Here is a 144,179-nt window from a genome sequence, read left to right on the forward strand (position 1 = left end):
TCATGTCAACCAGTCATTGGATGGGGGCTCTCCAGGGAAGGCAGTGGAACTTGGTGTGTGTAGCTCTCTTTGACCAATGGTAGTTTCTGGAGGAGGCTGCAGCTGTGAGCTCTCAGTAGGCAGCACTTCTGACAGCTGGGGAATTAAGTGCCTCAGTCCGGAAGGGGATCTGGGCACACAGCACAGTGTCCACTGTGTGCTCAGTGATTTCAAATTGCCACTCTTCTACTCTTTGGCATCCATTTCCTTTCTCTTACCATAGCTCTAAGTTCCATTCTGATAGAAATGGCTTTTTTTTTTTTTTTTTTTGAGACAGAGTCTCGCTTTGTCACCCTTGGTAGAGTGCCGTGGCATCACACAGCTCGCAGCAACCTCCAGCTCTTGGGCTCAGGGGATTCTCTTGCCTCAGCCTCCCGTGTAATGCCCAGCTATTTTTTGTTGTTGCAGTTTGGTGGGGGTGGGTTTGAACCCGCTACCCTTGGTATATGGGGCTGGCGCCCTACTCACTGAGCCACACGCCTGCCCAGAAATTGCTTTTTCTTCTAGAGGCTGCTAATGATGCTCCTTTTGAGTTCATATAGGTTATCATTTTATGATTTTTTAACTTTTATTTCTGGGGGCTGTCTGGGGGGATTATTTGGGATTAGAGAAACCTCTCATTGTCCAATGAAGAAAGACTTAAAGTAGAGCTGGTATATTTCTTTTTCAAATTTAAGGACCACTTCTGATCATTTTGTGTTGAATATACTCAAAGTGCCATAATGGACAGAATGATAAGGCTGTGCCTATGTTTGACAGGAAAGAATGCTGAGATCAGTTAATGATGTAGAAGAATATATAGGCTTAATATTTTCTCACAACACAGAACACTTCTGTGAACACAGATGTGTGGAGGTTTTCCCACACACATCAGTCAAACAATACTGCAATACATTCTGTAGTGAGATATCTCTACCCAGGGGGTATCCTTTGTAACAATTTTTCATTGTTACAAAGGGGTTGCGACCCACAGGTTGAGAACCACTGCTCTAAGGCAATTTAACTCTGACATTATCCACCTGGAGATAGCATCAGATCCTGCAAATTGAGGGTTCAGTATCATAAGACTGCCACTATTTTAGGTGCCAGTTGCAAGCAGTGAGTTGTTACTTATATTTCTGACCAACCAGCTATAAATTGTGGTTATAAAACTCCCTTCTCAGGTTCAACTAATTTGCAAAAGCAGCTCACAGAACTCAGGGAAACACTTTACTTATGTTTACTAGTTTATTGAAAAGAAAATTACAGGGTAGCGTCTGTGGCTCAAAGGGGTAGGGCGCCAGCCCCATATGCTGGAGGTGGTGGGTTCAAACCCAGCCCTGGCCAAAAACTGCCAAAAAAAAAAAAAGAAAAAGAAAAGAAAATGACAAAGGGTATAGATGAACAGACAGGTAGACAATGCATAGGGTGAAGTATCAGAAAACGGGCTCGGAGCTTCTCTGCCCTCTCTGGGCATTCACTCTTCAAGCCCCTTCATGTGCTCAGCTGTTGAGAAGCTCTCTGAACCCTGTTCTTTTGGCATTTGGGGGACGCTACAGTACACAGACATGATTAAATCATTGGCCGTGGGTGATGAGCTCACACTCCAGCCCCTCTGCCCTCCCTGGAATTCAGGGTGAGGGGGAATCCTAACTTTCTAATCTTGCCTTGGTCTTTGCTGTGACCAGCTCCCATCCTGAAGCTGTCTAGGAACCTCCAGCCACCAGCCATTTTATTAAATACAGAAAACACTCTGATAGCTCTGCAGATTCTCAGGATTTTAGGAGCTATGTCAGGAGACAGGATGAAGACTAACTATATATACAATTTATAAATCACGGTATCACATGATGTCTGCCATGGGAGTGAGCAGTCATGCTCATTTTCACCATTCCAAATACAGAGTTTTGTCTTTTCTTTCAATGTCAGATATTGAAATGTTTTGGCTTTTCTTAGTCTTCCTGGGTAAACTTCTATACCAGTGCTTACAGCTAATTTGTTCCTTTAAGGATAATTAAGCCATAGGCCTAGGCTTATTTCTCAGGTCCCCTTAATCTCTTTTTCTAAAACTTCATCTCTAGAAAACCTTCCATTATATAATTAAAAGAGTTTGTTAAGAAAATTGAGTTACTTTCATGAATGCTTGTTTATTTGCCTTCCTGCTAAATTGGGACTCACCTCTTGTGAATTTATTACATTAATGCTTGTTTGTTTTATGGATTTGTTAGTGTATCCCCTAAGGAACATTCTTTCTTTGCCATCTTTGCCTGTCTTAGATTGCATAAACTCCCAGAAGGCAAATGCTATGTCTTTTTGAATTGCATTGTATAGTGCTATGTACAAATGAGCAATTAATTCTCAAAACATTGACAGTAGGAAAAGGCAAAAAGGAGCTGATATCTTAAACGATTTAAATGATGTCTTTAATGCACTGGTTATCCACATTTTTTTTTTCCTAATAAAAACTGTCAGAAAAATATGAGATAATGTTTAAAGCATATTGAATTTCTGTACTAAAGTTTTGGTTAAATTAAAGTTATTATTTAAAAAATCAGTCTTGGGTGTTTCTATCTATATCTATAAGCTGTTATCATTGGATGCCTCCACCAGGCTCTTTAAATTGTATAAGGTTAAAATCCTGAAGGATAACAATGGTGGCAATGGGGAAGGTAACAGGATCTAGGTCAGGGTTTGGCTAACTTTTTCAATAAGGGCCAAACAGTAAAAGTATTTCCAACTCTATAAACCATAAAGTTGATGTCACAGCTATTTAGCTCTGCTATTATAGCATGGAAGCAGCTATAGATAATATGTAAATAAATCACAGTGGTGTTCTAATAAAACTTTACTTAGAAGAATAAGAGAGAGCCAGATTTGGTCTGTGGACTGCAGTTTGCTAACCCTTGATCCAGGTGATTAGACTAAATTCCACTGATGGCTCATGAACTGATTCTGAAATGCATTACTAAATTGAACCAATGATGAAAGAGACAATTTCAAAGTCAAGAGTGGTGAAAATAGATTAAGAAATAGTGACATCTACCCTCAGGGTAATTTTAAAAATAGCAGTTTCCTCACTTGTCCCATCACGTGGGTGACACAGCATTGGGTATTCCTGAGTGAGGGCACAGAGGTATGAGCTGCCTCTCACCACACATGGCAGGCTCCAGGAATGTGGTGGGGGCACAGGGTGGGTGAGGGACCTGCCGGAGTGGATGCACCCCCGGGAGACGCAAAGACGTTCTGCTAGCTCCAGCCCTTTCCATCATTATGCAAATGACATATTATAATCCACAATGGAGATAGCTGATGATGATAATTAGAAGACAAGACTGTGGGAGGTGGAGCAAGATGGCAGCCGAGTAATAGCTTCCTTGCATCTGGGCACCGTGAGTCTGGGGAGGTAGGACTCCAGGCATCTCTGGCTGGTGGGATCTGCCTATCATCACCCCTGAGAGGATACAGGGAGTCAGCGAGAGACTTCTGGACCCCAAGAGGAGGACTAAAACAGTGGAAAAACGGCAAGTGGTCGCATGTGTTCAATCCGTCTAAACCCGCCCGCAACTGTAAGTTCAGTAGCAGCGAGACTGCCAACCAGAAAGGCCTTACCTGTGAACTCTTTTGGTGTCTTTGGACTTGGCACTCAGTTGAACTGCCTTGGGGAGAGCCTGAGTGGGAGTGCGGAGAACTTTGGCCGTTGTCTATGGCCCCAGTCTGAGCCGCTGAGACAGACGGAGCTAATAGTATTTGGCTGTGGGTGATAGGGAGCCACTGTGAGTGATCTGCCCCGGCAAGCTCCGCCCTCAGGATCACAGAGCTAGAATTGGGTGGGAGCTGGTAACCCAGCGACAAGTAGCCTAAGGGTGAGGTCTGAGCCGCCTTGCAGCCCTAACCCTCAGGGGCAGAGTGAGACCGGTTTTGGCACACTGGGTAAGTGGATACCCACTTCAGCAGTGATTCCAGCGACAAGCACTTTCCTGGGAAAGCTTCTGCTCAGAAAGTTTACAAGTTCAAAGTGCCTTTTAAGTGGGCTGAAGAGAGATTTAGGGTGTCTACCTGCTGGGGTTTGAGAAATCAGCAGCCTCCAGTCGTATCAGAACTGTGATTAACATCTCATACCCCAGAAGACCACGTGTTGCCCAGACAATATTCAATAACATATACATACTGCTTTGTTTTTGGTTGTGTTTTTTTTTTTTTGTTTTTTTTTTTTGTTTATTTTGATGTTGTTCATGTTCTTTTGTTTTTTAATTTCAACCTTTTCCATACAGATCCTTTTTCTTTCTCAATTTTTCTAGTGTAATTATAATTTCCCATTGCTGCCTTTTTTAATAACTAGAACTTCATTTTTGCTAGTGTTTCTACCGCTATTATTTGGTTTTTCACTCAATTTTATCCCCGTAAAGTTTTCTGTTTGCTTGTTTTGGTTTGATTTATAGCATTTTTGTCTTTCCTCTCTACTTGGTGGAGGTGGGGTACTGTGTCTGATCAGGTTAGCCAAGAGCAGCTAACCTCAAGGGAACCACCCAACTGGGCACCCCCAGAAGGTGGGTTTTATTTAAGGTTGTGTCAAAGTACCCTAATGTACACCTATATTGCTCTGTCTCCCTCTTTCTGTGCCTCTCTTCTTTTTGTCAATATTCCTTATATCCACCCCCTCTCCTTTCTCTATTTTTCCTTTTTATCTTATCACTCGGTCCTCCTTTCTTTCATGCCTTTTTTGCTCTTCAGCCTTCTCACACTTCTGGTCCTGTAACCCTTAGTTCACAGGCACAAGAACTTAAAGAGCAAGAGGAAGTGAAAGGAAAATTAGGGCAAGGAAACAGATAAAAGAAATCACTCATGAGGAAGAATCAGCAGAAAACTCCAGGCAACAAGCAGAACCAGTCCAGAACAACCCCACCAAGGGACCATGAGGTAGCTACTGCAGATAATTCCACCTATAAAGAAATGTTAGGAATGACAGAAAGGGAATTTAGAATACACATGTTGAAAACAATGAAAGAAATGATGATGGAAACAATGAAGGAAATTGCTAATAAAGTGGAAAATAACCAAAAGGAAATCCAAAAACAGAATCAAATAAGAGATGAACGATATAAAGAATATAAAAAGGATATAGCAGAGCTGAAGGAACTGAAACAGTCAATTAGGGAACTTAAAGATGCAATGGAAAGTATCAGCAACAGGTTAGACCATGCAGAAGAAAGAATTTCAGAGGTAGAAGACAAAGTTCTTGAGATAACTCAGACAGTAAAAGAGGCAGAAAAGAAGAGAGAGAAAGCAGAACGTTCACTGTCAGAATTATGGGACTTTATGAAGCGTTCCAACATACGAGTTATAGGAATTCCAGAAGGGGAAGAAGAATGCCCAAGAGGAATGGAAGCCATACTAGAGAATATTATAAAAGAAAATTTCCCAAATATCACCAAAGATTCTGACACACTGCTTTCAGAGGGCTATCGGACCCCAGGTCACCTCAACTCTAACCGAGCTTCTCCCAGACACAATGTGATGAACCTGTCCAAAGTCAAGACAAAAGAAAAGATTCTGCAAGCTGCCAGGAGTAAGCGCCAGTTGACCTACAGGGGCAAATCCATCAGAGTGACCGCAGACTTCTCTAATGAAACTTTCCAAGCAAGAAGACAATGTTCATCTACCTTTAATCTACTTAAACAGAACAATTTCCAGCCCAGAATTCTGTACCCTGCTAAGCTAAGCTTCAAAATTGACGGAGAAATCAAATCATTTACGGATATACAAACATTGAGGAAATTCACCACAACAAGACCAGCTCTACAGGAAATACTTCAACCTGTTCTGCACACTGACCACCACAATGGATCAGCAGCAAAGTAAGAACTCAGAAATTAAAGAACAGAACCTAACCTCCACACTGATGCAAAAGATAAAACTAAGCAATGGACTCTCACAAAATAAGACGAATAGAATACTACCACACTTATCAATTATCTCAATAAATGTTAATGGCTTGAATTCCACACTGAAGAGACATAGATTGGCTGACTGGATTAAAAAACACAAGCCATCCATTTGCTGTCTGCAAGAAACACACCTGGCTTCAAAAGACAAATTAAAGCTCCGAGTCAAGGGTTGGAAGACAATTTTCAGGCAAATGGCATTCAGAAGAAAAGAGGAGTTGCAATCTTATTTTCAGATACATGTGGATTTAAAGCAACTAAAGTCAAAAAAGACAAAGATGGTCACTTTATATTGGTCAAGGGAAAAATGCAACAAGAAGACGTTTCAATTCTAAATATATATGCATCCAATTTAAATGCTCCCAGATTCTTGAAACAGACATTACTCAGTCTGAGCAATATGATATCTGATAATTCCATAATAACAGCAGACTTTAACACTCCTCTTACAGAGCTGGAAATATCCTCTAAACAGAAATTAAACAAAGATGTAAGAGATTTAAATGAGACCGTAGAACAACTGTGCTTGATAGACGCATATAGAACACTCCATCCCAAAGATAAAGAATATACATTCTTCTCATCACCCCATGGAACATTCTCCAAAATTGACCATATCCTGGGACACAAAACAAATATCAACAGAATCAAAAGAATTGAAATTTTACCTTGTATCTTCTCAGACCATAAGGCACTAAAGGTGGAACTCAACTCTAACAAAAATGCTCGACCCCACCTAAATGCATGGAAATTAAACAATCTTCTGTTGAATAACAGATGGGTGAAGGAAGAAATAAAACAGGAAATCATTAACTTCCTTGACCATAACAAATGAAGACACAAGCTACCAAAACCTGTGGGATACTGCAAAAGCAGTTTTGAGAGGAAAATTCATCGCTTTAGATGCCTACATTTGAAAAACACAAAGAGAGTGCATCAACAATCTCACAAGAGATCTTATGGAATTGGAAAAAGAAGAACAATCTAAGCCTAAACTCAGCAGAAGAAAAGGAATATCCAAAATCAAATCAGAGATCAATGAAATTGAAAACAAAAGAATCATTCAGAAAATTAATGAAACAAGGAGTTTTTTTTTTAATTTTTATTTTTTAATTTTAATTTTTTTTTTTGTAGAGACAGAGTCTCACTTTATGGCCCTCAGTAGAGTGCCGTGGCCTCACACAGCTAACAGCTACCGCCAACTGCTGGGCTTAAGCGATTCTCTTGCCTCAGCCTCCCAAGTAGCTGGGACTGCAGGCGCCTGCCACAATGCCCGCTATTTTTTGGTTGCAGTTTGGCCGGGGTCAGGTTTGAACCCGCCACCCTCAGTATATGGGGCCAGCGCCTTACTGACTGAGCCACAGGCGCCGCTCAAGGAGTTGGTTTTTTGAAAAAATAAATAAAATAGATAAACCATTGGCCAGACTCATGAGGAACATAAAAGTAAAATCTCTAGTAACCTGAATCAGAAATGATAAAGGAGAAATAACAACTGATCCCACAGAGATACAAGAGATCATCTCTGAATACTACCAGAAACTCTATGCCCAGAAATTTGACAATGTGAAGGAAATGGATAAATATTTTGAATCACACCCTCTCCCTAGACTCAGCCAGGAAGAAATAGAGCTCCTGAACAGACCAATTTTAAGCACTGAGATCAAAGAAACAATAAAAAATCTTCCAACCAAAAAATGCCCTGGTCCAGATGGCTTCACTCCAGAATTCTATCAAACCTTCAAGGAAGAGCTGATTCCTGTACTGCAGAAATTATTCCAAAAAATTGAGGAAGAAGGAATCTTCCCCAACACATTCTATGAAGCAAACATCACCCTGATACCAAAACCAGGAAAAGACCCAAACAAAAAAGAGAATTTCAGACCAATCTCACTCATGAATATAGATGCAAAAATTCTCAACAAAATCCTAGACAATAGATTACAGCTTATCATCAAAAAAGTCATTCCTCATGATCAAGTAGGCTTCATCCCAGGGATACAAGACTGGTTTAACATATGCAAGTCCATAAACGTTATCCACCGTATTAACAGAGGCAAAAATAAAGATCATGATCCTCCCAATAGATGCAGAAAAAGCATTTGATAAAATCCAGCATCCTTTTCTAATTAGAACACTGAAGAGTATAGGCATAGGTGGCACATTTCTAAAACTGATTGAAGCTATCTATGACAAACCCACAGCCAATATTTTACTGAATGGAGTAAAACTCAAAGCTTTTCCTCTTAGAACTGGAACCAGACAAGGTTGTCCTCTGTCACCTTTACTATTCAACGTAGTGCTGGAAGTTCTAGCCAATACAATTAGGCAAGACAAGCAAATAAAGGGAATCCAAATGGGAGCAGAGGAGGTCAAACTCTCCCTCTTTGCTGACGACGTGATCTTACACTTAGAGAATCCCAAAGACTCAACCACAAGGCTCTTAGAAGTCATCAAAAAATATAGTAATGTTTCAGGATATAAAATCAATGTCCACAAGTCAGTAGCCTTTGTATACACCAATAGCAGTCAAGATGAGAATCTAATTAAGGACACAACTCCCTTCACCATAGTTTCAAAGAAAATGAAATACCTAGGAATATACCTAACGAAGGAGGTGAAGGACCTCTATAAAGAAAACTATGAAATCCTCAGAAAGGAAATAGCAGAGGATATTAACAAATGGAAGAACATACCATGCTCATGGACGGGAAGAATCAACATTGTTAAAATGTCTATACTTCCCAAAGCAATCTACCTATTCAACGCCATTCCTATCAAAGTACCAACATAGTACTTTCAAGATTTGGAAAAAATGATTCTGCGTTTTGTATGGAACCGGAAAAAACCCCGTATAGCTAAGGCAGTTCTTAGTAATAAAAATAAAGCTGGGGGCATCAGCATACCAGATTTTAGTCTGTACTACAAAGCTATAGTGCTCAAGACAGCGTGGTACTGGCACAAAAACAGAGACATAGACACTTGGAATCGAATTGAAAACCAAGAAATGAAACTAACATCTTATAACCACTTAATCTTCGATAAACCAAACAAGAACATACCCTGGGGGAAAGACTCCCTATTCAATAAATGGTGTTGGGAGAACTGGATGTCTACATGTAAAAGACTGAAACTGGACCCACACCTTTCCCCACTCACAAAAATTGATTCAAGATGGATAAAGGACTTAAACTTAAGGCATGAAACAATAAAAATCCTCCTAGAAAGCATAGGAGAAACACTGGAAGATATTGGCCTGGGGAAACACTTCATGAAGAAGACTGCCATGGCAATTGCAACAAGAACAAAAATAAACAAATGGGACTTCATTAAACTGAAAAGCTTCTGTACAGCTAAGGAGACAATAACCAAAGCAAAGAGACAACTTACACAATGGGAAAGGCTATTTGCATATTTTCAATCAGACAAAAGCTTGATAACTAGGATCTATAGGGAACTCAAATTAATCCACATGAAAAAAGCCAACAATCTCATATATCAATGGGCAAGAGACGTTATAGAACTTTCTCGATAGATGACAGACGAATGGCTAACAAACATATGAAAAAATGTTCATCATCTCTATATATTAGAGAAATGCAAATCAAAACAACCCTGAGATATCATCTAACCCCAGTGAGAATGGCCCACATCACAAAAATCTCAAAACTGCAGATACTGGCGTGGATGTGGAGAGAAGGGAACACTTTTACACTGCTGGTGGGACTGCAAACTAGTACAACCTTTCTGGAAGGAAGTATGGAGAAACCTCAAAGCACTCAAGCTAGACCTCCCATTTGATCCTGCAATCCCATTACTGGGCAACTACCCAGAAGGAAAAAAATCCTTTTATCATAAGGACACTTGTACTAGACTGTTTATTGCAGCTCAATTGACAATCGCCAAACTGTGGAAACAGCCTAAATGCCCACCATGTCAGGAATGGATTAAGAAGCCGTGGTATATGTATACCATGGAATACTATTCAGCCATTAAAAAAAATGGAGACTTTACATCCTTTGTATTATCCTTGATGGAAGTGGAAGACATTATTCTTAGTAAAGCATCACAAGAATGGAGAAGCATGAATCCTATGTACTCAATTTTGATATGAGGACAATTAATGACAATTAATGTTATGGGGGGGAAGCAGAAAGAGGGACGGAGGGAGTGGGGTAGGGCCTTGGTGTGTGTCACACTTTATGGGGGCAAGACATGATTGCAAGAGGGAGTTTACCTAACATTTGGAATCAGTATAACCTGGCTTATTGTACCCTCAAGGAATCCCCAACAATAATAAAAGAGAAGAAAAGAAAAAAAAAAGAGTGGTGAAAATAGTTTTAATGACGTAAACTCATATCATTTGTTTTCTAGTTTGGTTAATCCTGGGTATCTTGCATAGGAATATGCAACCAAGAATTAGTTCTATAGGGACAATTCCTATTCCAAGTGTCCTAGGCTCTTCCATTTTTAATAGCTGGGCATCAAACAGTAAGAATATGGGCTGATTCACTTACAAATTGGCAGATTTCAAATCAATTCAAGGTAGAGGGATGGGGAATGGGGGAGTGGGGAGAGGGGATAGGAGGTAATAGCCTATGGCACACCTTTTAGGGGCAAGACACAATTGTAAGAGAGACTTTACCTAACAGATGTAAGCAGTGTAACCTAATTCTTTGTACCCTCAATGAACCCCAAACAAGAAAAAAAATTCTCTGCATCTACCTTCATATTTCTTTACTGTATGAAGTAGATTATGATATCTTCCTTTCTTAATAGGGTCTTTGTAATGGCCAACTGAAACACTGATCAAGAGCACACTTTGTCACACTTTCGTATAAAACAATTAAGAAATATTAAACTTGCTTGAGCCACTTTTTCTCTCAAACCGAGCTACTTGGCTGATTTTTTTTCTGCGTGTGCATATGTGAAAGATACGACTGTTTAAATACTGTTGGATTATTGAATGATTCTTCAGCTTTGTTTCACAGATGATTTGGTAGGGGTAGTTTCAAAAATCCTAAAGCCTTGCAATGCCCCACACAGAATAACTTAACCTGAACCTAAACCTCTGTGAGTAAGACCCAAGCATTAATATATATTTAAACTATCCAAATGTAGTATTTTCTGTTGATACTGAAAAAAAAAAATTTCCCACAACTTTAGTACTTAAAATAACACATAGAAGTATTTTATTATCTTACAATGTTGCAGGTTAGAAGTCTGACGTAAGTCTTATTGGACCATAATCAAGGTGTCAGTGGGACCATGTTCTTTTCTGGTGGTGTTAGGAAAGACTCTGTTCCCTTGGCTTTCCCAGGCTCTAGGAGGTCAAGTCCTTTTATTTCATCACTGTGACCTTTTCCCATAGTCACATCTCTCTCTTCCTCATCTCTTTTGTCCCCTCTTCCTCTCTTAAAGACCTGTACATTGGCCTACCCAGGGTAATCTCTCTGTTTTAAGATAAGCTGATTGCAACCTTTATTCTGTCTGCCATGTGTCCTAACATTTACAAGTTCTGGGGATTATTATGTGAACAGCTTTGGGAGCCCATTACCGCGCAGTTCTGAAAGGGAGCAGGGTATGCACCCTGAGTAGCAGAAGCAAATCATTCCTGCATGTGTTCTATTGTTGGGTATTATGTAAACATCCATTTCTTCATCGATTCGCTCATTCATTCATTTTTTAAATGCTGAGTACCTGTTGTGGTCTAGGCATTGATATTTAGGATATAATGGTAAACAGAGTGGCCAAGATCTAGAGAGAAGAAAAAGTTATTTAAGTAGAGAAAATACAGAAGCGTTATGTCCTCGTAGGAAGGGAGGATTCTTTACCAAATTTTCCGACCAGGCTAGGATTTTTGGAGGAATGTGCATTATGTAGATATAGAATGCTGGATAATAATTGTCTCATTCTCCAAATACATAATACATTATCTTCAATGCTTAATACAAACTTGCAAGGTGTGTACTATTATTCCATTTTGCAGATGCAGGAATTAGGTCTCATAAAGATTTAGTAACAATAATGTCCTTTCTGTTATTCTGTGAAATTGTGTATATGATTCCATACTCAAGCATTTAGAATGGCCATCCTTCTTTTAAACAGTTGGTTAAATTTTTACTCTCTTCCAAGTTCAAACATCATTCTGGAAAAAAAAAGTCTAAGTCTGATCCAGCCTCTAGAGTTATAACCTACACAGTAGCCTTATAAGTGTTGAGCCTTGTGGCTTGTTTTCTGTCTGAACCAGAGTTGAGGTCAGTGTTAATTTCATTGGGCATAACCAGACACCTAGCATGCAGTCACTTTGTTGCCATTGGTAACACCCAGTGCATCCAGGTATCAAAGCAATTGGCTATGAGGGTCTGGGGTCTTTCTAATCTAAGCAGTGAAGCACCATTTGGAAACTTCAGTGCCTGCTGGTCTTTTGAAAAGTAAGAGGGAATTCAGTGTAATACTTTTAGACTCACCTTAGGCCTGGCAGATTGACTTCGGTTTTTTTTTTTTTTTTAACCAGGAATCTTTTTTTATTGTGTTGCTTGATTCTGATAAGAAACCAGATTGAGTGTCTTTGTGATAAGAATGTAGGTAATGCTTCCTTCACTTTTTAGGCAGCACAACCAGTAATTATAGTCATGGAAGGAACAAACTTCTGTGTGAAGAATATTGGGATATGTTAGAAACTTCCAGAATATATTAGCCTTTCAAGGATTCTTTGAGTTGTTGTATTTTAGGCATTGATGCTTGAAATATAATGGTAAGTGGAGGGGTCAAGATTTGGTAAGATAATACAAGCAAATAAATAAATGATATGCAGATGACTTAGGACCTCTTGGGAAAAGGCCTTAGGCTGAATTTTAAGATCAGCTGAGGATTCCTGGAGAAAGTGGTGCTCAAAGGTGATGTAAGGATTAAGTACATAGAGAATGTTGGCTACTAAGTGCCTCCAGACAGTTGATACATTCCCTTTAACCTGATCAAAACTGTATGTGATGGTTACTACTACCACCATTTTACAGATGAGGTTCCTATGGATTAAGATCCCACAGAGACAATGGCAAAACTGGAATCAGGCTGGGAAAAGACTAAGGCAACAGTAGCTAATACAATGCCCATTAGCCACCTTTGACTATTTAAATTAAATTTTTACATTTAAAAATGATGCTCCCCCTTCACACTGGACCACATTTCAAGTACTCGGCACCCGCATATAACCAGTGGCTACCTTAACGGATAGTGCAGATTAAAGGAAAGTTTCTTCATTGTAGAAAGTTCTATTGGACAGTGTTTCTGTCAGGTATTTAGAAAACTTCTAAAGAATTCTGGTTCTTTGTCAGGTTAGCAATAGCATCAGTACCACGTGGGTAGTGGGTATCAGAACCAGAAACAAACTCTTTCTATGCAAGTAGCTCTGTTTTGCCTTTACAAAATGGTTAATGAAAAATTCAGAGAAAGGCTTTCCCTCAACCAGTTCTACAGATATGTAGAGAATGGCAGAAGAATTCTAGGGGTCTTATGGTATTTGTAGGAGACTGTGTGTCCCTTATGCAGGATTTCTCTACAGGGGAATGCAGGTGGTGACCTTGGCATCGGGGTAACTGTGGGCTATTCTAGCCAAGTGCAGCCCTGCTCCTTCACATCTGGATTAGTGCTTCTATGTAGGGCAGTCAAATTGGAAATGGTTGTACTAAGATAATTTTCAAGTAATATTTAACCCATTTATAGATAACTAGTAATATGCTAACAAGGAATCATTCCTATGTGTTTATTAATACAGATCCTTAAATGACTGAGATTTTATTTTTCTTGTCTTAGCGGAAGTTTGCCTTTGAATAGTGCTCTCAACTTAGCTAAGGTATTTTATAAGTTTGACATCCTACCATCTTCAATGCCATCCTCTAAGGAAGGACGGGCAACTATTATTACCTACAAAGAACAGATGAGGGAAATAGGATGGCCAGGGTTTACTGTCTGAAGTAAGTGATCTTGTGGTTGATTCTATGATTATTGGAACCTAATATCAGGCTATTCCTAACAGACCACAAAGGAAGGCAACCTTATTTATACAAAGAAAACTCTCTGTAATTACTATTTTTTCTCATTGTTTAAAAAGCTTGCCCTTTAAATCAGTGATTGTCAACCCACGTGTAGTGGCACACTGATGTGCCATGAGAAGATATTAGGTATGCTGTAAACTTTTTTTTTTTTTTTTATTGTTGGGGATTCATTGAGGGTACAATAAGCCAGGTTACACTGATTGCAAATGTTAGGTAAAGTCCCTCTTGCAATCATGTCTTGCCCCCATAAAGTGTGACACACACCGAGGCCCCACCCACCTCCCTCCTTCCCTCTTTCTGTTTCCCCCCCATAACCATAATTGTCATAAATTGTCCTCATATCAAAATTGAGTACATAGGATTCATGCTTCTCCATTCTTGTGATGCTTTACTAAGAATAATGTCTTCCACGTCCATCCAGGTTAATATGAAGGATGTAAAGTCTCCATTTTTTTTAATGGCTGAATAGTATTCCATGGTATACATATACCATAGCTTGTTAATCCATTCCTGGGTTGGTGGGCATTTAGGCTGTTTCCACATTTTGGCTATTGTAAATTGAGCTGCAATAAACAGTCTAGTACAAGTGTCCTTATGATAAAAGGATTTCTTTCCTTCTGGGTAGATGCCCAGTAATGAGATTGCAGGATCAAATGGGAGGTCTAGCTTGAGTGCTTTGAGGTTTCTCCATACTTCCTTCCAGAAAGGTTGTACTAGTTTGCAGTCCCACCAGCAGTGTAAAAGTGTTCCCTTCTCTCCACATCCACGCCAGCATCTGCAGTTTTGAGATTTTTGTGATGTGGGCCATTCTCAGTGGGGTTAGATGATATCTCAGGGTTGTTTTGATTTGCATTTCTCTAATATATAGAGATGATGAACATTTTTTCATGTGTTTGTTAGCCATTCATCTGTCGTCTTTCGAGAAAGTTCTATTCATGTCTCTTCCCCATTGATATAAGGGATTGTTGGCTTTTTTCATGTGGATTAATTTGAGTTCTCTATAGATCCTAGTTATCAAGCTTTTGTCTGATTGAAAATATGCAAATAGCCTTTCCCATTGTGTAGGTTGTCTCTTTGCTTTGGTTATTGTCTCCTTAGCTGTACAGAAGCTTTTCAGTTTAATGAAGTCCCATTTGTTTATTTTTGTTGTTGTTGCAATTGCCATGGCAGTCTTCTTCATGAAGTCTTTCCCCAGCCCAATATCTTCCAGTGTTTTTCCTATGCTTTCTTGGAGGATTTTTATTGTTTCATGCCTTAAGTTTAAGTCCTTTATCCATCTTGAATCAATTTTTGTGAGTGGGGAAAGGTGTGGGTCCAGTTTCAGTCTTTTACATGTAGACATCCAGTTCTCCCAACACCATTTATTGAATAGGGAGTCTTTCCCCCAAGGTAAGTTCTTGTTTGGTTTATCGAAGATGAGGTGGTTGTAAGATGTTAGTTTCATTTCTTGGTTTTCAATTCGATTCCAAGTGTCTATGTCTCTGTTTTTGTGCCAGTACCATGCTGTCTTGAGCACTATGGCTTTGTAGTACAGACTAAAATCTGGTATGCTGATGCCCCCAGCTTTATTTTTGTTACAGAGAACTGCCTTAGCTATACGGGGTTTTTTCCGGTTCCATACAAAACGTGGAATCATTTTTTCCAAACCTTGAAAGTATGATGTTGGTATTTTGATAGGAATGGCATTGAATAGGTAGATTGCTTTGGGAAGTATAGACATTTTAACAATGTTGATTCTTCCCATCCATGAGCATGGTATGTTCTTCCATTTGTTAATATCATTTGCTATTTCCTTTCTGAGGATTTCATAGTTTTCTTTATAGAGGTCCTTCACCTCTTTCATTAGGTATATTCCTAGGTATTTCATTTTCTTTGAGACTATGGTGAAGGGAGTTGTGTCCTTAATTAGCTTCTCATCTTGACTGTTATTGGTGTACACAAAGGCTACTGACTTGTGGACATTGATTTTATATCCTGAAACATTACTGTATTTTTTGATGACTTCTAGGAGTCTTGTGGTTGAGTCTTTGGGGTTCTCTAAGTATAAGATCATGTCGTCAGCAAAGAGGGAGAGTTTGACCTCCTCTGCTCCCATTTGGATTCCCTTTATTTCCTTGTCTTGCCTAATTGTATTGGCTAGAACTTCCAGCACTACGTTGAATAGTAAAGGTGACAGAGGACAACCTTGTCTGGTTCCAGTTCTAAGAGGAAAAGCTTTGAGTTTTACTCCATTCAGTAAAATATTGGCTGTGGGTTTGTCATAGATAGCTTCAATCAGTTTTAGAAATGTGCCACCTATGCCTATACTCTTCAGTGTTCTAATTAGAAAAGGATGCTGGATTTTATCAAATGCTTTTTCTGCATCTATTGAGAGGATCATGTGATCTTTATTTTTGCCTCTGTTAATATGGTGGATAACGTTTATAGACTTGCATATGTTAAACCAGCCTTGCATCCCTGGTATGAAGCCTACTTGATCATGATGAATGACTTTTTTGATGATAAGCTGTAATCTATTGGCTAGGATTTTGTTGAGAATTTTTGCGTCTATGTTCATGAGTGAGATTGGTCTGAAATTCTCCTTTTTGTTTGGGTCTTTTCCTGGTTTTGGTATCAGGGTGATGTTTGCTTCATAGAATGTGTTGGGAAAAATTCCTTCTTCCTCAATTTTTTGGAATAATTTCTGCAGTACAGGAATAACCTCTTCCTTGAAGGTTTGATAGAATTCTGGAGTGAAACCATCTGGACCAGGGCATTTTTTGGTTAGAAGATTTTTTATTGTTTCTTTGATCTCAGTGCTTGAAATTGGTCTGTTCAGGAGCTGTATTTCTTCCTGGCTGAGTCTAGGGAGAGGGTGTGATTCCAAATATTGATCCATTTCTTTCACATTGTCAAATTTCTGGGCATAGAGTTTCTGGTAGTATTCAGAGATGATCTCTTGTATCTCTGTGGGATCAGTTGTTATTTCCCCTTTATCATTTCTGATTGAGGTTACTAGAGATTTTACTGTTCTATTCCTTGTTAGTCTGGCCAATGGTTTATCTATTTCATTTATTTTTTCAAAAAACCAACTCCTTGTTTCATTAATTTTCTGAATGATTCTTTTGTTTTCAATTTCATTGATCTCTGATTTGATTTTGGATATTTCTTTTCTTCTACTGAGTTTAGGGTTAGATTGTTCTTCTTTTTCCAATTCCATACTATCTCTTGTGGGATTGTTGATGTGCTCTCTTTTTGTTTTTCAAATGTAGGCATCTAAAGTGATGAATTTTCCTCTCAGAACTGCTTTTGCAGTATCCCACAGGTTTTGGTAGCTTGTGTCTTCATTATTGTTATTCTCAAGGAAGTTAATGATTTCCTGTTTTATTTCTTCCTTCACCCATCTGTTATTCAACAGAAGATTGTGTAGTTTCCATGCCTTTGAGTGGGGTCGAGCATGAGTTGAGTTCCACCTTTAGTGTCTTATGGTCTGAGAAGATACAAGGTAAAATTTCAATTCTTTTCATTCTGTTGATATTTGTTTTGTGTCCCAGGATATGATCAATTTTGGAGAATGTTCCATGGGGTGATGAGAAGAATGTATATTCTTTATCTTTGGGATGGAGTGTTCTATATGCGTCTATCAATTACAGTTGTTCTAGGGTCTCATTTAAGTCTCTTATGTCCTTGTTTAATTTCTGTTTAGAGGATCTGTCCATCTCTGTAAGAGGAGTGTTAAGGTCCCCTGTTATTATGGTATTATCAGATATCATATTGCTCAGACTGAGTAAGGTCTGTTTCAAGAATCTGGGAGCATTAAAATTGGGTGCATAGATATTTAGAATTGAAATGTCTTCTTGTTGTATTTTTCCCTTGTCCAATATAAAGTGACCATCTTTGTCTTTTTTGACTTTAGTTGCTTTAAATCCACATGTATCTGAAAATAAGATTGCAATTCCTCTTTTCTTCTGAATTCCATTTGCCTGAAAAATTGTCTTCCAGCACTTGACTCGGAGCTTTAATTTGTCTTTTGAAGCCAGGTGTGTCTTGCAGACAGCAAATGGATGGCTTGTGTTTTTTAATCCAGTCAACCAATCTATGTCTCTTCAGTGGGGAATTCAAGCCATTAACATTTATTGAGATAATTGATAAGTGTGGTAGTATTCTATTCATCTTATTTTGTGAGAGTCCATTGCTTAGTTTTATCTTTTGCATCAGTGTGGAGGTTAGGTTCTGTCCTTTAATTTCTGAGTTCTTACTTTGCTGCTGATCCATTGTGGTGGTCAGTGTGCAGAACAGGTTGAAGTATTTCCTGTAGAGCTGGTCTTGTTGTGGCGAATTTCCTCAATGTTTGTATATCCGTAAATGATTTGATTTCTCCGTCAATTTTGAAGCTTAGCTTAGCAGGGTACAGAATTCTGGGCTGGAAATTGTTCTGTTTAAGTAGATTAAAGGTAGATGACCATTGTCTTCTTGCTTGGAAAGTTTCATTAGAGAAGTCTGCGGTCACTCTGATGGATTTGCCCCTGTAGGTCAACTGGCGCTTACTCCTGGCAGCTTGCAGAATCTTTTCTTTTGTCTTGACTTTGGACAGGTTCATCACAATGTGTCTGGGAGAAGCTCGGTTAGAGTTGAGGCGACCTGGGATCCGATAGCCCTCTGAAAGCAGTGTGTCAGAATCTTTGGTGATATTTGGGAAATTTTCTTTTATAATATTCTTTAGTATAGCTTCCATTCCTCTGGGGCATTCTTCTTCCCCTTCTGGAATTCCTATAACTCGTATGTTGGAACGCTTCATAAAGTCCCATAATTCTGACAGTGAACGTTCTGCTTTCTCTCTCTTCTTTTCTGCCTCTTTTACTATCTGAGTTATCTCAAAAACTTTGTCTTCTACCTCTGAAATTCTTTCTTCTGCATGGTCTAACCTGTTGCTGATACTTTCCATTGCATCTTTAAGTTCCTTGATTGACTGTTTCATTTCCTTCAGCTCTGCTATATCCTTTTTATATTCTTCATATCGTTCATCTCTTATTTGATTCTGTTTTTGGATTTCCTGTTGGTTATTTTCCACTTTATTAGCAATTTCCTTCATTGTTTCCATCATTTCTTTCATTGTTTTCAACATGTGTATTCTAAATTCCCTTTCTGTCATTCCTAACATTTCTGTATAGGTGAAATCCTCTGCAGTAGCTACCTCATGGTCCCTTGGCGGGGTTGTTCTGGACTGGTTCTTCATGTTGCCTGGAGTTTTCTGCTGATTCTTCCTCATGGGTGATTTCTTTTATCTGTTTCCTTGCCCTAATTTTCCTTTCACTTCCTCTTGCTCTTTAAGTTCTTGTGCCTGTGGACTAAGGGTTACAGGACCAGAAGGGTGAGAAGGTTTAAGAGCAAAAAAGGGATGAAAGAAAGGAGGACCGAGTGATAAGAAAAGAAAAAGAAAAATAGAGAAAGGAGAGGGGGTGGGTAAAAGGAATATTGACAAAAAGAAGAGAGGCACAGAAAGAGGGATACAGAGCAATATAGGTGCACAGTAGGGTACTGTGATACAACCTTAAAAAAAAAACCACCTTCTGGGGGTGCCCAGTTGCTCCCCTTGAGGTCAGAAGCTCTTTGCTAACCTGATCAGACACAGTACCCCACCTCCACGAAGTAGAGAGGAAAGACAAAAATGCTATAAATCAAACCAAAACAAGCAAACAGAAAATTTTACAGGATAAAATTGGCTGGAAAAAACAAGTAATAGCAGTAGAAACACTAACAAAAATGAAGTTCTAATTATTGAAATAGGCAGCAATGGGAAGTTATAATTAAACTAGAAAAATTGAGAAAGAAAAAGGATCTGTATGGAAAAGGTTGAACTTAAAAAACAAAACAACAATCAACAACATCAAAATAAACAAAAAGAACAACCAAAACACAACCAAAAACAAAGCAGTATGTATATGTTATTGAATATTGTCTGGGGAACACGTGGTCTTCTGAGGTATGAGATGTTAATCACAGTTCTGATACGACTGGAGGCTGCTAGTTTCTCAAACCCCAGCAGGTAGATACCCTAAATCTCTCTTCAGCCCACTTAAAAGGCACTTTGAACTTGTTCACTTACTGAGCAGAAGCTTTCTCAGGGAAGTGCTTGTCGCTGGAATCACTGCTGAAGTGGCTATCCACTTACCCTGTGTGTCAAAACTGGTCTCCCTCTGCCCCCGAGGGTTAGGGCTGCAAGGCGGCTCAGACCCCACCCTTAGGCTACTTGGTTGCTGGGTTACCAGCTCCCACCCAATTCCAGCTCTGCGACCCTGAGGGCGGAGCTTGCCAGGGCAGATCGCTCACAATGTCTGCCTGTGACCCAGAGCCAAACACCATTACCTCCGTCTGGCTCAGCGGCTCAGACTGGGGCCCTAGACAAAGGCCAAAGTTCTCCGCACTCCCGCTCAGGCTCTCCCCAAGGCAGTTCAGCTGAGTGCCAAGTCCAAAGACACCAAAACAGTTCACAGGTAAGGCCTTTCTGGTTTGCAGTCTCGCTGCTACTGAACTTACAGTTGCGGGCGGGTTTAGACGGATTGAACACACGTGACCACTTGCCGGTTTTCCACTGTTTTAGTCCTTCTCTTGGGGTCCAGAAGTCTCTCGCTGACTCCCTGTATCCTCTCAGGGGTGATGATAGGCAGATCCCACCAGCCAGAGATGCCTGGAGTCCTATCTCCCCAGACTCATGGTGCCCAGATGCAAGGAAGCTGTTACTCGGCTGCCATCTTGCTCTTTCTCTCTATGCTGTAAACTTTTTAAAGATCACTAATTGTTTTTGAAAGAAATCCAAAGCACAGTAAGCATATTCTTTTTTCTACTCTTTTTATTTGATCAACATAATTTAAGTATGTTGAGGAAATTTAACTATATAGGTTCAAGTGTGCCATGAGATAAAAAAGTTGAAAAATACAGCTCTAAATAATTGATATCAATTAGTTTTTAATGCTGCTATGAAAGAGGTCGATTGGTGAAGGATTGAAGAGAATCCAGTAAGCAGTTTATTGAGGCGTTTAGTGCATACACATCACTTTTTGTCTCAATATCAAGGCAATAGGAGACAATGAGTAGTTCCTGTTTAATCACCTGGTAGGGACGAAGTAGTGACCTAGTGTAGGTACCTAAAATGAACCTTAGTTAGCTTATGACTGGGAAATACTCGTACTTTTGATTGCTATTTCAGGCCATTACAGTGAAATGGTTTTGTTATTGATGGTCTGTGCAGCAATTCCAATGTGATAGACGCCAGCAAACGACAAACTAGACCGTCTTGCTCTAGTCTTCAAATAGAGATCAATGACTATTTCATTTGCGCAAGCCTGCCTCTAGTCCATGGCTGTGGCCTCCATCATAAGGTAGCTGGGATGATTAATGATCTGCTAGAGGTATTAATGCCTCTTGTTTTGGGACTCTAATTATAGAAGCAGATTGGAGCCAAGCTTTTAAAGTGGGTTTGAGATCGAAAGATATTTAAAAAGCAGGTGATTGGTCCAACACTTCCACTTCTTTCAATTTAACCATAAATCAGTTATGAATGATTTTTCCACTGTAATTTTTCATAGGTTTTGAACTTGGATAATGAGCATCCCTGTCCCAGAGTGAAACTGTGATTTTCCTGGATCTTGTGGGAAAGAAGATGAAGATTTATGAAGGGGCTTAGAGTGAAATATATTGCATTTCTTCTTATCCTCTGCTTGTTTTTCCTGCCTCCTTTCCTGTACTTCACCTCTGATAAGTCTCACCATCACTTGTGGCACATAGTATTTGGGAAATGGGAAAGCTCCAGTGTGTCTTGACCTACTTTCCGTGACTGTACAATTACAAATAAGAAGTTGATACTATATAAAGTAGTATTACACTCCACACTGAAGAGAACATATGGGGAAGCAGAGTGCATTTGCTTGAGCAGCAACAATTTTTTTACTTATTTGATGAATTTGTTGATTTTAGATTTTTTTTAAGCATAGGGCAGCTCAAGGTGTTGCTTCTACCTAAGATGCTGCCATAAGGATGGTGAGAAAAATTCTGAGCAACCCTGGGTGAAGGGATAGGCTTAAATTGGAATCACTTTGACAAATTTTCATTCCCTAACTAGAACTGCAGCTTACTCCCTTGTGGGTAATGTGATACATCTGTGCCTGATGAAAACCTGGCATGTGAGTTGTGGAAAAGCATAGGTTTTTTTTACATTTGTATAATTTTATTTTTAAGCATTTTATTATCTAGGAAATAGATTGGCAGCAACGGGCTCGTTAAAATAGATTGTTTACAGATGCTCAGATGCAGCCATTGCATGTTTACCTTTGTGCCCTAGCATGTGGAAAGATCCTGGTGGTATTCAGGATTCGGTTCCTCTGTAGCTGTAAGACTGTTTGATGTCCTATGTATTTGTGCAATGTCTTACATTTATAATCTAAAATAATATGAGGATTGTATACTAACAGGTTTGTATTCTATGAATGTTTGGAAATAATGATTCCCTTCTGTATTTGTTATGGTTCACCAGAGAAACAGAATACACACACACATATACATATATATACATATATAAGTATATGCATATATATATATACATATATATAGAGAGAGAGAGGGAGAGAAAGCGATTTATTATAAGGGATTGATTGGCTCATGTGATTAAGGAGGCTGAGAAGTCCCACAATGTGCTGTCTACATGCCAGGGTACCAGAAAGGCTGGTAATGTCATTGTAATCAAAGGAAAGGCCTAATAACCAGGGAACCCACCAGTGTAAGTTATAGTCTGAGTCTGCAGACCTGAAAACCAGGAGCACCATTGTCTGAGGGCCAGGAGAAAGGAGATGGATATCCCAACTCAAGGAGAGAGAACCTTTTTGTTCTAGTCAGGCCCTCAGTGAATTGGATGCTGCCTGCCAGAATTGGGAGGACAGTTTTCTTTAGCAGTCTACCAATTCAAATGCTAATCTCTTCCAGAAGCACCCTCACAGACACACCCAGAAATAATGTTCTATCAACTATCTATGTATCCCTTATGTAGCCCAGTCAAATTGATTATTACACCATCAGTCATTACCACATCCTTCCAACCGGCCTGCCTTCCTGTCTATTTTTCTTCTTAAAATATCAGTTGAGCCATTATTAGGAAACTAAACATTAAACTAGTTCTATGTGGCTGGGTAGTGAGAAGGAAAGGTGATTTCGAAAATAAGATTCAGTTCTTGCCCTCAAAGACCTTACACTTTAGTGAGGAAGAACATATGATTTTTGTTATTTTTGTTGTAGACAATTCCATTCTGAGAAAGAAAAAAAAATTCATTTGAGAGTATTGGGTAGCTGAAAAAGCTTTTGGAAGATCCACGGAGCCAGGTGTAAATGCCACATAGCCAGTTACTAGAGCAGACAAGAAAAGTGCCCTGTCCAACCACAGCCTGGCCTCAGCGGTAGTTCACTGCTGTTGATTTACAGTATTCAGCAAGACCCTCTGCCAGAGCCGCTGCCAAGAAGAAATTCCTTTAACACCATAGTTGGAAAAAGAACTAATCTTCCCCAAGTGAAGTCTGTGACCTCCTGTTGCTCTTCCCCCACCCTCCCATTTCAAACCTCTTTTAAGTATACCTACTTAGCAAAATGTAGGCCATATCTCCTAGCTTAATTGCAAAGAAATCTGGGAAATGTAGTTTTTAGCTTTGCAGTTTCTTCCACATAGGAAGTTGCATCAGAAGAGTTGGAATGGATATGGAGGGAATGAATCCATAGTATCTACCACAGAGAGATAAGTCAGCAAATAACCAGAGTGCATTGTATATTAGTTAGAGTGGATAATAGGGCTATGGGAATGCTCAGTGAAGACATCTGTTTCAGGGGAAGGAGAGCTATTCAGGGAAGCATCTTAGAGTAGGGTTACCCTTACTGAGTCTTTAAGGGTTTCATGGTAATGTTAGTCAGGATACGGTAGGCATAAATGCAGAAACAAACAGCTTCAAAATTTTAGTGGCTGAAAACATTCACACTGCAAAACACTATTCTACAAAAGCTACTCTGCATGTTTGTTGGGGGAAAACTCAGTGGGGCCTACTGCAAAATGAAAATATTGGGCTCCTTGTAACAAATTTTGTCAAGACAGTGACAGCAGAGCATTAAGCTACACATAGCCTGTCTAAGCCTGGAGTCTGTGATCTTATAGGAGATACACCTGTAAAACTGGCCCTGAGTGAGGTTCTGGGAGACTCTAGATAAGATTTCTTATATTACAAAATTCAGTAATTCAAACAGCTTCAATCTGTGGCTCTGCCATCTCAACACAGCGTCTTCTAAATTTGCCAAAACTGGGCAAAAGAGGAAGGAGGGCCACCCCAGCATTTCACTGCCTCAGCCCAGAAGTGATGCATATTTTTTCTGCTTGCATTTCATTGACTAGAACTGATCACATGGATTTCACTGACTACCGTGGCTAGAAAGTAGAGTTGCTTGTATGCTCAAGAAGGAGAAGACAGATCACAGTGAACCAGCAATATCAACCCAAGGGCTTAAAGAAAAGGGAATGACAAAAACAATTATCTTTGCTATTTGAAAATACCATCTGTATCTGAATATTAATAAATTTAATGTGCCTTTAAAAGTCAAGAAGTATGTATACTTTTTGCCAATCTACTCATTTGTAACAGAATAATCTCAGAGTTAAAAACATATATATTTTGCTAAATTCAAGTACGACTAGATTAATTAGAAGCAACTAATGAAAAACTTTGAGTGAGCAGCAATTAATGAAAAGCACTTTAGAGCAAGAAAAAATGTTTTAGTATATGTATATATACATACATATATAAGACGTATACATATGTCTCAAGATAAGAATTAGATTTATTTTATTGAAACCACAGGTATGTGAAAACCTAGTGAGTAATAATACTCTCTTGAATTTTTAATTCTCTTAACAATGAACATACTCAAATACATGTACTCAGACAATAAATATCACTGAAATAATTCTAATGATTTTTACCTGTTCTGGATTGTCTCTACCCATCATGTGCTCAGGCATATTCAGATATAAAATCCATTCTTAAATTTGGGAAAAGGTGTTTACCCTTTATGTCACTGATGTCCTATGTCTATTACTCTGATGCTTTTAATTATGAATTAAAATCACCAAGTTCAATAATGTGCAGAAAATCAAAGGAGCTCAGATGAAGAGAAATAAATGAAGTTCACTGTAGACAGGTGGGGATAACTATTGATAGTTACATTTCTTTTATTTCCAATGAACTCATATTACTGTTGTGTACACTTAATTTGCACTCCTTTAATTTTACTCCGTTAAATTTAATTTTGCTCTTTTTGCCATTTCTTCTACTCTGGTATCGAACTGCTGTTAGAATGTTTTATTTTTTATTTTGTTCTGTGCTTTATTGAAAAGAAAACTGGACATGAGAACAAATCAGCAGGGTCCCCAGGTCAAACACCAACTAGGAAAACTTATCGTTTAGCCTTTCCTTATCTATAAAAGAGGAGTAGTGATCATTAACATTATTAAGATGATGAACGATTGACTGTTTCTCTATCTCAATGGAGGGCAAAGATTTATGCCCTGGAGTCTGATCCAGAGGCCTGGAACCTGTGGCCCACATGTTGAATCTGACCTTTCATTCATTTTTGTAAATAACGTTTTATTAGAACACAGCCATGCCCATTCATTTATGTAATGTCTACAGCTACTTTTCTGTTACAACAGTAAAGCAGAATGAATAGTAGTTGTAAGTATCTACTCTCTGGCCCTTGAAAGAAACTGAATCCTCGGTTATGGTCACCTAATATGTGTTTTGAGAAAATTTAAAAATATTGCTTTAAAGGGTATGAGGCTACCTTTTATAAAATTGTACTGTATACGCCACCTGGGAAATCCCCAAGGACGGTCTAACCCTGCTTTCAGCTGCTGAAAAGAGGCGCCTCATTCATCTTTTTATTCCTGAAATGCTACCTGCAAGGCCGCTGCTGGCAGAGGTCGTTAGTTATGCAAATGCAGATTCATGGCTCCATGATACCACATGTGAGACATTTGCACACATGTAAATTGCATTAAGGTCTGAAAATAATGTACATACTGTAGTGACTTTATGAAATTGTTCAGTCATCTGGACATTTTTCACTCTGTTTATCAGGAAATGTGAAGTAGGGAATTGAGCAATTTTATCCTCAGTTTGATCAATGTGGACTGGCGACCTGGATGTCTTTAGTTTTTTTTTAAGTCTCTTTTTCTCAACTGCTAGAATTTATTTATTTATTTTACAGTTAATTACTCTAATTTTCCAATCTGTCTAACCATTGAAATCTCAGCCTGTTTGAGTTTTACATGTGGTCGGGACAATTGAGGTCTGTTCCTAAAGTGTAAGCTTTTTTCAGCCTAGGATTCATGTTTGTTTATCTCTCTGCTGGCTTGATCCTTTTGGTCTATAATCTAAACTGTTCAAATTTCACCTTGCAAGTACTATTACAAAAATATAAAAGGAAAGGAGGAGAAAGATTGGAGTGAAAAACCATGAACTGAGGAATTTGGAGAAATCGTGCCCTGTTGGCTAAGGGAAGGTGAGAAGTACCTTGGAGGAGGCAAGCAGGTTGGGTAAGACCATGGGTTAATGCTTTGGAAATAGTTAGGGTTTGAGGGGAAGTAGAAACAGCCAACACTTTTTAGAAGTGAGATCAGTGAGGAAGAGGGAATACTTTGAAAAGGATTAGTGGTGAACAGAGTCATATTCCAGAGTAACCAATTGGGAAAAATAAAACGGTCTATGAATTCCTGCATTGTCCTAGTTTGAAGGGGCAATTTGAAGCTGGTTCCATCCAGGCCTGCCTTAATCTGGTGAAGAAATTTTCTCATCTGCTGTCACCTCTGCCTTTTAAATGTTTATGAATTCTCCTGTTTGCAGGGGTTGATAAACACCCTCTATGTTAAATAAAGGATTGGCTGTTCAGATGGGCAGATGCGGGGAGGAGCAAACGCTTAGGACATAGACAAATGTTCTTGAGTGGACATCGACAGACTAACTGTGGGTTGACAGTCTTTAGTGGTGTCAAAGAAATATGTCTGGATAATGTCAGTGGCTTCACAGCCCTGCTTCTCTCCATGGATGGAACTTGCTTTAGGGGAGGATAGGTATCAGACCTTTCTGTTTGCATAGCTTTTATCCTTCCTTTTTACTGCTCATTTGTATGAATGCTTTGCACGTTTTGAAGAGTGGCTTTTAGACATGATAGTAAAGTAAGTAGTTTAGCAGTCTTTTTTTTTTTTTTACTCTCCAAGGTTACTGCATTCTACAAAAGAGCTTTTGAGATTCTGAGAAAGGAATCTGGTAGGAAGAATAATACTTCAAAATATCCACCAAAAGTGGTTGTTAGATTTGCTGGTTTAGAGGGTTTTTGTAACTTCTGACATTCAAAATGAAGGGATCCATGTCTTAGGACCAAGATTCAGAAAGCATTCACAAGGATTTTCCTTTTGGTCGATTAATTAATTAGTTATTTTTAGATGAGAAATTAAAAGTGGGTATAGCAAAGTGCTAGAACATTACAGAATGATGGGTAAAGAGCAATACAAATTTAGATTCAAGGACACTTGTGTATGTTCTTTAGATTTGTAAGTCTCAGGTGCTAGGAATTTATAAGGTATCTGTCACAATTAAAGCCAAGAACCTCGTGCTAACAGAGGAAGTAAGGATTAACCAGGCAGGAGTCCTCAAACTGCAGCCTGCGGGCCATATGAGGTGGTGTGATTATATTTGTTCCCATTTTGTTTTTTTACTTCAAAATAAGATATGTGCAGTGTGCATAGGAATTTGTTCATTTTTTTTTTTTAAACTATAGTCTGGCCCTCCAACGGTCTGAGGGACAGTAAACTCGCCCCCTGTTCAAAAAGTTTGAGGACCCCTGCAGTGGGTCAGGTCCTGAGGAGTCAGATGGAGAGAAGTTATTGAAAGTCATTGGCCAGCGGGTAGAAATAAATTCCTGAAAAGGTTCTTCAAATGGCTGACACCCTTCAAAAGCCCAGCCATCCTCTGAGTGACCTTTCTTCAATCATAAGAGGTTTGCAAAATTTTTATGAGTGAATTTCTAAGGAATTAGTAGTTAGTTTGTATCTTGAAGAAAATATAGGTTAGCTTGGCAGCCTAGAGGGAATATGAGGTCATTATAATTAAGAGGATTTACCTGAACAAGGTTGGAAGTGGTATAAGTCTGGCATATCCTAAAGACACTTAGCAAACTGATATATTAAAAACAATGTGTTCCAAGAGTTGATATGAGTTCTGAGGGGCTCAGTCTAGCTTTGATTTCTTTTTTTTTTTGGAGGGGGTGGTTCTTTTCTTTGAATGTGGTGTATAAACAACTTACCAAGTTAGGTTATAAACCCGAAGGCTCAGCCTAAAATGGAAACCACAAAGGTAGAATTGCAGACTTTTTGGTATAGTTCTAACATCAACAACAACAATAACAACAACAACAACAAATATATATATATATATTTTTTTTTTTTTTTTTTTTGCAGTTTTTGGCCAGGGCCAGGTTTGAACCCGCCACCTCCAGTATAGGGGGCTGGGACCCTACTCCTTTGAGCCACAGGTGCCACGCCTAACAAAATATTTTAATTCCTTGTTTTCCTTCACTTACATAATCAAAGAGCTTTTTGTTCTAGACCTGTGCAAATTTTAATGCACCTGCAAATCACTTGAGGGTTGTTAAAAATGCAGATTCTGAGTCCGTAGCTCTGGCAGGGAGAGAGGGCTGAAATCTACTCTTCCTATAAGCTTCCATCCAGGTGATGCTGGTGTTGTGGGTCTGGGGTTCCTACTTTCAGTAGAAATGACTAAATGAAGGGGAAAGAGTTTAGTAGCAAAAAGGGATTGAGTTTCACAAGCACAAACACCTGTAAGGTTTGAATTCTGGCTCTGAGATGTATGAACTAAATGACTCGCACATGTTGTTTAAGCTTTTTGAACCTCATTATCTGAAAATTAGGGAAAATGATGCCATCTTCACGGATATCATTCTAATAGACACATTCCCCTTGTGTCTCTCATTCACTACTTTGTCACCAGTGACTAATCCAATGCCTAGCACATCACAAATGCTCATAAACCCTTATTGAATGAATGAATGACCAAATATATAGGTTCAATTATGAATCCTATAATGTAAGTAGGATATTCAACAAAGTGTTTAGCCCTAACAGACATTTCAATAAATGTTGGTTTATTTCCCTATCTTTTCCCTCTGAAATAAAAATCCGATTTTGGATGTATGTCTTAAATGTTCAAGGAACAACACATGAAACAGGTGCTGCCTCTGTCATCCCTCCAGTGAAATAACAATTATACTTCAGAAAATAGAAGTTTGATGGATAGATGAGAGAGTAGTATCATAATGTTGTTGTTACATGTAAATAGACGAAGGTAAATTAGGCAATCAGTTCTCACAAAATGATCATCTAAATATAAATATATGTGTGTTTCTTATCCTTTGCTGGCACAGTGGAAGGGAAGCAACTATAAGAAAATATGAAGCTTTTTAGAATATTCTGGATTCAGAAGAGGCTGGAACCATGAACACAGCTGATCTTGGCAATAAGAATTTAACAAGCCAGTCTTACCTACTCATAGACTACCTACTTCCCCCAAATGTCAAAATGTATTTGAGTTTAGCAAACTTAGTCCTTTCAAAATGCAATAGCTCTGAAAGCAAAAAATTAAATTAATGTGCTTTAATTAATATTGTAAATTAAATGTTGATTGGTAGTGAGGAAAGCAGTGACTAATAAAGTACCACCCATGGGCCAGGAACTGAAGTAGGTGTCAGAGAGATGAGGTTAAGAAGGAAGGCAGGGCGGCGCCTGTGGCTTAGTGAGCAGGGCGCCGGCCCCATATACCGAGGGTGGCAGGTTCAAGCCCAGCCCCAGCCAAACTGCAACAAAAAATAGCCGGGCGTTGTGGCGGACGCCTGTAGTTCCAGCTACTCGGGAGGCTGAGGCAGGAGAATCGCCTAAGCCCAGGAGTTGGAGGTTGCTGTGAGCTGTGTGACGCCACGGCACTCTACCAAGGGCAATAAAGTGAAACTCTGTCTCTACAAAAAAAAAAAAAAAAAAAAAAGAAGGAAGGCAGATGGGTGGCACCTGTGGCTCAAGGAGTAGGGCACTGGTCCCATATGGCAGAGGTGGCGGGTTCAAACCTAGCCCCGGCCAAAACCCCCCCCCAAAAAAAAAATAAATAAAAAATAAATAAAGAAAGAAAGAAGGAAGGCAGAGTCAGTCTTTGCCCACATGAGACTTATTTTCAGTACTGGGACAGGGAGGGAAAAACTGGAAAAGAGACCAAGGGATTTAATGATTGATCAGCTTTCAGAAGAGCATTCACTGAGATGAATTACCACTTATTGAATGAATAGGCTTAACTGGTAGTTACCTATAACTATGGCTATAGAGCAATATGTCTTTTTCTACCAGGGTAGTAACTTAAAATAATTCTTATTTTTAAGTATATGAAGGCAGTATTTTTGCCATTCACTGCTCTCTCCTTAGCATTTTATAACGGTGACAGTTACATGGTAACTGTCTCAGTAAACATTGGTTTAAAACTTTGCAAGATTATGCTCTTAGTGAATTCATGCTAATGATGACTAATGACTTACAGTTCTTTGTATACCTAGGACAAATACATTGTCATTTCTCTCTTCTATGTAGCCAATGTGTTGGTTCTAGTCTCTCTATGTTAAGGTAAAAAGATAGACCATCCCCAGACGATGAATTTTTTTTATACTAAAACATTTAAATTGGAGAATCAAAAATTAATAGAAAATAGCTCTACTATTTAAATAGGAGCTATTAATAGAAAATAGAGCTATTAATAGAAAATAGCTCTACTATATAAATATTTAAATTGGAGTATAAAAAATTAATAGAAAATAGCTCTACTGTTCATATAGTTTAATATATGGAGTATATGGAGTTTTCTATATGGAGTATATGTATCCAAAGATGATTATTATTTTTATTTATTTATTTTTATTAAATCATAGGTGTGTACATTAATGCGATCATGGGGTTTTATAGATCACTGGTTTTATAGACCATTTGACACATTTTCATCACACTGGTTAACATAGCCTTCCTGGCATTTTCTTAGTTAGTGTTAAGACATTTACATTCTAAATTTATTAAGTTTCACATATACCCTTGTAAGATGCACCTGAGGTGTAATCCCACCAATCACCCTCCCTCCACCCATCCTGCCCCCTCCCTCCCCTCCCTTTCCCCCTTGCCCCTATTCTTGGGTTATAACTGGGTTATAGCTTTCATGTGAAAGCCATAAATTAGTTTCATAGTAGGGCTGAGTACATTGGATACTTTTTCTTCCATTCTTGAGATACTTTACTAAGAAGAATATGTTCCAGCTCCATCCATGTCAACATGAAAGAGGTAAAGTCTCCATCTTTCTTTAAGGCTGCATAATATTCCATAGTGTACATATACCACAATTTATTAATCCATTCGTGGATGGATGGGCAGTTGGGCTTTTTCCATGACTTAGCAATTATGAATTGAGCTGCAATAAACATTCTGGTACAAATATCTTTCTTATGATGTGACTTTTGGTCTTCTGGGTATATACCTAGTAGAGGAATTATAGGATTGAATGGCAGATCTATTTTTAGATCTCTAACTGTTCTCCAAAGATCTTTCCAAAAGGAATGTATTAGTTTGCATTCCCACCAGCAGTGTAGAAGTGTTCCCTTTTCTCCACATCCACGCCAACATCTCTGGTCTTGGGATTTTGTGATATGGGCTAATCTTACTGGAGTTAGATGATATCTCAAAGTAGTTTTGATTTGCATTTCTCTGAAGATTAAAGATGATGAGCACTTTTTCTATTCCATATAAAATGAAGTATTGTTTTTTTCAAGATCTTTAAAGTATGATAATGGAGCTTTAATAGGGATTGCATTAAAATTATATATTGCTTTGGGTAGTACGGACATTTTAACAATGTTGATTCCTCCCAGTCATGAGCATGGTATGTTTTTCCATTTGTTAACATTTTCAGCTATTTCTTTTCTTAGAGTTTCATAGTTTTCTTTATAGAGATCATTCATGCCCTTTGTTAGATAAACTCCCAAATATTTCATCTTCTTTGGCACTACTGTGAACGGAATAGAGTCCTTAACTGTTTTTTCAGCTTGACTATTGTTGGTAAATATAAAGGCTACCAATTTATGAATGTTGGTTTTGTAACCTGAGACGCTGCTGTATTCCTTGATCACTTCTAAGAGTTTTATAGTAGAATCCCTTGTGTTTTCCAGATATACAATCATATCATCTGTGAAGAGCTAAAGGTTGATCTCTTCTGACCCTATATGGATACCCTTGATCACCTTTTCTTCCCTAATTGCAGTGGCTAAAACTTCCATTACAATGTTAAAGAGCAGTGGAGACAATGGGCAGCCTTGTCTGGTTCCTGATCTGAGTGGAAATGATTTCAATTTAACTCCATTCAATATGATATTGGCTGTGGGTTTGCTGTAGATGGTCTCTATCAGTTTAAGAAATGTCCCTTCTATACCAATTTTCTTAAGTGTTCTGATCACTAAGGGATGCTGTATATTATCAAAAGCTTTTCTGCATCAATTGAGAGAATCATATGGTCTTTGTTTTTTAATTTGTTTATGTGTTGAATTGTACTTATAGATTTACGTATATTGAACCAGCCTTGAGACCCTGGGATAAAACCGACTTGGTCATGATGTATAATTTGTCTGATGTGTTGCTGGATTCTGTTTGTTAGGATCTTGTTGAATATTTTTGCATCTATATTCATTAGTGATATCGGTCTATAATTTTCTTTTCTTGTTGGGTCTTTTCCTGGTTTTGGGATCAGGGTGATGTTTGCTTCATAGAATGTGTTGGGTAGTGTTCCTTATTTTTCTACCTTTTGAACAGGTTGAGTAATATAGGTACTAATTCCTCTTTAAAGCTTTGGTAGAATTCTGACGTGAAGCCATCTGGTCCCAGGCTTTTCTTTTATAGGGAGGTTTTGTATGGTTGATGCTATTTCCGAACTTGATATGGGTCTGTTCAACATTTCCACTTGATTCTGGCTAAGTCTTGGAAGGTGATGTGCTTCCAAGTTATCGGTCAATTTCTTTCAGATTTTCATATTTCTGAGAATAAAGTTTCTTGTAATATTCATTAAGGATTTTTTGAATTTCTGGGGAGTCTGTTGTTATTTCGTCTTTGTCGTTTCTGATTGATGAAATTAGAGATTTTACTCTTTTTTCCTGATTAGGTTGGCCAAAGGTTTATCTATTTTATTGGCCTTTTCAAAAAAACAACTTTTGATTTATTGATCTGTTGTATAATTCTTTTGTTTTCAATTTCTTTTAATTCTGCTCTAATTTTGGTTATTTCTTTTCTTCTACTGGGTTTGGGGTTGGAATGTTCTTCCTTTTCCAGTTGCTTGAGATGTCCCATTAAGTTGTTAACTTCCTCTCTTTCCGTTCTCTTGAGGAAGGCTTGCAGTGCTATAAATTTCCCTCTTAGAACTGCCTTTGCGGTGTCCCAGAGGTTCTGATAGTTAGTGTCTTCATTGTCGTTTTGTTCCAAAAAATTGGTGATTTCTTTCTTAATTTCATCTCTGACCCAGCTATCATTCAGCATAAGGTTATTTAACTTCCATGTTTTTGTATGAGTATGCAGATTCCTGTTGTTACTCAGGTCAAGTTTTATTCCATGGTGGTCCGAGAAGATGCATGGAATAATTTCTATTCCTTTAAATTTACTGAGGTTAGACTTGTCACCTAAGATGTGATCAATTTTGGAGTAAGTTCCATGGACTGATGAGAAGTATGTGTATTCAGTTTTGTTGGGATGAAATGTTCTGTAGATGTCTGCTAAATCCAAATGTTGGATGGTTAGGTTTAAATCTAAGATTTCTTTGCTCAGCTTCTTGTTAGAGGATCGATCCAACACTGCCAAAGGAGTGTTGAAATCTCCGACTGTTATGGAGCTGGAGGAAATCAAGTTGCTCACGGCTGTTAGAGTTTCTCTTATAAATTGAGGTGCATTCTGGTTGGGTGCATAGATATTAATAATTGAAATCTCATCATATTGAGTGATGATTATTATTGTTAGCATGCTCTTACTATTTTACAAACCTGCTGAGAATGCTATTCTCATTTTCTTAAGTACAGGATTATCAACCAATAATGTTGCCACCTGTTAGTTTTTATCTATTCCTTATGTCACAGAACATTCATTGCCCAAAGTAGAAGGACCATAATGTCAATAGCAAACACATCTGGTCTGAGAAAAGAGGAAGTACATCTAGGCTAATATGAATTCTGGTATGTATGCATTTAAGTAAAACAGAGGACTGGAAGATTGCTGTGATTATAATTATTCTAATAAAGAGACAGAGGTTTCACCACACAGTGTGGTAATGAAGGCTCATACTTTGGGCTCACATCTGGCTAAAGTGGAGTTCTTATCCATACCAGCAGATCAAGCTCGTTAAAACTTAGGCAGGAAATCTTTAGTAATTTCTGCAGTTGTAATAATGAATGAGCCCAGGAAGTAACAGGATAATTAGGTAGATGCGATGGCCCACTGGTTTCGACAACAGCTGACCATATTGAAATTGGATGTACTTAGAAATTGTAAACTACATCAATGGAAGAATTGTCGCTTTGCATTTTTGTTTTTATAGCTGTGAGATAAATATTTAAAAGTAGTAGAGGAGGAGAGAGATTAAAAACAGTTAAAACAAGCTTTCTTTTGTCTTAGAGTGATGGTCATTTAGTGATATTGTCCTAAGAAATCAGTCTTTTCCCTTTACAAAAAGTGAAGGTGAGAAATAACTGCTCTTGTCATTGAGTAAGTAGAGCAAATTTGAGTACAACAACCACAGAGAGTTGTATCAAAATTGTGTGGCCCTGAGTGATGGGCTCTGTGTAGGGGAAGCAAAGAGTGAAAGATGGAAGGGGCTGAGAATGTGATCTTAAGAGGTAGGTGCAAAAAAAAAAAAAAAAAAGAAGAAGAAGAAGAAAAACTAGAATAAGAAAGGATCCATAGGCATGCTACCAGTATGTTGGAAGAGATAAAACTGGCCCTAGGGAAATGGAGCCTATCCTGCTATAGTGCAGTATTAAAATCTGTAAAACAAGAGGAAGAGGAGGAGATAAAAGGAGAGGGAATGAGAGTTCTCTGCCTTTAAGCCAGCCATGTGTCTGTCACTGGGCAGAGCATAGAATCTCTCTGAATTCAGAGACCTTTTCTTTTAAGTGAGTTAGAGTGATATTGGCCTCCATGGATTTCAGAGGTGCTGAAAGGGGGCCTTCTTAAAAGTGGTGGAACACTAATGATTCTGGGATGATGTCTGGATCTAACGAATTAGGATTTTCTGACTTGCATCATCTCTTTAATAGGGTAGGATTGTTAACGAAAATAAAAAAAAAAGTGCTTCTATGTTGTGCTTCTAGTTACCTGAACAACTTATTGTACTCTATTAGTAATCTGTATGTATTGTGATTCAGTGATTTGCGATTAACATTTGTGTTTCCAAAAGATTATTAATCTCATGCAGGTATTGTTTGGAATAGGAGTTCCTGAATTCATTTTGGCCTGTTAAACCTTCAAATTCTTAGAATAGTGTTCAGGGTAAAATAGAAGTTAGACTAAGGTCCTGGAGGGAATTGCTACCCAAGTGATGTCCTCAATAAGTGACCTGTAATATATAAATATAAATGATCCTAACTGGGACAGGCTATGTGCTCAGTGATGGCATTAGACCTTTTTTTATTGGGTAATATTTTAGCGTGTTATCTCCAGCCGTGTAAAGATGGTTACAGAGTGGGAAGCCTGTGGCCTTCTAGATCCTTAACTGTGGCCTTTTGACTGAATCCAATATTTGTAGAACAAATCTTTTTATTAAAAGACCTAGAACTATCTAGAAGTCTGGATGTCTAGAAGTCTGGACTTTTAGCCTGCAGGTTCCCCACCCCTAGTTAATAGATGGGCACCTATAAAGAGGTTGTCAACCTTTTCTGGGTTTGGGGGTAAAACACAATGAAGTAGTAGCACTCATAGTAGCACTTTATGGGGGAAGGGGAAGGAGATAAAGAAAAATATAGGAATAACTATAAGAGAGGAAGAGAAAAAAGGGGTCAGGGTGATGGTAGGAGAGATAATTAATTCCTTCTGTGCTGATTTTAGGATGAATTGATAATTAGGCCTGAGTGAAAAAGGATGTAGAGAAAAAGGAATCTATACATCAGACAAAAATGATATATTAACCCCAAACCCTTTTCTATGTGCTCATAATGCTGACTCCACATTTAGGATCACAGATTTTTCTGGATGGTGGGTTGGCCTTCTAGGTACAGTGAAAGACACAATATAAACCTCATCCCAACTTGATCATGATGAAGAGTATCTTTTTAGAAAAACTTTCAGATGCTGAGACCAGGATAAAGACCAAAATAAGCTAATTTAATTGGTATTACTTTATCTTTGCCAATGTTATTTTATTAGAAAACTGCTTTTATAAAAAAATTGGTAGAGGGCAGCACCTGTGGCTCAAAGGAGTAGGGTGTCAGTCCCATATGCTGGAGGTGGTGGGTTCAAAACCCAGCCCTGGCCAAAAACTGCAAAAAAAAATAAAAAATTGTAGGAAATAATTTTTTTTTTCAATTTTGAATGGCTGTGCTGGGAAACTGGTATATGAACACTGTGGGGCCTTTTCCCTTTCAAATACCTGACAGTATTAGGGGAACAAATAAAAAAACAGCTAACGTGTATGATGACTTTATAAAATATATTTTGATAAGCAGTTGCCACCAGACAGACCCAGTATAAAGGCTATTTTTTCTCCCTTAGCCCTCAGCACCTTAGATTTGCAATAACTGCCTTTCATTATCTTATCCTTATTAGTTTCAGGGTACGTTTGCAGTTGTAGTATTCTGACAAAAGTCAATAATTATCTCAAGTTGTGTTATATCCGATGTCAAAAAAGAAAAAAAAAAAAGAAAGAAAAGAAAATGCTGAGAGCAGCTGTTGAATTTTTTTTATCCAGCAGGTAATAGAGATTGGATTTTGACCTGTTGTTATGCCAGTAAATGGTTAATCCCATTATGGTAAAGAAAATGAAGCTATTAGCTTCATTTATAGAAATATATTTAAAAGAGGGAAGGAACAGTTGGGGCTAGAGAACACTTTCTCAAGCTATTAAATGCAATTAGGAGATTCTCAACTAAGAAACCTAGAATGGAAACTTTCTCCACTAAATGTGATCTGTAGGGGAGGAGACAAGATGGCTGACTGAAGCCAGCTTTCCACAGAGGCTCCCATCCAGAAGGAGAGTTAAAGGACAAAAATTCAGCAAGTAACCTGGTGGATTTGAGCTGCACTAAGAGAGAAGGTTGAAGAACACATGTCAACTACGCTGAGGTGAGCTGCAACTACAAGGATACAAACAAAAGGTACAAAATCCATCACCAAGTGGATGGGAGTCCCCTCCCCCATGAGAACGGCTTGGAGTGCCCCACAAACAATAGGGCAGAGTTCAAAGGTCCTCCCACTACACTCCACGGGAGAGACGCTCTAAAAACTGGACCTACCTCCCCTACTAGGGTGCCACGGCGTCCTCCTGCCAGGCTCAAAACTGTATAAAACTGTATATAGTCTCTACCTGGAATTCTGAGCTCCCAGCGCTCCCCTCCACTCACACTGAGGTCTGGAGGCCAGTCCCCCAGGAGTTCAGAGTCTTGGGTGATTTCTTGAGGGGTGTGGATGGTGCCTGGACTGCAGCTGGTCAGCGCCAGCTCCAGGGCACAGGAGTGAGGAGAGGACGGTTGGCGGAGAGGGGACCGCACCGGAGCGGCAGTTCCCTGAGGCACAGTGTCACACCCGTCTTTTGGCAACAATACAGCCAGGCATAAAACTGTGTAAAACTGTGTGTGTTCTCTGCCCGCAACCCTGGGCTCGCAGCACACCCCTCTGCTCTTGCTCTGAGGTCTGGTGGCCTGTCCCCCAGGAGTCCAGACTCTTGGGCGATTGCTCGAAGGGTGTAGACAGTGCTGGGGCTGCAGCCGGTTGGTGCAGACTCTGGGGCGAGGGAGTGGAGAAAGGATGGTAGGCTGGAAGGGAGCTTCACTGGAGCAGCGGTTCCCTGAGGTATAAAACAGCAGCCCTCTTTTGCTAGCAATACGGCTCACTACCGAATATTCTGAAGCCACACCTGCTGTCTCCCTGGGCAACCAGAGACTGTGAATATAGGATTTGCCTGAGGCAACACCAACCTGCAAACCTGGGAAACTCCCAAGGCGAGGCTGACCCAGAGGGCCGCTTTGCTGAACCTAAGATGCACCTGGCCCTCAGGGGATCGTCAGCCTATAGACAATACAAGAGCAAAGACAAGCTGATTTGGAACTCAATTCAGCTTCTCTTCTGCAGGGGAACCGCAAAGTTGTTCTGTTCTGTTCTGTCAGTAACATTAATCAGCGGTGAGACTGGACCTGAGTGAAAACCCCCCAACCTTCATCAAGTGCCCGAGGTTGTCAGGCCTCACCTCCTCCTGCTAGAGAGAGGCAGAGCGCAGTGGCCTGGCAGACTTCCTTGTGATTCAGGCAGATGTAAACTCCTGGAGTACCAGTTCACTACAGGCAACTGGGTCAGCCAACTGCAGGGCTATCAGTGACTGGGTGTGACAGTGGTGCAAGGTGGGGAAGGAGGCAGCAACCTTCCCAGACTGATTTATTGGCTGGGTGGCTCCTCCTGACTCCACGCAGCACTGGAGCAAGCCACACCAGAGTAGTCACCAGACCCCTGTGATCCAGTTCCCAGAGACCTCCGAAACTCTCTCACCCGAGACAGCTGCAGACTGAGACAATTGATTTGGACCTCTTGAACTGAACCAATCACCTGAGGACAAATCAGGTGGTTCCCAGGTGCACGGTGGTAGGAAGGTTTGATTTTCCTTTTCCAATTGTTTGCCTGTGCAGGGTGGGGTGACTTATTTGCTGATATTTCTCCACAGCTGAGACTTCAATCCAGAGTATCTGTTTCACTAGGGTGGAACAGAAACCAGCTGAAAATAAGACAGAACCACTTAGCCCCACCACACCAGACAGGGCCCCAGTTTCTCAGGCCACAACACTGTACAGGCCCTTGACAAAGCCCCAGGGGAAAAAAATCAAAGGGAGTAAAACAACCATGGGGCGGAATCAGCGGAAAAGCTCTGGTAACATGAATAACCAGAATAGATTAACCCCCTCAAGGAAAGATATGGCAGATGTAATTGACGATCCCATTCATAAACAGCTGGCTGAGATGACAGAAATTGTATTCAGAATTTGGATTGCAGACAAGATTAATAAAGTGGAATTAGGAATTCGAGGAGAAATTCAAAAGTTGTCTCAAGAATTTAATGAATTTAAAGACAAAACCACCAAAGACTTAGACACACTGAAGCAAGAATTAGCAGCCCTCAAAGATATGAAAAATACAGTAGAATCCCTCAGCAACAGAATGGAGCAAGCAGAAGAAAGGATTTCTGACATTGAAGATAAAGCCTTTGAATGCTCTCAAACTGTCAAAGAGGAAGAGAAATGGAGAGCAAAAACGGATCATTCTCTCCGAGAGCTCTGGGACAGTTCGAAGAAGGTCAATATCCGAATCATTGGAGTTCCTGAAACAGCTGACGTGGCCTTGCTAGGCACAGAGGCCCTTCTGCATGAAATTATGAAAAAGAATTTTCCAGACATGCCTAGAGATTCTGAAATTCAGATAGCAGACAGCTTCAGAACTCCAGCACGACTCAACCCTAATAAGACATCCTCCAGGCATATCATAATTAACTTCACTGAAGTTAATATGAAGGAGAAAATTCTCAAAGCTGCCAGGAGAAAGGAAAACATTACCTTCAAAGGGAAGAATATTAGAATGACTGCAGATCTCTCTGGTGAAACTTTTCAAGCCAGAAGAGAGTGGTCATTGACTTTTAATCTCCTAAAGCAAAATAACTTTCAACCCCAGATCCTGTATCCAGGTAAACTGAGTTTCATTTATGATGGAGAAATTAAATACTTCAATGACATTCATATGTTGAAGAAATTTGCCATAACCAAACCAGCTCTTCAGGATATTCTTAGATCTGTCCGCCATAACGACCAACCCAATCCTATACCACAAAAGTAAACTCACTCAGAAACTTTGGATCAAACTCCAATTTCCACACTGGCAAAAGGATTAAAAATGTCTACTGGACTTTTGAAAAACTCGATACCCAAAACTTCACCAGACTTATCAATATTCTCCATTAATGTGAACGGCTTAAACTGTCCTCTAAAGAGGCATAGGTTAGCTGACTGGATACAAAAACTCAGGCCAGATATTTGTTGCATGCAAGAGTCACATCTTAACTTAAAAGACAAATACAGACTCAGGGTTAAAGGATGGTCATCTATATTTCAGGCAAATGGTAATCAGAAAAAAGCAGGTGTTGCAATTTTATTTGCAGATACAATAGGCTTTAAACCAACAAAAGTAAGGAAGGACAAGAATGGTCACTTCATATTTGTTAAGGGTAATACTCACTATGATGAGATCTCAATTATTAATATCTATGCACCCAACCAGAATGCACCTCAATTTATAAGAGAAACTCTAACAGCCATGAGCAACTTGATTTCCTCCAGCTCCATAACAGTCGGAGATTTCAACACTCCTTTGGCAGTGTTGGATCGATCCTCCAACAAGAAGCTGAGCAAAGAAATCTTAGATTTAAACCTAACCATCCAACATTTGGATTTAGCAGACATCTACAGAACATTTCATCCCAACAAAACTGAATACACATACTTCTCATCAGTCCATGGAACTTACTCCAAAATTGATCACATTTTAGGTCACAAGTCTAACCTCAGTAAATTTAAAGGAATAGAAATTATTCCATGCATCTTCTCGGACCACCATGGAATAAAACTTGAGCTGAGTAACAACAGGAATCTGCATACTCATACAAAAACATGGAAGTTAAATAACCTTATGCTGAATGATAGCTGGGTCAGAGATAAAATTAAGAAAGAAATCGCCAATTTTTTGGAATAAAAAGACAATGAAGACATGAACTATCAAAACCTTTGGGACACCGCAAAGGCAGTTCTAAGAGGGAAATTTATAGCACTGCAAGCCTTCCTCAAGAGAACAGAAAGAGAGGAAGTTAACAACTTGATGGGACATCTCAAGCAACTGGAAAAGGAAGAACATTCCAACCCCAAACCCAGTAGAAGAAAAGAAATAATTGAAATTAGAGCAGAATTAAATGAAATGAAAACAAAAGAATAATACAACAGATCAATAAATCAAAAACCTGAATTTTTGCGTAGCGCCTGTGGCTCAAAGGAGTAGGGCACCAGCCCCATGTGCCAGAGGTGGCGGGTTCAAACCCAGTCCCCACCAAAAATAGCAAAAAAAAGCTGGTTTTTTGAAAAGGTCAATAAAGTAGATAAACCTTTGGTCAACCTAATCAGGAAAAAAAGAGTAAAATCTCTAATCTCATCGATCAGAAACGACAAAGACGAAATAACAGACTCCTCAGAAATTAAAAAAATCCTTAATGAATATTACAAGAAACTTTATTCTCAGAAATATGAAAATCTGAAGGAAATTGACCGATACTTGGACGTCATTTTCCAAGACTTAGCCAGAATCAAGTGGAAATGTTGAACAGGCCCATATCAAGTTCGGAAATAGCAGGAACCATACAAAACCTCCCTAAAAAGAAAAGCCAGGGAACAGATGGTTTCACGTCAGAATTCTACCAAACTTTTAAAGAGGAATTAGTACCTATGTTACTCAACCTGTTCCAAAAGGTAGAAAAAGAAGGAAGACTACCCAACATGTTCTATGAAGCAAACATCACCCTGATCCCCAAACCAGGAAAAAACCCAACAAGAAAAGAAAATTATAGACCGATATCACTAATGAATATAGATGCAAAAATATTCAACAAGATCCTAACAAACAGAATCCAGCAACACATCAAACAAATTATACATCATGACCAAGTCGGTTTTATCCCAGGGTCTCAAGGCTGGTTCAATATACGTAAATCTATAAATGTAATCCAGCAAATAAACAAATTAAAAAACAAAGACCATATGATTCTCTCAATCGATGCAGAAAAAGCTTTTGATAATATCCAGCATCGCTTCTTGATCAGAACACTTAAGAATATTGGTATAGAAGGAACATTTCTTAAACTGATAGAGACCATCTACAGCAAACCCACAGCCAATATCATATTGAATGGAGTTAAATTGGAGTCATTTCCACTCAGGTCAGGAACCAGACAAGGCTGCCCATTGTCTCCGTTGCTCTTTAACATTGTAATGGAAGTTTTAGCCACTGCAATTAGGGAAGAAAAGGTGATCAAGGGTATCCATATAGGGTCAGAAGAGATCAAACTTTTGCTCGTCGCAGATGATATGATTGTATATCTGGCAAACACTAGGGACTCTACTACAAAACTCTTAGAAGTTATCAAGGAATACAGTAATGTCTCAGGTTACAAAATCGACATTCATAAATTGGTAGCCTTTATGTATACCAACAATAGTCAAGTTGAAAAAACAGTTAAGGACTCTATCCCATTCACAGTAGTGCCAAAGAAGATGAAATATTTGGGAATTTATCTAGCAAAGGACGTGAAAGATCTCTATAAAGTGAACTATGAAACTCTAAGAAAAGAAATAGCTCAAAATGTTAACAGATGGAAAAACATACCATGCTCATGGCTGGGAAGAATCAACATTGTTAAAATGTCCATACTACCCAAAGCAATATATAATTTTAATGCATTCCCTATTAAAGCTCCACTGTCATACTTTAAAAATCTTGAAAAAACAATACTTTGTTTTATATGGAATCAGAAAAAAACTCAAATAGCCAAGACATTTCTCAGAAATAAAAACAAAGCAGGAGGTATTACGCTACTAGACCTCAGACTATACTACAAATCGATAGTGATCAAAACAGCATGGTACTGTCACAAAAACAGAGAAGTAGATGTCTGGAACAGAATAGAGAACCAAGAGATGAATCCAGCTACTTACCGTTATTTAATCTTCGAGAAGCCAATTAAAAACATTCAGTGGGCCTGTAGTCCCAGCTACTCGGGAGGCTGAGGCAAGAGAATCGCTTAAGCCCAGGAGTTGGAGATTGCTGTGAGCTGTGTGAGGCCACGGCACTCTACCGAGGGCCATAAAGTGAGACTCTGTCTCTACAAAAAAAAAAAAAAAAAAAAAAAACATTCAGTGGGGAAGAGATTTTCTATTTAACAACTGGTGGTGGGTGAACTGGCTGGCAACCTGCAGGTGGGTGAACTGGCTGGCAACCTGCAGAAGACTGAAACTGGACCCACACCTTTCACCATTAACTAAATTAATGGTGGATCAAAGATTTAAACTTAAGACATGAAACTATAAAAATACTAGAGGAGAGTGCAGTGAAAGCCTTGAAGAAATTTGTCTGGGTGAGCATTTTATGAGGAGGACCCCCTGGGCAATTGAAGCAGCTTCAAAAATACACTACTGGGACTTGATCAAACTAAAAAGCTTCTGCACAGCCAAGAACACAGTAAGTAAAGCAAGCAAACAGCCCTCAGTATGGGAGAAGATATTTGCAGGTTATGTCTCCGACAAAGGTTTAATAACCAGAATCCACAGAGAACTCAAACGCATTAGCAAGAAAAGAACAAGGGATCCCATCGCAGGCTGGGCAAGGGATTTGAAGAGAAAATTCTCTGAAGAAGGTAGGCACATGGCCTTCACACATATGAAAAAATGCTCATCATCTTTAATCATCAGAGAAATGCAAATCAAAACTACTTTGAGATATAATCTAACTCCAGTGAGACTAGCCTATATCACAAAATCCCAAGACCAGAGATGTTGGCGCAGATGTGGAGAAAAGGGAACACTTTTGCACTGCTGGTGGGAATGCAAATTAATACATTCCTTTTGGAAAGAGATATGGAGAACACTTAGATATCTAAAAATAGACCTGCCATTCAATCCTGTAATCCCCCAACTGGGCATATACCCAGAAGACCAAAAATCACATCATAACAAAGATATTTGTACCAGAATGTTTATTGCAGCCCAATTCATAATTGCTAAGTCATGGAAGAAGCCCAAGTCCCCATTGATCCACGAATGGATTAATAAATTGTGGTACATGTACACCATGGAATATTATGCAGCCTTAAAGAAAGATGGAGACTTTACCTCTTTCATGTTTACATGGATGAAGCTGGAACATATTCTTCTTAGTAAAGTATCTCAAGAATGGACGAAAAGTGTCCAATGTACTCAGCCCTACTCTGAAACTAATTTAGGGTTTTCACATGAAAGCTATAACCCAGTTACAACCAAGAATAGGGGGAAGGGGGAAAGGGAGGGCAGGGAGTGTGCAGGTGGGTAGAGGGAAGGGGATTGGTGGGATTACACCAGCGGTGCATCTTACAAGGGTATATGTGAAACTTGGTAAATGTGGAATGTAAGTGTCTTGGCACAGTAACTGAGAGAATGCCAGGAAGGCTATGTTAACCAGTGTGATGAAAGTGTGTAAAACCATCTGTGAATCTAGTGAATGATGCCCCATGATCATATCAATGTACACAGGTATGATTTAATAAAAAAACTAAATAAGTGTGATCTGTACAGGAAGAATTATAAGATCAATTCCTTTCCTTCTCTCTTTCTCTTTTTTTTTCTTTTTTTCATAGCGTATGGCCTTGTTCCCCAGGTTAGAGTGCAGTGGCATCATAGCATCACAACTCAGAGCAACCGCAAACTCCTGGCCTGCATTAATCCTTCTGCCTCAGCCTTGTGAGTAGCTTGGACTATAGGCATGTGCCACTATGCCTGGCTACTTTTTCTGTTGACCCTTCTTACTCAGGGTAATCTCCAACTCTTGATCTCAAGCAGTAGTTCCACTCAGCTTCCCAAAGCTCTAGGATTATAGGCATGAGCCACCAAGCCAGCCAAGATCGATATCTTTTGAAGCTCAAGTGTTTTTTCTGACCATGTGACTTTTCTAATCCATTCAGCTAAGCATTCTGAAACATACACACCCCCACCTGCAATCTTATTCTACAGTAATTTGTCAGCCTTATATAAAGATCTTTATGTGTATGTTGTCATAAATTATCACTTGTGGTGATACCTTTAATCCCTATAAAAAATAAACAGGTACAGTTGTAATTTATATGCTTACTTCTTTATTCTTTTTATGGGTCATTTTTTTTATAGTTGTCAATAAAGAAAGTTATACATCCATGACTTTTCAGTCTTCTTACAGTTTAAGAGTCTTAGAATCATTTTTGGCATTTTAAGGCTTGATAGACATGACTAATGGTGTCTTTCATAACACAGGAATTGTTTTGCTGCTTGAGAGTGCTGATGCATTTAAATTGATGCATCTATTGGGGTGACAAGTCAGAGTGTATACTGAATTAATTATATGCTGAAATTTTCTTTTCAAAACAAGTAAGGATTTTACTTTCCACCACAGAATCCAGAATTTATGGTCAGGTGCTCCTGATAATGGGAGCCCCACCCCTTGGTGTATAGTATAGTATTTTGTGTTGGGTGCATTTCACAAAATATCTGCTCTCTATTTAGCATCGATGCTCAACGAAAATGATGTCAGCCATCACAACTGTAAATGCCTGGAATCTGTGAATTGGAAATTTCCATTGAAATGCTACAGCAACACTCATTCATGGCTTATTTTCCCACCCCAGCTATTTAGTTTACCTTACTTTTAACATAAATGTTTCTGGCCTTATCATTCAAGCCCTTTGTCTTCTTAACTGAGCTATAGCATTTTTTTTTTCCATTACTTTTGAAGTCCTACTTCAAACTCTGGAAAATTGCGTAAATTTCTTTTCTGTGATTTTCCCGCTGACCCTAACCTCCTGGTATGCTACCTTCTAATATTCCTAAATCCATTTCATCCTTCAGTGCCAGCCTTTCTCTGGAGCTTTCTCTGTCCAGTTTGGAGACCACATTGATTATATCACTGGCTAAGGAATGTATTCTCAGTTTCCCTGGAGTATTGTCTCATCATGCTGTTTCCTTATGCTCGTTAGCTACTCACGGTTAGATGCTGAGCTCCTTTAGGGAAGGTTTGCCACCATAATTTTATATATTCCTTCCTCATTCAGCCCATGTAATTGTATACAGGTGTTGTAGCAATTGGGCAAATTGAAAATTAATGAAAATTAATAATTCAAGTCAAATTCTTGGTCTTTTTGTTAGTCTGATCCTCCAAACTATAAGATTGTAAGCTTGTTGAACACAGGGACCATATTTGACTCAACTTTCAATCTCTAGCACTGAGAACCTGTCGTGTGGTGGCACCAAACATTTTCTCTTGAGAACTGAGTCATCTCTAATAACTGGATATAGCATCTCTTTTTAAAAGATGTTTAGAAAAGAGAGATATGACATAGAATTTCTTGATAACTTGGCTTCTCTACATTCTTTGTGTTTAATTTAAATTATTCTCACTGAGACTGGCATTGGCATAGCACCTGTTTTGATGTTGGCAAAACCTTTGGATATCAATGATAACTTGTCTTAAACCACCACATCCAATGAATGTTTTATTTGTGTACACAGTCACCAATTTTGTTTTAAATATTTTAAAATAAATATTTTGCTTTAAAAAATGTTATTCCAAGATATTTTAAATTATAAGAATGAAACATATTCACTGAGGATTTTAAGCATAGCTCTTAATACTAATGCTTTACATGGAGATGTGTCGTACAGCAGTATTTCCAGATTTCTCATCACAAATCTCAGCTTTATCTAATAAATGCTGGAATCGCTAGCTAAAAATGAGCAAAAGTGAAGTTGCTGCACTTTGACTGATTAGCCTGGCAATACTTGTATTTTCTCTGCGAGACACAGGCTCTGTCATGCCCCTCCAGTTGCAGTCCCCCCTCTCCCACTCAGAACCTCTTTGGCATATGCTGTAGTTGCTGGTCTATGAACCAGCTGTCTAGACATGGCATTAAAACTCATAAAACTTCATCTTCATTTGTCTTGTTATGTGTGTCTGCATGGACATTCCAGTCATCTGTGTAAAAAAATCTACCAAGAGAAGACGAACACTGGTATTTCTAGGTGCCTCGATGTTAATTCCCATTATTCATGGAAAGTAGATATAAACATATGGATATAAAATATACTGATATTAAAATGCCCTCAAAAGAATAGGGGCTAGGGAAGCTAGAAATTACATAACTCCTTTCTCCCACCCCCGGCAGTAGTCACAGCATACTCCACAACCAAGAGCATTGAGAGACCCCTCCTCTATACTTCAGACCTGAGGAATCTGTTGGACGTAGTATATAGCTTGGATTTTACACTCAAGTAAATATGCTCTGTGTGTTACCCAAAAGGCCAATATTTATATATCAAGCTCACCAAGTTAAATTTACTTTCCCACATTAAGCCTGCATGATGAATGGCTTTATCTTGCCTATTACAGCCTGTTAAATCATAAATCCCTAGGTAGAAGAGAGAGGGAAAAAATAACTTGAATGCAGAAAGCTACCGAGGGGCAAACCATTACTATTTAAGATGGTTATACAGTGTCCCATTGGGTAACAATAATATGTGAAGTGCCTTGGAAAAGCTATTTACTCTTATTTTCTTTTCAGCTCAATTTCTGTTGTTAACAATAACAAAAAAAGGAATGTTGATACAGGAAAATCTGACTAACCTGATATTTCCAGTTCCCTGTTTTATTACCTACATAGTATAGTGTTCCTTGCGCCAATTTTACTTATATTCTTATTTCTTTGGCGAATAAATGAATGAATGAATAAACATGAGTATAAAAATATTTCCATGTTCTGGTTGAAATGCTCTTTCCACTTATTGAAATTCTAACCCATTTCTGCTCTAACAAAATTCTCTCAGAGAGGCTTTCTCTTGTCTTTGGTTGGAGTTTTTCTTACTCTCCACCATACCTTCATAGAAATTTGCATTTTGTTGGGATAACTATTTTAATTTGCTTTGTATTAGAGGCATATAAGTAATGTTTGTGATCACCAGTAAAATATCTTGTTCAATTCTAAACTACTCAGTGCCTTTTAGGCTTCTTTCTTTATATTCCACAAAGTGGAACATAGGGCATTTGGAAGGAAGGGCAGTATCGGGGTGACCATATAATTTATTGTCCAAACTGGATACTTTGCAGAGGGAAGGGAGCAGTATTAGTGATTATACTATACATGATGCCACAAGCCATGGCCCTCCTGAGCAAACCACACTTATGGGATCCCTAGGAAGCATGAATGATAATTCTGGTGCAGCTAACACTGAAACATGAATGAGAGTTCACAGTGCACAGAGCATTCTGTTTGGACCTGTTTTCTGATACCGTAGAGTAAAACAGATTTTAACAGAATCTTGTGAGTAAATATGTTAGTATTGTTATTGGCGCTAAATATTTAAGGACAAGAGAATTAACATGTGAGGCACATTATTGAACAATTCAGGGTCCAAATCTCATAGGTGAGACTGAAAATAAAATTGATGGTGTACCTGTTGTTTGAATGGATTCTGTATACTGATGGGGTTTATGAAATGATTATTCAAAGCTTAGCATCATGGATGTATCTCTGTCTCTACATCTGTCTATATATCTGTATCACCTATATATCTCTATCTCTATCTATTGACAGATGATGAACTACTTCAAGGAAGGAAATGCATCTGATTTATATTTGTATCTCTTATAATTTGGGGTATGTGCATAGTCAAACACTGTATGCTGTAAAATTGTATGGAAACTTGGAAAAGTTATGCTAGTTCGACCTTTGCTTAATGGAGGCTCTTCTATGCAAACTTGACCTATAGAACTGGTTCTTTATTTATAAGGAAATTTTCTCAAAAGATTCCAGCCCAGTTTTGAATTGCCATACCCTTTTAACTTAGAACACGTCTTGTTGTGACTTTGATTTGACATATTTTTTGAATACAAGCAAGGCATTATGAGTCTACCTGCTAGTCCTCATTTGACCTTCTGGATCTAGCCAGAATAAATCTAAATCCCCTTCCTTTCAAATAGTTGAAGTCTGCTCTATGGTCTCCTGAGTTTTTTCTTATCAAGCCTGGGCTTTCTTGGGTTTTAAAATCCTTCTCATATGACTTTTCAAACTAATTGCTATTCTGTTCATATTTGAAAGTATCCTACTCTGAAAGCAAGAAATATCCAGTTCAGAACTAAATCTTCCAGCTGAGGTCTAAGCAATGTAGAGTATTGGGTTTTGTTATCAAGGCTGCCATATAGCTGTGTAGATTGTGTGCTCTGGAAGAGTGCCTGGAAAAAGAAGCAAAGGGAGGCTGATATCAACCTTGTTCTCCAGCCCACCCAGCTACATGCCTTTTCTGTGTCTTTGCAGAGGAAGGGCCTCTTTCTAGCACAAAGGTGTCATATGGGCTTGGCAATATACAAATCTATTGCTTTGACCCTGTCTTACTCTGCTTAACTCTTAGGCTCTGTACATCTTTATAATACAACCTAAGATTTCCTATGATGTTTTGGCAATTATATCATTTGTGTAATATTTTGTTTGACCTTGTGCTTAACCAAAATCTCTGGGTCTTGTTTAAATGAGCTTTTGTTAAGCCAGATTTCTCCTAGATTGTACCTGATATTGGTATATATCATTGAAAAGGATTAAAACTTTCTGCAACTTACACAGATTTTCTCTCACATCGATTTAAAATTAGTCATTAATAAGCTGGATGCAGTGGCTCACACCTGTAATCTTAGCACTCTGGAAGGCTGAACAGGAGGCTTGCTTGAGCTCAGGAGTTGGAGACTGGTTTGAGCAAGAGCAAAACCCTGTCTCTACTAAAAATAGAGAGTGTTGTGGCAGATGTTTAGCGTCCCATCTACTCAGGAGGCTGAGGCAGGAGAATCACTTGAACCCAGGAGTTCGAGGTTGCTGTGAGGTAAGCTGATGCTGTGACACTCTAGCCTGGGCAGCAGAGTGAGATGTTGTCTAAAAAATTCATTAATGAAAACTGTTTGAATTTTTCTTTTTTAGCCAGCTATTAATCCATCTCACTACCTATCATTTCTCTATGTTTTTAAAAAGGGTGTCTTCAAGCAGTAGAATCCTTCTCTGAGCTTCTTTTATGTCTTTGGTACTTCTCTGAATTGACGAGGTTTGTCAGTCTTATCTAGGTGAACCAATGTTTATTTGGGTAATCATTTCTTCTGAGGCACCCACAATTTGTTTAATATGCATATTAAAATTTAATCAAGGCTTGATATAAAGTTCACCAACTTCTGGAGTCTGTGTTCTTCTCCCATTGGTCAATATCCATTTTTTTTTTTTTGAAAACCAGAACATTTATATTTCTCTGGCTACCTGGCATCTTTCAGGGAGAATCTGTAAAGATGACTACCCCATTACTCATTTCATCCACCTACCACTCTTAATTCCTTTTCTGGGGCTCCACAGCAACCAAAGAAAGAAGACTAAAGAAACTTTCACAGTGAATGTGTGGAGATTTCTATAAAGAAAGCAGGTACAGAGCTTCCTTCTGAAAGACACTGGGCAAGAATCAAGAGACAAGCTACAGAGAAGATGACTTGCTTTACCTTAAATATTGGGATAGATCAAGATGATGACTTTGACATTTTGTGAGGAGCCCCTATCTCGCTGCCTGCTGCTTTTTGGAGCTGACTGAGTTTAAACATAGTGTTTTACTATATGGATAAACTAAATGCCAGCCAGTCTTGACATGTAAAAGAGCAATACTTCTTTTACCATAAGAAACTTGAGATTAGAAAGGACCAATTCTCACCTACCAGCTTATTCACAGCTGGCATAGCAGTATAAGAAACACTCCTTCTATTCACTTATGATTTCTCACTGTATGAAAAAATCCAATAGCTTAATCTCTGCAAGTTACTACAGAAGTACTCAACAGTGACTAGAAAAGCAAACTTTCATCTGAAAGAGGAGGACTAATCAGATTGCATCAATCAGGACCTACTAGCCTTTGCTGCGATAACAAATGACCCCTAAAACTAAGTAGCTTACAATAAGATTAATTCTCAGCCAGGCTCCATGGTACTGAGGATTGGGTAGAGGGCTCTTCTCCATGGAATAATCATCCTTAATACAAGGATTGGGGCAGAAAGCCACTAACTGGAACAATGGTGATTGCTATGGCAGAAAATAATGTTGTGAAGTATGAACTGGCTCTTAAAACTTTTGCCCTGAAGTTACATGCAACACATATCTCACATTTCATAGAAAAGGCAAGTCCTGCTTCACTTCACATAGGCAGGAATCACAATACTATTATATGCATGAGAAGAGAGAGAATTAAAATACGGTAAAGAGCCAAATGAACCAGTTGAAAAGGTTTTTCTGTTGTTATAGAAGCAATGAAATTGACCCAAGAAAAGTAAGATTTTCTTCAGGAGACATAATTAGAATTCCCAATATTCTAAAATTAATTTTAAAAACACTTGGCAAATTTAAAAATTCAGCAGGCAATTTGAAAGGAAAATAGTCTCTTCTGAAAACTAAATCAGATTCCTAGAAGATAAGGGTTATCTCACAACTCAGATCAAAAATACAAAAGTACCAAAATATTGAGTAATAATTATGAGACAGAAGATAATTTCAGATAAATGTGCATATATACACATGTGAGCATACATGTATGTATACACATACATGCACACATATATGTTAACATGTATAAATGCACACATAGAGATATCTGTATTGCTGTGTTGGCGCATATACCCTGGAGTTACATAGTGGAGGTGTGTGTATATGTGGGGTGTATATACACAGGAGTATACATAGGTAGACATATGCATATTCTGTATTTCCTAGTGAAATCCTAGAAGCACAAAAAGGAACTTTTTTAAGCTTCCAGAGAGAAAGAATGTATTTCTTAGCAGAGAAAGAGAATCAGACCAGTGCTGCCTATAACCACTGAAGCTAGAACAATGGGGTGTCTAGGGATTACTGAGGGGAGAGGGAGTCGTCAGAAAGGCTACCTGAAATTTCACCCATCAGTCATAGAAAAAGATGGAAAAATGCAGACATGCAAAGTTTCAGATATTATATCTGTGAACATATTTGGTGAACCAATATAACCCAATGAAAACTACTCTAGGATAGACATTTCCAGAGAGGGGAGATAGTACAATGAAAAGTGGTGAACAGTACATTTAAAAAATATAGTTAAGTATTTACTCATCAGAAAAGGTCTGTACATTTGATAATTTTTTTTTTTGCCCTGTTTTTTACATAAAAAACAGACATAGGGCTGACTGCATTCAGGGTGACAGAGCTGGGATTCAGACTGAAGCTGTTGTATAAAGAGTCCAAGCTCTTCCCTGCTATCTGTATGACTTTCCTTGAAGCCTTGGATAGGAAAAGATAAACACATTCTTGTCATCAAGAAATGTTTGACCAAAGAAACCAAATTCAAAGTCTAAAGATCAGGAAGAGACTAGGGTAAAATATTGGCAACACAAGTCAGAACAAAAGTTCACATAACGTACAACTCATGGTCAGAGTAAATGATAGGAAAAAGCAAACAACTAAAAAGGGGAAAATATGTGAACAGGCAACTCACAGAAGAAGAATGCAAATTGCTGATAAATGTATGAAAAGATCCCTCCCTTCATTTATAATCTGGGCAGCACAAATTAAGACAATAATGGGACACAACGTTTTACTGTTTAGATTGGCTGGAACTAAAAGCAGATGTAGCATTTTTCATATGACTAGTGAGGACTCAGTAATATATGCACAAATGTAAATACACACACGTTCATATACTTATGGTCATAGCATAAATTTTTATATTATGAAAAATAATCTCATGGCATCTATGAAAATAAAAAGTATACACATCCAGAAAATGCTTTGGGAAATATAATTCTTCAGAAGTCACAGCATAATACAGGAAGATACTGTTGTAATGCTGAATGTTTAACCACTGTTTCTTGGTGGGGTGTGGGTAAGAAGAGAAGAAGGCAGGGAGTGTGGGAGTCAGGAAGGAAATTTAGTTTGTAGCACTCCTCCTCACTTTCCATGTTGTAAATATTCCCACCATGATCAGGTTCAAGTTAGTAATGTACCATCACCAAATACAGAGTTGGGAAGAGAAACACACAGTTGGCCATACCGAGTTTATATAAAAGCAGGCTCCAAAACATGACTGCATTAAAACGTGCACAGGGACCTCCATTGCAACGTTACTGTGATCTCATATAACTTTGTCTTCTGTACTCTCTATATATTGTTTATAAAAGCATTTAATACTTTTTGAAATTCGTATAAAAATGTTTAAAGAATGGGAGTCACTCTGTGTTTTACAGTTACCCCATAAACTTTTTCGTATTTCAGACTCTGATTTATTTGGCTCTGGAGCCTCAGACTCAATCAGTCAAGTGCTGTATTACTATTTCCTCATCATCTTTGGATGTTGTAAAGAAATCTGACAGCTCCATTAATAAAATGAATCTTCAGCACTTCAAGGTTGCTAAAGGAGTGATAGATAACTTCTGTGCTAACCTTGGCGGATCTGTGTGTGATTGTATTAAGGGAACTGGCAAGTTTCCTTTCAGTTTTAATTTCACCAGATTTCAAGTTCCATGAGGGCAAAGACCATGTTTACCTGATGCACTAAAGTTTTTTACAAATGCTAGCACAATTCCTGGCACTTAGAAATCCTGAATAAATAATCAGCTAGTAAATATATAGCTAGCCAGTAAGCAAATATGTTAAGCTTAACCCTTTTTATTTGAAGGCCATGATAGAGAATATGATAGTAAAAGAGTTCTGCTTTTCTGCTAAGAACATTGACTACACTACAATTAGCTGACCTGTCTCTACTATTGTTTTTCTTTTTTGGATTGAGCTTGAAGATAGGGGCTCATACAAGAAAAGGTCACTACTATTTCTTCATACTTTCCCCCCAAATCTTTGCTTCTTTATTTGCTTTAGCCTTTCTGACACTTTGTAGACATCCTTCACATTCAACATTTTTTTTCTTTTTTTGTGCACATGCCTTGAAAATATAAGCCTATCAGAGATCTGCCTGTGCAGCCATTTGGTTAGTATTATATTTTAAAAATTTATTCCTGTTACATTAATTTGCATCTTTATGATAATATTAGCAGAATTCCACCCTTTAAGAATCTCCTGCCTCCTTTGAGCCATCTTTCTTTTACATTCTTCAAGCCATGATGTCATAGTTCTATTTACTTTGGTCTGAAAAACAAAGCATTTATGGTTTCCCAGCATCCTGAGCCTACTGGGCATCACTGGATATTGGGCTGCTTTTCTTAGTTTTATACCTATCTTTGTTCATCACCTCAAAAACCCTAGGGCTGTCATATATAGGACAGACATTTCATTGTCCCTTTACAGTTTAATGAGTAAACTGTAAGTTTAATGGTTGCCAAATGCTTACTGCATGTTTGTCTGAGTCAGTATTGCCAAATATAAGCTTCCAGGAAAAAGAAAACCCATGTCAAAGTTTCTAATGCAGTGCAGTTCCTTGGGCATTTAAATTGTGTCTCTATGTGTGGCATATGTGTATAAAGAAAGCATTTTATTTACATGCTTTTAAAGGAAAAAGGTCTGAAATAGGTTGATGTTTAAGTAACTCAAGTTTTATTTTAAATAGAATAGTATTTGTGAACTGTGTATGCGTGAGCTAATCAGGGGAGCAGCTGAGGAGGTTTGTAGAATAAACTGTAGGGTAGTACACACAGCAACTCCTTAATATTTTTGTAGAACTGTTTTCCAAATCAGACAGAAACCTTCAGGGATTTCACAAATTTGTCATATCTCTAGACTACTCATTTTCTTGTTTTTGCAAAGGCCATAAAAAGAAGGGAAATCAGGAAACTTGGAAAGGGAAAGAGAGAATATTTTGTGCTATATAGGCAGACATAAAACATGCCTGTTTTTGTTAGTGTGAATGTTAGAGAAAGTGAAACTTAAATATGAAGAAAGTCTACATGGAGTTTAGACACTCATAAAGCTGAATAGATGGCTTTGAGTGCAGTTCCATCCAAAGCACATGCCTGCATGCACGCACACACAGGAAACTTAGTGTATCATAAGGCCTCATTAGGTTTGTATTTATGATCATGCTTAGATTGTGTATTGACTGAAAACAGTGTAAGGTTTATGAATGTTGCACCTAATACTACCTAGCTGTTTGAATTTCTTTTGCTATTGCTCTGACTATTGTTCGGGTGAATATAAAGAAAGGTAATTGTTTTAATAAACCCTTCTATTTTAGGAGAAAAACTTATTTAAGTAGAATTATTGTGCTATTTATATCTCTATTTTAGCCCACAAAGCCATTGTTAAGCCACTACCGCTCAGCTTGCAACTGAATGTCTGAATGTAACCAAAGTATTTAGGAAGAAATAAATAGCCTCATTATGTAAAGTCATGCCTATAAAATGACAGTAAACGTCATTGTAATTAACTCTCACGCTCTGAGTAGGAACATATAAACCTGCCAAAGAATCTTTATCCTAAAATCTGTGGCCTCAACATTTCATTATTTAAACTCAGAGGATAGGACTTCAATCTTTGTGGAATATGGGACTATTCACTAAGTTGTTCTTTGCTTTACCTGCAAAAATGGAAATTGGACATGTTTCAAGACCCCCAGAGGATGCCTGAAGCTGTGGATAGTACCAAACCCTATATAGTATATGGTATTTTTTTGCCATACATATGTATCTCTGATAAAGTTTAATTTATAAACTGGGCACAGTAAGAGAATGATAATGACAAAATAGAACAATTACAACTACACTGTAATGAAAAAGTTATGTGTGATCAATCTCTCTCTCAAAATATCTTAATGTCATCTCTGTACTCACCCATTTTTTGACCATGATTGATAGCGGGTAACTGAAACTACAGTTGGTAAACTGTGTAAGGAGACTATTGTGCAATTTGCCTCTTGCCAGATTCCCAAGAGAATATGAAGAATGGTCCTTAAAGCTTCACAGAACATATATAAATAATCATTCTAACTTAACACTTTCCTTGGGCAGACAAATAAGCCCTGTGATCTGACAGGTTCATTTTCATCTCTATTACTCATGATGGAAATGCATAAATCCCCCTCTAACCAGCACATATGTTAATATCTTCAATAGGGTCTTTGATGGATTCTGCCAGCCTCAGTGGATGTGATTTCTAACAAGCTTCATACTCCAGTTGAGTAACAAACAAGAAGGGTAAGGGAAACCCAATACGGCTTTTTTACTTGGCTAGCATAATAATAAATTCATCTCTACTTTCTTCTATGAGAGCATTGAGAAGAATTTTAAGAGCTTGAAGTATTTTAGAATGATGACCAGACATGAATTTAGCCATAATTCAATTTAACAAGTTAGTGCTCGTATGCCTACTAGGTGCTGGGCATTCTATTAAGTATTTTGTAGGGGAAATGTTTCCAAATGCTAATAATACTTGTTCTCTTCCCTCTAGGAGCTTAAAATGTAGTCAAGGAGGTAAAAGAATACATATTTAATACTAGTAAAAAACAAACTGTGCTGAGCAGAGCATATTGTCAAAGAGAGATTAACTGTCTGATAGAATCAGAGTAAGTAAATCAAGATGGCAATTTAAGACAAGTCTTGAAGACTTTAACGTTTATTATTATTGTTATTTCTGCAGTTTTTTTTTATTGTGTTAAGACATTTATATTCTACATTTACTAAGTTACTTCTGCAGTTTAAGAGGTAGCTAAGGATGTCCTACGTAGATGAAAGGAAACATAGTCAACTAAAATTTCCATTTATCAAATGAAGGATTGAGTCAGTGCCTGACCTCTCATTGATATTGAGTTGTTAAACAAATGGGAAAACTTGGAAAACATGAGAGAGGAAGCTGAATGAGATAACTCTCTGAGAGAGGAACCAAGACTCTCTAAGGGTCTTCCAAAAGCCTACTCTGAGGCTGGTTAAATAGTGCTGCTATACATACTTAATGTAAATTTTTTGAATAGAAGATCTCAATATGGTGGTCACAGAGCCTGATAGGAACTTGAAAGAGAAGAAGGGGGCCTTTTAGAATATTGAATCCTAAGGGGAGAAAAGATGGGGAGAACAGAAGAGAAGAAAGGATATGGCGTGCAGATGAATGAGAGAGAGGAAACAAACAACAAATTTTAATGACTAGCATCCTGTTTTCAGGCCTTTATTTAAGGGAACTTTCAGTTTTGTTGATTCTTTACTGTCTTTTACTCTGGATTCCAAACATTTTTATGGAGATAACGTTGGATTCCTGAATGTTCTACCTTGACAGTGCTGATATACATAAGCCCTGTTTACCAAAACAATGCTTGGGATGACCGTGTTTGTCTGCCTAAATAGGATAACATTCTCTTTCTGCAGACATCAAACGTATTACTTATGATCATAAGGGATGTTAGTTTCAAGACTCTCATAGGAAAGAAAACAAAATTCTAATTTCATGTGATGAATCACACTGCAGGTCATTTTATACAGCAGGTGTTTTAAAAAGTTAAAATTACTGAATTTTTTGCATCTCATTGAAGAATATACACTTTTCTTTGGACTTTATGTAATAAATAAATAAACTGTTAGTGTTTTTTCTTCCCATTTTGTCAGCAGGTTGAGACACAGTCATATCAACTTCATCAGACTTTAACAACCAATATGATACTGACCTAATAATTAATACTGAATATATTGATGAAGCCAGTACAGTGTAAGAGCACTTCATAAACCAAGAGTTTATTAATAGAAACTAGAACTTCATGGGAATGTTTGCTGGTCAGGAGTTAGGAAGCTTCTTTCTTCATTCTGATTTCTACTTACAGAGCCTAGATGACCTTTCTCTCTGAATCAATATGTCTATGTCTGTAAAATTTTGGATTAAAATTCTATTGCTTGTTTACAAATAATAATGATAAACACTTATTGAACACTTACTTTCCATCAGGTACTGTGTTAACCCTTTTTTTGTATTATCCCATTTAATTTAAACAACATCTTCTTTGAGGTAACGTAATTATTATCCCTAATTGTCAGTTAAGGAAACAAAAACACAAGTAGCCCACAGTGTAATACACCAGGCAGTGTACTGAGTGATTTTCATGTATCATAGTCTACTTTGATGTAATCCTTACTAATAGCCTTAGGGTCTGTCTCCGTTTTAGGTGGAAAGAAATGAAGATTCCAGAAAAGGCAACCTTTTCCCATAAAAACATGGAAGATCCAAAACAAATATACAGGCTTCCTGACTCCAAGGCTGATATTCTCCACCACACTCTGCCTCCATTAAGACTACTGAAATCTGACGTTTTTCATGTCTATAATTTTATCTATAGAAAAGCCTAGGAATTTGGCAACACACAGGTCCAGTTCTGGCTCACAGATGTGTCGTATTTGCCTGAACAGTAATTAAAAAGTTATATAGTTGCCAACATTTTAGTGTTAGGAAATTTCCATAACTGATATAGATTTTTGGATTCTCTTGAAAAAATAGGACAGTCCAACATCCCTGGGCCCTAATAGCTTCATGGCAAGTGACCACTGGAATGGAATCGTATGCTCTTAGGTTACACACCGTGGCCCTTGGCCCTCTTCATTTATCTCGGTTATCCTTGGTGCTTCCTTTTGTGTTCATGTAACTTCTGGATTGATTAAAGATTTATACTTCTCTAAAATCAAGGAACTTGATGCTTTGCAGCACAGCATAGCAAGTTGGTTTTACTACTTGGCTTCTTCCTCATGACATCTATAGGAATGAAAGGCCAAGTGGTATGATTTCTCTTTTACAGAGGCTTTGCAGACAGAACGTTTCTCTGGTGTAAGTGACATTTCAACTTCAGGAAGACAAGCTGAGTCATAATTGGCCCCACCACCATTTGGGTTTGACGCTGGCACCTCTTGTGTTTGCCCTGGTTGAGTAATCTGTTTGCATCTGGGTAGGCCACACACAGACAAATGTGAACTCTGTTTATATTCATTTCTTACTTGGGAACTTGGTTCCTCTGGGTCACAGCTTTGGGACAATTGATAGATTGGAAATTTACTGGTAGAAACTTGGATGAAAAATACTTCACTTGAACTTATTTTGGGAGCTGACTTTACTAACTTTCCTCGTGCTACAGCAAAGGGGACCTTCTTACTGACAACGCTAGTTGATTAGAGCAATCATATGAGCCTCATGTCTGAATGCAAAGTGTTCAATACAGTCAAGACATTTGGTGATTCCGTTTTACAGACGAGACAATGGAAACCCAGATTGTCTAAAGTTAGCTAGATAAATAGCCATTATATTGCTACATCATAGAAAGCTCTCAGTAATGACCAGAATTCTCTTTTACTTCCTGTGTCTCTCCCAGCCAAGTCATAGCCAGTTTCACTTTCATCATTCCAGACAGACAAATATATCTCCCATCCTCCACTGCCCTGGCCCTCTCCATTTCATGAGCCGTGGTAGGCTAAAGCCCAAGAAGGAAGGGATCAAACTTAGCAGAGTGAAAACTCTTAGGTCTGTTCTGTGCCTTCTCCTGTGGGCCAACCAATGTCTGAGGATTCCATTTTTCACTGTGATAATCTGACAAAGTTCTGGCAGTACTGGCACGCTGAAGCTGAATATAAAATAAAATCTTACATTTTAGAGTTTATTGCGAACCTTCATTCTTCAGAGGTAGTAGGAGATAGGAATACTAAAAGTCATTTAGACAAAACTGTCATTCTAGTTGTCATTAGAAAAAGACAAGTGCATTTGGGGGAGTGAAAGAAAATTCATATAAAACTAATGTGAAAGAATGTTAAGCTGCCTTTGGAGTGGAGACTGGGCAAATTTAGGAGTGGCTTCATATAAGGTACTCCTTAATATTCAGTTACTTGAGAAATTTAGGAGAATACCAAGGGGCAATGTTTAATGTTATGACTTGTTACAGATTAAATAGCTAATGATAATTTCCATGAAAACTTAAGCACAATTTGGGATAGTATAGAATATTTTCAACATGACTCCTAAAGTGCTGAAGTCTTCCTTATGTGCAATATTGTTGGCAACATGAGATAATCATTTTCATGCTATAATGGCACTTGTACATGCAAAGAAATTCAGAGAGTGAGTTGACCTAATGAAATGTGTTTCATTTTTGTTTTGTCACGGTTCTCTTTCAGTAGACATGTAGTTTTGAAGGTGTCTGTAATTAAACATCCCATTGGCATTGCATTTGTTATGTGTATTTTAGAAAATTTAGCAGTGTATTCTATTCCTCCGACAAAAAACATGGGAAAACACTTCTGCATCAGCCAGATTATCTATTACTTCATTTGGAGACTTGATTGCTCTGGTTGTTGTGTCTATTTTCAAACACATTTTATGTAAATGATCATTCATTTTCTGAGTAAATTTATCTGACAGTCAGATGAAGCATTTCTCCGTGGACAGAGGTAGAAGTTAAGGAAGACCATGAGAACGTGTCCTGTGTCCCTTCATATTTGTTGCATAAGCATCTCTGGTTGTCATTATGCTTCTCTTCTATGCCCTTCTTCATCTGGCTTTTATCCTGGCCATTGTGACAGCTGTTTGTAATTCTGTTTGCAATTTATTTCTGGATGAATTACGCATTGCTCTGTCTGCTGTCATTGTTGTGGCCTCTTCAAGTTCCCATGTGACAGGGGAACAAAACAGTCTGGGCTCTGTAAAGGACTGGACTTTCTATACAAATTAGAATTATTTTTAGAAAGCTTCTATAATATCCAAAGTTTTCTCAGTCAGCAGGATTTATATAAAGCCATATGTTGGTGCGCTTTCTCAGACAAAGCCTCGAAATGGTCTTTTTAGAATCCCATGATTCCTGGGAGGCTGCATTCTGTGGACAGGCTGCCCCATGCACCTGAAGCTGCACAGTTTCCATGAGGCACTGAGTGCATTAAGGTGTTTGGTGACCACTTACTCTCGAGTCAGTAGGCTCAAGTGGGAAGGGCCAAAGCTGTATTGCGGTAAATTCTGTTAGAAGCCAAGATGAGGTTGTAGAGCAATCTGTTTAATCAATACCATATCTGGATTGTCAGTTGTAAAAGGCTTAGAAATAATGCAACAAAATACTCAGCTCTGAAATAACACTGATTGTCATTTCACCTTTGTTTGATTCAGAAGGTCTTTTAGAATCTTTGTGTCCTTGGCAAGCTAGTTAATAAAAATTCAGCTCTAGAATGTCTGATAAACCAGTCTTTATATAGTTAGAAAGGGAAAAATAAGCATGTGGGAAGGCGGCCTGGCCCTGGAGGGAGGTGAAAGCCCTAAGCAAAGGCAAGGGTGTTTATAGCTAGCAGGAGTAGTGTTCCTTATCATCTGCCCCTTGCAAAGGTTCCAGGAACCTTTCACTTTTGGAGCATATGATAAATCAAGGTAGGACCTCTACCTTTTTTAGGCCCTCACCTATTTTCTCTCTGTTCTGTGATGCACTTTGGGGTTCTTAGTAAGTCAGAGGCTGCTAATTTGTGGCAAAGGCCCAGGGTTTCAAGAAAGATCTCCTAGGCATGGGCCTGTCTAGCTCATGTAGCTCAATTTATCTCTGGCTGGGAGCTTACCCGGAAACAGGCTAAGAGAACATATTTTACCATGTAGCGTTTCACATCTCATGGTCTGGAGAGTGTAGCGTGTGCTATGTGACTCATGCCCTCATGTAGTGCCTTGTCTCAGTGCTGGCTTCCCATCTGGGCTTCTGGGTCCATCCTTCAAAGGGTTGAAAATAGCACTGTGGTTTATTTCTCTTAGGAAATTTTTCATGCTTGATGAGACCATGGGGCAAACAGACCTGACCTCTGTAGCCTCTTGTCTATCAGCCTTGAGTGAATGAATATTCACTCTACAGAGCACCACACAAGACATTGTGGAAAAATATAGAAGAAGGAATTGATGAACTCCTGGCCTTTGGGCATCTTTCAACTTTCAGGAGAGACAGAACCAGCACACAGCACAATATATGAAAACTCAACTGTCAGCTGGATATATATATTTATAAATTCAATTGGCATAGCCTGGAAATACAGATTCATATATACACATATCTATATGTACACAAAGGTAAACAATTTCTGAAGTGACTAGGGTTAGAAAAATTTAGTTTTCTACTGTCTTAGTTTTTGTCCCCAGAAGTGACCTGAGACACGATTTGAGGGCACATAGTTTATTTGGGAAGTATAAGAAACAAGAGGAGAGAGAAAGGAAGTCCGCCAATCAAGGGTCTATTATTGAGCCAGCTATGACTATGGACAGCTGGAACTCAAGGCTATGGAAAAATGCTGGGAAACAGTTTAGAACATTTGCTCAAAATTATGCTATGGCCTCCTGTCAGTCACTGGTTGAGGACTCCTCTCAAGAAGAGTTAACACCCAGATATTTTTGGACTGCCATGCGCAGACAAAGTAGTTTTTTTTTTTTTTTTCCGGGGGGGGGAACCCTTACACAGAGATGCAGTTAATGATTAGAGGTTGGCCTTGGTAAAACATAAGGGATGTAGTGAGGTACTGACCTCTATACATTTGCAGATATTAATGACAATAGCCATTTGGAAAAGAGATGAGAGAGGGGTTTGGAAGAGTGAGAAAACCACTGTTTATGAAGACACAAAAGCAGTGATGGTGACGTTCAAGCCAGAACCAATAGGCTTTCACATGCTGGTTCCTCAAAAGTTCATACGGCACAGGAAGGAGTGTCCAGGCTACCAGACTGAAGATGGAGAGCAGTTTGCAGTATGAGGATCCATATTGTAATGGCTGCCTGAGTTAGGATGCTCTGTGAGCCACTAGACGTGGTTCAACTGCAAACCATATGGAGGATAGTGGGTGGGTTTACCACAGCATAGATGGTGGAAAATAGTCACATTATCTGTGGCATAAAGTCCTGATTCTTCGTAGGAATTATTTCAGAAGAATGAGAGCTGAATGTGATTGGGAATGCCATAGGTTGACACATCCCGTCTGCAACTCCCCTAGGTTGAAGAGGTGACCAACAGGTACTACATGTTGTATCCTAGGTCTCCCACTGTGTTTATAAAGGATAAGACTGACAGCATGGGGGCAGGGGGTATCAGGGTTTTCACGATCAGGACCTCTAAAGTGGATTTGAAACAACATTGCCTCAGCTTGTATTGTATTGTATGCTTGTATCTTCTCTGGGGAGCTGGCAGATGGGGAAGTTAAGACTGTCAAAATCTGAAACCACACAGAGGGCTCTTGTACATCTGACTCTGGTTAGTTGTTGAAATAATGCTATAGAAGGCCTGCATCCTTCCTTCAGCAAATGACTCCTGTATGTCGGTCATTGTTAATGAAATGTCTATTCGTTTTACCTTCCAGCTGCCCTGGTAGATATGCCTAGGATTAAGCTCCCTGAGCATGCAGCTTTGGAGTTGGTCACCTTTTAATATATCAAATCATACCATCTGATATGTTCTCTTTCTTTTCTCCTATCCTGTCTTTAGATGCAAAGTATTGACAGCTTTTACCTGGGGGAGAAAATGTAGAGCAATACTGTGATGCATGCATGCACTGTTATGTACTTAGTAGCATAGAAGGGTCTGTGGAAGAGGGAGGGGAAGAGATATCAGGCTTGGTCTTGTTAGGAGCCAGAAACTACACTAGTTACTTTAACAGAAGGAATTAATAACAGAAGGAATTAATTGTACCCAGGTATTGGACGACATAAGAGGTATAAATGGATACGGAGGTTCACAGTGGTAAACTGTAGGGTGCAACTGTGCCTAAGTTTCCCAAAGCAGAAACTCCAAAAGAAGTTTCTTCTTCTTGGAGAAGAAATTAGTATAATTAAAGCTTAAAATCATAAAAGATGTAAAGTGTCCATCTTTTCTTATGGCTGAATAGTACTCCATGGTATACATATGCCACCGTTTGTTAATCCATTCATGGTATTAATTTCAAGTAAAAAAACTGAAAATTATGAATGGTAGGTTCTACAGAGGTGTGTTGGGGGGCCAGGTATTTTAGGAAGAGGCACCGAAAGGCTGGCTGTACTGGTGTCTCTGAAGGAGGGAAGAATGAAACCGATGCTTGGGATAAAGAAAAACTACAATGCGGAATCACTTACTTTTAACTGGAACCAATTACTACTTCTAGAAAAGAGGTATTGCCTGGGTGATGCTGAGGACTAGGAAACAATTAAGGAGCCTATTTCCCTCCCCTTGCCTCTAGCCACACTCTGGTACCCCCCTACTAGTGGGGCAGGAGAGGTGTGATTTGTAGAGTTCTAGCCCCAACACCACAGAGCTGAACAGGTTTTGAGCTAAGCAGCAAAAAAGTTAAAAAGTCTTAGAGAAAGAGAGAGATGGACTGTGACATACACACAGACAGGGCCAGAGGAGAAAAGGGACAAGGGACAGAAGAGGTGAGAATGTGTGCTAGTGAGTGATCTGGCATGAATGAAAAAATATAAAAGGTGGCTGAGATAATGAGGGCTGCTATTCAATTATAAAAGTAATCATAACAGTGGACTGTATTAGCAACTTGGTTCTAGCGGATAGGAATAGTGTTAGGGACCCTTATTTGGTTGGGAAATGAAAGGTAGTTGGGTTCTAAAGTTAGAGCATCAAGGGAGTATCACAGATAAATACTAGAATCCTTTACTAAGCACGAGAGCCTGTGGGATAAGAAAACAGATTCATCTCTTATCTCATGCTCAGCTCACTCTCTGATGTACATATGCATGCTCAGTGGAACGCAGGTGGAAAGGCACCTTCCTCCATCCATATTCTTGGCTTCTCTTCCTCTTTGCTCTTGCACTTTCACCAAGCAGACAGAAAGGATTTCACATAAGTTATTTCTCTACAACTTCACCTCGAATTGCACCAGGTGTGTGCTAAGCTCTCTGTCTTATATGATGTTACTTGCTGATCACATTAACCCTAAAAGTGGTATTATTACAGCTCCTTAACAGAAAGAAATCAGATGCACAGGAAAGTTAATAAATGGGCTGTGGGCTCAGGTGGTGAGCAATAGCACCTGGACTTCAAATGCAAGTATCTTTTGCTCCAGAGCCTCTGCTCTTGTGTTTTGTCATTAGCACTGCCCTGATCCCCACTACTCATGCCCTGCCTTCAGAAATAGCAAGAATAGGGACCTGCATGAAATGGTTTTAATGGTTTCTAAGATATTAGAATTCTATACTGTTCAATATGGTAGACGTTAGACACTTGTGGCTATTTAAACTTTAATTAAAAGTAAATAAAATTTAAAACTCCTCAGTCACAGAAGCTTTATTTTGAGAGCTCAACAGATACCTATGTTCAGTGACTTTTATGTCAGACAACAAAGAAGCTTTCCATTGTAACAGAAAGTTCTATAATAAATTGATAGTGAGTAAGCAAAGCACTACTCAGCAACCTAGTCTCCAAATATAGCTCTACACCTTACTGGTTGTACATCCACAGGCAGGTTATTTAACTTCTCTGTGCCTCATTTGCTGCATCTGTAAAATAGGGATAGTTAAAAGAGCACCTCATAGGTTCCAGGTGAAGATTAAATGAAACACTATTTGTAGAGCTATTAGCATGGTACCTGGCACATTGTGAGTTCTCAATATGTGTTACCTGAAGCGGGAAAGAGTCTCTGTATTAGTCTGTTTTGTGTTACTATCAAGGAATACCTGAGGCTGGATAATTTATAAAGAAAAAAAAAGGTTTGTTTCATGATTCTGATGGCTGGAAGATTCAAGACTGGGCATCTGGTGAGGGCGTGAGGTTGTTTCCACTCATGGCAGAAGCCAAGGGGGAGCCAGCATGTGCAGAGATCGATCACATGGTGAGAGAGGAAACAAGAGAGAGAGGCCAGGTTCTTGTTAATAACCAGCTACAACAGAAACTAATAGAATGAGAACTCACACACCCTGAGAGAGTCCATCAATTTATTCAGGAGGGATCCATCCCCGTGACTCAAACATCTCTTAGGTTCCCACCTCCAACTTCGGGGATCAAATTTCAATCTAAGGTTTGGAGGGTATGAACATCTAAGCCATAGCAGTCTCTAGGCTCTACTATGTGATTTAACAAATATTCTGCCTTATGTTCCCCCCCACCCCCGATAATTTTGTTTGGGAAAGGTGAGAAGAAGTTTGATGTAGAGGAAGGAGTAACTTGATAATTTATAATTGGAGTTCTTCATGGAGGCAGGGAGTTCTTCATTAACTCCCAAGATTTTTTTATTTAACATATATTTCTACAATTCATACCATGCTCCAATTCTTATCTAAGCACTGAACATGTATTCTCTCATTCCATCCTCCACACAAGCCTGTGTATAGGTATTCCATGCATCATTTTCAATACCCTCCACATTGCTATACCTGCTACAGTTTGTGACTTATCTTGACAAGTCCTGTGGGGGGAAGTAAAGGGCCGATAAAGACGAAAGAACAAAATTATCCTCTTAAGGCAGAAGGTAAAGAAACAAGTAACTGTAGAGGGTGTATTATCTTAGGCTAGATAATTGTGTGTATTATTTAATTTCAAGCAACAGCCCTATGATGTGATATTCTCCCCATTTTATAGAAGAGGAAATTAAGCTAAAAATGTTTAATAACCAACCCAGCATTTCATAGCTAATTCAGGGTGATAATTGGAATTCTGACTGACCCAGGATGAATTCCAAATCTTATACATTTTTCATTGCATTTTAAGATCTGTTAACAGAGAAAGTAACCACATTTGTTTTAATATGAGGTATCAATAAAAGAATATAGATACCATTGCCTTAGGGGTTAGGAGGAAGAAAGGATTACTCTGAGCTAGGAGGATTATGAGAGGCTTGACTGAAAAAGGCCTGAAAGTGAGGAGGATGTGGGCTAAGGGGGTTGGAGGAGGAAGAAGATTCCCGGCAGAGGAAGAAGCACGAGCAGAAGTTAGCAGTGATGGACTAAGGAGGAGGAACTGCCTGAGTGGGGAGCAGTATTTAGTCAGAAACACTATTTAGAACGCCCAGAGCATGGTCATAGTAAAAAGCAGACTGACTCTTAGTTTTATTATTGCTTCCATATTTTCTGCAGATAATGTGCCTGCTTTATTGCATGTATCCAGGACAGACCACTCCCTTCAGCCTCTGAATTCCTCTTGAATGCCTTTCTCTGTATCAGCGGTTCTCAACCTTGTGGGTCATGACCCACAGGAACTGTATTAAAGGGATGCAGCATTAGGAAGGTTGAGAACCCCTGCTCTATATGCTTCACTTAGCAGCACTCCAACATCTGTGATTCCCCACCTGCTTTCTTCACTGGGTACTCCCTACCCTGTGTTCTGTGAAGGACCTTGAGAGGTTAGCCCCTGGGCTTTTCTGTAAGCTTTGGAAAAGAAGGGCCAGGTCTGGAGTTTTTCTTTCTTAAGCTGGAGGCCTGGCTGAGATAGAACCTTTCTGTAGGATCTGAGTGATACCCTAGGGTTAACAAGCAATGCTGCAATGAACCAAAAGGCATGGACCATGGCATTGGAGGAATCTTCTGAGAGCTTTTGTCATTCAGTGGGAAGTTGAGAGTGGGCTGACTTGAACATTGAATCCACTAAAGAGAAGACCACATGGTGGATACCTACCCTACCCCCTACCCATGGCCTTTCCCTGACTCCACCCCAGGGAAAAGGAACAAGAATGGGATCTCCTGCTAATTTTCATCTGCGTTTCGCTCTCTGTTATGTAGTATTTCAGTGACACGATCCACACAGGAGAGTTGGGCGAGACTGGCTGAGGTTCTCAAGGAGCTGAGTTTTGAGTTCAGGTGCTCGCATGGCAGTGGAATGATGCCTCCTGACCTTTCAGACATTTGAGACCTCTGGGTGGTCTTAGAAATCACTTCAAGGCTGCAGTCCAGGATACGCTGCCTAGGGGCATTGCAGGGAAGGATGGCAGGTAGAGTATCCTCTTTGAGTTTTATTTCCTCTGGTCCTCCTTCCCCTCCTTTCTTTGTGTCTGTATTGACCCATTGTGTCTTCTTCTCAAGATTCCAAAGACCACTGATGCCAGGCTTTTTATTTTATGTTCTTATCAATAGAGAAACTAAAGACTGCGAAGGGATGGATACCACAATGAACTCACTGCAACATCACAAAGATTCCAAGCCACTGGCTGTTCCCAGCGCAATGCCACCCTTCTGGAGGAGACAGCAGGAAGCGAGCTTCTAGGAGGTGAGGAACCACTCACTCTTCCCTCTGCCCCTGGACTCCATCAGCCTTTAGCTATCAGACTGTCTGGGCCCATGCCTGATGGGCTTTTTCCTGTGTGTTCTTCCACAGGCCCTACTTTTTGGCAGATGTCCTGGGGAGCTGAAGGATAGTGAGGAAGATGCTGTTGATCCATAGGACAGAAACACAGCAGCTGGAATCAAGAAGCATCTAAAGTGGGACTTAAGCCCAGCATCCCTTCAGAATGAAGTCCTCTGAGCTGCAGTTCTAACCTGGACTGTTTTTCGTTTGCTATCACCTGTGTAACATACAGTTCTGGGTGCTTTTGACTGGTTGGCTTTCTCTTTTATTTTTCTGCCTATTCTTTTTCTTTTCTTGGCCCCAGAAATTATATAAAAGAAATTACTTTACAAAGTATAATTCTGTGATGAAATTAGCTTTGTTTATGCACAAAATCTGTTCCTAGAGATTTTCCGAATTGCAGTCTCAGGTTACCTAGTAAATGGGGCTGGGTGGTTTGATTTGTATAGTACTGATTTGTAGATTAAAGTGCACTTCGTTTCCTTTTTTCTTTGTATTATTTATTTATTTATTTATTTATTTATTTGGTTTGGATCCAGGTAATGGACCGAGTCACGTTCGCTTACCTACTGAAGCGATCTCAATGTGGTATCGCCTGAAGTTGAAATATAATCAAACATACATTATACCTGGGGCTTTCACACACGATTTGATATATGTGTTACACTGCAAAGAAACACAAACCTTGTAGGTTGAAATTTAATTCCTGTTTGATCCTGCAGCTAGAATGATGAAGAAATTGTAAATATCAAAAATGCCTTCAAATATGGTAAACGTAAGCTAGTCAGCAGTAAGTGAGTAGTTTCAAAATGCCTTTTCATTTATTTATTTATTTTTTGTTATTGCCCTTGGTAGAGTGCTGTGGTGTCACACAGCTGCCAACTCCTGGGCTTAGGTGATTTTCTTGCCTCAGCCTCCTGAGTAGCTGGAATTTATAGGCACCTGCCACAAAGCCCGGCTATTTTTTTGTTGCAGTTTGGCCGGGGCCGGGTTTGAACCCGCCAACCTCAGTATATGGGGCTGGCGTCCTACTCACTGAGCCACAGATGTCGCCACTCAAAATGCCATTTTCTAACACAAAGAAGGGCATTGGAGACCAACTGGCTGCATCAGCAGCGTTGTCCAGGTCTGTTTGTTTGTGGATCTGCCCACTTTGGAGGAGTTAAAAAGCAAGGCATGCTTCTGTGGTTGTGTTGTGGAAATTGTGGTGTTTCTGACTTAAATGTTGTGTAACTGTGTCTTCCTTGAAATAAAACACTGTCAGTTGACTCAGCCAAAAGGTCTTTGTCAATTTCCTGCAAAATTGTGTCTTTAGTGGCTTTGTAAGAAAGTGTAGTGTAGACCTGGGTGTTCAACTAGCCAGAGATCTCGGCTGGATCCAGCATTATTGCTCTCTCAGAAATGGTACTAGATTCATTGTTTATACATGGGATAGAGGCATGTGATCGACTTCTCCACTTTCCATACTATAGTCAACAAGAGGAATCTCTAGTCGTGGCCTAACTCTGTTAGGCAGATCTATCTGCCACCATCTGCCATCATGCTCTTACTCTAGAGTCCCAATCTACTTCTATGGGACTCTAGGACAAGCCAAAACTCTGAACCTCAATTTCCTCACATTCAAGGTAAGGATAATGACACTTTCTATGTGTCATGTTATGGTGGGCCACCATGTTATGGTGGGCCACCATGTTATGGTGGGCCAATTGTACAAGGGCATCATATGGATGGTACTTTACACATTGTAAACTTATTGGAATGTGGCAATGCTGAATTTGTGGTTATGTTATTTGTTATTAAAGAATTAATGGACTTTTGAATTCCTTGCAGTTGTCCCTTAATTGAGAACACTGAGTAACCTGTGAGTAGCTTCTTAGGCTTCTCTGCTTAAAGCTATTGGAAAAACAGGTGAAACTTTGTAGGACAGATGTCAAGAGAGAATAATCTGCTGCCCCACTTTGCTCACATAGTCAAATGCCTCAATTCCTTAATTCCTCCTTCTGAAAAATATAGAGGATGTTTTACCTCCACTGAAATTGATGCTAGAAGTAGATTCCTATCTTATGGTCACTGCTGGGAGAACCCGCTACTTCAAAATTCTAGTTGTGATCAATTACAGAAATAACAATGTACTAGAGCACCATTCAGGACTAAATAGTTTCTTTGTCTTTCTACTCATATCCTGCTGTGTTAAGGATGGAAAGGGGACCTTCAACCCGAGACATACAGTTGCCAGAGAACAATTTCCTTCCTGTGAACTTAGAAGATATATATATTTTTTTAAGTGAAAGACTCAACTAGGCACCAGTCACCTGATGGTAAATCAAATTACAATTCACTGGCTAGAACAAGTAATTAAATATAAGCGGGTAATGGGCAAAGGAGAAAGTCACAATCCCAAAGCCCCTCTCTCACCTCTCAAGGACTCCTGTTTGCCTTTGAATCACTCATGCTTCAATTAACATTGATTGAGTTTGCCTAAAGTGCCTGACTCTTGTCAAATCCCATTAGAGGAGACTCCAAGATACTATCTGTCTGCAAGCTTTTGTTGTGCTGGGACTTTTTTTGTGGGAATATTGAATATTGTGTAGAGAAGCTAACACATTGATTAGGGCTGTAATACAGAGGTTTACTTTTTCTGGCATGGCAGTTTTGTAAGTGGGATTTCATTTTTGCCATTATTATTATCAACTAGAACCAATTCTCTTAAGTTCAAGTTACAATGCTCTAAAAAGCATGTCAAAGTGACCCACTACTGTTTTTAAAGATAAACAGTGAAAATGTTAACCTGTAAAGTAAGAAACTGTGATTGAAGCTTTGTTGTAGACATCACATACTGAATCTACTTTATTGTTGGAAAGAGACCCACAAAGGAACATGTTTTCTCCATGGGGTTCTCAGTAAAAGATTTTGTTTCTTTTACTGGAGATGTAAAAAGAATTATAGAATGTATCAGTCTGCCTTACCTCTTTTCTTCTCTTTGCTAAAGTCTTGGAGGGTGGTACTATATTTTATGCATTTTTGTTTTTAGTGTATGGCTAAGGACTGAGCTTTCTTCCTGTTATGTACTCCATCTTCATTCAAAATAATTAAAGTAGAAAATTGAAACTATTATAGATTTCCTTCTGAATTTTAGTTTAAAGTAACAGAAGTGTCAGCCCAAGTCTGTACTTACTGGAGGAGGGAAAAAGAAATCAAAGCCTCATCTTTGGATGCCCCCTTAGATGTTGAGGAGAAAGATTCTTCTTAGGAAAATGTTAGAGAATAACATTGTTCTTGGGATTTTTAATGAACAAGGACATTTTATGTACAGAAACACTATTATTGGAAACTTTATTTTAGGGGGAAACATTTTAATGTTCACATTTTTAAAAAGCTTTATCAATATTTGGAGGCAGGGTCTCACTCTGTTGCCTAGGGTAGAGAGCAGTGGTATCATCATAGCGCCCTGCAGCCTCAAACTCCGAGACTCAAATCAACCTTCCTGTCTCAGCCTCTCATGTACCTGGTACTATAGGCATATGCCACCATGCCCTGTTAATTACCACAATTTAAACACAACATTTTATTTTTTTTCCCTAAGCATTCAAATTCTTTTGCCACTAATGAATTAAAACATACTTTATGAATGGAAACATCTGAGATATTTACATGCTAATTACAAAATGTAGAATATAAATGTCTTAACACAATAACTAAGCAAATGCCAGGAATGCTATGTTAACCAGTATGATGAAAATATTTCAAATTGTATATAAAACCAGGGCATGGTACCTTATGATTGCATTAATGTACACAGCTATAATTTAATAAAAAATTAAAAAGCAAATTCTCCTAAATATTTTAATATAATATTACAAATTTTATTAAAAGCTTCATAAACTTTAAAAACAGATGTTACATATATGTGCATACACAAATCGCAATGGGAGTCAAAGTTTTTATACCAATACTTAAGACTGTTAAGGACTATTTGTACTGTGGGTTTGATTCATGTCTTCATTATTTATAAAGTTGTTGTGTACCTTCCTTGTTTGTTATACATCTCATTGTTTATATACTTTCCTGGGGTTACAGTAATCTTGCCAGACTTGAAAGAAAAAAAAATATAGTCTCAGACCAGCTGATTTTGCAGATTCTGGGCTGTGAACCACCTGATTTGTGGGTAGCACATGGGATCTTCTCAAAGCCTTTCAGACTTGAATCACTCAGTCCTGGATCATTGTTTCTGACTTGAGATATTTCTGAGAGTCAAGGTTTAGTTGCCGTGTCTCATACGAGGAAGTGGACTCTCCACTGAAGGCTCCTGTGTCCCTGAAATCTTAGGTCAGGGCTGTGAGCCTTTAATTCACAATGGTTTGGTTTCTCAGTATTTTTGATAGAAGGATCCAGTGGTTTCATTATAGAGGGAAGGGAAGGGATAAGTCTGGGCGGCACATTCTTGTTAGTAATCACTATTTCATATATCAACTATTATGAGTGGCTATAGGTGCTGACAACTCACTGTTCTATCAAGAAAAATCGCCAAGTTTTATTGAGTTATTTAACTTAAAATTCACAATACCTTTCTTTTAGTTACTGAGAAAAAAATGTATATATAGACATATATGATATATAAAATATATATCAAAGAAATTGAATATATACATGTATATCAATTCTCTAACTTATTTATTAAAAATAATTTTAAAATGTTTTAAATAAATGTGCCTTCTTTCTATAATCTCTTTGTATACCTTCTGCTTTTTTGTTTAGCACTGTTATGGACTAACAGCTTTTCATAGACATAAGTAATTCCAGTGTGCTATAATTATTCTTCTTGCTCAGATTATTGCACTGTAAGCACCACAGTAAGCTGTCTCCCTTGTCTTTTCAGCATTACTTCTGAGACATTTTTAAAAGTCTCTTGCTTAAAGGCAACAAGATGTTCCATATCCATATTGATTTTTCTCTGCTATTAGCTAAGATTTTAGTTCCTGAGAAGGTCTGATTCCTATTATTGGAGAACAGCACTAGGATTTCATATTAGTTTTATCCCCATGAATACACTGATAGACAAAATATTAGTACTTTTGGCCACTTTAATAGAAGTGCTTGAAGATTACAGTATGTAGTCATGACAGTGGTCCTATAAAATTACTACTATTGCCTAGTGCTGTGGTAGCCATCATAAGGTCTTAGTAGCACAACAGGTATTATTGGTGATGCTAATATAAACAAATTATTTTTCAAGAGGAGCCTTAGATAGGTTCTTCAGGAGGAATTCCAGAAGGCATTGTTATTTTAGGAGATGACAAGACTTTGTGTGCTATTGGCCGTGAAGACCTTTCAGTGGGATGAGAAGTAGAGGTGGCAGACAGCCTAGGCTAATGTTTGTGTGTGTGCTTTAGTTTTTTGTTTTTTTTTTTAAGTTTAAAAAGTCAAAAAATGAAGGACATAAACAATATTTTTGTACAACTGTACTATGTGTTTGCATTTGAAACTAAGTAAAAAAGTTACAGGAAGTTAATTTATTGATGAAGAAAGTCAAGTATGTTTACAAAATTTAGTGTAGCCTAAGTGTGCAGGGTTTATGTCTACTATACACTGTAAACACCAAAAAGTTATCTGGAGGGAGGGAAAATAATTCACATAATTAAAGGAATTGTATGTCTTTAAACTTAGATCATAACATCTTGAGTTTAAGTTTACGAATGCACCTTGTCTACCTTTATCTGACATCTGATTTAGTTTAAAGTCTGTCTTCCCAAGTGTTTAACGAAGCGCTAGGAATGCTGTAGCTTCAAGAAAAATAATAAATACCCATAATAAATGGATGTTATAGGTGACATTAGTAAGACATTTTTGATCCTAAAGGAAGAATCACGCTGAAAGATAAATAGATGAATTTATTTATACCGTTGTTCAGAACTTAAACTTCTGACACATGGAGCAGGTGTTCAGCCTGTTTTGGAACCATCTGACAAAACTGTTTTGTTTTCTTGTTCTTCTGTCTGACCTCAGAAGGTAGATGTTCCTCAGAGTTTTGCCTTTTCTCTTTGTTCCTTGATCGCCCTATTTTTTTTCTTAGTGAACTCTTCCACATGGTTTAAATTATTATCTCTAGAAGGGATGATTCTATGGTAACTCCCCCTCCACACGCACACGAACTGAATCTTCATTGCCAACTGCCCAGAGGACACCTCCATCTGGATGTGCTTCAGGCAACTCAAACCACCTGCCTGTAATGGGACTCAGTGCTTCTTCCAAGCTCATTTTTTTCTCCTGGAATATTAGCCACATTATTTGCTGCACTAAAATCTTCCTTTTTATCATCCCACATAGCCACATGATACAGCCTCCAGTATATCTCTCTGACATGAATATCTTCATGTCATCTTCTACTGGCAAACTATATCATCCGATGCTGCCACCCAAATTGTGATAGCCTTTTAACAGGTTTTCTCATTTTCAGTCTCTCTTTGCTGCAACCTATCTTAAATATCATTGCAATACACATTTTCCCAAAAATCATGTCACTGATCATGTCACTGCTCTGGTCTAGAAGCTTTCATGACTCCTAGTATATAATGAGATATGTTCAGACTCTTTATCCTGCCATTCCTGAATTTCTAATATATAGCCCCAGCTTTCTCATTTTTCTTTCTTGCCCTTCACTTATGAACTCTCCTCATTCCATTAGTGTAAATGCCTTTAAATTTAGTCTTCTGTTTGTGTTATACCCCTTTCTTCATGTCATCGCCTCCTTTCTCAATCTATTGAAATCCTATGCACTCTTTAAAGACACATAAGAACTATTTCTTACCTGAAGAGTATTGCTTGACTTATCCCAACTAATATTATCTTTTCTTCCTCTTCTCCTACATTACATTGTTGAGCTTTCATACTCTGACTTATGCCTTACTCCTCGTGGTTGCAATGGTGTGGAACATTATTTGTTAGATCCTGGATTCTTTTCAAATTCTGTACATCCACATGGAAAATATTGAGGTGGACATTCCTGGAAAACGCATGTTATTTATAATCCATAAGATATTTGAGGACCCTCTCATGGCCAGGCACTTTGCTTGACATTAGGGCCACACTAGCTCTAGACTTTCATGGAGCTTATTTTATAGAGGAGGAACAAAGGGTTTGGATTTTATTATAAGTATTGTCCAAGTTAATTTCTATTCATATGACAAAATGCAATAGACTGGGGAATTTATAAAAAAAAAAATACCAGGAAGTTATTTCTCATAGTTCTGGAGGTTTGGAAGTCCAAGATCAAGCTGCCAGCAGGTTTAATACCTGGCGATGGCCCAGCTTCTGCCTACAAGATGACATCTGGTTGCTGCATTCTCTGGAGAGGAAGAATGTTGTCTCTTCACAGGGTGGAAAACTATAAGGGCAAGAGAATGCTCCCTTCAACCTCAAGCCCTTTCATAAGGGTGCTAATCTCAAAGGCCACATATATTAATACTATTGCATTGGGGATTAGTTTCAGCACACATTTTGGAGGGACTGCCCTCTTTTGAACCATGGCAGTACAAAGGGGAACAATTAATTGAGCTTAAAGTGAGATAATACTCTGTGGGAATGGAATTACATTGGCACAAGAGAAGAAGCAAGGAAACTATTATCCCAAGTGTGATTTGCAGACTCTAACTTGGGTTAGCAGGCTGGATGAAAGCTTCCCTTCCCCATTGACTACAAAATACCTTGGCCCTTGATCTTATTCATTCTACAGAAAGAAGTCAGGAAAGAATAAGCTAAAAAATAGAGAGCACACCGACTATTTACCTTACCAATGGCATGGTAAACAAGAATGTTCCTCTTGTAAACTTTCACAAGAGGAACATTCTAAAAGACAGGAGATCCAAAGTGTCCAGGCTATATGGACTCTACAGTTTTAAATGCTTTTGCTCATAAAACTGTAACTTCCATACTCCAGCAAAAAGGCCAAATAGTGATTTTGGTCTTTGCTCCATGTCAGTATTTTTGTCAAAAATGGACAAAAGAGGCTCTTGAATTCTTCACACAGCCATTCAATTTATTGTTTCTTGCTTTAGGAATAGCAGCTGCACAGGTTGGCCATAAATTGCATATGTATTTAAATTTCACATGAACTTTATGTATAATATAAAATATACACAGTATACATTTTCTAAATTGAACTATTTGTGTTTTAAGCCATCCAGAGTTTTTACACTGTTAGTAGAATTCCCTTCCTACTATCTTTTATGCTCAGCTAATTTTTTCCCCTATAATTTATTCACTGGCTGTGTAACTCACTGAAATAATCCCCTTTAAAAATTTTAAATGATATAAAACTACTTGGGGTAATAGGTATTTCATAGGGTCTGGCCAATGGAGACCCTTGTTTGATATTTTCAGACTTTACTTTTTAGATTTTGCTTGTTCTGAGTCTCATGACTGCTGGGACTTTTTATTTGACTAAGTAGTCAGGTAAGATTATTGGTTTTTTAATGAATGGCAAGATCATCTTTCCCACATTAAGAAAATGTTGTAGCATCCTGGCTTAAAAATAGGGAATGGTTAATGAATCACAGTATTATTTGACATAGCACTATTTATTTTGGCTTAGCCATATTCTTGTAACTATGCTAGAATCAAAGAGGAAAAAGATCACAGTATAGACTCCAGTATAATCTCGGGAAACAAACATCAAGGACTGATTGTCATCCAGTGCTTTAATTTTCTCTGTAGAGTTTCCACCACATGGTAATCCAGCTACCCTGGAATGCCATCTCTGGGGAGCTAATCCTTAAAACAGGTAAAAATCTGTGTCTCTGGGTTTACCAATGAATCTTAGTTTTAACTCAGGAAATTCAAATGCCTGCAGAGATTTGGCAGATAATATACAAGAGTTAAATGAGCAAGGTATTAAATTTAAAAAGTTCAAGTGGGTGGTGCCTGTGGCTCAAAGGAGTAGGGTGCTGGCCCCATATACCCAGGTGGTGGGTTCAAACTCAGCCCCGGCCAAAAAAAAAAAAAAAAAAAAGTTCAAGTTTTATAATAGATGGCATCTTCATGAAGTGAGGACAATAGCTGGTGATAGGGAATATGGCAAATGGAAGAGGATACCACAGCTTTCACTTATTGTTTCTTTGAAGAAATGTGGGTCAGATATTTTGATTGCTTTCAAGAAAAACAGAATTTGGAACTTTTATGTTTCATCTGATTTTCACATTGGCAACTAATTCAAAACCTTTGAAACGTTCTGTATGCCAGCACTTGGAGGGACAAACAACACATCTACAGCTCGATTTGGCCAGGGAGCCACTAATTTTCAACTTTTTTCCAAGGCACGTAACGGTAAGGGAGAAACTCACATTCTCTTTTGCTTGATAGCCCACTATGTATTTGAAGATAGCAATTACTATCATCCATCACCACAATCGTCTCTGCAATTTCTTTCCTAATTTAAAGTGAGTGCTTCAGCCTAACTTACAGGATATTCATGACCTAATTAGCAAACACTTGCCATTAAATAACTGCAATCGGGTAAAATCCAATAGACCCTCTTTGGATTTCATAATTCAAAAGAATTATGAAAAAACTTAAGGGTGATAATTTGGAAAACATTGCCAAACTGTGTTTTGTATCTACATACAGAGTTAGTCTTCCAAGAGACTGTCAGAGCACCAATATAAACTCAAATCTTTTTGAATGGTGGAACCTTCAGGTTGACAGGGAAAAAAAACATTGGAGGAATGATTTTCTCAAATCACTTACCAATTCTGTCTATGTGTCACTTTAATTAGGTAAAGTACTTAGTCCAGTGTCTGTTTCTTACAGTGTAAAATAAATGTTTGTTCCTATACTGGTTGTTCTCCATTTAACTCCCCACCTAGACCCCCTCTCTGTCCTTAAGTTCCCTGCTTTGGGACATGAAAGGCTGACTTCTCTGGACCACAACACCCAGGCTCCCTTGCCCAGTGGCTTTTGTAGGGTCTGGCCAATGGAGAGCACCAGAAAGATATGAGAGCAGAAGGACAGAAAGGCCAGGCTGATTTTTCTCATATTCCCTCCCTGCTTTGAATTCCCATCTCTGTTAGTAGTTAAACCTCTGTATCATCTCAGATTCTACCGAGAGCCCCCTCTGACATGACACTCTGATGGATGGGAGATCATACAGAGACCCAGAGACACAACTTCCACAGAGCTTCTGTAATGCTTACTTTATGCTCTTGCCTTCTGGACTCCAAAGATGGTGGTAATGGCTTCCAAACATCGCTAATGTCTGAGTGCCTCAACGTTCCTTGCTTGTTCCCTTAATCTGCCAATAAATACCTCTGATTCTTGATTTAAAATATTTTGGGTGAATTTTTTATTCCACAGTATCCCCCGACAGAAACAAACTCCTTAGCCCTTGTAATGCCATCTGTTTATATTTATACTAATATTAGAAATTTGTCTCTAAAGGTTTTTAAATGCATGGTTAGGAATATTGACTCATTTCTTTGTTTAACTGACTTGGTGAGTGATATGACCTTCATGGATAAACCACTCTTCTCAGGTAAACCATTTTTAGTATGGCTCTCCACAGAACTATATTGTAAAATACCAAGAACCACTCCACTTACCCACAGAATAGAAGAACAACTTAATGAGTGTACTATGTGGATAGCCTGCCATTGCTTTGGTACAGCCTCAGAACCTTCAGAAACCTTAGCTCTTACTAGTTCTTGAAGCAGACCTGATCTTCTGGGATATCTTGGAAGCTTTATTCTGACCAGCAGGATATGTCCAGAATTAGTTTTACTTTTCTGATCAACTTGAAGAGATACTTACCAAATCCAACATTTTCTGTGATTTCTGGACTTTGGTTCTGGTGCTTTATATTCTCATTTCATGTGTGGAGACATTTTGAAGTCACACAAACTTCTTGGAACAACAGTGCTGCTGACCTGCTTGTTCTCCAGTATACCAGACTGGGTGGGTTCTGGATTCCAGTTTCTTAGGGCCTGGAATTTGGTCCTCTGGCCACCTATCATCTTAGTCCTCCTGGCTTAGGCCATATCCAGTCTCTTCTTTTTTTTACTTTGACTTGTTTCCTGCAATTAAGTTCCCAGCATGGCTTAGGAAAGAATCTGAATGAGTTATGGCAGGGTAATATAACAGGTCATCTTGAACAAACAAAAGTTTTATGAGTATTAAATGTCAGGGACCAATAAACAGCACTGCAGACAGTCCTGCATCTGTAAAATCCACTAACAATTAATTAGGGGGAGATGAGTAGAGGTTTTACATTTAGAAATTCAGAACATCCCTTAGTAAAGTCAATGTTCAAAACAATATGGGTTGCAAAATCTGCACTAATAATTTTAATATGGTCTTATCTTTAAAGCACTTTCTAAGTACTAATTCTCCCAGCATGCTTCTGAAGTATGTATTATTACCAAAGGTATGTCCAGACTGAGTTATTTTAAGAACAAATTAGTGAATAAGCATTCAGTTTTTACCTTAATATTTAAATTGGATTTTTGTTTAACATTTAAAATAGGAGAATCAAGACAATGAAAGTTGTATTTATTTTTTTAAGGATAGAATTGGTTATATGCAGATAATTTATCATTCTGCGATGACCCTTTCTTTTATGTTACATTCCCATAGAGTGATCTAGAGCAAAGATTGTCAGCCAGTAACAATATGGTCCCCTATGGACTATTTGGCAGTTGTTGATTATCATAACTTGGGACAAGGCACATATATGTGTTACTGATAACTAGTAGATAGGGCTCAGAAATATTGCTAAATATCCTACAATGCACACGACAGCCCCCTACAACTAAGTATGATCTAGTCCAAAATGTCAATAGTGCTGACAATGAGAAATTTTGCCCTAGGGAGAAAAAGGTTCTTATTTGCTGATTTTTCAGCCTGTCTGTTCCTGATCTAACCCCTAGAGTAGGCCTAACATCTTGCCAACCTTGGGTCATTTCGACCGAAGAAAATTTTGCTCAGAATTTCTTCAATCTTACTAAGTAACTGTTACGCATATGTTGCCTTCTGCGCAGTAGAATGGAGAACTGAACGTTCTTCAGGATCTCTCAATCATGATATATGTGCATTTAGGAGAGGAGACTGTTACTTGAAATCAAAACTGATTGTAACTGCCTTTGCTGCTGAGGGAAGGAGGAGAGGCAGAACAGATGCTGGCAGCATCATTCTCCTCCCTGGGAGAAGTGCTTCTTTCACTTTACTACAACATATTGGGGAGAGAGATAGGTGAACCTGAAATTTTAAAGATGTTGTTAATTCTGTGTTGGGAAGATGTGAGCATGTGATCCTTTTGTTTAGGGACATCAGTGCGTGCTGGCATTTGTACGGGGATGCCTTGAGTGAGGTGACCTTGCTCAGTGTAATAGTATGGGGTTGGCCTTCTAAGTTGTGAAGCCTGAGGCCGAGAGATTAGGAAAATAAGAAAGCAAGTACAAGGTGTAGAAAATTAAAGGAAGGGGAAGAGCATCAATTAATATGGTAAGGAACTAGGGAAAGTTGAAAAAGGTGGCTACTGAGATATTCTTCCTCTATGTGGGGTCTCTAAATGGCTTTAAGGAAACAGGTATTTCTAAAAGTTCAGGTTATTTGTTTTTCTGTAATATAAAGCCCTTTCATAACCTCATAGCCTCATAGTTCAGTAGAGTTGGCCATGCACACAGACACACTCACACCCCATGAGAGGTTTCTGGTCATGTTAAAGAAAAGAAGCTGACTGGTGAACATGAATTAAGGTAGCATAAAGATAGATCTACCTGTGACCATGAGGTTTTGACAGAAATAATGCAAGGACCTAGAACTAAATGCAGTACACAAATTGTAAATCCCTGCCAACTTGGAGAAATGTTGAGAAAGGCGAATGAAATAGGTGATACAAATCACTCTCAGTGGGATTGGAAAGGATGAGGTTACTTCAGCTGAGTCTAGGTATTATGTGTTCATAATAGAATAGAAATGCTTGATTTCAAGTAACAGATATCTAAGTTGAAGTGGCTTAAGAAAAGAGGGAATTTACAGTCCTTGAGGATTGGGATGCAAGGGGTAGCATCGTGCTACCAACACAGTCAACAGGGCAGCCTGTCTCTTGTCTCCATCTTGTCTCTGTCCCCTGCGACAACTTCATTTTCAGGATAATTCTTTTCACGTGCTGGCGGATAGTTTCTGTGTATGCCAGGCTTCCAAGCACTGGTGATTATTATCTTAAAAGGAGAAAGGATTTCTTTTTCCCAGTCTTCATATAAATCCCTTCAACAAGATGCTAATTAATCTTATTTGAGTTTGTTTTCAATCCTAGATCAATTTCTGTGTCTGGAGGCAGCATATTCCAACTGGCCATGCTGGGGCATGTGCTTCCTCGTTTGGCTGGGGAATCAGGACATCATGTAAAATGTAAAGGTGTAAAATAGCCCATTTCTAAAGGGGCAAAAATGTAATGGATACCCATGATCACAAATTACTCAGATTACTTGATGAATTTAATCCTACAATTTCATGAGAAAAGTCATTCTGTTTTTAGAATATTGAGTGTTGTAGAGCTAAATATATCTGCATGAAAACATAGATTTTTTTTTTCTTCTGGGAGAACTCTATAATTACAGAAAATGTTCCCCTTTTGTATGTTTCAGTTTATGATTCTTTACTTGTACTGTGCATCAGAATAACGTGTGGAGATTTAAAAAAGAAGAGATGCCATATCCTATGTAAAACATTCTGGTTTAATTAATCTGGGATAGACCCTAGGAATTGCAATTTTTTAAAAAATATCCTTATTCCATTAGGGTTAAGCAGTAATGTCCCAGACCTCCTGTATTAACATGCAGATGATTCCAAAAGAGGTAATTAATTCTGGCTGAGTTTGATGGGTGTGCTTTCTATTGAAACAAGAATATGAGTGGAGTGGTGGCCACATGAGAATAGAAGACAGGACAAGTAAATGCTGAGTGTGAAGGTAGAGTGTGAAGATGGAGGATCCTGGGTGCTACTGAGGATGGCATGCCTAGGAGTTAGGGGCATACTGCAGGAGAAGGACCCTAGGACAGGTGGGTAGGCTTGGAAGGGCATTTATGGCTTCTCACTGTATGCCACAGTTCTCAAAGCTGGGCATTTGTCTTCCAACCTTTCTCATTCATCAAACAGGGCTGCTATAGGAGTGTTACCTTGAGCAAAGAAGCTCTGTACAGCAAAAACAGATATTGAGGATGCTGACAGGTCTCCATAACTTGGCAGCAATTCTTTTCTTAATGGAACATATGGTCATACATCGTTGAATCTGGCATGCTAATATTCTCTTGGAGATTTTTGCCTGTGAGTTTATGTGAGATCCTAGTTCTTCTTAACTCCCTCCTACCCACCCTCCCACCTTTCTCCTACTTCTGTCTTTGTTTGGTTCTGGAATCCAGGTAACACAGGCCTGAAAAAATGAGTTGGGAAATAATCCTCCCTCTTTTATTTTTTGGTAGAGATTATACTATGTATAAAATTGCTGTAAATTCTTCTCTAAATGTCCAGGTAGAATTCTCAAGTGAAATCCTTTGGCCCTGGAGATTTCTTACTTGGGAACCTTTAAATTATTAACTCAAATTCTCTGAGGGTTACAGCCCTGTTCAGATTGTTTATTTAATATTGGTTGAATTTTGGTAGTTTGTGATTTTTAAGCAATTGTTCCATTTCTTCTAATTGCTGAATTTGTGAATAACTTCTAAAGTTATTCATATTATCTTCTTATCTTTCGAACACTGCAAGATCTGTAGTGATATCCCTATTTCATTCATAATATTGGTGATTTATGCCTTCTCTTTTTAAAATTTTTGTTGATCTCACCAAAGGCTTAGCTTTACTTTTTTTTCCTTGAAGAACCAGCTCTTTGATGTATCGATTTTCTCTTTCAATTTTACTTATTTTCTTCATAATTTCCTCCCTTCTACTTGCTTTGGTCATATTTTACTCTCTTTCTAATTTTTTCTTCTTTGTGTTGTTCTATTTTTCCAAAGATTCTTCAAATATCTATCACCATTTTTATATTTTAAAAAAGTTTAAGAAACAATGGCAATAAATTTATTTAGGAACTGAGAATAATGGAGAATAACAGATATGTAAAGGAGAACAAATTGGAAAAACTGGCATTTTCCTGAAACTTCAAAGGCATTATTACAACCACCAAATACTATAAATTTTTCTAATTCTTTGAGATAGTTCCTTTTCTAATTAGAAATTAGATTAAATTTGAGACTTTTCCTCACTTCAGTGTAAACATTTAGTGCTATGAATTTCCCTCTCAGCACTACTTTAGCTATGTCCCACAAAATTTAATATATCATATTTTTGTTTTTATTTAGTCTTTTATATCTTTAAATTTTTTGAGACTTACTCTTTGACTTCTGGCTTATTTAGAAAAGTTTTATTTTCAGACTTTGAGAGATTTTTCTCTTGTCTTACCATTATTAATTTCTAATTTGATTACATCATGGCAGAAAGCATATTTTGTATGATTTCAATTCTTTGAAATTTATTGAGGTTTTTTCTTTTATAACCCAGACATGTTTTATCTTGGTGAATGTCTCATGTGAACTTGAAAAATGTGCTGTTGTTGGGTGGAGTGCTCTATGTCCAGTAGACAGCAGTGGTTGATTGATTGTATCATTCAGATAAATCTTCTTGCTGATTTCCTGTATAGCAGTTCTATCAGTTGCTATAAGAAGATATTAGACAAATTTTCAAGTAAAAAATGCACATCTGAACATGTATACAAATATGTGCACACAATTCCAGGGACTTTTCCCCATTGTTCTTGTAGACAGTTGTCCCTGAGTGCCTCTGGTCTTAATAGTACTTTTCTCACTCTTTCCTGCCGTGAGTAATAGAGATTGTCTGCTCAAGTCTTTAAATAGGTCAATAACTATGAGGAGAAAGAAGATGTCATTACAGAGAACTAAAAGTGATGATGCTGACAATTTGCATGTTATATTTCATAATTCTGTTTCATGCATGACTATGGACTATTTAATATTAATAAAGTCTTTTAATTAATAAAGGTCTCCATGAATTGTAACTAGGTATTGTGATAATCTTATGGGGAATAAGCATCCCTCTGAATATAAGAATGCTATTTAGGTATCGCAGGTGATGATCCAAATGTCAATCATCCTTATAATGTAATAGGTACAAAGTGTATGTCCTGGGTCCTGGTATATATCAACTCTATTGAAGTTGATCAGTGTCCAACAGACCAACTGATCAAATGGTAAAGAGATAAAGATGTAGCCTGTGTTGATTAGATATTGCTACATAACAAACTACTCTAAAACATCGAGGCATAAAACAACATTTACTACTACTTACAAGTCTATGGTTCAGCTGGATGGTTCTTCTTGTCTCAGCCATACAAAAAGGTTTCTGTTAGGTAGGAAGCTATGCTAATATTGGGTATGCTTTCTCAAGTATTGAGGAGTGGACTTTCTCTCATCATTGCTATTGTTCTCAACTAGGACAAAGTGGGCCTTCTACCTGTAGTCTCTCATCTTCCAGTGAGCTAACTCAGGCTTATTGTGTGAGAGTGGTGGGGGTGTTGACATTGAGAGTGAATACCTGCAAGATCCCTGAGGCTCATATTTGACACACTGTCAATCCTGCTGTATCCTTTTGGGTAAGCCTAGTCCACATTAAAGAAATGAGGACGTAGACCCTCCTCCTTTGATGGGAGGAGCTTCCAAGTCACATTGCAATGAGAGGATACAGCCTGGACGTTAATTGGGCCAGTAAAGCAATCAATCTTCCAGTAGGCCCTTTTGCAATCACTCTTGCCAAGATTCCTTGAGCTAGTATATTTGGACATAACTTGGTTTTCAATTACTTAAGCCTACTTTAAAAAGCTTTCTGTTACTTAAAATGGTAAAAGTCTGTGAGGTTTTGCTCTGTCTCTTCAGTAAGTTGGATGTTATTTTCTTTATTTTAGAAAACTTTTCTTTTTTTTTTTTTTTTTTTGTAGAGACAGAGTCTCACTGTAGCGCCCTCGGGTAGAGTGCCGTGGCGTCACACAGCTCACAGCAACCTCTAACTCCTGGGCTCAAGCGATTCTCTTGCCTCAGCCTCCCAAGCAGCTGGGACTACAGGTGCCCGCCACAACGCCCGGCTATTTTTTTTTTATTTTGCAGTTTGGCCGGGGCTGGGTTTGAACCCGCCACCCTCGGCATATGGGGCCGGCGCCTACTCACTGAGCCACAGGCGCCGCCCTAGAAAACTTTTCTTTGTTATCCATATGTTAATAGGAATAAGACTAAACAAAGAGGGAGGGAGAGAGGAAGAGATTGATAAATGGAGAGAGGGAAAGAGGAAGGTAGAAAGAGAAAGAAAGATTATCCTTGTATTATGAAATCCAGATGCTTTAGATGGATTTTCAGGGTACTTGTGATAGTTACTCATTCTGTTAGACAGAATGGGCCCCCACTTGTTATTTCAAGATAATCCTTTCAAAAACAGTGGCTCTGTTGGAAAGCATCGAAATTACTAGTCAGCATTGCTATAACCCTTTATGTTTGCAAAGTGTTTTATAATCTCCTTTATTTTTGTTTTTCTGTAAGTAGCTTGGTATTTTTACCTCATTTAATAGTAAAGTGGTAGTGGTTAAACATTCTCTCTCCTCCTTTTAGTATTTTCATAGAGCCAGACTGTCCTTTGAAAGGTCAGGAAATAAAGAAACCTTAAGGGTCTTTCATTTGGTGATGTTTTTTGGGATCCTCATTTTAATATTATGTCACTGTGCAGGCAGCGCCTGTGGCTCAAAGGAGTAGGGTGCTGGCCTCATTTGCCGGAGGTGGCGGGTTCAAACTCAGTCCCAGACAGAAACTGAAAAAAAAAAAAAAAATTATGTCACTGTAGTAGGTAAGTTCTTCTTTATACATGTATACAACCCTAACAGCCTATCATTTCTTCTTGTTTTGTCTTATCAGGATACATATATATGTTAGCATCCTTTTAGTGATACCATTAACAAAATAGATATTATCTATCATAGGGCTCTGATTAGAAAAGGGAAACATTGTCTAAAGCTGTTAAAAATTTCTAGTGATAGTTTCTGAATGCAAATATCGATGTAAGAGGCAGAGCAAAACAATATCTATAGGCCAGATAAATCAGATTGAAAAACTGGTGTTCCTTCGTGTAGTCATTCAATCAATCACATTCTTTCCATGTGCCATGTGCTGTTGGAGTCCTTGATGTGATAAATAGGACACATTCCCTTCCCTCAAGAGCTCACAGTCTAGTCCAGGAAAACAGACTTGTGAATAGATAAATTACTATATTCTGTCACAGGCAAGCAGTGAGTTACTATATATCACGTTATTATGCATGTTATATTCACCCGAACACTCTGAGGACAGAGAGGGGTTTTAGATATTCTGACCTAATCAGATTTGCCAAATGCCCTGGTTAGGAGGCTGGAGTCTTCCTTGCATGGAGTTACTATTTGTTCTTTCAGCCAAAATTATCCGTTGAATTCTAATTCCTCTAGTTTAGGATCTAATACTAGATTTGTGAAGTTTTACCATAGTAAAATAAGATTATTCACAGTGTATTAAAAAAAAAGTACAGTTTTTAAGAGCAATGGAAGAGCATGACTTTGAGCAGTGACCTATCAAGAGGTTGAAAATTCATAAATCACGTTTCTACTGATAAAAGGAAATGGACAACTTAGTAAATAACCTGGATCAATTTGGCTGTTGGCAGGAGATGGGCTGGACTGAGGCATTTCTGTTTAATTTGGATTACTGAACCTAGAGTAAAGTTTCAGATGGAAAGGTCTCAATAAATGACGTAGTTCTCCCATGCAGGTTTCTTAATGGGCTCCATAACCACAAAATCTCTGCAATTAAGAGGGCACTTAAACAGTGAAATGAATATGTGAGCAGAGATTAGGTCAAATTATTAATTAAATTTCCTAACTATGCCTTAGAAATCCCTGCAAATGAAGTATTAGAGGAATATAAAGCAGAGATGGTTATGAGGTAGAGATTTTTGGTATTGGTTCCTTTGTCAAACACAGGGACAACTTACAGAGGAAAGTTAGTGTTTTGGGTGAAGTTAAGTGGGGAGAAGGAACCACTCCAAAACTGATTGTTCATTACTTAAAGAAATGTACTACTGGGAATGCTTTATGAAAATGTGTTCACAGATGATCTTGGAGGTTCTTAGTGCCTGGGACTAAAGTTTATGCCAATGGAGGCACTGATTTGGGGGTTTCTCAGACTCTATTTATTATAAAGAGTATATAATGGATGTATATAAAAAGCAGCATCTGAGATTTACAGGTTTATAATTCTAACTGTGGTTACTTATGATATTGGATATTATCATACTTCAGCGCCAGTGTGGGACACTAATTTGTTGGACTGCTCTAGAGAGATGGATCCAATTTCTGAGTGAATTAGGGAGGGTAGACTAGGTTATGCTAGGGTAACAGCAATCCTTCAACCCCACGGGTTTAGCACAAAAAAATATTATTCCTTGCCTCCCTTTGGTTATGGAGAAAAAGAGGCATAATGGCTTTTCGGTGAGCATCTTTCCAATACTTTGAAGGCAGCTAAAATACAAAAATAAATTTTTAGCAAGACCACAAAAGTAAGATTTTGCTGTAGCTTCCACTTTGGTGATCTTAGCCCTAGATATATGAAGGTGCTTTTGGTTCTCCTCGAAAATAGAAGGCACATTCCTTTGGCAAGTTTTTCCATTCTCATATTTTAGCTGAATGAGGTTGGAAAATAGAAAACTGTTTTCTTTATTGCATCTAATGATAATTAAGAAGGATCTAATAGCTTTTCTTGAAAAAGGTTAAAAATAAAATTATGAGAGATTAAAATTCATACAAAGAATGAAACTTAAAAAAAAAAGACAAGTAGTACTCCTTAGTTCAGATATTGCTAAGTGTGAGCTTTCTTCCCAATACTTAGTAATATTTCGAATCCCTTAATATTTTTGCCACTTTGTAATGTAGTGACTAATTTGGCCTGGTGCTGTTGACATAAGTCATGCTGTTAGCTTCATTTATGTCAATTGAAACATCTGAAACTTATTTGTATGTCAGATTAAAGATCTCGTTCCTTACCCTGAAAATCTTCGTGAACTCTGCTGCTTTGAGTTGGAGTTAATGCACGATTTCTTAACCTCAGTACTAGTGACCTTTGGATGACATTGTTTGTTATAGGGGTCTGGGCACTGTAGGATATTTCGCAGCATTCCTAGACTTTTCACACTAGATGCCAGTAGTATGCTTTCTCTTGATCTCAGTTGTGACAACCAAAAATATCTCCAGATCTTGCTAAAGTTTGCAAACCAGGGATTGGTACCATCCTGAGTTGAAGATCTCCACCATTTAACCAATTACACCTTTAATTTTTTGATGGCATTCTCCTTGATAGAGAACAGTTTGAATTTTTAATTATAGCTGTAACAGGCCAGTTTCTTTTAAAATACATTCAATTTCCCAATTCAATGTAATAACCATTTGTAGTGAAGGTCATAATATTTATAAAATGTCACAGCTGGAAAGGATCTGAGAAGTCACCTATACATTCTCTCCCTCCCTCCCCCCCTGCCCCCCGCTTTGACAAATGAGGAAATTGAGGCCCAGGAAAGTGATTTAGCCAGGTTAGAGGCAGCCCACTGACACTGACAGCACAAGATAAACAGTACTATCTTTCTAATGCATTTTGAAAGAATATTTAGACCTAATGATTTTCTCTGCTCTGTAATTTATGCTGAAATAGTTTCTACAGAAACAGGGCCATCGTGCATTGGGATAATTTGACACTACTCTTAAAGAGCTTAGGAAAAAAAGAAATAGGGAAAATCAAGGTGGTTTTCAAAAAGGTCTATTCTTGTAGCCACTTTATCTGAATCCGGTGACTGTGGTCACAAGGCTGCAGCTCCCTCCCACTGGGGTTTTGAATTCATGTGCGCCATGCAGGGTTTTCTAAGCAAACAGGGATGTGGCATAGATTATTAATGCTACTTTTATGAAGTGTTTAGCAGATACTATATTATTATACATTTGCTGTGCACTTTAACGCTGTGAGCTGGAGTATTGTAATAGTCACCTGAGGAAAAAATGGAGCCTGAGACCCAACAGGAGGAAAAAACTAGAAAGATGACCCCATGGGAGAAGTAAATCTAACATCTTAGAGGTAAATATATGCTTGGTACATTCACATTAGAGATAATAACATAGAATCATAGAATTAAGAAATGGAAAGAACCCATGATAGCATTTGGACCAGGGAGGGCAAATATAGTATTTGGATTACCACATTCCTTTCCCATGCCATGACAGACATTATTAGCCAATCATGGCAGTTTTGATGGACACAGGCTCATTATCCCTGTCCAGACACCATTCTAGGAAGTCACTGCATTGGTTGGCATTGGCAATTAAAGCTCTCTGTAATGTAGACACACTTTTCTCCTTGTAGATAAACCTATCTGTGCTTTATTTTTTAAAAAGTAGTTACTCCAAATCATGCAACTAGTTATTTGAAGTATTAGAAATCATAGTGTATGTGTGATTTTTTTTTCTCACCGGCTGTTATTTTCCCTTTCCACCAGGCTGGCAATTCTTTAGGGCACAGATTGCTGTCTCCACGGAGAAGACATATGATCAGGGAACCCCTATGTGCCAAGTACCTGTCAGGGCAACAACCTGGAGAGATGTATGGCTACAGATCAAGTCAACTTGTTGGCACCAAAGAATAAGGAGTGTCCTAAGGAACCTGGTGATTGAGGGTGACTCTGCAGCCACTTCACTTTGCTAAACAGTGCTAGCTTTGCAATCTGTGGACTGCACTGGGAGTTAGCAACTAGGGTAGATTATTTAAAATGTTATAGCCTCGTCTTCTGATCACGTGGTGCCTTTTCTTTGAAAAGGACAGATTTCTTATAAGGGTTATCCAGAGAAATAGAACCAATAGGAGATTATATACATGTATATATGTGTATATGTATAAATATATGCATATGATTTATTATAAGGAATTTGTTCACGCAGTTATGAAGGCTGAGGAGCTTATAATCTGCCCGTTGCCAGCTAGAAACCCAGGAAACCCACTGAGAACTGGAAGACACCACCCACTGGGGAGGCTCATGTACTTCACTGAGTCCACCCCTTCAAATGCTTATCTCATCCAGAAATAATGCTTAATCTGAGCACCCTGCTGCACAGCCAGGTGGACACATAAAATTACCACAGGTGCCCCACCTAATAGGACAGGGAGTATTGCAAGGGCATCCAGAAGAGGCTAAGAGGCTAAGTAACCAAGACCGAGAAAATAGAGCAAGCAGAGAATTCTGGTTCCCTGGTAATGCTGAGGCCTCGTTAGGAGGTTTTTGGGGATTTTACTCCATGCCATGAAGTGCTCTCAATACAAGTGCCCTTTGCCATGGTGGCTTCTGTCATCAATCACTCCATTCTTTCTCTGTTCTGAAAAGCATTTCTTTGTCACTTTGTTCCTTTATAAGTTCCTTTCATACGTTCCTTTATAAGCCTAGATTGCCATTATTCCCCACAGCTCTAACTCGTTAGTCTCCATGTTTCCTCTAATTCTCCTCCTTCATTTGTAAATTCCTCATGCTCTCAGAATTTCCTGGTTAGAATTTCAACTGTTCTAACTTGTAATTTAGAGGCTCTCAAAGTTTGGTGCCTTGACCAGCATCATCAGCGTCACCCAGGAACTCATTAGGGATGAAAATTAGTAGGCCCCTCCTGAGACCTACTGAACCTTGGGATGGGGCCTGGCCATCTGCTTTAACAAGCCTCCCAGTGATCCCAATGCACATTTAAGTTTGTGAACCACACTCTAACCTGAGGTTCTTCTGGTCAGATCCCCAGCTCTGTTCCAGTGAGCTATTGAGGTTCCATGGCTGGGAGAGGGATGTTGAAAAAAGGAAGAGCAGATAATGACACAGTATAAAATGTGGTTACCCCGTGCTGTTCCTTCCTTGGTGGCAAAGATTGACATTTCTTCTAAAACAGCACAGGATTTAAAATTAAAATTCTAGATCTGAATTATATTTTATACTCATCTCTGTTACTTGGACTCTCTCTGATCAAAGTCAAGTCATTTTTCTCATGTGGCTTCACTGTCTTAGTTCATTTCTGTTGCTTGTAACAGAATGCCTGAAACTGGGTAATTTATAAAGGAAAGGAATTTGTTATAGTCACAGAGGCTGAGAACTCCAAGTTTGAAGGGCCTTGTGTGAGGACCTTCTTAAGAGTAGGAGAGCCAATGTGACACAGAGCATCACAATCTGAGGGTGGTAAGTGTGCTAGCCTGGGTCTCTCTTTCTCTTATAAAGCCATCAGTCCCACTCCTGTGATGACCCATTGATCTGGGAATAGAATAATGCATTCATCAAGGCACTGCTGTCATGACCCAATCACCTTTTTAAGGCCTCACCTTTCCATATTGCCACATTGGGGCTTAATGTAAGCGTCAACATGTTTCAGAGAGGATGAACTTTGAAACCATTATATCCACTTTATCCATAGGTAAAAGATAGCAATACTCACGCTTTGAATCTGTTCAAATTAAAATATGATGATAACTATACTTAAATAGACTTTACACTTTGAAGAAACTCATAGGTTTCTTAATTGGTCCTTCAGGTAAATGTATGTAAAGGTACTTATAAACTGCAATCTGCTGTAGAACTATAGCTATTATGGGTAATATTTTTCCCAGGAAAGCTTGAAGAGGAATTATTCCTATGACCCATACTGGCCCACACATGCAGTGACCATGAGCTTGTCCTATGAATCTTATACTGCAGCATCTGATCCTGTGAAGAGAATATCCTGAAGCCCTTATTTCCAATGCTTGAATAGGCCTGAATAAAGACAATATATTATAATATAATCCCCAGCATTTGAATTGACTTAAGACTTGGCTCTTCCTTAACAAAGAGTACATTAACCACAAGCATTTTTTCAGAGAATATTATGAACCAAAAAGTCATAACTTAGGGATTTATCAGAATTTTATTCATACTCTGATTTTAATCTCTGTAAATGAGTATTTTTGTACTCTGAGTTCCCAAAGCATTTATAGCTATTTCCCTTATGTTAATAGTTTTCAAGATCTGATCTTTGAACTAGCAGCAGGACATCACCTGGGAATTTGCTAGAAATGTGAATTGTTAGGATTCATCCCAGACCTACTGAATCAAACACTGAGGAATGGAGCGCAGCAGGTTGTGGTTTAACGAGGCTTCCAGGTGATTCTTGTTTTTAAGAATCATTGACACAAATCTTAGTTGTGCTGAGTATTTTTTGAGAGCTAGAGTTGTGCCTTAATTCTTTTTATTATCTTCTACACACTGCCTTGTGTGAAGAAAGTACTCAGTAACCATCAGCAGATTCCTGCAATGGTGGGGTAAGATGTGCAGAGAGCCAAGCTGAGGATTACCTCTCAAGCCAAGTCGAAGATTTGCTACTTAACCATTTGCTATTCCCCTTTGACAGTTCTGGTATCAGTGTGGATATTTTGGAATCAAAGTTGGACGATTTAAGACTGCTTACTTCCAGTGAGGCTTCTTGTTTGGGGGATTCTGAGTTAGTGAATGAAACCACCCATCCAAACCACTTGAACCCTGAAACCTGATCTCCTATCTTCTGTCAATCTCTTGAACTCATGTCCTTTTATAAGTAAATATCTCATATTTTCACACTTGACACTGAGTGATCGCTCTGCCTCTTGTCTAAATACAACTCTGGTTTTCCTGAAGACTCCTTCTTGCCTCACAACATTTTTTCACAGAAGTTGCTCCAGTTTCCTTGGCTCTTCACTGGCACCTGTACATGTTTCCACACTCACATAAACATTAAAGATTGTGTCAAAGCTTCCCTCATCCTCTTGGCAGCCATTCTCTACCACACTGAAAGTCATGTGCTGGAAGCAGTCCTAAGCTCATAACACAGGAATTGGTTACGATCCACTGCCTCACACTCATACCCTCTTTTAGCTATTTTTTTTTTATTTTTTTGAAAACCTCAAGCCTAGCACAGATCACAGAGTAAATGCTCAGTAATTTCTTGTTGGATCATATTGAAGGAAAGCACATTTTGAAGCTAGTTTAGAATCATACAGGAGAAGAGTTTAAGTTTTTCAAACTTGTCTGTGGTACAACTCAAATTCTAAGAACAATGCCTCCGTCTATTCACTTGGGGCTGAGTAAGTCTTCGTCTTTTACTGTAGTGAAAATTCTTTCTCTGGTTCACATATTTACCCTTTTCATTGTACTCAGGATTTTTTAAGACAGATTCTAAAGCTATTAGTTATTTTCATTATGTAAAACTCAGACATGACCTTTACAAAAAGTTCGAAAATATGAAATATCCTGTATAATTGACATCTCTCTATGATTCAATTATGATATTGGCTGTTGTTTTTGGTACTTATTGTTTATCTACTATGAAAGTCTACTATTTTTAAGGCATGCTTTTTATAAATCAGTTTTTTCTTTTAGCCAAATGTCCTTTGGCATTCAATAAGATGATTGTGTCATTCCTCCTCCTTGTATAATGATGTAATGCATTTTGTTAATAGATTTTCTAATATTAAACCTCTGTTACATCTCTGGGATAAACTTCAGTTAGTCAAACAGGATAAAAAATTTATTAAAGTATTGATTTCATTTTACTATAGTTTCTGCTTAGGGATTTGTATTTTAATGTTAAAGAAATTTCATTTTCAACCATACTTCCTCTCAGAGAAATATCTTTTCAACTTTCCAAATATTGTTTTTTTAAAATTCATGTTCATGATTTAAAAATGCAATCAGTGTAAAAGGATATAAAATGAATGTTAAAACTTCTTCCACTTCAAGTATGCCCTAACCTTATCCTCACCAGTATGAAAACAACTCTTAATGAATCTTTTTAGAACTTTTTATGCATAAAAAAGTATATTAAATTGCCTATTCTGGGCTCATGCCTGTACTCTTGGCACTCTCAGAAGCCAAGGTAGACTAATTGCTTGAGCTCAGGAGTTCAAGACCAGCCTGAGCAAGAGCAAGACCCCATCTCTACTAAAATTAGAAAAATTAGCCAGACATCATGGTAACCTACAGTCCCATCTACTTGGGGATTGAGGCAGGAGGATAATTTGAACCTAGAGGTTTGAGGTTTCAGTGAGCTATGATGATGCCCCTCAATCTACCTGTGGTGATAGAATGAGACTCTGTCTCAAAAAAAAAAAAAGCGAAAAAGAATCTTCAAAACTACATGTAATCCATTTAATACAAATGAAGTCATTTATTTTACATATGCTTTCATTTTATTTTCTATTTTTATTTTTTCTAATTTAATTTTTCATTTCAAATTAAAATGAGAGTATAAAGTTTTAAATGAATATATTTTAAAGGTATTTCTACACTGCCAAAAATGACTAAAGGGTATATACTTAATATTTTCTGTTATAAAATAGCATCATTTATTAACAGTGGTCTCTTACTGGTCACCACTCAAGTTGTCCAGATTTTCCGTACACTAAATAAACTGTAACACATATCTTGGTACACACATCTCTGTATATCTACTTATGATACAGGCACAATTATTTGAATTGAAGTTGCTCTTAACATTATGTATATCCTCAAGTTGTGCTTCATAAAAGTTGCACTAGGTTGCACTGAGAAGTGATTCGCTCTTGACGTGAGAAGCAAATCCATATCTCACATTGTTGGGTGATAGCATTATTTAAAGTTGGAAAATCTCAAGTTCAGCCTCTATCAAGTTCCTTGGGTAGCACCTGGAAGCCTTGCCCGTAAAAGTCTTCTTGCTCCTTTTCTCTACCTTTCTTCTCCAGGGTCATAATGGAAAAATTAGAACTCTTATTTCTACTCATCTTATGGAGAAATCCTACCTCTGAGAACTTTTAATTTTAAAATTTTCCTCCACAGTCTCAAATAAATTTTAAGCTTTCAGCTTTTAGAGGGAAAAGCATTTCTGGAAAAACATTAAGGAAGAGCTGGTAGCAAAAATTCACATTCAGTCCCCATGCAGTTGTGCTTTTAATAAAATCTAAGGAAGTGTCCCCCAGTTGCTCCAAATTACAGCCTCACTTCTTGCTCCCCAGAGAACAGTATCACCAGACAGCCTTTACCCTGCTAACTTCTGCCTGGTTTCCTGTCTCTGTTAACAATTAGGATGTTTCTGTTGTCTCTCGCTTCGCCTGCTGAGCCCTCACTGCTCTGTTGACATGCTTTTTGTCTCCTCTTTTATCCTATCCTTTCCCTGCGGCTTTCTTTTATGAGTCAGGCACAGCTAGCCTCTTTCCATCCTGTTGAAATTTACCCAAGCCATGTGTCCAACTATTTAACCATGGATATAAGAGCTATGGCCAGGTCATTTTAACAGTGAGTGAAGACTGTATCTATTTTAAACCTTAATCTTTGGATTTTTCCCATTTTTTCCTTCATGCCTCATTTTGGCTGTTATATTTTGCTTATGTGTTTATGTCAGGTCGGCCATGTTTCTGGAGTTCCCCCAAGAAGCATGGTCATAACAGCCCCAATAGCTGATATTCATAGACTTCATGATGGGAAAGGACATCAAACACTAAGTCATGCAGTCTTGCTTTTAATCTCACCTCTTTCTCTTACTACCTTGTCATGTGGCCTAATCCCATCTGAGCCACATTTCCTCATTACTGCAATGGAAAGAATTATGTATTTATCTCACAGACTCATTGGAAGCATGATATGAAAAAATATATGGAAAGTGATGTATGGTGCCTGAAATGTAGAACTCGGGAAGTTCTACCAGTGGCTGTTACTGTTGTTGTTATTAATATTATTTATAAATGGCTGTTTGTCATCTCTTTTAGAGTTTCATAGAACGTATAAAGATGAGGAAACTGAGACTGTGAGATATTAAATGACTTTCCAAGTCACTGTGCATCTTTCTCTTCTAAATACTGTCTTTTTTTCTTTTCACTTTATGGATTTTGTTGAGATTAATACTTATAAAAGAACTCTGGCATCATTGAAATGAAATATCTATATATGTATGCATGTGCATTTTTTTTTCAGTGTACAAACCAACTCCTCAAAGGGAAGTAAATCACCTTTAGAGTCATATCTGATGCTGAAATTCCTAGGAAGTGATTATAAATTGCCTGTGTAAATAACCTATGCATACTGGTGCAGAAATAGCCTTCATTGCCCTGCATTTTCTTCTTATCATGAGTGAGGATACTGTGTTGCCCTCTATGGCATACCTATGCCTCTCCAGTCTACCACTGATACTTCCTCTGTCATTGCCCTCACTGAGTTCTCATCTGTGAAAGTTTACAAAATCATATTACTCTTCACACATTTAATTCAACCCCTTTGCCAGGATAAAATCCAAGTCTTTTATTCACTTAAATGGGGAGGAAATTGGTCTATAATATTGAAGAATATTTATGTATGCTTTACACAGAATGGTCCATCTGTCTATTTTCAATTTTTTTTTTTCATGACAAAACTTAGATGTTCTTTCATTCCTTTCTGCCTTAATTTTCCCCTTATTATTTTGATTATGGCCTTTCTAGATTTGGCTTCTCTTAAAATTATATAATATAATGTATATACTTGAAGTCTAGGTACTGTTTTTTGAGATCTTGTCCTGTGCAAATTGGTACATGAAATGTTCTTTTCCCCCAAATCAACAACATGAAATGGTAATCTTCATACCTTTTTTTTTTTTCCAACATATGAGAGGAAACTATAGGAAAGTAATGGTTGAGGTGATAAAGAGATATCACCAAAGTTGGATAAGTATACTAACTTTATCTAAAATATAAACCTCATTATGATTGAGCATGAGTGAGCATGAGTCTTTCTTCTAATTCATGAAGGCTAGTTTCAGAGCCAGTCTCCAGGGGACATTGCCGCCCTTTCTTCTCTATTCTTACCTATAATAGGGGTTCTTCCTTCTTTTAATTTTAATTTCAGATTATTGCGAGGATGCAAACAACAAGGTCACAATTTTTGAATTTTTTAGGTAGAGTCCCTCATATAGTTGTGTCCCACACCCAAGAGGTGTGCCATATACCCCTACCTTGTGCCCTTTAAGTAGGAGCAAACCAATTCCCTCCCTTCTTACCTCATCCCTCATTCTACCTACCCCCATCTTGAATAGAATTAAGTTTTTCTCCTACGTGGGCTTGTGTTAGATTGTCTACTGACTCCATAATAAAATTGAGTACATTAGATACTTGCTTTTCCATTCTTATGATACTTTACTGAGAAGAATGTTTCAACTCCATCTAGATTAATACAAAAGATGTAAAGTCACCATCTTTTCTTATAGTTGAGTAGTACTCCTTAGCATACATATACCACAGATTGTTAATCTATTCCTGAGTTGATGGGCATTTAGGTTTTTTCTACATCTTAGCAACTATAAATTGAGCTGTGATAAACATTCTAATGCAAATGTTTTTATGATAAAGTGATTTTTTTTTTCTTCTGGTTAGATGCATAGTACTGATATTGTGAGGTCAAATGGGAGGTCTAATTTCAGTTATTTGAGGATTCTCCATACTTCTTTCCAAAGAGGCTGTATTAGTTTGCAGTACTACCAACAGTGTAAAAGTGTCCCTCTCTCTTCACACCCATGCCAGATTTGCAACTCTGGGACTTTGAGATGTGGGCTATTCTCACTAGGGTTAGCTGACATCTCAGGGTGGTTTTAATTGGCATTTCTCTGATGATTAGGAACAATGAGTATTTCTTCATATGTTTGTTAGCCATTTGTCTGTCTTCCTCAGAAAGTTCTGTTCATGTCTCTTGCCCAGTGATAGATGGGATTGTTTCCTCTTTTTTGTTAGTTAATTTGAGTTCTCTATAGATCCCAGTTATCAAGCCTTTGTATATTGGTAATATGCACATACCTTTTCATATTACGACAGTTGTGTATTTGCTTTAATTGTTGTGTCCTTGGGTGTGTAAAAGATTTTCAGTTTAATTAAGTCCCATTTGTTTATTTTTATTGTTATTGAGAATGCTACTGAAGTCTTCTTCACAAAATCTTTCCTTAGGCCAACATCCTCAAGACTTTTCCCATAATTTCTCTAGGATTTTTATCATTTCATGTCTTAGATTCAAATCTTTTTATCCATCTTGAGTCAATTTTTGTAAATGGTGAGAGGTGCGAGTCCAGTTTCAGTGTTTTACATGTGGTTATCCAGTTCTCCCAGAACCATTTATTGAACAGGGGTTCTTTTCCCCATATATGTTTGGTTTGTTTTATCAAAGATCAGATGGCTATAAGAGACTGGTTTCATGTTTTTGTTCTCTATTCTGTTCCATATGTCTGTGTCTCTATTTTTGTGTCAATATCATGCTACTTTGATCACTGTGAACTTGTAATATAACCTAAAGTCTGATAGACTGACATTTCCAGCTTTGTTTTTATTACTAAAAATTGCCTTGGCCATCAGGGACTTTTTCTGGTTCCATACAAAACAAATAACTATTTTTTTCCAGTTCTTCAAAATATGGTATTGGTATTTTAGTGGGTATTGCATTGAATTTGTAGATTTCTTTGGATAGAATAGACATTTTAACAATGTTGATTCTTCCCTTTTCTTAGGGTTTCATAATTCTCCTTGTAGAGTTCCTTCACCTCTGCTGTAGGTATATTGTTAGGTATTTGATTTTCCTTGTTGCTACTGTGAAGAGAATTGAATCTTTGATTAGCTTCTCGACTTGGCTGTTATCAGCATATACAATGGCTACTGATTTGTGGACATTGATTTTATACCCTAAGATGTTACTGTAGTTCTCTACTAATTAATCTCAGCATACCTGAGAAAGATGGCAATCACTTTTAAAATCCCACTTACACTTTGAAATATCCATTATTAATTATTGCCCTGAAATATCTGCTTAGTTTGTCATCCTTTAAAATGGCCAACATGCAAAATGAGTGTCTTGCTGTTCCCTCCAACCACAGTGGTTGTAAGGAAGATATCTTTTACTTCAATATCTATCCCTTTTGAGCTAATGTTCTCTGCCTAGTTGTCTTCCACCAATTTTGACATTTAGTTTAGCAGTATATAGATTTCTTGGTTAAAAGTGTTTTGTTTGAAAAGGTTAAAGGTTGGTGACCATTTTTCTTCTGTCTGGGAAAGTTTCAGCTAAAACATCGATGGTCACCCTGATGGGTCTGTTCCTGTAGGTCTATTGGTGCTTACTCCTGACTGCTTGCAGAACTTTCTCTTTTGTCTTGACTTTGGACAGGTTCATTACAATGTGTCTTGGAGATGCTCTATTTGTGTTGAGATAACCAGGATTTGAATATCCCTCTAAAAGGAATGTTTTGAAATCTTTAGTAATACTTGGGAAATTTTCATTTATGATATCGCTAGTAGGGAGGATATCCATTGGGATTGTCTTCTTCACCTTTCGGAATACCTATCATTTGTATGTTTGAATGCTTTATGAAATCTCATAATTCTCTCAGCAAATGTTCTGCTGTCTCTCTCTGCTTTCCAGTTCCTTTAACTAGTGGGGTTAATTCAAGAGCTTTATCTTCTAGCTTTGACATTCTTTCTTCTTTATGGTTTAATCTGTTATTGATGCTTTCTACCGCATCTTAAATTCCTTGATTGATTCCTTTGAGTTCTTCAGCTCTCCCATATCTTTTCTATATTCTTCATATCTACCATTCATCTTTTGGTTCTGTTTTTCCACTTTCTTATCAGTTCCCCCCCCCCTTTTTTTTTGCCATCCATGTTTTAAATTCACTTTCTGTGATTTCCATTAATTCTTTATAGGAAGAATTATCTATAATAGCTACCTTATGATCCCTAGGGAAAGGTTGCTCTAGTCTGGTTTTTCACATTGCCAACATTTTTCTGTTGGCTCCTTCTCATGTGTGTTTTCTTCTCATTTACTTCCTTCTCCTACTTTTTCCTCTTCACTACCTCCTTTGCTTTAAATTACTTTATCTTAGAGGTTTGGTTTTGAAGTGTTCTTTTGGCATAAGGCCAAAAGGAAGATAAGGATAAAGAGAGAGAAGGTAGAAAGAAAATAAAAAGATAAAGAGGAGAAATAAAAAGAGAAAGAAAGAAAGAAGTTGAAGTAGAAGGACATAATTAAAGAAAAGGAGAGAAAAGGAACAGTAAGAAAGAAAGAGAGTAACTAGAGAAATGGCAGTGTTTAGTGGAGTGTTTTAACCATACTCAAAGCTCTGGGACTTTGGGGGGCCAGGCTGGGCAGGTCCCTCAAAATCAGGAGATCTTTACCAGCCTGGGCAAAATCAAGACCCCATCTCTGCCAAATATAAAAAGAAATCAGCAATATGTTGCAGTGGGGACCTACCAATACCTTCCTTTTCAAAAGCCAAAGCTAAAAGGGCACCCAAGACTGTGAGCTTGTGAACTCCTTGAGCCAGTGTTGTGACACCCTCAGAGAAATGTTATGACTGCTAGCCATCAGAGAAAAGAAAAAAATGTAAAAAAAATGAAAATAGGTAAAAAAGTTAAAAATATAATTGTATAAGATAAAGAGGAAAAGAGGGATACTTTAGGTGTTGTATGATAAATTTATGGGGGGGGGAATGATAAAAGTAGAAAAATATCTACCAAAAGAGAGAAAAAGGAAAGATATAAAAAAGAAAGACAAAATAAAAGGGGTTGAAAAAACTGTAATGAAAATGGAGGAGCCCTTGCTATTGAAAGAAGTAAAAATTAAAAAAGAAAAATATAACCAAACAAAAGAACTAGATAAAAATAACAATAAAAGAGAAAAAAGAAAATAAAAAAACTAAGGAAAAAATTGAAAAATGAAGCAAAAATGTAAAAAAAAGTAAAAATGTAAAAAAAATGAAAAAACTAAGGAAAAAATTGAAAAAATGAAGTAAAAATGTATATATGTGTGTATATATATTGCAATATGTTGCCTGGATACCAGGTAGTGCTGCGGTGTTAGGAGACAGAAAACACACTCTGGATTTACTATACATGATGGGGGTCGGAAGCTACGTCCTAGTTGCAAAGGAGACCAGATCTTGTCTTCCTAACTTTTCTGCCCTCAATACAGGCCTATTTGATTTGTCAGCATTCAGTTCCCCTGGGACCGGGGTCCCAAAGCTCACCAAACTTCCCTGAAGACCCATCAGCCTGTGTGTGCCCTGACAACATAGCATCCTCTTTGGAGGTATCGGTGCTCACTCCAGGAATGGCTACTGGAACTCAGCAGGTTCCCAGAGCTCTGCTGTGCTCTAGGACCCCACAGACTGCTCCTCTTATACGTGCTCTTCACATAGTGGTTGTGCCCAGCCAGCAGGAAAGCTGATGGGAGAACCATCACCGCAACTGGTACTCAACCCCAGCTTCTGGACACTTTTTGAGTCTACTCACTGCTCCAGTGAGCAGCCCAGTCCAAAATCAAAATACTATAGGACGGCCCTTTCTAGTTCCCAGGCTAGCTGATACCAAGCACCTGCCTTCCATATCAGTTTTCCTCAGCTCCTGAAGTCTCCTGCTGCTTCACTCTGCCCCGACCCCAGTGATGTTTCTATGCAGATTCCCTAAGCGAGAAGTGCCTGAAGTCCACTTTCCCTGTCTCACCACAAGTAGCCAGCAAGGAGATCAACTATTTAAAAAATAAAATCCCACAACAGTAGTCCTTAAACTGTAGTCCTCAAACTAGGAGCATCCTCAACACCTGGAAATAGATCTAATGAATCCGAAACTCTGTTGCGGGTCCCAGCAAGTTGTGTTTTAACAACACAGATGATTCTGATAGGTGTATGATACCCCATGATCATATCAATGTATACAGTTATGATTTAATAAAAAAAAAAAAAAATTTTTTTAAGAACCACTGAGCTGGAAATACAACCATATTATTAAAAATTTCAATGGAGCAAGACTAAACCCAGAGGCAAGGGCAGAGTTAAAGTTTAGGGGTTTGAATCTTCAGAAATGCCTTTTGCCTTTGTTTACAAATCTCTTCTTCTGGTTCTTCCTTTCTTCCCCTTAAGCCTGCTGCTCTTTTTTGCAGGGCTTTTGTGAACTAAGTGCTTCTATCCTTGCTGAGGAAGTGCCTCAGACCAAGTTTGAGAATTTGGTGATGTGGAAATAAAGTAGACAGTGCCAGGTGGAGGCAGTGGTGGAGCAAGATTCAAGAACAAGGAAGACATGTCCAGGGCACCAAATCTAGGCCCAAAGATAAAGTGATATTTTGAAAAGGCCACTTGGTAAATTAATGTAGTAGCACTCTCCAGGAGGGTTGAGTCTGAGATTCAGAGTCATTGATCAAAACCACAATCAAGGCAAATATGGAGAGCAAGGATAGGGATAACTGATTGGCCATGATGAATATGATCATAACATCTGTAGAGTAGGGGACCCCACTTGAAGTCTCAGAATCTTGTTACTGTGAGTTGTCTCTCTTGACCTTTGATTTTACTGGTTGTCAAACGTGTGATGTATTCAGGACAGGAATCCACAGACTTCTCCTTTGCCAGCTATTTTATTAAGTTCTGGTAGGGACAAGAAGGATCACTGGCCCCTGACCATTCCTTGTGTCGTGTACCATAGAGAGGCAGAAATGGAAAGAGCATGAACATTAGACTCTCACAGAATTGTATTCCAATTGTATCACTTGCTTGTAGTGTGACCTTGAAACATTTGCTTTTTATTTTTTTAGCTTTTTTGCTTTCGAGAAAAATGAGAATAATATCTATGCTAATTCTTGTGAGTACCAGAGGAAATATACTCCATGAACACCATATTGATGAATGTCAACTGTAGGTGAATATGGATAGAGAGATCAGACACAATGAAAGACCAAGATAAACATAAAGGAGTTACTTCCCTAAACAATAGAGAAGATGTCAGTACATGCAGGAAACAGAGAAGAGAGACTGACATTTCTGAATCCTGGAGATAGTTACATGTTTCTGGCTTATTATTAATATAGCCTCAGCAGTAGGAATGCAGTTAAGGAAAACAAATAAGGAAGAGTTAGACCCATCAGCCTGACCCCACAGCCAGCCTATGTACCTAAGACTGAAACAGTTCTGTACTTGTTCATTAGCACCTGTGCCAGGCACTACTTCCCTTGACTCAGAATCATAGTGTTTACTGATGGCCGCAGAATAGGGGAACAGAGGAGTGCCCTCACGCATGATCACAGCCCTCATTTTTGGGCCTCATCATCATCATCTCATTAGTGTTATTTGTATCTCTCATTTCTTATTGCATGCCAATTGGGCTTACTTCACTCATTTATCAAACATTTGTTGAGCATTTATTATGTGCTAGATACCCTGCCAGGCACTGGTGATTCAAAGGGAAACAAGACAGGTACAGCAGCTGCCCTCATAAATGTAAACAGACCATTTTGGTGCAATATGATAATTATCATAAAGGGGGCATTACAAGGTTATTTGTGAGGACATAGAAGGGATGACTAACTCAAATTTAGAGAAAATTTCCAAAGAAGAGCCAAATTTGGAAACTAGAGATTTCTCTTATTCATTTATTTAGTTATTCATGCTTATTCTTTCAACAAATATTTATCAAATAGAGATTTCCAATCAGAAATATAATGTGAGCCACATGTATAATTTTAAATTTTATAACAAATTCTAATGTGAAGTTGGACAAAATTAAACAAAATAAAAAGAAATGAGATTAATTTGAATAACATGTTTTAGTTAATTTAGTGTAAGTATCTTAAATGTCACGTTGACATGTGATCCGTATAAAAAGATTGAGATATTTAACACTTTACTCAATCTTCAAAACCAAGTATAAATTTTATACTTACAGCACATTTCAAGTCAGACTAGGCACATTTCAAGTGTTCCATGTTCCATTGATGCAGCAACAGGAAGGAGGCATTGTCAAAATCATGAGAAACTGGGGAAATAAAGATCTCAATTTCTCTCCTCCCCTTCTCTGAGCCCTTGACAGTGACTCTAAATAAACTCACCTGGAATTCAGAAGGCTGAAGAACCAGGTTGATAAAGTTCATAGAATCAGTCTCCTGGGGCTGGGAGCAGAGTGATGAAGGGTAAGGAATGTGTCTGGAGGACAAAGGAGAACTAAACAGCTCAATGAACTACCAAGCCATCCACATAGAAATAAATAATAGGCTAGTGCTTATGTGGGTTTTGTGCTCTGAGGGATAGTTTGGACTAAAGGAGTCAATATCTTAAAGTGGAAATGTAATCCATGAAAGTGGATGATCTATCCTAGGCAGAGGAGGTAAAATTAGGACAGAGCCCTGAGGACCACCAGTATCCATGGTAGAAACCTTTTTCCTGAAAGGAAAGTAGTTTTCATCCATCACCCTTTGGAAGAATGACTAGGGAGCCACACAGCACTTTGGTCTGTTAATTTTTTTAAAAGGCACTTTCATGTTATGAATCAAACTGCTTGCAAGTCATTGACTTCACAAAATTGGCCAGTCAGTGATTATTTTTAATGGTTTTTGCTGTACAGTTTTCAGGCTTTCCATCCTTATTATTTCTTTAAATGCTTAATTACCACCCCTGGGATGAACATGCTTCCTGCTAATGATGTGTACTTGCTGAATTTGTATTTCTTTTCTTTCTTTTAAAAAAAGACCTCATCATGTAGTTTTCCATTTCAAACTGGCAGGTAAGCAGGCAGAGCATGGGTCTTCAGCTACTGCAACTCCCTAAGAGAAAATAAAGATGGAAGACATTAATTTGGGGAAATTAAAATATTATGGAAATGTATGTTTTATAAAAGAGAGGTCAAAATGAGAGGGAACGAGAGGTAAGAGCAATTCCAAGAGCTTGTTGCCTATTGATTAAGATGCTGGAAGTTGAGTGGGAAGAAGTTTGGATGAGAGAAATGGCCTTTGAAGGTAAGGTTGAGAGTGTTTGCCATGCACATAACTGCATTTAGAGCGGTGGTTCTCAACCTTCCTAATGCCACGGCCCTTTAATACAGTTCCTGTGGGTGATGACTCACAGGTTGAGAACCCCTGATTTAGAGTCTTTGTGTGCATTTTGGTCATGATGGGTCATGCTAGTGTTGCTGCAATATTTGAATAGTAGGTCAAGAAAGAATATGGAGATCTGATCACCTGGGGGTGGAAAGATGGCTACACTGAAGGGAAAAGTTCAGGGCCCATGCTAGGGATTTTTTGTTCAATGAGGCTCTAGTGACCTAAAGGAAATTGGGCATCAGGGCCTGCGCTGAAGTTTCCTTAGTTAGTTTGTTGGAATCAGTTGGTGGAGTTTGGCAAGTCAGGCTGTGGCCCAGGGCTCACACAGGCCATGATGGGTGCACTGGGTGCAAGTTTCCATCTCATCCCTGCACTAATAAGGGCACAATCTGGCAGTGTACCAGAAGCTTCTTTTTATTAGCAAGTGGAAATAGTCTGTTTCTTTCATTTCATCAATTCTAAAACACAGTTATTAGTGCTGTAAAAAATGTAAGTGGAATGCTATGACAGCATAAGAAATAGATACTAACTAGGCCTGGTAGAATCTTAAAAGATGAGGAGGATTTAATTTGGGACAGAGAGGAAAAGATACAGGCCAGAGGGATGGGTTATGGAAAAGCATAGCAGTGTGTGGGCATTGATGAGGAAGATAAGTCTTCATAATAAACAAAAATATGTGTCACTCATTTTAGAAATGAAAATTCCCCCAAAACTCAGTAAATCCTTAATGTAGCTCTTCAGTTGTTTAGTGATCAAATACCACAGTCTTGTCTAAATATATGTTAGGAGTGTCTTGCTCACTTGGTTTTCCTGGCTTTGCTAACTCGTGACAGTATTACAAAGATCTGCAATGATGGAATGTATAGGGAGCTACAGAAGCTCATAGGAAGGGCATGGAATCCAGCCTTGAGGGGTCAATGGAGGTTTCCCAGAAAAGTGACATTTAAAATAAATAAAAAACATGAGTAAAACATAGCCAGCCAGGTGAAGAAAGTGGAGAGGAGATAGGGAGGAGTTTTCTGATTAGAAAGCAGAAAGTGAGGTTGGTAATAAACATGGTCTCAGGCCTTACTTCTCTCCATGCATGGATTAGGCCCACATTCATGCAGCACTCCGGTGCCCTCTCAGCCTGACTCTAGCCTCAGCTATGCAACTTGCTTTGGCTAATAAGATCAAAGAAGTGGATTTGGGCAAGGGATTTGAAGAGAAACTTCTCTGAAGAAGACAGGTGCACGGCCTTCAGACATATGAAAAAATGCTCATCATCTTTAATCATCAGAGAAATGCAAATCAAAACTACTTTGAGATACCATCTAACTCCAGTGAGACTAGCCTATATCACAAAATCCCAAGACCAGAGATGTTTGCGCCGATGTGGAGAAAAGGGAACACTTTTGCACTGCTGGTGGGAATGCAAATTAATACATTCCTTTTGGAAAGAGATATGGAGAACACTTAGAGATCTAAAAATAGATCTGCCATTCAATCCTGTAATCCCTCTACTGGGCATATACCCAGAAGACCAAAAAGCACATCATAACAAAGATATTTGTACCAGAATGTTTATTGCAGCTCAATTCATAATTGCTAAGTCATGGAAGAAGCGCAAGTGCCCATCGATCCACGAATGGATCAATAAATTGTGGTATATGTATACCATGGAATACTATGCAGCCTTAAAGAAAGATGGAGACTTTACCTCTTTCATGTTTACATGGATGGAGCTGGAACATATTCTTCTTAGTAAAGTATCTCAAGAATGGAAGAAAAAGTACCCAATGTACTCAGACCTACTATGAAACTAATTTAGGGTTTTCACATGAAAGCTATAACCCAGTTACAACCTAAGAATAGGGGGAAGGGGGAAAGGGAGGGGAGGGAGGGGGCAGGTGGGTAGAGGGAAGGGGATTGGTGGGATTACACCAGCGGTGCATCTTACAAGGGTATATGTGAAACTTGGTAAACGGTCTGTGAAGCTAGTGAATGATGCCCCATGATCATATCAATGTACACAGCTATGATTTAATAAAAAAAAAAAATCTAAGAAGTGGGCATGAAACAAGCAGCGCATGAATTAGCAAATTTGCATTTCTGCTTGCCCTTCTCTTTCACTCTGCCATCATCACAAGAACATGAGGAGGGTGGGGGAGAGGAAAATTCTGGAGAATGGGAGACATGAAGTATAGCCTGGCCATTCCAGTCATCCAGCTGAGTCCATCCTAGATCAGCCAATCCTTAGACATGAGATAGTGTAGCCTAATTTACAGAGACACCTGCCACCTGGCTAATGAGCGTGCGCTATAAACACATATTATTGCACTTTTAGGGTTTTGTTGTAGTCTGTTATACAGCATTATTGTGGCAATAAATATAAAAGGCATGTGGACAATAAAGGAATGAATGAAGTACTTAAATTACTGAAAAGAGTTCACACAGTAACCATTTCCATTGATTATTTTGATATATTGTGTCTGGATTGCCATGAAACAGTTTAAAACCAGTTCCCATTGTATGATCAATACAAACACAAAGGCTACTGCAGAATCTTGAGGCAAATTCTGATGTGGGGCCTATTGACCTTAGTCAAGGAAATTGAAGCCAGCTTAGCAGTCTTATAGCCAGAGAGCTGGAGGTGGGAATGGAGAAAAAGTTTAGTAGATAAGGTATTTACATACTACGTGTAAGTGACCAATAGTTCTCTTGATGTTTCTCCAAAATTAGAACACAACTTGATATTGCTGGGACTATCAAATTTTCTATTTTAATGTGAAAATCTGTGGAGTGAATGAAGGCACTGAAACTCTGTGAAAACTAAGCTAATTAAAAAACTGCTTCTATGTTAATACTTTCCTTTCCAACCTAAAAGTTGAATTTCATGCTCTAGTCCAGTGGTTCTCACACTCTGACATGAATCAGAAAATTCTAAAGTATTTGCTAAACAACATTGCTCGACTCCATCCTTAACAATGTCTGATTAGGAGGTCTGGGGAAGTCCCAAGAATTTTTATTTCTAACAAATTTCCAAGTGATTCTAACTATGCTGCTTGGTAATTATACGTTGAGAACCATTGCTTCAGTGAATAGTATGGCTATCATACAAGAACTTGGTTAGGCCATGGTGCCCAATTGTTTGGTCAAACACCAGTCTAGACGTTTCTAGGTATTTTCTAGAGTCATAAACGTTATAATAGACTTTGAGTAAAGCAGATTACTATCCATAATGTGCATGGGCCTCAGCCAATCAATTGAAAGTCTAAAAAGCAAAGACTAAGGTTTCCAGGGGAAGGAATTGTACCTCAAGCCTATGTAACCCAGAAATCCTGTCTAAATTTTGCAACTGCTGGCCTGTAGTGTGGATTTAGGACTGCCACTTGAACACTTAACTGAATTTTCAGCCTGCCAGCCTGGTTCTTTTTCTCAAGAGAACCTGGACTGTAGCGAAGTTTCCTAAAAAACTTTGCGTGATACTACAACAGAGGTTCCTTAAAAGAACTACTGGAATTTGTACAAGTTGTTCTCTTTATTCAGAATATGTTTCCCTATTCTCTCACCATGCAAAAGCCTCCTTAGCCAAAAGACCCATCTCAAGTATCCCATGTTGCACGAAACTTTCCTGATGCCCTCTAGAGTCAGTTCCTCATTCTGTGGCCTGCATGAGGGTCGAATTACAAACTCTTCACCTTCAGCACAGAGGATGATGTTCTCGGGGGCTGCACATCATTTTAACCTTATCTGCATCATAAAATTCTTCATGAGTGCTGGTTCACAGCTGGCATTTAATAAATATTTTGAATGTATTAGCGGGAGAATGAATGGCTTCTGTTTTTCTTGGACTTTCTTCATGCATCAAAGAACTATAAAATTAAAGAATTACCAATTAGGTCTAAGAAATAGTATAAATGCAAGCAAACATTTTCCACATTACCAAGCTCACCAAAAACATATAAGAACCATAACTACCAGCTAAATAAACAAGCTCTTATAGTGAGAAATGAACAGAACTCTGATTTGTGCATGGGTATCTGTCATGTAAGTGTAGGCTCATCCATTCAAAAAGCACTGACTGAGTGATTGAGTGCCTACTACTGCGTCAGGTGACATAGATATTACTTATCATTTATTGTGGGCCTTTCCAAAAATGTTTTTAAGAAAGTTTACCAAGCAATATTAAGACAATGTATTTTCATACATTTAGAAAATTAGACATGTTTTTCTTATATTTTAGAAATTAAAACAAAATTAAGCAAATGGCACTAGAATTAGAAAGAATGAGCAATTCATTAGGCGATAAGAATATTAACTAGAAACTGGGAATCTCTTTCCTATTTTAATATGCACTTGAGCTTAATTGGCTAAGTTTTGAATATGGGGTGATGAGTTGTTAATACAAATCACACACCTTTTATATACTTAATGAAATCCAAGAGTCTGGGATGCATTTGTGTTGCAGACAATTTATCTGGAGGAGTCAGTGATTTGAGTAATGGGAAAGGATAATAGGAAATCAGTGGCTGAGAAACCTATAAAGTAAATTAATGCGTGCCTTACTTTATTAATTTATAACAATAATGTAATGGATAAATCAATGAGGGGTGCTTTGAGAGAAATGGATGGAAGGATGAATTCCTCCTTCTTGCAATTTGTTGAAATTATTTCCTTTGCAGAGGAAATGTTGACCAGAGGTAAAGATACGTCTTGTTCTTTACACAGAGAAGGAAGTCATGTAGCAGCATCTGTGGGTGCTCTGCTCATATCCCTCAGGCCTCAGAGTTTCAGAGAGCTCCTGTTGACTTCCCAGTGCTAGTGTTTGCTTCTCTTTGCCTGAGAACATTTTTCCCCACAAAGCCACCCGAAGGCTGGCAGTGCTTGGAAGCTAACATATTCACTGGTCCTCAGCAGCCCTCAGCCAACGGTAGACAGGAGTTGGCCTATAAACACCTGAGCTCCCTAGTTCCTTAGGTGGTATAACTAACTCTTCGGCATTATTTTACACAGTTTTCCAGAGTTTCAGGATTAAGCTCTACTTACCCACAGGGAGGCTGGCTTGATGGACCGTGTCCTCTTCCCCGTGTCACTCGCCCCTTTCTTGGTAATGCTTCCTTTATCTCCCACATAAATGCTTGCACCGGTGTCCTTGCTTCAGGCTGGGTTCTGGGAAAACCCAAACGAGCTAAGACATACACAAATAAATGTTGACTTTCTGTGGCAGTTGTTCTTTGCTGTCCCTGGGGATGGACCTGATTTTTTCAGGCTGGGTCCTAGCTTCGAAGCACTGGCTACAGAAACTTGTTAGCTGGCACCCCGGGCTTCAGAGCTTTGAGGAGCTAATGTCTGTAGGAACCTGCTCACAGAGGAGCATCTTGGACAGATGAGGGAAGCTCTTCCAAGGCAGTTTAGCTTAACTTTCCACTGCTGTCCTCTCTCCCCCTCAGCTGCGTCCTGCAGCCTTCTCAGCAAAACACATGCAGAAGGCAGATTAGTGCTAGTTAGACTGAGCTTTGTTCATTTTCCATTCCCAGTCTGCATTTGAGACAGTAAACATTTGTCTCAGTAACATTTAAAGGAAGCATTTATCTCCTTTTACTCCTACATTGTCAGACTTAATCAGCAGTTTGTACAGCCTTTGTAATGCCTCTTGGAGAAACTCTGTTTCTGTTCCATTTAGGGAAAGACTGTTCCCTTTCAAAACTGTTACGTGTTTTTGTGTGCCAGGAGATTGTTCAATGTGAATTTTTCCCTCAACCATCACCTCCCACCTTAACTACTGTAAATAGTTTCCTTCCTCGTATCCTGCTTTCTCTCTTAATTGACAGGGGTCTGTCTATTCTCCAGTTAGCAGCCAAGCCAGCCAGTTAAAATACAAATTCATTCATGTTCTTTCTTTGTAAAACCTTCTCATGGAATTCTTATGCACTTCTTATAAAATCTAAACTCTGCTCCCATATTATAAGGTCTCACTTACTCATTTCCTTTAGGGCTTTGTCAAAGCTCACCTTCACGAAGGCCTCTCTGAGTCACTCTCCTGGGCTTTGTGAGTCCATTCTTAGCATTCCCTACCTTCCTTCTCTCCTGTGTTATTCTTTTTTTTTTTTTCTTTTTTTTCCCAAAACTCGCATTTGTTCTTTTTATTTTTTTTTTGTTTTTTATTTATTTATTTATTTCTTTTATTAAATCATAGCTGTGTACATTGATATAATCATGGGGCATCATTCACTAGCTTCACAGACCATTTACCAAGTTTCACATATACCCTTGTAAGATGCACTGCTGGTGTAATCCCACCAATCCCCTTCCCCCTACCCACCTCCCCCCTCCCTCCCCTCCCTTTTCCCCTTCCCCCTATTCTTAGGTTGTAACTGGGTTATAGCTTTCATGTGAAAACCCTAAATTAGTTTTATAGTAGGGCTGAGTACATTGGGTACTTTTTCTTCCATTCTTGAGATACTTTACTAAGAAGAATATGTTCCAGCTCCATCCATGTAAACATGAAAGAGGTGAAGTCTCCATCTTTCTTTAAGGCTGCATAGTATTCCATGGTGTACATATACCACAATTTATTAATCCATTCGTGGATCGATGGGCACTTGCGCTTCTTCCATGACTTAGCTATTATGAATTGGGCTGTAATAAACGTTCTGGTACAAATATCTTTGTTATGTTGTGATTTTTGGTCTTCTGGGTATATGCACAGTAGAGGGATTACAGGATTAAATGGCAGATCTATTTTTAGATCTCTAAGTGTTCTCCATATCTCTTTCCAAAAGGAATGTATTAATTTGCATTCCCACCAGCAGTGCAAAAGTGTTCCCTTTACTCCACATCCACACCAACATCTCTGGTCTTGGGATTTTGTGGTATAGGCTAGTCTCACTGGAGTTAGATGGTATCTCAAAGTAGTTTTGATTTGCATTTCTCTGATGATTAAAGATGATGAGCATTTTTTCATATGTCTGAAGGCCGCATGCCTGTTTTCTTCAGAGAAGTTTCTCTTCAAATCCCTTGCCCAGCCTGCAATGGAATCCCTTGTACTATTCTTGCTAATGCGTTTGAGTTCTCTGTGGATTCTGGTTATTAAACCTTTGTCGGAGACATAACCTGCAAATATCCTCTCCCATTCTGAGGGCTGTTTGCTTGCTTTACTTACTGTTTTCTTGGCTGTGCAGAAGCTTTTTAGTTTGATCAGGTCCCAGTAGTGTATTTTTGAAGCTGCTTCAATTGCCGGGGGGTCCTCTTCATAAAATACTCGCCCAGACCGATTTCTTCAAGGGTTTTCCCTACACTCTCTTCTAGTATTTTTATAGTTTCATGTCTTAAGTTTAAATCTTTGATCCAGTGAGAGTCTGTCTTAGTTAATGGTGAAAGGTGTGGGTCCAGTTTCAGTCTTCTACAGGTTGCCAACCAGTTCACCCAGCACCATTTGTTAAATAGGGAATCTTTTCCCCACTGAATGTTTTTAATTGGCTTGTCAAAGATTAAATAATGGTAAGTAGCTGGATTCATCTCTTGGTTCTCTATTTTGTTCCAGACACCTACTTCTCTGTTTTTGTGCCAATACCATGCTGTTTTGATCACTATTGATTTGTAGTATAGTCTGAGGTCTAGTAGCGTAATTCCTCCTGCTTTGTTTTTATCTCTGAGTAATGTCTTGTCTATCCAAGGTTTTTTCTGATTCCATATAAAACGAAGTATTGTTTTTTCAAGATCTTTAAAGTATGACAATGGAGCTTTAATAGGGATTGCACTGAAATTATATATTGCTTTGGGTGGTATGGACATTTTAACAATGTTGATTCTTCCCAGCCATGAGCATGGTATGTTTTTCCATTTGTTAATATTTTCAGCTATTTCTTTTCTTAGAGTTTCATAGTTCTCTTTATAGAGATCTTTCACATCCTTTGTTAGATAAATTCCCAAATATTTCATCTTCTTTGGCACTACTGTGAATGGGATAGAGTCCTTAACTGTTTTTTCAACTTGACTATTGTTGGTATATATAAAGGCTACCGATTTATGAATGTTGATTTTGTAACCTGAGACACTGCTGTATTCCTTGATCACTTCTAAGAGTTTTGTAGTAGAGTCCCTAGTGTTTTCCAGATATACTATCATATCATCTGCGAAGAGCAAAAGTTTGATCTCTTCTGACCCTGTATGGATACCCTTGTTTGCCTTTTCTTCCCTAATTGCAGTGGCTAAAACTTCCATTACAATGTTAAAAAGCAATGGAGGCAATGGGCAGCCTTGTCTGGTTCCTGATCTGAGTGGAAATGGTTCCAATTTAACTTCATTCAATATGATATTGGCTGTGGGTTTGCTGTAGATGGTCTCTATCAGTTTAAGAAGTGTCCCTTCTATACTGATTTTCTTAAGTGTTCTGATCATGAAGGGATGCTGGATATTATCAAAAGCTTTTTCTGCATCAATTGAGAGAATCATATAGTCTTTGTTTTTTAATTTGTTTATGTGCTGGATTACATTTATAGATTTACGTACATTGAACCAGCCTTGAGACCCTGGGATAAAACCGACTTGGTCATGATGTATAATTTGTTTGATGTGTTGCTGAATTCTGTTTGTTAGGATCTTGAATATTACAAGAAACTTTAGTCTTAGAACTATGAAAATCTGAAGGAAATTGACCGATACTTGGAAGCACGTCACCTTCCAAGACTTAGCCAGAATGAAGTGGAAATGTTGAACAGGCCCATATCAAGTTTGGAAATAGCATCAACCATACAAAACCTCCCTAAAAAGAAAAGCCCGGGACCAGATGGTTTCACGTCAGAATTCTACCAAACCTTTAAAGAGGAATTAGTACCTATATTACTCAACCTGTTCCAAAAGGTAGAAAAAGGAGGAAGACTACCCAACACGTCTATGAAGCGAACATCACCCTGATCCCCAAACCAGGAAAAGACCCAACAAGAAAAGAAAATTATAGATCGATATCACTAATGACTATAGATGCAAAAATATTCTCCTGTGTTATTCTTGCAGTACCTTATCATTCTGTGAGTTACTGCTGCATGTTTAGCTTACTTGATTATCTGACTAGAACAGAGCTGCCTTCCCTTAGCAAAACATATTTGAGATTCATCCCTGTTTTTTTTTTTTTTTTTTTTTTTTTGAGACAGTGTCTCACTATGTCACCTTTGGTAGAGGGCTTTGGCGTCCCAGCTCACAGCAACCTCAAACTCTTGGGCTTAAGTGATTCTCTTGCCTCAGCCTCCCAAGTAGCTGGGACTACAGGTGCCCACCACAATGCCCGGCTATTTTTTGGTTGTAATTGTCATTGTTTTTTGTCAGGCCTGGGCTGGATTTGAACCCACCAGCTCCCGTGTATGTGCCTGTCGCCCTAGCTGCTGAGCTACAGGTGCCAAGCCAAGATTCACCCCTTTCGTGTGAGTCAGCAGTCTGTTCCATGTCATGGGTGATCACTGCTCCACTGTGTGGATGTAACTAAGTTTGCTCATTCACTGAAGGACTTCCAAACTGTTTCCTGTTTCTGGAGATTAGGAATAATATTTCTAGAAATATTTTTGCACAGGTTTTCAGGTGAATATGGGTTGTTATTTCTCTTGGGTAAATATCTAGGAGTGAGATTATTATGTCATATGGTAAGTATATGGTTAACTTTATAAAAAACTATCAAACTGTTTCCAAAGTGGTTGTACCATTTTGCACCCCCACCAGGAAGGTAAGAGAGTTCCAGCTGTCCCAGATGTTTGTGCCAGCACTTGCTGTTGTAGATTGAAAAGCGTAGAGTACTTTAAAAGAGTCCTTGAGACTCATCATTCTATTTAATTAGAATTTCTAGGTGGGGCCCAAGTGCAAGTGTTTCTGGTTTTCTTTGATCTTTTTCTGTTTTTAGTATAAGAGCTATGAATTTTTAAAATTGTTATTAATAGAATTCATTTTAGAGCAGTTTTAGGTTAACAAAAGAATTGTTCATTAAGTACAGGGTTTCCATACACCCCTTCTCCCCCTGCGCAGTTTCCTCTATTAAGATGTTACATCTTAGATTAGTGTGGTACATCAGTTACAACTGATGAAACAATGTTGATACATTATTATTATGAACTAAGGTTCATGGTTTATATTAGGGTTCATTCTGCCATTACAATATCATACAGAATAGTTTTACCGATTTAAAAATCCAGCACTCTAGCTATTCATCCTACTCTGCCGTTTGCCCCGAACTCCTGGAAACCACCAATCTTTTTTGTGTTTCTATAGTTTTGCCTTTTTTAGGATGTCAACAGTTGGAATTTCACTGTGTATTTCTTTTCAGGCGCTGGCTCTTTTCACCTAGAAATAGGCATTTAAGCTTCCTCAAGTCTTTTCTAAAAGCTTAAGAAGTTGTCATATGCAGCTGTGTTTGAAAAATACCAAGTAAGAATATAAGCTCCCAAAGGATCTTTCTTTTCTTTGAATATGTTTTGTTCATTGTGTGCCCTCAGAGCCTAGAACAGAGCCTGGCATAAAGCAGGCTTACAATACCTATCACGAATAAGTGAATGAATGAGAAGGTAAGCCGTTACCTGAACATTCCTCACGTTCAATTGATCCTCTCAATGAGGTGGTTTCAGACCAAATAATACATTACACTGGTCGTTCTTACCTGTCTAGAGTCCACTTCCTGATTTGCTGTTCCCATGCTTATTCTGTACACACCAACATACCTTGATCTTCCCTTTGTAAGCCCTTCATCACCCCATTTGGAAGCCTTCTCCTTCACTCTCAAATCTTCCCGGACTTCCTACATCTATTTCAAGTTTAATTTCTAGAACTTCCTCAGTACCTCTTCTGTGAACTCTTAAAATAATTATTGCTTTGAGATTCACTGGGCATTGGGAAGTACTGCCTGAGTGCTGCCTGTTTTTTTTTTTTTTTAATCTGCTATTTGAACCTGATTGTGTTATTTTTATGTGTTTCTCCCTGGCACCCAACCAGATTCTAAGCATCCTAAAGGCAGAGATTATATTGTTCACTTTAATCGGCCTCAAATCTTTTCTAGCACCTAGCATTGTACCAAGCTTGATAAATGTTTGTTTGTTTTCTATTTCAGGATATAACGAACTGTGGGACAGAGAATGATTTAATGAAAATGGTCCAGGCAGGCAGAGATTGGAAGACTAGTTTTTGAACTTCTCAGTTAGGCCTCAGTTTCATCATTTGCACACTTGATGTTTGTTCTGAGGCCTCTGATTTCTTTTCTCTTGGTATCTTTCTGTGTTTCAGTAATCCATAGCAATAATACAATAGTAATTAAACATAATCGACCTAAACAGACATACCTCCGTTGGGATCAAATATCAGTCTTTGATAACAACGAACAGGAATAAAGCTGTTAGTTAACTCGAGATCTGTTCAAATGTTCATGTTTACATGAGTTATTTTCCTTGCACCTGCCCTTCATCCGGACCAACTTTTTCCCTTTTACATTTCCCTAGCATTCCAAGGTACACTCAAGTTCCACCTGTTCCTGGTTTGTTTTTCTTTGCTTCCCCATTGTTTTTGTATCTTTCCCCTGCTGTCCACTAGCTCCATGAGAGAGGAAGCTTATAAATTATCTTCACCATTATATCAGTGTCTGACATGTAATAGGCCCTCAATAAATATCTGTTAAATGAGCTGCTTATGTCAACGGATATGTCCTGACAAAAAAAGTATTTTATCAACACATACTGAAAACACTGTATAACCTGCTGTGTCAGGAGTATCAGTGTTGTGCGTATAAGAAATCTGTTTGATTTTGTTACTTTACATTTGCCAAATGTATTTGATCATGAAGTTCCACCATATCTTTTTTATTTTTCTTGTAACAGTTATCTATTTACTCAATAATCACACCAATATTAGTATTATTTTTAAGAAAATATTATTGCTAACTGGTATTAACCTACTCCCAGGTGTCTACCATTATTCCAAGAACTTCATGCATTAATTTATATGATGATCAGATTGATCCTATTTTTACTCTTTCAATTTGAGATGGATGAGGAAACAGAAGCTTAGAGAGTTAAGCTAATTTCCTAAGTCACACATTTCCTCAAGGAATCAGTATGCAGATAGCTTGGTGTGGGAAATATCAAACTAATGTAGCTCACATAGTTCTGGCACAAGACAAACCTACATTTGAATCTGAAATAGAGTGGATTCTAGAATGAATCACTGCTTTCTAAATATGGGTCTGAGCCTCATTATCTGTACAATGATGATGGTAATATCTATCTCAAAATGTGGTTGTGGAGACTAGATGAAATAATGAATATAAAGAAGTTAACATTGTACAGGGGTGGGGATAGATGCTTGAGAAATTCTAGTTACTGTCAGCAGAGGGGCTGGTACTAAATAGTACTTGATGAATATGTTACCTTTCCTGACAATTTACTTTTTCATCTTTGAGGTTTTGGAATTTGGTTTACCTCAAAACTTCTGAGAGCAGTGTTTTAGTTAGGTAGGGCTAAAATTATAACAAACAAACCTAAAATATTGTAACCCTAGTCAATAAAAGTGTACGTCTCAGCAAAGTCCAAAGTGTAGTTCCTTGATTGATCAGTTCTTTTTAAGGTGTGACTCAAGTCCTCCACTGTATCTTCTGCCTTGAGCACAGAGAAAAAGAAAGAGATGGTTTTTGAAAAAATTATAAATACCATTCTTAAGTATTGCCCAGTTCTTAAAACATCGGCCCTAGATGAAGACTCAGTAGCTGCATGTACTTTCTGAATATATTGAAAATCCAATAGTCAAAATGGCTAGTCTTGTGCAATTGGCAAAATGGCAAGATTTGAAGTTAATTAGTTCTCTATCTATAAGAGAGAGAGAGCTAGTGGCGAGAGTAGGTGTGGTCCTTAAAGCTTTTCTATCACCTCCATCCCTTTTACCATTCTGTAGACCTTTTATAACTAAAACAATACGAAATTGGAACTAATTATCAACACCTATGCACACATATAGAAGTAAAACTCAACGAAAAGAAAGCAGGGAGGAGAGAGAAGGAAAGGATGGGCACATTCACACCTAATGGGTACAATGAACACTATCTTTGTGAAGGGAACACTTACGACTTCAACTCAATCTGTTCAAAGCAAATTATGAAACCGAAACTTGGATATCCATCTAATATTCTGAAATTAAAATATATATATATATTTATAAAACATATAAATATATATAAATTTAGAGACCTTCAAAAAAGTCATTTTTCTTAGCTTGATGAATTTTCTCAAGATAAAAGCTGTGTGTATCAGGAAATGAACTTTACCAATATGGATGACTATGCCCCCAGACCTCCTCCCGGTCAATACTCCATTCCCCAAGGTAACCCCTGTTTGATTGTTATTATCAATATTTAGTTTGAAATGTTTTTGCATTTATATCAGTGAAGTCCTGCAGTCTGTATTCTTTTGTTTCTAGCTTCTTTCACTCAATGTGGCTGTGAAATTCATTCTTATATTTGCTGGTAGCAATGTGGTATTATACTGTATGAACACCTTCAATTTGTTTATTCTTGATAAATGTTTGGGTTGCCTCCTGTTTTCTAATTTGGGGTCACTATAACATGTTGCTATAAATGTTTATATATTGTATTTAGGTAAACATTTGTATGCAATTTATGTGCATTTAACTAGAAATAGAATGACTAGGTCATAAGATATATGTGTGCTCACCTTAAGTAGATGCTGGGAAATATTTCCCCAAGTGGTTGTACTAATTTGTTAGTATAAGCATTCCATATGCTTCACATTTTCACCAACACTTGGTGTTATTGGTATTTTTTTTTTTTTCATTTTAAACTTTCTGGTGGCTGTGTTATGGTACCATATTGTCATTTAATTTATATTTTCCTGATAATTAATGGAATTAAACACCCTTATATTACCTATTGGCTATGTGGATAGCCTCTTTTTCAAAGAGTATGCTCGAGTGTTACTCTGTTTTTGTGTTTGGTTTGGCTTTTTCTTATTGATTTGTAGCAGAGGTTCTCAACCTGTGGGTTGTGACCCACATGAACTATATTAAAGGGTTGTGGCATTAGGAAGGTTGAGAACTACTGATTTATAGGAATCTTTTGGTTGTGAGACCTTTGCTAACTTCATGTATTACAAATGTCATCTGGAAGTCCATGGCTTCCATTCACTCTCTTAAAGATGCATTTGATGAATGGAAGTTCTTAGTTTTAATGTGATCTAATACATCATTTTTTCTTTGTGCTTTAGTATTAGTGATTTTTCTATTCTTTTAAAGAAATATTTGCCTATATCAATAACATGAAGATATTTTCCTACATTGTCAAGTTTATAGTAGTTTTTGATTTTGTGTTAGCTCTATGATCCATCTGGAATTAATTTCTGTGTATGGTGTGGGACAGAGATCAGAATTAATTTTTGTTTTCCACATTAGATATCCAACTGACCCAGAACCATTTAATTAAAAGACCATATTTTCACAATGTGTACATTTGGAAGAACATAATATGCTCATGGCTGGGAAGAGTCAATATAGTATTATCCTTTTTTGATAGTGCTGGATTAGACATTGAATATTTTGTTGGTGACTTTTTCAAATCTCTCTCCATGAGAGATTGTTCTGTGATTTATCTTTTTTTAATGTTTTATTTATTTATTTATTTATTTATTTATTAAATCATAGCTGTGTACATTAATGTGATCATGGGGTACCATACCCTGGTTTCATAGACTGTTTGACACATTTTCATCACACTGGTTAACATAGCCTTCCTGGCATTTTCTTAGTTATTGTGCTAATACATTTACATTCCACATTTACTAAGTTTCACATATACCCTTGTAAGATGCACCACAGGTGTAATCCCACCAATCACCCTCCCTCTGCCCACCTCCTTCCTCCCTCCCCTCCTTCCTCCCTTCCCCCTATTTTTAGGTTGTAACTGGGTTATAGCTTTCATGTGAAAGCCATAAATTAATTTCATAGTAGGGCTGAGTACATTGGATACTTTTTCTTCCACTCTTGAGATACTTTACTAAGAAGAATATGTTCCAGCTCCATCCATGTAAACATGAAAGAGGTAAAGTCTCCTCTTTTTTTAAGGCTGCATAATATTCCATGGTGTACATATACCACAATTTATTAATCCATTCGTGGATCGATGGGCATTTGGGCTTTTTCCATTACTTAGTAATTATGAATTGGGCTGCAATAAACATTCTGGTACAAATATCTTTATTATGATGTGATTTTTGGTCTTCTGGGTATATGCCTAGTAGAGGAATTATAGGATTGAATGGCAGATCTATTTTTAGATCTCTAAGTGTTCTCCAAAGATCTTTCCAAAAGGAATGTATTAATTTGCATTCCCACCAGCAGTGTAGAAGTGTTCCCTTTTCTCCACATCCACGCCAACATCTCTCGTCTTGGGATTTTATGATATGGGCTAATCTTACTGGAGTTAGATGATATCTCAAAGTAGTTTTGATTTGCATTTCTCTGATGATTAAAGATGATGAGCATTTTTTCATATGTCTGTAGGCCATGCGCCTGTCTTCTTCAGAGGGCATTTTCTTTCCATAGAAGGCTGCTTTGTCTACATAAAAATTCTGTTGTTTATTGTAGTATCCTTCATCAGTGATCTTAGCTAGATCTTCTGGATTACTTGCAGCAGCTTCCACATTAGTGCTTGCCACTTCACCTTGTACTTTTATGTTTTGGAAATGGTTGCTTTTCTTAAACCTTTTGAACCAGCCTCTACTAGCTTCAAACTTTTCTTCTGCTGCTTCCTCACCTCTTTCAGCTTTCAAAGAATTAAAGAGAATTAGGGCCTTGCTGTGGATTAGTTTCTGGCTTAAAGGAAATTTTGTGGCTGGTTGGATTTTCTGTCCAGGCCACTAAAACTCTCTCTATCAGCAATAGGGCTGCTTTGCTTATTCATTTCAGTAGCCCTTTTAATTTCCTTCACGAATCTCCCCTTTGCATTCACAGCTGGCCTAATGATTTTAGAGGCCTGGCCTGTCTTTGCTATCAACATACCTCCCCGCCCCCCCAAGCTTTATTATTACTCGCTTTTAATTTAAAGTGATGTGAAAATTTTCTTTTCACTTGGACACTTGGGGGCCACTGAAGATTATTAACTGGCCTAATTTCAATATTGTTGTGTCTCAGGAAATAGGGGGGCCCAAGGAGAGGGAGAAGGACAAGGAACAACTGGTTGTTGGAAGAATCAGAATATGCACAACATTTATTGATTCAGTCTTATATGGGCATGGTTTGTGGGGTCCCAAACAATTATAGTAGTAACATCAGAGATTACTGGTCATAGATCACCATAACAGATATAACAATAATGAAAAAACTTAAAATGCTCCAAGAATTACCAAAATATTACACAGAGACATGAAGTGAGCACATGTTATTAGAAAAATGGCATGAATAGATATGTTTGAATCAGGGTTGTCACAAACCTTTGTTGTGATGTTTTCATGTCTACTAAACACAATTTGTAAAAACAAAAAAAGAAAAGAAAAAGAAAAAGTAAATAAAAAGAAGAAGTACAACATACTGAGATATACCTGTATAGTGTAAGTCATTGATCTGTTCTTTTGTTTATGGAAATTTAGTTTTTTCCTGTTTGGGGCTGTTATGAATAAATCTGCTATGAATATTCTTGTACATGTCTTACAGAGGACATATGTTCTCATTTCTTTTGGGTATTTACCTAGAAATAAGATTATTAGAACATAATTTAGAATACACTGCTAAACAGTTTTTGAAAATGATTGAGCCAATTTATACTCCTAGCAATGTATCAGAGGAGTTAACAGTTGCTTCTCAACCTTGCTTGGTATTATAAGTATTTTTACTTTTTACAGTGTTTGTAGTGGTATTAAGGTATAAAGTTGTGAATGTGAATTCAGCAATGAATAATGATATTGAACATCCTTTTGTATGCTTAGTAGCCGTTTATGTGTTCTATTTTGTAAAGAGCATGTTCATATCACTTGCTATTTTCTAATTGAGTTTGTCTTTTGCTTATTGATTTTAGTAGCTTTTTCATTTTGTAGAAGTAAATTTTTGTCAAATGACTATATTACAAATATTTTCTCTCAGTCTTTATCTTTTTTTAATTCTTTTAATGGTTTCTTTTGGTGAACATTTATTCTTAATTTTGATTATATTTAGTGTATCATCTTAGTGTTTTGTGAGTCCAGGTTGAAAAGTATTTTTGCGCTGACAATATCATGAAGATATTCTTCCATGCATTTTTTCCCCTAGGACCTTTATTATTTCATTTTTCTATTTAGATATATGATCTATCCCAAATAAATTATGGTAGTTATTAAGAACAAGGTTTATTTTCTTTCCAAATTAACATCCAGTTACTCCAGCATAATTTATTGTCAAGACTAGCCATTCTCCACTGGATTCCTATGACACCTTTGTTGGAAATCTTATACGTGTGATCTATTTTCCAACTTTCTATCTGTGACATTGATCTGTATGTCTATTTTTGTACTTGTACCACATTGTCTTATTAAATGTGGCATTGTCACTGTTTTTTTTAAAAATGTCAAAATATTAAAGAGGTATAAATATTTTTTTTACATAGTCTTATAATTCTTTAGTCAGGGCTATAAGTGTGCTCATCACTTGAATAGTGTTCATTGTACCTGTTAGGTAGGGTTTTACTCTGCCCCTCTTCCCCTTCCAACTATTTTTACTTCTTTTTATGCCCATCAATTAGTTAGAATGTATTAGAGAGGCATATGGTGTTATAATAATTGTCTCCAGTTCTATCCAAATTGTTGCAAGAGACATGAATTCATGAATTTTAGGGCTGAGTAGTACTGTATGGTATGTATACATATACCATATTTTGTTAACCCACTCATAAAATTACTGAGCACTTGAATTAATTTCACATCTTGCAACTGTGAATTGTGCTACAGTACATATTTGAGTACATTATCTTTTTGATGAAAAGTCATCTTCTCCTTTGACTAGAAACCCAGGAGTGGGATTGCTGGATTGACTGGTAAGTTTACTTCAAAAAATCTCCATACCGTTTTCATAGTTGTACTAATTTTCAGTTTCCCCAATAGTGTGTAAACATTCCTTTCTTTCTGCATCCATGCAAGCATCTATTGTTTCTGGACAACTTAATAAAAGTCATTCCAATAGGTGTACGATGATATCTCATTGTAACAATATTGAGGATGCTTCTCCATCCACTCATCATTGTAAGATCTGGTTCATTTCTACTTTTCTCTAACTATGATGTGTAATCTTGCAGTGATTCTACACATAGATGGTCTTTGAACTTCTGATTTTACCCCCCAACATAATGCAAGGTCCATAGGTCCGCTTAACTTCTCAATTTTTTAGCAGCTACTTTCTTCTCTGTTTCTCTAAATTTGGTCTATTTGTCAAACACATTGACAGAGGATTGGATTGATAAAAAAGACATAGAAGCCAACCTCATCACAGTGATTTTTTTTTTTTCTTGTCAGCAACATCATGGTCCTTCAAGTCCATCTGCCTTGCTGATTCTTCAGTGGCATCAAATATCTCTTAGGCCTTCAAACAGATGTCTTTTTGTCTTTTGTTTTGCCATTTCATTTAATTTTTCTTCTTGTTCTCAGTAGGAGGATTGGTTTGACAAAAAATTCGAGTGTAAAAGCCAGAAGTGGAAGTTTTAGTGGCCATATCTAGAAAATAGTATATATTACATCCTTACATATTCCACTGGCCAGAAAATACCTTATGAATCCTCATAAATAAAAGTTGGGCCATGAAATGTAGTTCTCCTGTGTGCCCAAGCAGAAAATAAAACAAAGTAATGAAAATATAGCGTTTTATTTTTCCTTTATAGGCAATCATTTGTGGATTTACTATATATTTTTGAGATTTTAGTTGGATCTTTATACATTTTTGGCCAAATTTTAAACTAGCACTTAAAAGAGACCAAAAAGTCCATAGAAAGAACTGTGTGTGTACAAACATACATATATTAACATATATATATATATATTTAAAAACTCACTATTTAATTCCTCTTTTTTTGTTATTGTTGTGAGTACAATGCTAGGTACATTATCACTCATTCAATTTTTGTATCCTGCAAAGTAAGTATTATTTTCCACATTTTTTCAACTGGTAAGTCTGAGTGTGAGGTTTTTAAATTTTTACTTTCTGATGCAGATTAAGGGATTATTAATTCATTCAATAAAATTTTTTATCATGGTAAATTCTTATAACACATAGATGTAAGACAGTGGTTCTCAACCATTCTAATGCCGTGACCCTTTAATAAAGTTCCTCATGTTGTGGTGACCCCCAACCATAAAATTATTTTTGTTGCTACTTCATAACTATAATTTTTCTACTATTATCAATCGTAATGTAAATATCTGATATGCAGGAGACCCCCAAATGGGTCGTGCCCCACAGGGTTGAGAACCACTGATATAAGAGAATATTATAATTGAGACCAAGCACTCTAGAACTAGGCTGCTGGGTTTTATTTCAATCTCCACAACTTCTTGATTTTTCACCCAGTAGGCAATTTACTTCATTTTTCTCTGCCTCAATTTCTTCCTCTGTAAAATATAATGATAAATTGTTGTATTAAATGTACCAATCTTTGAAAAGAACATAAAAGAGCATTCAATAATAATTAAGTATTAACATTACCTGGAAGCTGTTTCTATAATAGATTTATATAATGCTTTGTAGCTTTGCAACAGCAGCACTATTGTGTAAGTTTCCGTGAATTCAGAGAATAAATCCCTCAGTAGGGAGTGTAGTACTTGTCACCAACTGACTGTATAGACCAGGCGTCCTCAAACTTTTTAAACAGGGGGCCAGTTAAGTGTCCCTCAGACCACTGGAGGGCTGGACTATACTTTAAAAAGAAAAAAAAAACTATGAACAAATTTCTATGCACACTGCACATATCTTAATTTGAAGTAAAAAACAAAACGGGAACAAATACAATTCACACCACTTCATGTGGCCTGCGGGCCACAGTTTGAGGACGCATGGTATAGACTTTTGAATTTCAAGTAGCAAAAAGGGAATAGTTTGGTTGCCTTTTACCACCTATTCTTTTACCACCATTCTAACCAATGATATCAGTCATGTTTTTTCCTCTTTTGTTTGCCCAATGTTTTGTCAAAGTATTTTCTAAAGATGAAATTCCTAAATTACGTGGAACATAAAACTTACAAACTTATCTCTCTCTTTAGTTGGAGATCACTGTGGAATATGATGAAAATGTTGGGAGGAGGATGTGTAATTTGAATGAAGTAGTAGATTCTTATTTTCTAACTTGATAAAAAATTTATGCATTTACTGTCACAAACAACTTGTACTGTGACTTGGATTTCACAATTTATGTACTCGAGCTCATGTACTCTTGACAGTTCTTTCCTGTTTCCGACAGATTTTTTTCTTTTCATGAGTAAAGAAGGCATATATTTCTGTACTTGTATTCACTTTGTTCTGCTTGTTGTAGCTTCTCACTTTTATCACAGAATAATAGTTACCTGTCCATCAACATTTACGGAGCACTTATGTATCTCTCTGTGTACCACACTGTGTGAGGGTCTGACAATTGGGAAAACATGTGCAAAGAAAAACAAAAGAATCACACCTGAAAATTTTAGCAATGAATTAGCATATACAAAAGCACTTTAAAAATAAGTGAGGTCTTATTTTCTTGTTATTATCTGTTGTTTTAGTTTCCCAGGGTTGCTGTAACAAATTCTCACAGATAGCTTCAAGTAATAGAAATTCATTCTCTATCAGTTTTGCAGGCCAGAAATTCAAAACCAAGTTGTCAGTGAGGTTGACTCCTTCCAGAGGCTCTGAGGAAGAATCCAACCCATGCCTCTCTCTCTGGCCTCCAGTGGATGCCCATAGTCTTTGGTATTGTTTGACTAATAGACACCATCAGTCTAATTCCTGCCTCTGCTTTCGTATCATCTTCTCCTGTGTTTCTCTTTTTCTATTTGTATCCTCTTTCATAAACATATTTATCATTGGATTTAGAACCCACTCAAATAAGACAGAATGACCCCATTTCAAGATCCTTAACTTCATTACTTCTACAAAGATCCTTTTTTCAAATAAGGTCATACTCACAGCTTCCAGCTGGAACCTACTAAATCTAATAATTTCTTTTTCATTTTTTTCTTGAATAGTGTCCTTTTTCAAGTTTACCCTCAAAGAAAGGACCATGTCTTATGTCTTTTGTACTTCTTAAAGCCGAGTTGAGTTTCCTACCCAGGAAGGCCCTCTTAATAAAGATGGATTAAAGGAATGGATGGCACAGATGTAAATAGAGAACAATAAAAACAAGCTCATGACGTGTAATGACCCAGTTGGAGTTTAGTGATGAGACTGACAAACAGGAAAACATAGCACAGAGCAGGAGTGGTAAGTGCTATGAAATAAGTGCATATAGAAAGGCATCCAACCCCAGTCTAGGAGGAGTGGGAAAAGCTTTCTGGGAAAAGAGACATAGCAAATAAATGTTGAAAGATTGAGGAAGCTATCTGGTGATGATAATGAGGAAAAGCATTCCAGGCACAGAGAATACATGAAGATATTTCCAAGGCGAGGCCTCCTGGGACCAACATTTGGTATGATTGGAAGATAAGCTGTATGGGACAAAGGTATGACTGGAGGAGGAGTGGTGTGAAAGAACAAACGACAAGAGATAATACTGGGGTGGCATGAGGACGATATCATGAAGGACCTTGTATGCTCCACTGTCAGTTTATTTGGGCTCATATAATAAGATAACACAGACTAGGTGAATTAAAAATAGAAATTTATTTCTCCCAGTTCTAGTGGTTGGAAAGTCAAAGTTTAAGGCTCTGACAAATTCAGTGTCTGGGGAGAACACTCCTCTATATAGACAGTCCTTTTTAGCAGTGTCCTCACATGGTGGAAAAGGCTAGCTAGCTCCCTGTAGTCTCTCTTATAAGGGCATTAATCCCACTGATAAAGGCTCTGCCCTTATGGCCTGATCACCTTCCAGAGGCCCCACTTCCTGCAGTAGTTCTCAATCTTCCTAATGCCACGATGTATTTTCATTGTTACACAGAGGTTGCGACCCACAGGTTGAGAACCGCAAAGCCATGATCTTGAGGGTTAACATTTCAGCATAAACATTTAGAAAGAATGCCAATATTTAGTCTATTGCACCTACCAAGGAGTTTCTATTTACTAGAAAAAACAACAACAACAACAACAAAAAAAAACGAGAATTTTAAAGTGATGGTTAAGATAATACCAGATTAATGTTTTTCAGAAATCTCACTGGCAGTAATTTTAAAAAGGGATCTGATGTTAGTGAGATAGGAAGCAGTTTAGTAAATTTTAAGTTTTTGAAGTCATTCAGGTGAGAAATGATAGAGTGACAAATGCCTCCATTAAGCAGCATAAGCAAAGAGGCCAAAGGATGAGGGTGTTGTATTTAAAATGATTTTGGACTGTTGAACAATAGTGGCTGATTGAAATTAGGCAATATGGAAAAGAGAGGGGTTAAGGATGATTTTTCAAATGTCTGGTTTCTTTGACTCTGGTAGATAGGTGATGGTTTCATGCATAGCAACCAAGGATAGAGAAGGACAAGCATGTTAGCCTGCTAGGCTTCATTGCTCGCACCTGGAAAATGGCAAAGGCTCCCTGCCCTTTCTGTCTCACACCACCATTATGAAGACTGTATTCGTCTGAGTTCTCCAGAGAAACAGAACCAATAAAAGATAGATGGATGGATAGACAGATAGATGAGAGAGGATTTATTCGGGAAATTGGCTCACATGATTTTGAAGGCTAATAAGTCCCATAATATGTAAGTCAGAGAACCAGGCAGGCCAGCAGCATGGCTCAGTCCAAGCCTGATGGTCTGAGAACCTGGGGCCATTGGTCCAAATCCTGGAGTCCAAAGGCCAGAGATCCTATGTGCAAGGGCAGGATAAAAAGGATATCCCCGTTCTGAGAGTGAGAAAGCGACAGACAGAGAGAAAGGGAGAGGTCACATTTCCTCTGCCTTTTAGTTTTGTCCAGGCTCTCAGCCAATGGGATGCTACCTACCCATGTAAAGTGAGGGTGTACCTTCCTTCTTCTGACCACAGATTCAAGTGCCATTCATTTTTTGGAAACACCCTCCCAGACATACTCTGATAATGCTTTACCAATTATCTGGATATCCCTTACTCCAGTCAAATTGACAACTAAAGTTAACCATCACATAGACAAATATGGTAAAGCATTTAAAATATGTTTTTAAAATTGGAAAATTTATTTTGTATGGTTATTTTACATTTAACCAAATATCATAATTTAAAAAAATTGAAGAAGTATATAACTTTATGAGGGAACTTTTTTTTTAAATCCTAATTTTTGGAGATGGCAAGAAACATGTATCTATAATACAGGCTCTCTTTTCCTACTCTGCTTTTCCATCCCACACCCTGATTTCATCATGCCATACGTCCAAGGGAAAATCCACAATTATTTTTTAATGCCCCCACGAGGCTTGTCAGTTCCTTGTGACTTCACCAGCTTCTTGTCTCTACTCTTGGCATACATGTGCTCCTCATCCCCTCCACATGTGCACAAATACAGTGAGTGCACCCAGTAAGCCCTGGTGAAGATTTTGGGTGCCATCTTACTCCTCTCATCTGTAAAATGGAGCATAATTATTTCTATCTCATAGGATGGATAACTAGGAAAAAATAAATATTAAAATAATAAAAAATTAAATATTATGCTACATACTATATCCAACAAAGAGTAAGAACTCAAGGAGTAATATTTCATTATTATTATTTACCAATACAAACTCTCTACCTGCAAATCCATCTAGCCTTTGCAAGTCTCTCTCTCTCTCCCTCCCCCCCCTTTTTTTTTTTTTTGCTAGTTTTTCTTCCCTGCTTTCCAATTTTACAAATACCCAAGACCCTGATGGACTGTGATCTCTGCATTCAAGCCTCCCCTGTTTCCAGACCACCTGCTTTCTTCTGCTGCACCCTAGTCCTATATTTCTGGATTTATATAACATTTAACGTCTGTCTCCTGTTTAATAATGGATTATTGAACTGTCTGCTCTACTCTTGCTTTATTTCCTTAAAGTTGATTCCAAATTCCTCAAGTGGATATATCTATAACAGTATAGGGCATCCAGAAGACAGAACACATGGCATGATTTCATGATCAACATGTCTTTTTGAGCTTCACAGTTTTCAGCATCTCTTCTTTGGCAACCTTATTAAAGTTCTGATTTTCCAGTTCTCTTTTTGTATATCAAAATAAATCTTCATGTTTTAAGGGAAGAAAAATAAATGAAAATCTAGAGTGGAATATATAAATTTTTTCTTTTGGTCTCAAAACTGAGGAGAATGTTGGTTGTAGAACATTTTGATCTTGGGCTCATTTTTTTTCAATCTCTGACAGTTTGAGAAATAGTCAGTGTTCTCTAAATATCGTAGTTGGAACCAAAGCTACGATTATTTCATCCAACTATTAGGAAAGGGTTATAGGAAGGATCCCATAAAACATCCTTGCTTTCTTGATAAGAATGAAGATCACCCCACTGCTGAAGGGAAGTTAGCCTCAGGCAGTGGATGCTCTGGCCAGACCATGTAAGAAAATGGCCGCAGCAAGATGCCTGGAGCAACATAGAATATTAGCACTAAGGGGATGCTTAAGAATGAGGTGTATTTGTGTGGCAACACTTGAATTTCATTTTAAAATTCTCTTTGTGGAAATGAAAGGCTGCATAATTTGGGGAGAAGACTCAGGCAACTTTTCTAATACATACTTTGGTAATTTTAATAAGGACAAATTTAGTTAACTCTTCAAACTCAGTTTTCTCTTGGTTAAATGGGAATGAAAATATCTCCTCCCAAAGAAAACATGTGCTACCTTTCCACTAGGCATTTGGAGAGTAATAATAAAACCACAGTTTGTCTCTTAGCTCTTTAAACAACTGTAAATTAATTATAAGTGATTTGGCAACTCTTCCAACTTTCTATGAATGTATAATTAAAAGGAAGGTTTGAACATGTCTATCACATCAAAGATTTATTTAATTCTTTAATGAGGGAACTAGTAGGATGTTAAAGGTAGTTCAAAGAGAATTTGAAACATTGGGTATATATAGGCTCTGAAAGAAGACTGTCAGAATAAATAGCTAGATTTAGACAATCATTTTTTACTTCCTACAGACCAATTAAACTGTAACTTTTAGTGTTACCATTTCTACTATTCAGATGTCATTTGTATTTTTCTATAAGCTAAAATGTAAAATTAACATATAACTTAAAAGAGTATGATTCCTAATCAATGGTAGTTGATTAATCAAACAAAAGTATTTCTCTTAGAAAATTAAATAATCTAGGAGAAGACCTATTAGATGATATTCCCATAACATACATATATATGTATATTTGATTATGTATATTAGTGTTACCTTTTATTTTTAATATTTTCTATCATTCTCATCCCTGGATGACACATTGACCTCATCTATCTTTTCACTCCTCTTTGTTCTGGTGAATCTGTCTTTCTCTACCACCCTCTTTCCCGATAGTCATTTATTGCCCAATTTCATTCTCTCTCTCTCTTTTTTTCCCTTTTTTGCTTTTTTCTTCAAGCCAATGTTTGCTTATGCTAAAACTGGACTCAAACCAAATTGACTATGTACAACTATTAGTTTCCTTTTAGTATGAGAGATGGTAAGATTTACTATTTCCCTCCTAGTATCTCTACATGAAATGAGGAAAGCAAATCTCAAGTACAATTCTTCCACATATTTGACATCCAAAGCAAGCAGATACAAGATTCTATAAACTCCATCAAGTTCTAGTTCTGCCCTTTCTTATGCTCTAAAATCATCCTATATAAAAGTTTCACTCAAGGCAAATGTAGACTAGTCTGTGTAATAAATTTTCTAACCAAATTTCTTTTCTATAATAGCATAGAGTCATCCAAGAATGTTCTGAATTAGCCTCCCAGGACCAATTAGGAATCGAATTTAGGGAGGCATTACTCTAAGTAGAAAGTATGCTAGACTAACAATCTCTATTCATGGGAAAGTAGAAATGGATCTGCTATATGCTAGCCTGTCTTTGTATGTTGAATACAATTATTTTCAACAATGAATTCCAATATCTATGATAACATTATGCTTATTAATAAGCTATTGATTTCTCCAATGGAAATCTGATTATAATATCCATTATACTAATTGGGAAATCTTTGGTGTTAATCAGTGATAACGCTAGCTGAAGGCTTGCAGATGCCATCTCTTATGTGTGGTCTCCTGAATAAATGTCAACTAACCACTTCTGGAATGTATCTCCAGTCAGGGAAACTGTCCTCCCTTCAGGATGTCACATTCACAATCTACATCACAGCCTGGACTTAGCTGAATGGAGATATGACAACTTGCTGTTCTCTGTGGAGGGAAGAGGTGACACGGTACTTGCTCAGATAGAAATTTCCTGTGTCTCTGAAAGCTGGGGCTGTGGCAAAACATCTTTGGGAATATAGATGCTAGTCCCTGTGGAGAAGTGAACAAGGAGCACTCTAGACTCTGATCTTCTCCTGGGAGGGTTGGCATATCTCTGAGGATGAGACCCTATTGCCCAACAGTTGCCATGGCCATAACTGGGAAAATATGAGGAAGTAAAGTAAATTATCCTGACTTTTAAAGAAAGTATATCTTTTTATATTGCTAATTTCGTTGGGGCACTAGCATCTGTCAGAGCTTCCGGGATAAACAAAAACCAAAAGCAATTCTGGTTTAAATTCAATTGGAATTATGTCAGGTTTTATATTATGATAATATCTTAGCCCCTTTACAAGGAGGTTAAATCTGTAATTGATTCTAAGTGAATTTAGCTTCTAAAAAAATGAGCAGGATGAGACAAAAACATGGCCCGTTTTTTTTTTTTTTTTTCTCCTTAGAGTTCAACTTCTTGATATATTTTTTTCCTCCCCTCTCTATCTTAGGAAGTTTTCTCACAGCCAACACTGCAAAGAGATGCTTTTGCTGTTTGGGAAGTAGAAGGATTCATGGCTGTCTATGACATAAATGGCTCTGGATTATTTTAGACAAAGAGCCTAGAGTGATTTATTAGGCCGTATACAGGTTGCACCCTGGCCAGAGCTTTTTACCTATTTATGACAATATAATTTCATTTTCTTTTAGAAATGCCACTTTATGTCCCCTCTGTCAGACTAACTCAGAAATATGTCCACTAGGCAAGATACTTACAACTGCTTCTAGCAATCTCCACTGCATATAGCCTAGTGGCAGAGGACAAAATTGGTATTTGGTTTTGATTTTTCTCTTTAGACAAGAGTTGTGACAATTGCTAAAACTCCAAACATTTGTGTCTATAAAATATTCAAATATATGAAATATTATGATCTACATCTAGGGACTTACCCTCCTAGAATTGAGAACATGGGTTAAGTGTTCTAGTTTTAGAATCATGTTTTGCCAGGGTACAGTGTCTGGTTACCCTTAGGGTATAGTATGTGTTATTCTTAGCTCGGGTTTCATCTTACTTTATTATAGTTTTATTTCTCTTTATATTTATTTCTTAAATTTTTTATTTTTAACTTAATTTCTAGAGACTTTACATATACAAGTGATTTTGATGAAAACATTATGAACTCCCAGGACTCATATGACTTCCAGTCATATAAAATCATGGTATTTTTACTAGACTTACTGATTCCATTTCTTTCCTTTGCTTTTTAAAGAGAATCATTAACATGAATATGACACTTTTTATTCTCATGCATGTTTTTATGTTTTTGATACATACTTTTAGATCCATAAAGGCTAAATAGTCTTGGTATTCAGTTTTATAAATTCTGTAAGAATATATAGTTTTCTTTTGTATAATTTTGCCATTATTTATCCATTCTCTCAGGATGTTTCCAGTTTTTCATCAAGTCAAACAGTGCTATAAAGAACATTCTTATCCACCTTTTCACGTGTAAGGTTTCCCTAAAGGATTGGACTAGAATGGAATTGCTAAGTTTGGGATATGAATATGTTCAACTTTATTAGATGTTGCTAAATTGCTCTCTAAAGAGAAATGTTGTAGTTCTTTATACATTCCAGGTACTAAAATATTGTCAGTTATATGCGCAGCAAATTTATGTTCCAGTCTATTTTTTCTTTTCCTTTTGTTCACAGTGGGTTTTTAAAAATAATTTTAATTTTATTATATTTAAAGATATCCAAATTTCCTTTATGCTTGTGCATTTTGTGTCTTGTTTTAAAATTCTTTCATTTTACTTGGCCATGAGCATGTCACTTTCTCCTTCAGCCTCTGATTCCTTTGCTTAAGTCTACGTGGACTGCTCTGTGTTATATGAGCACTATCTAATCTATATTGATCTAGATGCAAGATTAAGCGCCCCTTTGATGAATCTTCCGAAACAAATGCATTAATGATCAAGGTAGGTTTTACTAAAGATTTTTTCATAGTGACAAAGGAGGAGTTTACATCTTACTCCACATTAGATGAATCAACTCCTGTTAGCTATTTCTGTTCTCTCCCTTTGTTAAATGTTGACCTGACCAGTACTTTCTTTTCCAGAATTAGTCTTACTTTTTTCTCCCTGTGGGGAGCAAAAATAACTCCTGTCTTTGCTTCATGAGAAGTTTCTCCATCTCTTTTGCTGTAAAGTACGGGTAACAGTTGGCTTAATAATTTAACAAGTAGCAAGCATATAAAAGTGCCATCTCAATCACAGTGGGTCTTTCAATAAAAGATTGCTCACTTATTCATTCATTTATTTAAATAACATTTATGACATATCCACTAAGTGTCAAGCATTACACAAGTCACTGAGTGAACCAAACATATCCCAGATGGAAAAGATAAAGAAGGGGATCTGGGAATGCTTCTTTGAGGAGATGACATTTAAGGTGAGATCGGAGAAGCCAGAAATGAGCCATTTCAGCTGGGAAGGAAACCTTTTACATAAGGTTAAATGACAAATGCCAAATACAGTAAAAAAAGAGCTTGGTATGTGGGAGGAATTAAAAGATGCCAATTGTGACCAAAAGGGAATGTAGATGAGGGAAAATGATATGGGATATAGATTAACAGTAGCAGGGGTAAAATTATTTACCTCCTTTTAGGGATTTATACGGTGAGGCTAATGATTTGATTTGCGTTTTTAAAAACATAACATTGGCTATATGTGGTGGGTGGATTGGCAGTCCACAAGAGTACAAGGAACCGGATTAGGGCTGTTACTGGGATTCAGGTGAGATGTGAAAATGACCAAGGTTAGTATTTTTTTTTTTTGAGATTGAGTCTCACTTAGTCACCCTTGGTAGAGTGTTGTGGCATCACAGCTCACAGCAACCTCAAACTCTTGGGCTTAACTGATTCTCTTGCCTTCGCCACCCAAGTAGCAGGGACTACAGCTGCCTGCCACAATGCCAAGCTATTTTTTTGTTGTAGTTGTCATTGTTGTTTAGCAGGCCTGGGCTAGGTTTGTACACCAGCCCAAGTGTATGTGGCTGGTGCCCTAACCACTGAGCTACGGGTGCCAAGCCAAGGTTAGTATTATAACAGTAGAGATGTGGAGAAATATATCTTAGAGAAAGAGATGACAGAATTTACAGAAGAGATAACAGAATAAGAAAGAAAATGGAATCAAAAATGATACTCAGAATTGTGACATGATTAAGAGTTGGATGATAAAGTGACATGGTAAATCTAGGAATAGGTTGAAGGTAGGGTAAGGATTTTGCCAGCCAAGAGTTTTGGCTGAGGCATATCACTTCCAGATGTCCATGAGACATTGAAGTGGAGACAGTGAATACGCAGTTGGATTTTGATCTTGGTTATGGAAGAGGTAAATTTGGGAATATCAGATGGTAGGAAAAGACAGTTTTTTTCATTTTGCTAGAGAACAAAGGGCAGGAAAAAGGAATGAGGAATGAGGGAAGACTTCTTCTAGTCCAGCTTACAATTTAGATTTCTAGTGACCACCAGCCATGCCCTTCAACTTCTGTGCATAGTTCTTGGACAGATTTTATCACAGGTAGCCCATGAAAAGTCAGAGATGGCAATTATCCATTTGTTCCCATTTACAAATTGAATTATTTCTAAAAGGGTCTGTTATCTCCAGAGATTTTTCAGAAATAAGAGATAGAAAGCATAGCACCAGTGTAGTTCAAAAGTACTGATAAGGTCGCACATTTTGAAGGAAAAGTTGTATTATATCATGGATGGTTTGATAAGAGATTTGTATCACAAAATGTATATGTTAATGGGCAGTAAAGCTAACATGCTGGTGTTTGAGCAATGTTAACTAACAGTTCTGAAACTTTTACTTGGTTTTCTGTTGATAATGCCTAAGTAGATTTGTTGATTATTTCTGTGTAATTGATAAAGTCCTCCAATAGTCTGTATTTTTTTTTTTCTATTGCAGGCAAAATTATGAGTGTTTTGAGGTTATTTTCTTCAAAAAAAAAAAAAAAGAACCAAATTCATATCCAGCTTTGAGATATGTTTGAGGTTCTTTTGCTATAGATAGAGATATCTGCAACTTATACTTTATGTTTATTTTCAATGCTTAGTTCATTTATATTTACCTTCAGCTGCTACTTGTAGACTAAATTCTGGGCTCAGTCATCCAGCCTTACTGACAAGTGTATCTATTAGTTATAAAATACTGAGTGTCTACAGTGAACCAGCTGCCATGGTACCCATGAGAATTACTAGAAAACTAGGTCATCGTTCCTGAATTCAAAAAATGAACAATCTATATAAGAAACGTATATTTGTAATTACATATACATACTACAAGACAGAACGGAAAATGGTTATAATATATTTTTTAAAACATGCTTTGTCACTTCTAGGAAACAATGACTGCTTGAATTTATAAAACCTCCCTAGTGTAATGAATGAAAACCAGTACAAACTAGCAAGTAAAACAAAAGTAGATCCTCACTGGAACAAAGCAAAGAAAGGGAAATGACTGAGTACTCTTAATTTCCCAAGTGGCAGCCAGAAAGGACTCACCACATTGTAGCAGGGCGTGACATGGCTCTGAACCACAGCTTTAAAATCTAAGATGGAATATTGCTGAGTATATTATTCAGGGTAGGCTGAATGTTGAAACAGGCAATGTTTAAACCTCAGTGTTTAATATACTACAAGTTTCTTTATTACTCATTTCACAGTTAAAAAAAAAAAATGTTTTTTTCCATGTGAGGTAGATTCCAGGCTCATTCCATTCTGGAATCTTCTTCCTCGAGGACCCCAGTGTCTTCTCCACTAAGGGGATGAGGGGTAGAAAATCGCAAATGATTAGTTTTTACAGAATAAACTTACAAGTGGTAGATACATGTATCATCTGGTCAGAAGACTTAGTAACATGGCTGCTTTTAACTAAAAGGAAGGCTGAAAATATGGTCTACAGGTGTCCCCTTAAGTAAAGGGAAAGGTTTTGATAAATATAGTAGCCTGTGCCACAGAGAGGCTACAAAATCCCCCAAATTCCTATTAATCACCGCCAAACTGGAGAAAAGTGAAACAACAGAGTTTTCTTCCCTTTCTCTCTTTAGACTAGGGGTGGTGAAGTAGCTAAATGAGACATGAATGACTGAGGATGACCCTCCGTCAGGAAGGAATGGCTCCAGGGCTCTACCATAAAGTAGGAGCATAAGCTAAACACTGGGAAGATCTCCCAGAGGGTTAGGATACACCTCATGAAGGCAGCATGAACCCTGGTTTAAAACAGCTATGAGTCAAAATCAGGAGATACTAGAGACGCCAGGCTTCCTCATAATGTCTGCTTGCAGGCTCCACTCAGCTCCCTCCTTCCTTCCCATTCAGCCACTTGACTCGACTTCATTAGCTTCACTACCCAAAACAAAAATAAGAACAATGGGCCAGGAGCTGGAATGCACAGGCTTTATTAGTAGGTTAGAGGAGATACAGACAAGTCTCAATAAAAAGAAACTTGAAAGTAAGTCATTCACGCACTGTGGAGCAGATCCAATGTAAATTCTGGGCAAGTGTCTGGTGATAACCATGAGATGAGAAAGAAGACCGCATAGCAGCTCCAAAACAGAGGAAAAAGCAAAGAACCCAATCTAGGAGAAAACTATAACTTGGAGAATAAGAGAAAATTCCATGCTTACACTGTGTTATAGAAAAATATAGTTGGATTGAGAATTAAACAAAAAAGAGCTAAAGGTGAAAGCACAAGGGAACCGTGTGTTTAAAATGGCAAGGGATCCTGTGTGATGACAATCCCATTGTCAGTTCCTAAGGCACAGGTTGGGGCAGAAATGAAGCCTGGATTTCAGGCAGCAGATAAACAGTAATCAGCCTGCTAACTCAGGAGAAGGAATTGATCAGAAAGAATTTGGGTGCTTCTTAAAACCCACGCACAGGAATAAAGCCTAGATGCCAGGAAGGAGTTGAACCAAGTATTACACACAACTCTCTTCATTTCTAGTCCCTACTCTTATATTGTAAAACTTCTGACTATCTTTCTCTGCAGAATCTTTATAGGTCCTCAGTCCACATGGAAGAACATATTTATGTGTAATATTTCTAACAATGAACAGACTCTCAATTACAATTTCATATTCTCAGGAGAAAACCTGATTGACCCAGCTTCTGTTACATTCAGTCACCTGTCCAATCAGCCATAGAAAGAGAGGGAATAAAGGAGAAGAGAACTAATAGTTAACAATTAGTAAGTGTGAACTGGCTGTCGGACACTGAGCCAAGTGCATAGAACCTTCATATAACCTTCATGTAGGAAAGATAGTACTAATATAATTCTTTTAAAGGAATGATTAAACTGAGGCTTGGAGAATTTACGTTACCAACTCAAGGTCACACAAGTGCTATGTTTCAGAACTAGGTTTCAAATCCAGGCCACCAGCTCTAAAACCTGAGGTCAACCTTTATGCTGTATTATTAACACTGGTATACATGAGTTGGTTACCAAAGAACATAGGATGATGTTCTATGGACTAAACAGACTCCTTAACAGATGACCATTATATTTCTAAGATTTCTTCAAAATAGATTCTTAAACGTACAAATAATATTTGGTCATTCAATATACTGTCCAGTTGCTTTCCTGAAAGTTGCTCTGATCTATGTCCTATGAGGAGTGTATGAAAGTGCTTCTTTCGTAACATTACTGCCAACGTGAAGTGCTAAAAATTTATTTTATATTTGCCAATTGAGAGGGGAAGTGATTAGAAAGAATTTATTCTGACCGGGAGATTGAGGAAATCTTCACAGAGAAAGTGGCATTGATGTTGGTCAATTAGCACACAGCAAAGGCAAGATGGAAAGGCCTGGAAGGACCACGGGGGGGTTGGAGAAGGTGGGGCAGTCTGGGATAGCCTGAAAATATTGTAGAGGCCTATATTGAGAAGTGATTCTAGAGAACCATGAAAAACCAGGATGAAATATAATAACCTTGTAATAAACAGTTTAGTGGCCTTCCAAACAAGCTTTATATGAGATGTTGCCTATGCGAGAGCCATGTCTTATATCCACACACTGATGTATACTATATGTTGTATCTGCTGTATAAACACATACTTTCCTTCACCACCACCCTGACCCTCCATACAGTCGTTTTCAATCAAGTAACCATTTTGTTTAAAAAATGCTGATTGCGTTTATATAGGATTGCTTGTATTAGGGTAAAATAAATTCACTAATGGGATGACAGGTGTGAAGGTTTTCAGCTTTGAAATGCATCCAAACAGAGATATTTGCATTCTATAAGAAATCTATGCTAATATAACATTCACATTCAGAGGAGAAGTTTAAATTGCAAATTTTGAAAAGCTTGAAGTCAGTAAATAATATTTTGGGGAGAAGGGTGCTGGTGCCAAGAGTGTATCAGTGAAGAAGGCTAAATGGAAGAGATGCATTTGCCAGGTGTGAACTCTCTCCTGGAGCTGAAATCACCTGTGAAGCCGGGGACTGGCAATGAATTCTGCTCCTCCCTGACAGGCGATTGCAAACTTTAGAACTGCCTGGAGGGTTTATAAAAACAAACCACTTGTTCCCACCTGCAGAGCTTCTAACTCAAGAGAGTTAGGGTCTGGCCTGTGAATTTGCATTTCTAAAAATTCCCAGCTGATGCCTGTCCCTAGGACTACACTTTGTGAACCATTGCTTTATTAAAACCCTAATAGTATACTTGCTTGTCAAGGTGGGCGGGAGACTAAACTAATAACTAAATGGTAACTAAAGAATTTGCCTGATGAACTTCCTGGCTAATGTTTCTCTGTAGCTTTGGAAGATTGCTTTATTTTTCCAAAGGACTGGATACAAAGAAGGAGTAATGGCAAGAAGTAGGGACAGATATTTCCTTGACACTCCCCAGGACCGGCCCTGGCCCCAACTCCTTCCTTTTCTGAGCTGCCAGTTTGAAAAGAAAGAAATCTGATGTCTCCCAGGCTGCTGCAGCCAGTGCTGAGAGCAGTGTCTCATGCCAGTTTTCCCTGGAGACTTCCCAGCCAGCCAGCCAGCCACTCACCCTCCGTGATGATGTCAGCACCCTCTGCTCCATCACACCTGGCTGAAGGAATCAGATAAGCTTCATGGGAAGAGGCTGAGGAACCAGCACAGTCTTGACAGGTGAACCAAAGACTCTTTTGTTTTCTGGGCTGGTTGTAGCTGCCAGGTTGTAGCTTTCTGTCAGTCAGCTGGCTGCTACACTTCTCTGCTTCTCTGTTTTCCCCGAAAAAGAAACCATTAGTGATTTGTAAAGCTGCTCCAAAGCACATGGGGTTTTAATGTGAGGTGGAGATTGGGTTAGGATGGGGAAGTCACCTACAAGAGTGGTGCTTATTAATGACCACAGCCAAGGAGCTATGCATTTTTGTAGTGAGTCCTGCTTGGAATCTTTTGGTAGAATTCCTGAGCAGTGCCCCTGTAGGTACAGGGTGGGGTGAACATACACTGAGGAGTGGGCTGGGCCACAGTTCTACGTTCAGCCTCTCGAGGCCCGTTTTCCTGGGTGTGTTGTCCTGTTAGATGCTCCTCTACTTGGAACACCAGTGAGTGTGATTGGTGCTCTGTGATTCTGGTGGAACTCATGGTGGTATCTTTAAGATTTAGCACCTTTAAGGAAAATGCTCCTTATAGCCAGAGAATTTTGATTCAACCCTACTCACAGTGGACCTGCCAAGGTGGCAACTGGCTAACCTCAGCATCTGACTTTCCCTCTCACCCTGTGGTTTGTCATGGGTGTGGCTGTGAGGAGCTGTGTACACGTGCATGTGTGTTGGGGAGGAGGGCAGCTTCTTCTCTGAATATGATTTATTCACAGACCAAAATAAAAATGCACAGGGAATTTTTGTTGTTTTTGTTGTTATTGCAATTGTTTACAGCTCTAAAGACTGGTCTTAAGAATTCTGTCCTTTGGAAGAAGGGCTAGGAGTGTGTAAGTAGATACTTTTTTTTTGTGGAGCAAGATTGAAAAACAGCCCCAGGGACTCACTTTGAGTTCCCTGGACAAATAGCTGGGGTCTTTCTTCTGACAGAGGAGGGACACACCCTAAACTCAGCTTTCCCCTCAACTTGTGGCTTGCTTTCCTCTCCTCTCAGGAGGACTGCAATTTCCATGTCCCCAAGGCCTTCAGGTGGCAGGCAGAGAGTGCTTCCACATGTCTCCTGCAATAACTGGTACCCAGATCTATGCTATCATTATCAAAATAGTCTGATTATTCTCCCATGGACAGACTGGCTCTCCTCCTTTGTCTACAGCTTCTCAACCTGGCACTATTAATATTTTGGGCCAGCTAGTTCTTCACTGTAGTGGCTGTCCTTGTGTTATAGGATGTTTTGCAACCTCCTGACCTCAACCCACTAGATGTCAGTAGTAACTCGCATCCCCAGTGGTGATCACAAAGATGTCTCCAGTCATCGCAATTGCCCTGTAGGGGTTAAAATAGCCCATAGCAGAGAGCCACTGATTTATAAGAGGTGGGATTCAGAACAAGTAAGAATCCTCCGCTGGGACAAAAATTCAGTACTGTGTGACCAGTTGATTGCCCAGGACCCCACATACTTCCTCGTAGGGAGAGTGGGAGGATGAGACTTGTGTCTTTTCTTTGCTCACTGACATCCTGTCTTAATCTTAATTTTTGCAAAAGCAGAGTTCAACACGTCGGCTCAGATAGATAGTTTCTTTGGGAGAACAAAGGGGCATAAGTGAAAAACAGAGCAAAGTGAGACTGGAAAGAGGAAAGCAAACATGATGTATGATAATGAGTAGATCGCTGCAGATGAATGAGGCTCGGTGCCTCTTGGGAACTTCTGAGGAACAGTACAGAGTGCACAGAAGTATCCCTGTAAGAATGGGCAATTGGGCATTTCCTTACTCATTCCCATCCTGCAATTGGCAAAGGCTGCACCTGACACCATCAATACCTTGCACTTGTGGGTTGCACCTGCTTGCTCCCTGGCACACTCGGGTGGCTCAAGCAGATTTGTAGAAAAGTAGGAAGCTTCAAGTAGGAGGCTCTCAGAGTGCTGAAAATAGTCTACTACGGCTATAGGCAAACTTAGGTGTACTGAGGGGATCAATTGATTGGACCTTGAACAGCTTCTTTGATGTCCAGTCTTGGTGAGTGTCCTGTTTCCCAGCCCATTGCATGTGATAGTGAGGAATGTGTTCCAAACCCTGTTGTATGACAAGTAGGACCAACAAAGGGACCTGACTTGAAGGATACTTTCTGACTGCTATTCTGTGCACTAAGGAGAAGGATCCCTGAATAGATTCTAGTTAAAGATATTTAATGTTATAAGCAGAAAAAGCAGCCAGCTCAGTGCTCTCTGAAAATGCCAGAATGTATGAAGGTTTGCTTTACAGATGGCTCTGAAAGTGTTACAATGAAATGTTTATCCCTTTCCATGTTATCTGCATTTACAAGGAATTTGTGATTTTTCAGGGACATGCATGTGTTAAAATCGCATGTAGAACATCCCTGGGACTTAGTATGCGGATGGTGTGCTTACTCAGTACTCTGAATTCTAGCAAGTCTGAGGAAAGATGGGAATTAGAGTTATTGCTGTCTTCCATGAATAAGGAAATTGAGATTCAGCGTGGAAGATCTGTAGAGATTTCAAAGACCTTAACTGGTTTTATGAGAGGCCACAATAGCCCAGGATTATTGCTCCTGTTTATGGGCGGACAGGTTTGAATGCCAACCTGAGGAGTTTGAATTAGATAAGATAAGCCACAGGAAGCTTCTGAGGCTTACCTGGTAAGGAAATGACATGATGAAAATAGTGGCAGAGGGCTTCGTTCTCAGAGCTGTTGGAGGACCATTATTTTAGTGGCTGCCTGGCTACAGAAAGGATTGAAGTCAGGAGAGACTGAAGTGAGGAGACCAGCCAAGAAACTGTTACAATGATATAAGGATACTATGGTGAAGATTATAGAGTCAAATCTGTATCCAGAGAAAGATTTTAATCTTCTAGCAGCCCTTTCTAGCTCTAACCTAGTGAAGTAATACTAGATGGTCCTGGTACTGATGTAGAAACTGTCTGAGAAGTTTCTCTGTAAATCATGGGATTATCTGATATTTTAGCTGGGAGTATCTAGGACAGCGGTTCTCAACCTGTGGGTCGCAACCCACAGGAACTGTATTAAAGGGTCGTGGCATTAGGAAGGTTGAGAACCACTGATCTCGGGCCATCTACTCCAGTGGTAGCTAATTTGGATGTCTATGGAGGTTAGACCAGTAAGATAAGTGTGCAAATTGGGCATGGTTTTAACATATACACCCACCATGTGTGGGTGTGGGATTTTGGGCCCTGTGCAGGGATATGGTGGAACCAGCTCATGAGAGCCAATTGTTAAAATTTTTAGGAAATTTTTAGGTTGGCTGACATCACAGTGGTAACTTGAAATGAACCATTGAAAGAGTACTTATACCACTGAAGTTGGCGAACACTACAAACCAGCACTGCCCATCTCCTAAGAGCTGGTTGTTAAATGTTTGCCGGCAGCACCCTGCTGGCACTGTGACAAAGGAGACCACATAGCCAGGCTAAAGGGGGCACATGGGGGTGGGGAACCTGTGGCCTTCTTATTTCAAAAATGTTCTTTTTTAAGCACCAAAGGAGGCAAGGAAAGCTTCATCTTTCTCTGCCGCACCCTTTTACTGAAAGGATTTGTTATGTAAAAATTAGATTCAGTCAAAAGGCTCCTCTTAAGGACCAGAAAGACCACAAATTTTCTTAAGGCTGCAGGTTCTCCACTGTCACCTCCAACAGCGTGTTATTGAAACAGTGATCCACTCTCTGTTCATTGCTTTAAAAGAATTGGACAAATGGTACTTCACGCAGAAGAAAAACAGAGGCATAGCATTCTTTACTGTAAGCAGGTAACCTCACTGTGTTATTTATCAGGTTAGGTATGCACACCCAAAGAACTGATGAGATCAGGGACTAACAAGTAACTGTGGGGAATAAATATTTCCTACTTCAAGTATTCGGTTACTATCACTTAGAAGCAAATGTAAGTAAAGTTAGACACTATGAGATTTGACTTTTGAGTGAGTCATCACAATTCTTGACTTCCCCTTATGAAACAAATGGGCACTTCCTGTGATCCCTCTTAATTGAAGCCCTGGGAGATAACTACATGGTTGACACAGATGCCCATTGCTTACCTTGCCTCAATGCTGTGTCAATAGATCGTGGTCTCTTCTGTCCCTTTCTCAATGTTTTTAAATATGCAAAACTTCTTGTCATTATAAGCAACTCGCAGGCAG

Source organism: Nycticebus coucang, chromosome 8, assembly GCF_027406575.1.
Source record: "Nycticebus coucang isolate mNycCou1 chromosome 8, mNycCou1.pri, whole genome shotgun sequence".
NCBI lineage: Eukaryota > Metazoa > Chordata > Mammalia > Primates > Lorisidae > Nycticebus > Nycticebus coucang.